Source organism: Aulostomus chinensis, chromosome 16 (assembly GCF_037954235.1).
Source record: "Aulostomus chinensis isolate RoL2024-O1b breed Wild chromosome 16, RoL_Achi_v1.0, whole genome shotgun sequence".
Taxonomy (NCBI): Eukaryota; Metazoa; Chordata; class Actinopteri; order Syngnathiformes; family Aulostomidae; genus Aulostomus; species Aulostomus chinensis.
Window position 1 is genome coordinate 21,447,134 of NC_141335.1, and position 128,078 is coordinate 21,575,211.

At 42.0% G+C, this 128,078-nt stretch overlaps 3 protein-coding genes and 1 long non-coding RNA gene across 14 annotated transcripts; 1 reads left to right on the forward strand and 3 right to left on the reverse strand.

Moving 5' to 3' along the window:
• Positions 1-10,139: 10,139 nt before the first annotated feature.
• Positions 10,140-18,201, reverse strand: LOC147247795 (uncharacterized). Its single transcript, XR_015109588.1, has 3 exons — positions 18,154-18,201; positions 17,762-17,901; positions 10,140-10,608 (listed from the first exon to the last, which is right to left on the reverse strand). It is a non-coding gene; the product is annotated as an uncharacterized LOC147247795 (long non-coding RNA).
• A 19,764-nt stretch (positions 18,202-37,965) lies between these two features.
• cdc42ep3 (CDC42 effector protein (Rho GTPase binding) 3) lies at positions 37,966-43,957 on the reverse strand. Of its 2 annotated transcripts, none has more exons than XM_086181155.1 (2): positions 43,814-43,957; positions 37,966-39,779 (listed from the first exon to the last, which is right to left on the reverse strand). In XM_086181155.1, exon 2 carries the CDS (start codon positions 39,586-39,588, stop codon positions 38,521-38,523), a length of 1,068 nt encoding a protein of 355 aa, XP_086037281.1. In that variant the 5' UTR covers positions 39,589-39,779; positions 43,814-43,957; the 3' UTR covers positions 37,966-38,520. The 2 variants fall into 2 exon arrangements, with proteins under 2 accessions (XP_086037281.1, XP_086037280.1); XM_086181154.1 differs by having other exon boundaries at positions 43,715-43,952.
• A 30,405-nt stretch (positions 43,958-74,362) lies between these two features.
• On the forward strand, positions 74,363-113,518 carry rmdn2 (regulator of microtubule dynamics 2). Of its 9 annotated transcripts, none has more exons than XM_086180232.1 (12): positions 74,679-74,726; positions 76,060-76,176; positions 77,518-77,951; positions 93,144-93,324; positions 93,432-93,534; positions 94,882-94,942; positions 104,542-104,617; positions 105,808-105,885; positions 108,092-108,190; positions 109,854-109,907; positions 110,432-110,512; positions 110,616-113,518. In XM_086180232.1, the coding sequence occupies exons 3-12, from the start codon at positions 77,527-77,529 to the stop codon at positions 110,667-110,669; spliced, it is 1,212 nt and encodes a 403-aa protein (XP_086036358.1). In that variant the 5' UTR covers positions 74,679-74,726; positions 76,060-76,176; positions 77,518-77,526; the 3' UTR covers positions 110,670-113,518. The 9 variants fall into 9 exon arrangements, with proteins under 9 accessions (XP_086036365.1, XP_086036358.1, XP_086036357.1 ...); XM_086180235.1 differs by lacking the exon at positions 74,679-74,726 and adding an exon at positions 76,751-76,813 and having other exon boundaries at positions 76,125-76,181; XM_086180236.1 differs by lacking the exon at positions 74,679-74,726 and adding an exon at positions 76,747-76,813 and having other exon boundaries at positions 76,129-76,176.
• A 2,317-nt stretch (positions 113,519-115,835) lies between these two features.
• Positions 115,836-121,473, reverse strand: cyp1b1 (cytochrome P450, family 1, subfamily B, polypeptide 1). Of its 2 annotated transcripts, XM_086179883.1 has the most exons (3): positions 121,188-121,473; positions 120,107-121,102; positions 115,836-119,592 (listed from the first exon to the last, which is right to left on the reverse strand). In XM_086179883.1, the coding sequence occupies exons 2-3, from the start codon at positions 121,090-121,092 to the stop codon at positions 118,971-118,973; spliced, it is 1,608 nt and encodes a 535-aa protein (XP_086036009.1). In that variant the 5' UTR covers positions 121,093-121,102; positions 121,188-121,473; the 3' UTR covers positions 115,836-118,970. The 2 variants fall into 2 exon arrangements, with proteins under 2 accessions (XP_086036009.1, XP_086036010.1); XM_086179884.1 differs by having other exon boundaries at positions 120,107-121,473.
• Between the last annotated feature and the right edge of the window lie 6,605 nt (positions 121,474-128,078).

Sequence of the window (128,078 nt, forward strand, 5' to 3'; positions counted from 1 at the left end):
GCAGACGAGTGGAAGTCACAGTGAAAGTTGAAGTGATGCACTGGAGCTTTAAAAGTCAGGTAAATGTCACACAGTGACAGGAGCAGGACAGTTATTGACACAGATAATGTGCATAGAATATCCCATGACCGGGATTGATTATTTGTGTCAATGCTTGTCCTGTATTCAGTATTCACTTCTAGCACCTTTGGCGTCAGTTCCTGCTGACACTGTTGTCTGATTCCTGTGATGAAAGGATTTTATGCAAGATGGCCTGCATTTTAATGTGTAAACACTGATGCAGGAAAAAAAGAGAAGCACATAAACTTAAAGGATGAGAGCTGAGGGCTTACAACAGCTAAGGTTCCCCCTATCGGTTCATTTGATATGAACATGTTGTCCCTGTAGTTAAGCCCAGGAGAGAGAATGAAAAGACTTCCTGTCCCCGATAGAATGAGAAGGATCCAATCTGGAGACCCCTGCAGGGTCTGAAAGAGAGTAGAAAGTTAAGAGAAAGTGGGGGGTGGAAACAGGAGAGCACTGTCAGAGGACGGTGACAGAGGCCATTCAATCCTCCCTGAGTCGCCATCACGGTCCAGCTCATCTCCTCACTGTGTGAACAGACCTCCTGGCAAGGTAGCGGTGGACTGGGGTCAGGTGGACGATCGTGTGCTGCTGCTGAATCTATTTATGATGGGAACAGTTACCTCTGATAGTTTTTAAGCTAATGAACCCAGCAGTTGCCCTTCACGGAGAAAAAAAATAACATCTTCATGAATGAGACAAGTTATGACCGGCTAGCTTGAGATTTATCACAGACAAGAATGTTTCTTAATGTTTATCTTAATAGAAATGATCTACATCTACTCTCCTTTCACATTTACAATATAGAGCCATTTTAGGGCAAAAGAAAGGAAGGAAATGAAAGACAGTCTGATGATCGTTTTGTGATCGTGGCAGTCAAAAATGTTTGATTTTACTGAGACTTTTCTCATAATTGTATCAAAATTTGCTGGATTTTTTTTTTTTTTTAGTGGTAAAATTGCATGAACTGGTAAAGTATCATGTCTGATTACATCCCATGATAATATACATTCCACATCCCCAAAACGGCTGAGAATATTTTAGTTCTTTTTTGTTGTTGTTGTTGTTGGTCAACTGTATCAATGCTTCTGTAAAAACAAATGCAATAAACAATACCAAACAGTAGCTGTATTGTAATAATGATTTGCAATCAAATGGACCACTAATCATCTGCTAGCCATGGCCTTGAGCTATTGTGGCACTTGCATTATGGTAGCATTCACACTACTAATTCATGTTTGTTGTACATGGGTTCCGCTTGCCAATGCCGGAACTCCACCACCACCACCACCTCCTTCAAACCATGCAGTCAATCACACATCCACTCTGTCTTATTTCCTCTTTTATTGCTTTGTGTGAGAAAAATAAGACTAGTTTGTGGCGTCTGTCTTTTGAAAGCTTTACTTCTCACTAGGGAGCATCAGCACCTGCTCCAGTAACCTCATGTGTGCTCTGTTTGCGTTTGATACGGGCTGATTACTGAAATTCACCCAATCTCTTTGATTATTCGTATTGTTGGTAGAAATCGTCTGTTTTCTCAAACTGCTGTCTAATTATATATCTCAGAGCTCTTTCTATGAGTATTGTTGTGAGAAAATAATAATCCCTTTCTGATGCCATGACTCCAGCTGCTACTGATTTGTACTCTGCTTTATTGTGTGTGAGGTCAGAAGGATTGATGGGAAACACCGTTTTCCCAGAGTTGAATTTGAACATGTTCAAGTAATCAAAGGCATCAGGGGGAAAAATAACTCAATATGTAAATGCAATATAAATTAAAGCAATAAACCTGAAGTGGGTTTTGTCTTTCAAACTAATGGAGACCCTCCTGACCAGCTGCAAACACCAGACTGGGCTTCTGCTGCCGCATTTTCAAATCTAGACCAATTAAAAAAATGGAATCCTGTTCTCAGATACAAGAACATTTGAGCCTTGCCTGAGATTTTTCTGGCACCCGGTACGTGCTGTCTGGTCCAGATGTGGCCAAACATCCTGTATAATATAATAATTTGGGTCAGACGTAGTCCATAAAAGGTGGGTCAGTGGCTGGGTTTAGTCACACATAAGGGAGACGTTTGCTTCAAAGGCTTTCTGCCAGAATGTCTTTGTGCCAAGAGAGCCAGGAGTCCTTTTTATAAAAGGTACTTAACATTTTGAAAGGTTCACTTTCAATCCAAACCATGATGATACTTAAGGGAAATCAGCTTTTTAGTCAGTTTTAGGCAACAGAACTCTTTGGTCAGTTTGAAGAACGACATTTTCTTCCAAAGATCATTCAGGGCAAACTTCTCCCATTTGCTGACTTTCAGGCTCAATCATAAAATATACCTCATCCACTGTCCTTTTACTCCATCCGGAGTCAGACTCGAAACCACCTGAGGATGTTCCTCAGTAGGCCGCCGGGAAGAAGCCATCAAGTTTGTTTGGCAGCATTTCTCTTGTAGCTAAGCATGCTTGTATGCTTGTTCCTGAGCCCAATGAGACCTTTCAACAGCCCCTGTAACTGCAGAACATCAACAGAACACTGAGCACATCCTCTGCTATAAAATGCAGGCTTTTTTCATCGTTGCTGCATGTGTCCAAGTTGGTGGAGTCAGCTTCGATTGACAACCGCTGATGAAGGGTTCTGTTGTCAGCTCCCCCTCCCCTCTCTGTAATTTTGGACGCCCCTCAGCTGACAAACCACCCAAATTTGGGCCAAAAGAGAACTGAACTCAGAACAAATACCAGATGATTGAGTCAAGATGCAGGACCACACACTTTTTCTTGAGCTATCTCAGGGTAGTGGTTCCAAAGACAATCTCAGAGAAACCCGTGTGATCAAACGTGACATCAGACATCAACAAACCTGGAAGCAGATTTCCGTCATCAGCTGCTTGCACTTGCTTTTTGCTAAAAATCAACGCAAAACTGTGGAAGAAGTTATGGCTGAAAGAATGAAAGGAGCATAATTTACAGGGTTTACAGTGCGGATGAGTTGACACACTACTGCAGGGATGATGTTGTCTTTGTAGTAGTTAGCATCATCACAGGTTACTTTGACCAACAGCCAATGGGATTTCTACACTGGATTTTCCATCTTTGCAGAAAAGCTCTACAGCAAATACAAGCTTACGGGACTTGTAAGGCTTGGATCATTCGGACAGATAATCGAATTGGGAATTTTTTCCTTTGATGACCAGAATCTGGATCACTAGGTCTGTTCAGTCTTCCATAATGACCTGGGAGCCTCAGAGCCTGCTTTTTAATGCTGCTGTCACACTAGATTACATTTAATTTCACCATGTACTGTCCCATATTTGGAAAGCTTTGATAATCTAAGCAGATTTCACCAAGTGAATCTCAGTTAGCTACCAGGGAAACACATCCTTAAGGTCCCTGAAGGCTGGGTAAAGGTCAGCAACACATAATGAGCAGTGAGAAAATAAGCTTAGCAGCAGTCCGAGTCTGTCCACTGTTTCTGTTGATCAGGTTTGTCTAACTGCTGCCTGCTTCCTTGTTATATAATGCTGCAGGAGCAGAGGCGGCTGATGGCACTGTGTGAGTTAATCTACCTGGCAGACACTTTCCAAACCATCTTCCTTATCAATAAAACCAAGAGCTGGGTCAAAGGTGTGAATGTGGATCTTTTAATTTGTCTGGAGGTGCCAAAGGAAAACGGAAGCCGGTCTAAGATGATCAGCACATCTCATCTTTAATGCATTAGCCTGGGTCTTTGTGGGAGCACGGCTGAGTCAGAGCCTTGTTTGAAGTCTTCTAACCTCATTAGGAATCAGTTTGTGGATGGGGGATAAGGTCTGCTGCTCATCTGAGAGGAACGAGACACTAATGCTTTTTCATGTTTGCTGCAACAGATTGCGTGTTTTCTTGCTGGTAGAGCGATCCATCACAAATCTATCTTTGCTTTCACAGAAACAAACACCTCCACATTCAAGCAGTACTTCTCCAATAAAAAGTCTGCTGATGAAAATCAATTTTTTTATCCTGACTCATTTTGTTTTCTGTCATGGCCCCCCAATTCCCCTCCAATGGCCCCTTCGTCCAATTTTTACTCCCTTTCACCCACCCACGGCTACTCTTTTGATTTCTCCAGGTCTGTCATCCATGTGATTAAAGCTATTGGAGGTCTTTTGCCGGCTGTCTGACGTTTCAACTAAGTGACAGCCAATTTATTCAAAGTGGCAATCAGACTTAAGAGTCCTGCTGAGGCCACACAGATTTAGATGCCAAAAGGGCTTTACTCACATTCACACTTGAAAAAAAAAAACCCAAAACAAAAACACACACACACACCACAGAAAAATCTCTGACATTTTTTGGGAATTTTAGTTTAAGGAAAAGAGAAGGCCAAATAATCAGAACTGGCTTTACAGTCAGCGTACGTGCACACATACAAGGAATGGAACCCAGGTCTTTCCATTGTTCTCTAAGCACTCACGCCAAAGATGTACAGCTGGGACGTACAGAGGGCTGGACAACGGGTTTTAATGGCTTATATGTTGTAGATACGAGACTGTCCCAGTGGGCACGCTCATCACACCTTACATGTTTGGGTACCTTCTCTTGTGCCTTGTGTGCAAGTGTATCCTGTCTCTGCAGTAATGAAAAATCCATTTATACTTTATCCAAAATTATGGTAAGACCCTATACCTGAGTAGTGCAACTGCACAGGGTGAAAAGGTACTGGAATAAATTATCAACAGTATGGAATGATTGTCTTTCTAGACTTGGTCGCTGCCGATAATACAAATATGTGGGTGATGACCAAAAATATGTCTTACGTTTTATACCTCGTGTTTACATCGATTATTGATGTCTAAAGAACAATTATTCTGTTAGAAAAAGCATTATTTTGCAAATAATAAAATTCTAAGCTAACCTGAGGTGGTTTTACCTGGTTTTGTTTTTGTCAGAGGAATCCCATATTCTCTTTATATCAGCCAGAGAATTTGTGCTTGTGCAGGAAATTTCCTTTGAGCGCAGGCATGAGTTGTATCTTAAAGATAAATGGTGGTGGTGATAACGGAGACTTAAGAGAAAAGAATGGTTTCTTTTGCCTTGGAAACCCACTTGTTCGTGTAGATACTGTAAATTACATTGTTGTTGCTTTTATTGAGTCCTTTTCCAGTCTGTAGCAAGTTAACACCATTCATGTTTTTAAAACCCACATTTAAAGAGAGCGCTGTGTTTCAAGGGCTAAAATGAATTCTTTTCCGCTTACACACTGTGGCTGTGCATCATGTCCAGCTGAGCTTTATTTTCCGGGACAAGGATGACTTTTTTTTGCATCCTAATTCACGAGGCAAATGTCACAAGCTTTAATTGCTATTCAGAATCAATTTCAGCAGAAGAAAAGATAATCAGTGCGCCGCAATCTGTCATGTTCCGTCAGGAGGCTTCAAAGCTACCTGAATGATATCAAGCACCACCCTAATGATCCTAGCTGCTACTGACATTATATCCATCCATGCATCCATTGTGTCCCTCCTCTGTGGAAGTGAGAGGATCAGATTTATCCTGTGATGACATGTGTGTTCTTTTCAGACTCTTCCACCTGTAATTTACCTTTAGACATCTAACCTCCTGGATGAAATAGGATCACTTTCTACTTTTTTTTTCCTTTTTGTTTAATTTATTTTAGATTTTGCACAAACAGAAAGCCATTATTTAATGTTAGCACAACCGAGTCATATTGATTCTTTGATCGCACAGTATTTCAACGTAAGTGACTGTTATAATCTTTGAGTTATTCCCTTGAGGCGCGATTACGAAAAACCGAATGGAACATTCGTAGTAGTACTGCAGTATAAATCTGCATTTGCCCGCCCCCCCGATTAGTACACTGTCATTACGTCTGAGTTGCATGAATTTATGTGTGTATATTTATGTGTAGGACCCAGGTTATGTGATATTGATGTATTTATCATGTCATGTCCCTCCCACATCTGAATCCTGTTGTACCTGTTATTAACTTGTCTCATGCAGTTTTTTTCACAAGTGGAAAAATTGATTTACGGCGATGAGGAATTGGGAACATAATTTCATTTTCATTTCTGGCTTGTGCACAAATGACTTTAGCTTCACTGAAAGCAACCAGCGGTTACGCTTAACTCCCACGTTGGTTTCAAACACGGCGGAGGCGGACAGCCCACCAGTCGCAGCTAATTATTCTAAGCAAATAGCAGCTGACACAGAAAATGTGATTAGATCAATGTTGTGTGCTGCTCAGAGTCACAATGATATATTGCCATGGAGGTCCTTTAACATGTGGTAGCTATTAATGTTGTTGTATCCATGGGGCAGGATAAATGGATCGTGGCATCCCCATATACTCGTAGGGAGAAAACTGAAAATGAAAACAATAAAATCTGGGTTGTTAAAGCTGCAGACACGGTTTCACAGTCTTGACAGATTATGAAAAGCCCGGAGGTATTGATAACAGATTACACAATTTGTTACTCCAACTGAAGCTGATGGAACTCACCAAAGTTCAATGAAAACCCAAGAATTAGCATGTAAGTAGTAGTGAAGTGGTGAAGTAGAATGTAGCCAAGGCTAGGATATGCAGTGATATGATTTGAAATTAATGTCATGACTTTTTCCAAATCTTTTTTTTTTCAAATCTTGATTCGAGTTAAACTCCATCCATCCATTCATCCATTTTCTTCCACTTATCCTGTTAGGGGTTGCAGGGGGGTGGAGCCGATCCCAGCAGCCTTTGGGCGAGAGGCGGGGTTCACCCTGGACAGGTCGCCAGTCCATCACAGGGCCAACACATAGAGACAGACAACCATTCACACTCACAGTCACACCTACGATCAGTTTAGAGTATCAATCAACCTAGTCCCCTCTTGATGTCTTTGGACTGTGGGAGGAAGCTGGAGTACCAGAGAGAACCCGCGCAGGCACAGGGAGAACATGCAGACTCACACAGGAAGATCCCGTGCTGGGACTTGACCTGGAACCTTCATGCTGTGAGGCGACAGTGCTGACCACAGCAGCACTGTGCTGCCTTAGAGTTAAACTATTTCATACAATATTTACTCTGTCCTAATAGCTCTCTAACAAGCTCTGTAATGTAAATATGTTGAATTTTTAAAAAAGAAATGAATGCTGCTGTGGCCTTAAACGAGGGTGAAGCAACTGAAGATACATCGCCACAACTGGCGGGAAAGGGTCATGATCATGGAGAAAAATAGTTTCTTTTCACTCGATGAATAAGACGCTCTTGTTGCTGCTTTCATGATTGATTTACTGACACATCACTTGGCTGAGGGCGTGCCTTCAGAGGCAGTCAACAGCTGTTAGTATCTGTGGTGAGGTGAATATATGCTGCAGTATTCTGTTTTCTCTTGGAGTTCTCAGGTAGCAAAACCACATTTCTCAAAATCGCACTCACTTACTCAGAACACTTTTCACTTTTTGTGATGGCCGTAACATTCACAAATAAGAGAGAATTATCTCCATGTCTAAGATAAATCCTCACATAGGGTCAAGGGTCAAGAGAACTTTTAACCTTTCTGCTGTGTTTGCTGCTCCACCTTATTTTAGTGTCAATGGTCCAATTCACTGGTCTGTTTCAATAACTGTTACTGTAACACCAAACAAAATTCCCACCATATTTTGTTGTTTTTGATGCGAAACATCTCAAGCTATCGGTTGATAATTGCAGTGAAGATGTACAGACGCCAAAGAAACCCAACATTTGATTTAAAAGGAGAAGCCTGGTTTGTTGCAGACTTTTTTTGACTTGAGGGTGTAACACAGTGAAATGTACCTTTCTGTCCATATTCGAAATTACCCAACACAAGACATCAATCAAATAAAAAAAACATTATTTTTATGATTTAGGAATGTTGCAAATGTATTGATTTAGATTAATTATATCTCCCATTTTTTGACTGATAAGAAATTAATGACTTCTTTTACTAAGTGTGAATAAAACTTGTTTTAATGAGCTCACTGAAATTTACACGAGATGTCTATTTTTTTCCTGTTATATGATCAATGAACTGATGTTTTATTGCTACAGAATTCTCAGACTACCTTAAACTGTAGCAGCAAGCTTACAGTGGCCTTCACTCGCCTGTATTAAATCGTCTAGTGACGGTGCACTGACCCCCAGCTCCTAACTTGCAACTCCCAACTGCTTCTCGCCATCATGGTCACTATATCAGCCAAATTGAGACAGCAAAGACTCTTCCACAGGACAGCTCACGGCTGAAATGCCATCAGTGGTGGAGAGGAGCCGCTGAGGCATCGAGTCGAGCCGTCATCCGGCACATTAGCTCGGACTTAAATCTGCTTGGAAGCTGCTCGGTAGTCAAGAAACTCCAGATGTGGAGAATTTGAAGGGATATTTGAAAAGGAAGTGGATGAAAATAAGACGATTGGTTTTGATGGGTGTCACTTCTGTCATATTTGTCTTATTTTATCTGCATGTATAGCTAATACACATGGGCAGGAATTAAAATCAAAGCTGCTCTGACTTGAGGCTACAAACCTAAATACCTGACGAAGGGATGAATGAGTAGTGATTTCCTGAGTGGATTATTACATGTAATCATATAACAGAAGAACTGGATGAGCCACATTTAAAAAGTAGGAGCATAATATAAATGCAATAGTAATTAGATCACTATCAGAGATTATCTGGCTTAGCTTTAATGAGGAAGTGATGTTGGGATTTATAGCCAGTTTGGACCTAAAGACAGACGCAGACGTCTGGCAGTGGGCCCATATTTACTGGATGAACATGAGAGTGAATTTCTTGTCTCTACAGTGTGTATGCAGTAAATACCGTGTGCCTCATCCTTCTGTCTGGTAAACGGAGTGATTTCAGACATATAACCTCTCTCAGAAACCAGGGTACATCCTCACCTAGATAGCAACACTGGGATTGCTACAAAATTTCATCACATGTATGAATACACTTAGGTCTTAGCAGCAGCTTAGAGAATCTGTCTGCCGTTCCAAAATATCAACAACAGCCCCATCATTTAGTTTAAGCTTGATTATCAATAATTTGACATTTGAGAGAACCATAGGGTGTGTTATACATATGTAATTAGGTTAAATAACTCTGTTTGTGTAATCAATGAAAGTCCTCTGTACTTTGTACTACTCCTCTCATAGGGTTTGTTCTCAGCAGACAGGCTATTGATTGCAAACCATTTATTGTCCTGACATTTGGCTGCAAACCTTTTAGCATCTATTGTAATCTGAGGAGAACTATAATGGCACTCGTATTCTTCATGCAATGGATGCAGTATCTATTTTCAGAAGCAATTATGCAAAGTATGATGATAAATAAATAAATCACAATGTGAAATCCGCATTTGTACACACCCTCTAGGACATACATGCCCCTGAAGTCACTGAACGTGTTTAATTTTGAAAAGGGGAGTGTTAAACTGAGATAAAGGCTGAGAGATTACGTGCTAAAGCTGTCCCAACAGTGGTGGTGTTAGACAGTGTGTGTGTGTGTGTGTGTGGGGGGGGGGGTGTACAGCATCTCAAGGACAAGGTCGGTGGGGAAGACACAGCAGTGGGAGGGGGAGGACAGAAAAAGAAACAAAATGAACTAAATTGATTACGTGGCATATTCTTAAAGTAGAAGTGCTCTCAGAGAGATCGTGCTACGTAAATATCCCATGAAAAATCAATGCAAATGCTAATTGACATGTTTATTCTTATGAAGATTAACATATCATGGCCCGCTGTTTGATTGACACATCTGTATTTGATTACAAGCTACTGTGTTATAAATGTCTTTAATCCACAGAGCAGACTGTGCCAGCTCACTGCTCACGTGTGTTTTAATAATACCATAAGTTCATAGAGAAGAGGGGTGCCTACATGTCTCTTTTGTGGATCTTTCATATTCAAAGAGCCGTTTTTGCCTTTCAAAAGAAAACAGCCTTACAATTACAAAGTGTCCTTTTTCTTTATTACTTTATTACATCTGCCAGGCCAATTTTAACATCATTGCTAGCGAGATTTGGCCCCTGGGACCGACTTTGGGCAGTGATGACACAGAAGTTAGAAAGAGTTAGTTAGAAATATTGGACCAGTGTTTTGTGAAATCAGCTGATATGAATCAACTTGCTGGTGGCTTCAGCTGCGGTTAGAAATGTGATATTCTTCCTTCTAATGTTGCCTTCAAACAGAAGCTCTATTTACTACACGTACACACATTAACATCGAGCTCATTTCTACTAACGAGATTGTAATATACTATGACAGGGTTCAATATTTAGGAGGCCATATGATGAGAACTGTAGTGCATCATCAAAACATTACTGCATCATCTATAAATATAAATAATAGCACCACTAAGCCAGCTCACTATCATGTTTCAGCACTGTTGCAGGTGGCGGTGTTCAGTGGTTCCAGGAGAGATGTATTGCCTCCATTTGTACACCCCCATTCCCATCCGTAGAGCAGAGTGCAGCTTTCCATCTTTTCTCCTCCGCTTTCATTTCCTTTCCTCCTTTCTCCTCCCATAATCTTCCTTCTCCATCACACTTGAGTGAAGGTGGTAATCTGTACAAGCAGATGAAGGAGCCAATGTGAGAAATGAGAAGGAGACTCCTGCGTCTGCCTGCTTCTGATGAGCCCACAAAGGCTGGCAGACCCTGCCTGAAATTCTGATTACAATATATCTATATATATCTGTACTCTCTCTCTCTCTATATATAGATAGATAGATAGATAGATAGATAGATAGATAGATAGATATATGATAGATAGATAGATGATAGATAGATAGATAGATAGATAGATAGATAGATAGATAGATAGATAGATAGATAGATAGATAGATAGATATATGCTCATTGCAGCCTGTATTTTCTCCACAGACAAGATGTCAAAGATGTGAGAAGACAGAAAAATATACCTGGATTAACCACATAAAAAAAAAACCTTGCTCCTTGTGATCGTTTTTGTTTGTCTACTCTTGATGTGGATTCGATAAAGAGAGTGATACAAATCATAATCAAAATAATCTGTAATCAAAATCCAAACATCACATTTTAAATGCTACACTATCATTATCTGAATAAAGTGTGGTGATAACAGGAGAAGAGGATGCTGGATGTGCTGGTCTGTGTCTGGACAGTAGGATGTAGCAGTTTATGCCAGCACTGCCTGTAGAAGATTATTAAAAAGTCTTCCGCTGAGGTGACGAGCCGCAGCTCTGCTCAGCTCAATGATGTGATGGCTCGCTGCTGCAATACCTCCTCCAATATCCATCACGACTTTAAATATACTCACAAATGCTTGCCTTGTGCTCACAAAAACATGTCATTTTCCTGCTCCTGCACCACTTCTTTTGGATACCGGAATGCTTGGACCTAGTGGACATCTAACAACAGCAAAACTGTTCAAAAATGTCTTTTTACAAACTCTCCACATCTTCTTTATCCAGTTGTACGCTCAGTATCACAAACACTTCAATTTGAAGTAAAAACAAATGCTAACACTTTGGGTGTGCTGATGGCTCAGGGTCCTGGATTAGACAAGATGACGTGTTAGAGAGTTTGCTATTAGCTTCGAGATAATCTTCCTCATCACAGTGGATCTTTGTACTGTACTATATGTAGAGACATTGTCACTTGGCATTCTTAAGATAATGTGTTCATTTGAGATGAAAGAGAACTTTGACCTTGGCCAATCAAAGTCATCCCCGAGTCCAAGTGGACTTTAGTTACAAATTTGGAGAAATTACTTTGACTCATTCCTGATGGACTGCGTTGATAAAAAATACAGCGTCATGCACCTTTGTGTTGACAATGACTTGACCTTTGCCTTTTGACCTCCCAAATCTTTTCAGATCATCCTTGAGTCCCAGAGGACATTTGAGCCAAATTTGAAGCAAATTCCTCAAAACATATCGAGCTATATTAAAAGAATAGGATATACAGATGTAGCAGAGCCCAGAAACATAATCCCTCCAGTCTATGGCTGCCGCTGTGGCATTCACATCACCGAGGTTTAGTACGACGTATTGTCAGGTTTGTTTCCTCCAATCTTGCCTGAAGGCTATCAAGCAGAAGAGAAGGACTACCTATAACATGCATAAACTGTGCATACACAGGATCTTATTTTAGTATGGCCATGGCTGCCTTCACACTGCATATAATGTTGTGCTGCTCCGCTTCAGTGAATATTCCTCCCACCCTGTGGCTCAGGAGGGAGCGACTACAGGATGGTGATTGAATTTTTACACCGTGACAAATTCAGTCACTCTCGATGCAGCAGGGAAGGTCTTTTTTTATGCTGACAAAGCAGCAGTGCTCGCATTGTTTGTCACATTGACTTTTTTAAAATAATATATTCACTATGAATATCTGCAACGTGCTGCTTGTTCTCCTTTTTACAATGACATTATTTTTGTGTTTTAAATTGTTATATTTAAAATAAGTATGCCATTGTTTTCAGCAGTTGACACCTTCTGGGAAAAAAAAGGTAATAAAACACAGTTGACGGTGCACAAACCTGGTGTTAGTACACATACTGCAACAGCATTGCAGTTTTTTTGTTGGTAATTGGGGAAATTATTGTGAAAACAACAACAACAATGGATGACATGGAGGCAGCGTTATCCCTTTTGCTCGGTCAGTGGTTTTTGCTTAAACTAAAAGTGAGGGACAACAGACAGGCAAGGCTTCAAGCAGCGAAATAGAACACCCAAGGAAGGTATAAAAGACTTTACCAAGCGATGACCAGTATTCCGCCGAGGCTAAAGCAGTTGATGTAAGGGGCAAGTTTGCTATTTAGCACCCTACTATGTGTTTACATCACATTGTAGTCCTTGCTCGGCTCGCTTGGAACCCCAGCGGAGCACGGACCAAAATGGTAACGGTTAGTACCGTGTTGGGGCCAGTGGAAACGGGGCCAAACCGACTTGAGCTGAAGTGAGCCAGTGGAAACGGCCCTTCGTCAACTCTGGCCTGTGACCCCCGTTAACCCTCAGCCTCCACTCTAATGAGAGCAGTGTAATAAATCCTGTCAAGCAGACAGAGGCAAGGTGTGCATATTAAAGGGACCAAATGAACAGCGTCTTTTGTAATTAGATGTAGAATCAAGGCCTGTAATGATTTTTCTCCCTCGACTAAATCAACAAATCATTCCTCTTTGGTCCACTGAAGTAGTTGTATTGACTTCCTGGTTCTCATCAAGACTTATACAGCTGCAGGCTGCACAGTTCTGAGCGACATTTAATCAAGATGAATCCATCTGTGCATTTGGTGCAACTCCTTTAGGGAAAAACGATAACTGTTGTTTTTGTTCCCCAAAGTGCAGGTCCTCTGATTAGCATAAATGTACCCCTCAGGCAGAGTTCGTGTGTACTCGCGTATGATCTGGAGGAAGTGGAAAAGCAACTATGCCAAAACAAGGAAGCGGGCTGCTATGTGACCGTCCCGGACATCACGGGAGGGGTTCCTCACTCTAAACCTGCTCCAGTTTCATCACTTTTGATTTCTTGTTTTTAAAGAAACTGTACACTGCTGTGGCAGCGTGCTCCATTGCCTGAAACTGTGACCCCTTGTTCCTCAACCCATCACTCCTCAATGACCTGCATCCGCAGTGGAGAGGAATCAGCCAAGATCTTAATAGGGAAGCTTATCCCCGCCAGCAGGCTGGTGACAAGTCACTGGAGCCTTGATAATCCACTGGAACTTTGCTCTCAACCGTTTTATCTTCTTTCAAGGCACACCTACAGTAAGGTATCATGCAGTGTACTTGTAGTTGCATGTCAAGCTTTCACAATACCATACCTGTCAATGAACAAAGCATTTGAATCAAAAATACTTTTAAACTGCAGCTTTTACATTGATGTAAGCTTTTGATGTATGAAAGGCTGTGATTTTCATTTCAACATGAACATCAATGAATGAGTGCCCAAAATGCTGAAAGGTTTTTAAAGACAGCTATTTAACTTAACCCTCATTTTCAGTCTTTGTCTTAAGTGTGTCATTTACTCTGCCAAACTGTGCTTTCATTAAATTGTATTAGAAATAATCCATCACAAGTGTTTTTCTTCCCTTTTAAACACTGCTGTTTTAAACAAAAAACGTTTCTCAACTGGAAATCCTGATGAGCCGTTTTGATTAGTGTTTAAGACCGAACAGTCACGGTCATTAGAAATGCACTCTCTTGACCAGTCAAATCCATCCACTTCAAAAAGTGTATTTCGACATGTCGAGGCAGCTTTTGTCAGGATTGGTGGAGGATGAAGGACCCAGATGCAGAGATGAGAGGCAGGACTGAGGCATGAAACAAAAAATTTAGACCAGACAGACAAAGACTGATAGGAAAAAAAACAGACCTAAAATACAAACTCAACTTATCACACGTCAAGAAATGGGTGGTAGGACATGAGTGCAGGAGCTGTGGTAGGTTAAGACGCTAATGAACTGACAAGAATAACTCAAAAGAGGCAGGGAGCAAAGGAAGGAAGGCAGACAAGACACAAGAAGGAAGAGATTTCAAAATAAAATGAACTGAGTCTGCACAAGAGTACAAGGAGCAATCGGAAACAATGCATAACCATAACACAGTCGCACATGTGGTACCATAAGCTATACTACAACTCTTCCAGACTCAACTTCATTAATAGAGCTCCACTGTGCCTGACGGTGTTTACTCATAAATACATTTCTCATTCAGTCGCTCCATTAATGTTTCAGACAACCCTGATAACAAGAGTAAAAACCAGGAAAGCAGCCAACCATCATGCAGATGATTCATGAACACGAAACACTTGATTCTATGCAGAAAGATCACAGTAAAACAGAGTGGATGGCAGAGGTACAAGACTGCGGGCAGAATTATCGTGAGAGCTAAGAAACCACTCACCCATTTTTCTAATTGCTTGCCAGCTTACTCATGTCAATCTATATTTAATATCAAAATTTTACAAGAGGGAAATAAATGTTTCTGCAGTCGTCAACTTAAGCCAAAATGTTACCAACAAGGGCTTTCTGAATGTAAATCAAACGCAGAGTGGTATGCAAATCCAAAACTACAAATTTGTAACACCTCATTAAACGAGCTGTGCTCCATCCATGCACCGTTGGTGCCATGGTGGACCTGAAAAGGATGGGTAGATAAATAAATAGGTGCTATTTAAATGAGCTGACCCTGGAGTAGGAACATACAATATTAAAATTGAATAAACTGAATTCTTAACAACAAAAATCAGCTTGGCCTTATTAAATCTTTTGCTCTCTTAAATTACCGTAACTCTCCGATGTACCACAAATACGTTGTGGATTTGTTTGATTGGCACATTTGTATGAACAAACCATTCTTTTTGTTAGTGCACGCGAAAACATGTTTTGTTTTGTTTGCAAAATTTTGGGAGCAAACTAGTGCCACTGGATGGTGCATCAGCTTTAAGTTTGCACACTGGCTTGTGCTTACGCAAGAAGTCAACTGTCATTTTTATCCATTTTTCAGTTCAACGAGCGGAACTACAAAGTCTTGAGACTGCATTTTGTATTTGTAATGAACTGATTTTTACTGATTGGCTGGAATCAGCTGCCATGACTGCTCCATCTTTACAGTACATGTGTCCATCTGTGGCAAAGCAGCCATCAGTATTGAAGCATGTAAATCAGATAGCGCTGTGGACGGGACATCGCTCCTGTTGACTCTGAAAGGAGAGAGAAAAGCCTGCTGCATCAGCCAAAGGAAGAACAATTGTGAATTATATAAAAGAATGATTCTGCTAATTATAAAATTCTGAACACTGGATTTGATCATCGCCCGGGGGTGCAAAGGCAAACAATAAGTGGACAATAAGTCATCAAAAAGGGGCCCGAAGTTTGAATTGTGCCCTACTTTTTCTGCAGTGCGAGTTTAAGATTAAAACGCAGTGATTGTCATTTCCAGCACAGCTTCAACAGCGGTCCGTGATTAAGGATGGAGGCAGAATGCAGACTTCTGTTTGTCATATTTGAGGCCAGTCTTCCACACTGACTTTACAATCAGACATGGACATCACAGTCGGCGGTGCTGCATTCAAATGAGTTGTGTGACAAAGACAGCAGAGTCCAAAAAGGGCAGAGCCGTGTAATGACTGTGAGTCAGCGCTGAAGCGTTGAGCTGTTCTCAGGATTTTACATTCTTATTGAAGACATTATGCGTTCAGCCCCGACTGGAGAGGTAATTGGACCTCAGGAGCCGGCGGCTTTTATTGAAGTCACATGATACGAGTAAAACCTATTTCCCACATTAATAGGACAGCAAAAGGTGATAAGAAACTATCCAATATTCAACCACAACTTGCTCAATTAAAATAGGCATTTATCTAAACACTTTTTTGCGCTTGAGTTGCAACTGAGTCCAAAGAGGTACTTTTCTACATCAAGCACATCATCGATCAAGAAATATGTCATTTACTAAAGTATTGATGTGTAATGTGTTCCCAAATTTCGAGGAAAAGTGTAGCAAATCAAAAACAATGAGCACCCCTAACTGTATCATCATTCCCTCCTCCAACGAGAAGGTCATGTATGCGGCGACTGAACTATGAGACCAGTTTTGACATGACAACATGGTGGAGGCGTAGAGGATTGGCTGAGATGGAACCCCCTAATTTGGGGGGGGGGGGCCAGAGTAGTCATAACACCACCTGGTGACCACAGAAAATGACATGGTTGTTTATTATTATTTTTTATGCAGTTTTGTGTACTCCTAAATTCATCTCACATTTGGTCAGAAATACCTTTAGACTGGCGATGAGTTACTGAGAAGACGCTGAGTTTTAAGTTACCGGTGTAACTGTTTGTGTGTTTCATTACAGAAGAACAAACCGTTGTAACTGGACCCCACGTGGTTAGATTTGATCCAAATTTCACATTGGTGGAGAGCCCAGGTCTGAAGGCATCACAAGCTGAATTTAAATCATAGTCATAGCGCCACCCAGTGGTTACAGGAAGAAAGCTGGATGTAACAAACATCATTTGAGCTGTTGTCTTCTCGTGATGTACAGCAACAACATATATAGCGCCACCTTGAGAATGCTGGAAGTTATATTTGCATCACTGCCTGTGCTTCTACATGCAAAATACAAATATCACCAGGTTTCATCACCTTGTTGGTCTTCACAACATTTACATACTCAGCTGTAGGGGGGTGGGGGGATGCTGCTTTGTCAGAGGAAGAATGCGCTCTCTGAGTGCCCTTTAGGTTTTCATAACTTTGTCTTGAAATACCTCCTGGTGAGCTCCTGTCCTGTGTGCTGGAATTAAGCCTCAGCTGATAGACAGATAATGGCAACAGTCAGGTTATTATAACTATTGATAACCATTATTACCGAGTATTATCGGAGCTGTGTAAATCACTTAAAGTGCCACCCTTAATTGTCTGAGCCATTTGTTAAATTCAGGCCCCAATAGCTCATCAGGTCACCACAGAGGAGTGATGGAGCTCCCATTTGGAGGGTGGTGAAGGCTGGGTTGGAGATACACCGGCCCCTGAGACTCTGTCATTTCTCTTTCTGTCTTGGAGCACACACACACACACACACACACACACACACACACACACACACACACACACACACACACACACACACACACACACACACACACACACATCTACATATAATTTCATTCATAACTGTATGTTACTGTGTGACTGTTTGGTCTATTGTGTCATCTCTGTCGCTCCTGTGTTCGCTCACCTTGTGTGTCGTAGTTCTTCACAATGAAAAAAATAGAAGCCAAACCTTGAAAGGACAGGATATGTTGTTCAAAAGGGTTTCGACATGCTTCTATCGTCACATCCCTCAGGTAGCGCTTCTTTTTGAATTCCGTGACAGTTCTGGCAGAGATAAAACACTTGGAAAATAGGTGTGTTTTTTACGTGCTAACGTGCCTTCAGCAGAGTATTAAACCAGAACAGATGACAAAACCCTCCAGACTCTTTCACCACGGTTGCGACAAAGCACCCGTGACTCATCGAATGAAAGCCAGCTAGAGTTCTTAAATTGTAGCTGTAGTAGTTGTAGTAACTGACCTGGAAAAACACACAGAACTTGCATAGCAGGGGCCCCCGCTCGAGGAGGTTACTTACCATGAAATTACAGTGTGCGACACCCGAACAAGCCCACAGCTATTTCACAGACAACTAAGCACCTACATCAACATTCATTGGTATTTTCTCAACAGGGGGCTGGGTTCAATTAGAATTCAAAAGAGCTGCTTCCACTCACTTCATGATGCTAACCTATAATTGCTGCGTGAAGATAAAAAGAAAGAATGTATCTTGTTTATAACCCCCTCCCTTCAGACCATCTAAGGACACTTCACAATATGTGGGTATGTTGTAATTACCAGCTCGAACAAATGGTCTTGAGAGCATTAACTGAAAACTCTCAGGTCAGTTTAATGCTTTTCAAAGATTCTTTTTTGTTGTTGTCATTAAAAAAACAAACAGTTCACGTATCCCTTTTTTCCAGCTTGCTGTTTCCTCTGAGATGCTCGGCTAATTTGTCGTGCTGGCACCGAGGGTTTCCCTTTGATGGTTTTTTTTTTCTTTCCTCAGGGAAGCAGCTGGCCACTATGACAGCAGAGCTTCACCGGTGCAGGCAAATGTCTGTAATTAGTCCCACATCCCAGCCATGAAAACTCACCCAGTAAGCCAACTGGATGACAGTGAGAATGTGCAGCAGAGACTAAATGTATTTGGCATGCAGGGTTTGGCTGGCTGCGTGCAGAGAACAACTTTTAAAACAGAAGAGATACAGTTGTATAAAATATTTAGAGGAAAACTACAGTTGGTTAATTCTGGAATGTTTTCCAGCCGTTCTTCTCATAATTGGGGCTATCTAAGGCCTCCATTTTAGATATTGGTGGGATATTTGCAAAACAACTCTTTTTTTTTTTTTCCCCAATGTGCAAGTCATCAAAGAACAAAAGAACTCCAAATTGCTAGGTTTCCTTTTTTTTTTTTTTTTTTTTTTTGCCAGAAAGGATGTTTTAAAATTAGATTTTCATCTTTTCCTGAAACAACATGCCCTCACAGGGATGCTGTCCCTCCACAGGTTTCCCCAGTTTATCAGAAGAATGCAGCATTAATGAAGATGTTCTTGACTGACGTTAAAATGCTCTTGTTTCATACCAAACTACTCAAGTGGAGTCTCACAGTGAAAAAAAAAATAGGGCTGGAAATGTGCATAATAGCTACCCTTTAATTTGGAAAGATTGAGGTGGCGATGACGGTCAAAATGTACACAATTTTCAGAATAAGACAGGTTAAAAATACCCGAATTTCCCTTCAAGGTAGCATAATCCTTACAGATTAATCCATCAATCAAGGATCCCAAGACAGGTGAGCATTCATTACCTTGTGTCACGTCGGACGAGCCCTTGCTGAACTGGAGGGCGTAATCTCTTACCACAGCGGTTGCTGTGGGTTACGCAGGCTGATAGCTGACCTTGGAGCGATTGGGTCCTCTTCCTCCTCCTGCTAGCCTTTTAAAAACATGTCTTTGAAACTGTCTGGATGGTTATTGCCCCGACCACCCATCTATAGAGCAAAGTAGCCATAGATTTAATGACCTGGTATGAGGCAGTGCAGAGGGAATAAACGATGATTACTGACAAGTCACGTAGTCGCTGTCAGGGGCAGCATATGCTGAGGCCACGCCGTGAACCACTTAATCAGTTAAATGCATTTATAATTAGCCATTCGGGGTCAGGATTATTTCCAGCTGGGTATTAACTGATAGTCAGGAGAAGGAAGCCTCCTCTAAAGCTCATATCTGTAATGAGATATTAAAGTTGTAGGAATTTTTAATCTGCCCTGTGGGATGATACAAAAGGTAACAGCCACTATCACCTCAAATCCATTTCCTTCAACTTTTGCAAAGCTTTTGCGAGTACTTGCAATTCTGCATGATTTACACTCCATCCAGGGTCACTCGTCTGAAGTCCTCTTCTTTATCTTTGTTTGGGGATTGTGATGCTTCTCTTTTTTCAGCATCACCCAATGAAACCATCCCCTGAAACATGTCTTCAACTCAGTATGGGTGCATAAATTTCTGTCACTGATTAAATGACAAACACCGCACAAGAACCGTTATCGTTCATGACATAAAGCAGCGTCTCTGGAATGGAGGTACCTTCGTACTTTGGCCCAATCTCAAGTCACCCCTTGGCCAGCATTTGTGTTGAGGTGAGGCTGTCCAACAAACCCGACAAAATCAATTATTTACTCATTACATGACAAGGTTTGATAACATATCATGTGAGTTTGGTGTTGTTTCAATGCATTATAGAAATGTCCTTTTAAAGTCAGGGATATCAGGTTCTTGAAGCATTTTCCCATTCCGCAGGGGAACATATCACCCACTACCCTTGTGCTGTGAGGGGTAGACAAGGACATCTCTCAAGAGAAGTAGCAGGCACTCCAAGAGCCCATACAAGAAGAGCCAAGATGAACCCAACCAAATCTACCGTGAAAAAAGAAGATATTTTTCACTTCATTAATGTCATGCTATCTGAGTATAGACATTTTCTGGATTCTATCCACTTCCTGTTTTATTGACTGACTGATTTTCTGACTCAGCCTTTGCTGAGCCCCCACCTGTACGTTTGCCCCGCGAACTGCTTTTCTGTGTTCAACCCCTGCTTGTCATGCATTAAAGCTTGTTTTGATCTCTGCATTTGTGTCTCCCTGCCTTTTCGTTACAATTAAACACATATTCACCTAAAATTAACAAGTTTTGTTTTTGCTTGTGCTACCCTCCTCCCTTTGATGAAGTTTGGTGAAATTCAGCCTCTTAGTTTCTGTGTAATCAAGCTAACAGGCAGGCAAACACCAGCAAAAACAATATTTAGACTGATTGAGATAATTTTGATAAATGATCATCACTTTCTCTATGCAATATGCAAACATATACAGATAATGAATTATAATATTACCCATATCAGAATGAATATTTGCTCAAGCCTTTGCCATAAATTATGGCAAAGGCTTGAGCAAAGGACCTTGTGGTGAGAGTGAATCAGTAGGTCAAGAGGGTAGAAATGCCAGTACACATGCCTGGAATGTCTGAGAACTGCTGATAAAACAAAAAATTAAACATGTTGTAATCATGTAACTGGTTGTCAGGGCGGCTCGGTGGTGCAGTGGTCAGCACTGTCGCCTCACAGCAAGAAGGTTCCGGGTTGGAGCCCCGGCTCAAGCACAGGGTCTTTCTGTGTGGAGTCTCCATGTTCTCCCTGTTCCTGTGTGGGTTCTCTCTGGTACTCCAGCTTCCTCCCACAGTCCAAAGACATCAAGAGGGGACGAGGCTGATTGATACTCTAAATTGACAGTAGGTGTGACTGTGAGTGTGAATGGTTGTCTGTCTCTATGTGTTGGCCCTGCGATGGACTGGCGACCTGTCAAGGGTGAACCCTGCCTCTCGCCCAAAGCCTGCTGGGATAGGCTCCAGCCTCCTTGTGAGCCTTAACAGGATAAGCAGTAGAAAATGGATGGATGAATGGATGGATGGATAACTGGTTGTTGGTATTGGCAGACACATGACCGCAATATGCATTAATGTGCGTTTGCTCATCCTACACATTGACTCGAGTGGACAAAATGTCTCATACAACTGAAGTTCCTTTATTTTATCCAGCACAGCAAAGTCAGTCCATGTCCCTGCTTGTTTAACCTTCTCATGCGACAATATTGATCCAGAGAGAGTTTGTATGCAAGACCCCAAACACCTGTGTTAATCCTGATGTGGAAAGCTATGAGGTAAGATGCTGCTCCTGTCATGAAGAGTTGCGAGTCACTCTGTTCAACAGCACAAGTCTCTTTCTCAAATTGAAGGCTGATTCCTGGATGCTTGTGCTCAAATGAAGCTTTAGAATAGACAAAAACTAGCCAGGAAACAGAAAAAGGGGCATGAAGTATGATAATATTCTCAATCTTAGGAGGGGATCTGCAGGGCGGCGTTCCATGAGTTCTGCATCTCTCATGGAAGTCAAATGACCTCTGGGAAAAAAAGGGATAAAAGAAATCACACCTTTAATTGCATGAATACCAGATTTACAGTATGAATGAAAAGTTTGTATCTCTCTCACACACACACACACACACACACACACACGTGTACGCAGGGATGCACACACAAATGCGGTTCCTACCTTTAACCTAAAAATGTTACCCCCCAACTTCCTTTTAAAGGTGTCAGAAAAGGAGAACCGAGATGTCCTCTCCCCACACACGCACGCACACACGCGCGCACACACACGCACACACACACACATACCACACACCACATACACACACAAAATTGCACCTTATTAATGTGAACACTAGATGGCACATGAAGGTAAATAATCAACACTATCAGGCAGTTAAAAGCAAGAAGTCTGACTGTCTCCCAGCAACGTTCGCTCACCGTGACTCATTCACTCCTTCATATTTTCTTCAACTACTTTTGAAGCCAGAAAAGTTTATATGCTGAAGGCTACCAGCACTTCAAACGCTGCAACTGCCTGCTCAACAATTCAGTCTGCTTTGAAGAACTTTCCTTGATCTCATCATTTTGAAACAAGCAGCTTTAACTTGTGGATGCACAAACTGTCTGTTCTTTGAAGACTAAATGACAGTAAACACATTGTGGCTTCATCATAGATATGGATGAGGGTGTCAGACATTTGGGATGTGGTTTGTCAGCTCAGCTTTTCTAATGCAACACCTAAAATTATTCAATTTGACATACAAATATGGAACAAACGTATTTTGCAACATTTACACGGATGCTTGCATGAATAGCTGAAATGGCCAGTAACCTGAACTGTGACCACTTAAGACCAAACAAAAACTTTCCACATGGCTTGCTAAGTCAGTGCAATTGTTAAAATGTGAAACAAAAGGTTTTCGTGTGAGATTACGGAAAAGATTTCAAAAACAACATCATATTACAGCGTTCACGTATGAGATTTCAGTCATAAGGCGGCTGTATTGTGACTGCTCCACTCTCTGAGTCGTTAAACTCCTCTAATAAGGTTTATGTAATTTAGAAAAGCTGACTTGGATCGGATCGTTTTAGGGGCTTTAGCGGATCAGTTAGCATGCAAGGATTAAACTCCTGGAATATTCCTCATAATTTGCTGCATTAGTGCCAGCAAGGGGCCCTTCCCAATACAAACACAGGGTTATAAGATGGTGTTGAACTCAGGACTGGTTTATTCAAAGGGAAATAGACATTCGAAAAAAGCCCCCCCCCCCCAAATAATTGTTTTCATTAACTAAATTTAATATAGAATAGAATTACTAATTGAAAAATGACCCTGGACAGTATATTGGGCTCCTCAGTGTTTTGAGGGCTTTAACGTGGTCATATACTGTGCCTGAATGTGTAAAACCATTTTTTCTCACCTTTTTCTATCCAGGATGATGAGAGCAAACTGTCTGGAGTTGAGATGGGGACACAAATAAAATTCATTAATGACAAATCCTCCCGTGCTTGGAGATTCGTGAACTCCCTCAAAGAGGGAGCGCAGCGATGGCACAGACGATGATCATACGTTATCACGGCCTTCGGTAAGGGCAGTGTGCCACCCAGTGGCTCCTGATGCTGCAAGACAACAGATCTGCAGTTGGACCGGACCCTTACAGCTAGTACTACAAAATAAAGTGGCTGCTGTCCACAGACATGTTTAGGTGTCATGAATAAGGACTGAATTCTGAAGTCTTTATTTTTACAACCACTTCTAATTAGATTTCACAGTCGCTCTCTTGACCTCAACAAGCTGAACACACCGGGGGGATCGTTTTCTCTTTGTTTCTTCTCCTCTTACAAACAGAAATAAGCTTTTTACATTTTGTTTTTCTTGGATCAACTCCCAGGAGGAGCAGAACCGACGTCCCGCACTGAGTCGACCTTATCAGACAGTTGAGGAACTCACTCCCTCTCTGGTTTGACCGCATCCTGTTCCATCAATATTATCTGATTTAGTTTTCCAGATTACATACCATTTACTGGTTTATAGTTATGAAAGTGTCTATGTGTTGTGCATGGTCTGTTTGTTAACTGGAAAGAGTTGGAAATGCACTTTATTTGCTTTACTGGAGTCCACAACATAATCAATGGTTTGTCATTTTGATATCTTGGGGATTAAGAGCATTCATATGTGAATATTTTGAGCACATTATGTATTTATCTCCATTAAACACTGAGATGGCTCAAGTTGTGTACAACTAAAAAGGGACTAGCGAGGTGTGTCTGCGCCTGAGTCACAACTTTGCCTTTTTGAGAGCCAAGTCATGTTTATCAAAGACCTCCTGGTCATCGTTTCGTCTAGACGAGGATATTTGCAACAGGAAAGCGAAATTAGGCCTGAAAACGCAGACTTGGTTAATGACAGAAGAGGAGTACCAGCTATTGATGGCCAAACCGCACTGTTGTAAAGAACTGTATTTGCTGGTTTTTGTCTCTCATAAAGGAAGAAAAGGTGAAAATTAGAAACTGTATTTTTGAGAAATATGATTTCTTGTTTCATTTAATTTATGCAAGTGGGTTCTGGATTTGTTAATGCACGATGCCGAGATGATGCTGTACATTTCTAGTTTCTGCTGGTTTGCTTGGTCTTGTTATTGTTATTTTTTGCTGTGCTTCTCAAAAAACAAAAAAGAAACACTGAAAAAAAAATATCCAAAAGATCTCAGAAAAGCAGCATCCACTTAAGTTCCTCATATTCATTTGTAGCTTGTTTTATTACAGTTGTATAACACAGCGATGACATGACATTTCCTCTCTCTCTGTCATCATATCATGGCCTCACTTGTGGACTGGGGCATAACGCAGTGTTCCTGCAGTAAAAAATACTGCTAATTATTCAATAAAAAGCTTGTGTAGGGGAACTACTGTATTTATTATTGGGAAATCATTCATTAGCCTTTGTGTGTGTGTGTGTGCGTGTGTGTGTAGTGGCCACTTCTGCTTCTTCACAGCTCCCAGCAGCAGTCAGCCCTTAATAGAGTGACTGTGGGGCATGTGACATGTTTGGTGACGGCCTCTGACGGGGCGCTAATGATCGACTGGCACGCAAGCAGGTCGTTAGCCAGCCGGGCGAATTAGCTGGTTGCATGCAAAAGGACTTGGGATCAGGCCAGATCACAAAATAGTTGAGTCATTTTCATTCTTCCTCTCCATCCCTGGGAGGGAAGTGCCAGCATAGATAATCTCATTAGTAAAACATAACTTTTGTAAAAGAGCTTTAGAGTAACCCTTGACTGAACATATTCAGTAGCCTGAAATTGGCAAACCTGCTTTTACTTTGATCAGGAGAAATTCTGTTTCTATAGGAATACTGCAGACCTGATCCTGCAACAAAGGACAGACATGGAGGTTCTCACTGGTGGGGTTGCGCCACAAAAATGTTGATATGTACTAACATATCTCCTTTAACTGAACAACACTTCAACAATCCACTAACTCTCTTAAATCAAACCTAGCCCTAAAAATATATGTGGATCAGTGATTAAAACTTAGATTAAATATATCTCTATAAAAGATTAATAAAACCTGGAGCAACTTGTGTTTGCCATCACACGTCTCAGTCCCCTCTAAACGAAGGAGTCCTGTGGACAAATGAGGACACGCTCAACTCTAATTGTGTTTGACATTCATAAGTTTGGAATGTACCAGTCAACCGCTGAGATAAATCTGGGTGGTCTGCAGAGACTTCATGCCAGCAAAGGTGCAATCCTCTTAATGGGCTTCAAGCTATTATAGTAAAATCTCTGGGGTTTTGTTCAATGAGGCTGCACTAGGATTGTTACACATCAAGGTAAAACGCCTTGCCTGAGACTAACCAGTAGAGGGTGCTGTTCACCATCCTCTCATTATGGTGTCCCTGTGACAGCAGGCAGGCTTTGTACAATTTTTGAAAGAATGAGCATAAACATTTTAAATACTTCTACATTTGAAATATTTTAAGATAGTATCGAGGAAGGAAAAAGAAAAATATAACAACATTATTCGTGCATCTTTCTAAAATTATAAAAATCTCTGAACTTTTTTCTCACCCTAACCAAAGTTTGTTGATATATACAAGCTAACTGGCAACAGTGAACCTATTGAAAACTATTTTGTTGGCGTGCACACACTCTGCTCATGGCTTTGCTAGCCAGCAGCCTGAGGTATAAAATCAAAATGTGCTAACTTCATTGTGGAATCACTTTCTCCACACAAAAAACTTGTACAGTGCTCCACTTCCATTTCGTAAGAGCACGATGTTGAAGCACAGGGATTCTCCGAATCCCTTTCCCACCCCCAAAAAAAGAGTGTGAGACTTCTGACTTTAGACCAATTCAAAAATTTTCAAAACCTTTTTTGATTTCTGGAAAATCATCTAGCGACCCCCTCATTTGTCTCTCACGGCCCCACAGCTTAGTGGACCTCCTGCTGCAGCACATCAGTGGTGCTGCCACAGTAACACCAAACCCATCGTGAGTGCTAACTCTATCGTGTGTCCACAGAACCGGAGTGCTTCAATTATGTTTCATCAGCTTTTAGTAACGGAAAAACCATAATCTTGGTTCAAATGTTTCTTGTCTTTGTTCAGCCGTTACGCAATCGATGTTACATAGAATTACTTCTGGGAAAAATGTATCCCTCCATCCATCCATTTTCTATACCACTTATCTGTTAACGGTCGCAGGGGGGAGGGGGGGCTGGAGCCTATTCCAGCTGACATTGGGCAAGAGGCGGGGTTCACCCTGGACGGGTCGCCAGTCTGTCGCAGGGCCATCAGGAGCAATTAGGGGCTCAGTATCTTGCTCAAGGATACTTAAACATGGTCACTGGGGAAGTGAATATCGAACCAGTGACCCTTTGGTTGCTGGACGGCCACTCTGCCTCCAAGCCATGCCGCCTGTATTATTTATCTAATGTGAAATTAAATATTTATGCCCTCTGTATTTGACCTATACAAATAATGCTCAAATTTGTATTCTGCTTGCGTTTGAAAAACTTTATCAGTTTAGCCAGAATCACATCACATCATATCAACAACAGATCTCAGTACCAGAGCCAATGCTGCTAATTTTGCGGAATTAAAAACAAAATCGGCTCTTTGGCTAAGAGTATCTAAAGCAGCGTTCGATCACTTTCAAAAGGAATGTGTTGGAGCAACGTCCATCTTGACGCCTGACTCAATTCACATGATTTTGGGAGATTTTATTACAGAAGCAAAACTCTGTATGCGGTGCACAAAATATGCTCTTAAAAATGTATGTAATACATGCAATAAAACCACACACAGCTTTAAAGACACAAGGCATAACAAGCAAAGCCTGAAAGAAAAACAGGTTGTTCCCTCCTGAAATAAATGAGTGAAGTAGGTGTTTATTTAACAGGAGCTCTACTGGCTGACCCTAGCGGTGTCAGTTATTGCACAACAGACATTTTTCATAGCCAACATTTTGAAGCGTCGTACTAGGAAGAGGTACAACTAATTGTTAATGACATGACCGAACAATTATGACCAAAAAAAGCAGGAAAAACACAAGCGGAGTTGATCACGGCTGCATTAAGTTAAACTGGGCTACACCCAGAGCTCCATAAGTGTACATGCTCACTTACTGATGGCTCACTTGGATAATTAACGAGATGGAACCATTGTTAATGTTAGCGGATACACTTGTGCTATCCCTGCTTTGAAAAGGGCCAGTTAGCATATTCTTTACGCTGGTTTTTCCCCTCGTTGAGTGCTCTTTGGTTCGCGTTGACTCGGCATACTTGAAGTAACAACCTGCAGCCCTTCTGTTGTCAGGCTGTCTGTCAATCTTCAATATCATTCTCACAATACCTCAAGTGCGCCTCAAGGGATTTCTTCAAATTTGTCAAAAATGTCCACCCAAGGATGAACTGAAAAGCTTTTGGTGGTCAACGGTCAAAGGTCACTGTCACTGTCACTGTGACAGGCACACATCATTGATGAATACAACAGCAATGCAGTATTTCTAGATTGTTGTTTGTGTCCTTATACCCCTGTGTACTTTTTAAAATCACTTAAGAGGGCCTCTGGTCTGGAATGTGTTATACAAACACATTTATAATACATGGTAGACCCGTGGGTCCGGTGAACACCCAATGATTTTAGATTTTTTTTTTTTTTTTTAATGAGCAATAACTCTGTGTCTATAATCAGTCAAATGCTTGAAAATCTGCATCATTTTTCACTGTGGAACAACAAACTTTAAATATGATCTACTATCCCAGAGTCTGCGGCGATGTCTTATGGGAGAAACTCAATGAAATGTTCACAAGGTAGCTAAATATTAGCGTCACGGTTGCACCTTCTTCTTTCCAACTTCGTTCACTGACACATTACCAGCACAAAATGGTAACCCTCTTCCTGTATGTGGCCTCTTTTATCTGATTAACCATCAATAATTCATCACTTTGACAGGTGGATATTTTTCAAAAACTGGACACACGGGCACATCCCAAAGGCCATGAGCACTCAAAGGTCATTAACTCTGACATCAGCGATCCATCTTGGGTTTACATGGGATATTCATCACAAAATGTTCCTCAAACCACCAGCAGTCAGAAAGATATCAATCTGGTAGACATCATGGTTGGTATTTTCCCCTCTCTCAAGGCAAAGACCCTGCGACCTGTGATCCCTGGGAAAGGTCAGTTATGTAAGAGGTGATGGGGGGGGGGGGGGTGTGGGGGTTCGTGTGGCTTTTGTGCAATCCGATGGTGCGTTAACGAAAAAAGTTAACAAAAACACAACCTGCAAATCCAGCGGTCTCTCCATTTATGGACTGAGCCCTGCAAGCTTCATTCATATTTCTGCTGTGGGGAAATATAAAATGTAACATTCTATTTTATGTTTGCTTCAGTCATCCTTTCACACGTCGGTGTCCAGACATCGACTCCATATCGTATTGTACAATGTTAAATCTCTTGGTAGATCTAATGTTGATCCTGATGCATACCGGGATTCTGTCCAAGACTTTCTTAATGTTGATGGGGATTTGACGAGAGCCAGGGCTCCTCCGCCCTCACTGTGATTGACAATCCAGTTAAAGAGCTGAAGTATGAACTGTTATGTTGCTTTACTCCCCACAGTGTCAAATGGAAATGAGATGAATTTCACAGACGTAGCTTAGTGTGTTTCAGGTTAAAACACAATGCAATCTTTGAGAGCTTCACAAAGGTCAAAACGTTATGAGAATAGCATCCACTCTCATTCATAACTCTGCCTCTTTCTAAAACTTTGAGATCTGTGTTGTTCTACTTTACTTCAATTGCAAACCTGCAGCATAAAAGCACCTCCAAAAAAAGCATCAACTGAATTTCCGCCAGCTGCTGTTTCTTTTTAGTCTTACAGGGAATGATCCCGCTCGGAAATTTCCTTCAGTTGTGATCGCGTGACTGGTTGGTGACAGTATATAAAAGTAGACTCCAGGGCACCAAGCGAGCCCCCGGGAGACAGAGGGATCAAGCTTGTGTGGGGATAAGGGGATCTGAGTGGGGTCTTACCTTAAAAGGCAGAATCCTGGAGGCTGTAGGTCATAACAGCAGGAATGTAGTCGTCTGACCTGAACGCTCACATTCATGCACTCCCGTCTGTGTAATACCATGCAGGTATAACACACCATTTATGACACTCTTGATTGTATAACTTTCAGTTGATTAAATAAAATACAAGTTAATCCTTGACTAAAGAAAAATGTTAGAGTGACTAACTACTGTGTAGTCTTGGAAAGGTCAGCACTGAGTCATTCCTGTCGTAGCAATAAGACAGTTAGGAATTCATCATCAACAGACAAAGCCAGAGAGAGTTTCATTGACTACAAGCAAAGGCGCTGACTTCTGGCAGTGAGAGTAGTGTTGCTTCTTCAGGACTGTGAGCTTTAGAGGCCTTCTGAGAGTTTATCAGGGTGTAACAGTACAAAACAGGCTACAGTTCCTATTACATCAGTAAGAAAAAGGAGCACTTTGGAGCCTGTGTTTGTGCATGAAGCTGGTCAGTTTAGCTTAGTTTATGTTAGCTTAGCTTAGCTTAGCTTAGCTTAGTTTAGCAAAAACACCAACTACTGAAACTTAAAGATGAACTCATTAGTCTTTACCATTTTTGAAGAATTATAGAAATAATTAGGATCAAGTAACTATTAAACAGTAATTGTGGTGTTAGAAGCTGTTTTGCTAAATTATCTAGTAAGGATACCTAGTAAGGATTACACAATGACAGGAAATTGGTAGTCGGTACCAATTTCACTGGAATTTCAGGATTCTTGATGACAGATTCAACGCAAAAAGCAATCCACCCATCTATATGTTGATTTTCTACCACTTACCTGTTAAGGGTCTCAGGGGGTTGGGGGGGTTGGAGCCAATCCCAGCAGCTTTCGGGTGAGTGGTGGGGTTCACCCTGGACGGGTCACCAGTCCAACACACATATAGTCAGACAACCATTCACACTTACAGCCACACCAACAGTCAATTTAGAGTATCAATCAGCCTCGTCCCCTCTTGATGTCTTTGGACTGTGGGAGGAAGCCGGAGTACCAGAGAGAACCCTCGCAGGCACAGGGAGAACATGGAGACTCCACACAGAAAGACAACGAGCCCGAGCCGGGACTCAAGCCAGAAACCTTGTTGCTGTGAGGCGACAGTGCTGACCACTGCACCACCGTGCCGCCCGCAAAAGCAATCTCTCTTTTTACTTCTCTCTCTCTTCCTCTGTCTCGCTTCACCCCATATTTGCTAGAGCTGCAGTGCAACCCTTCTGTCTCAGTGTGTGCGACCTGTTGTTGCACCCAAGTTTGCTATAAAATACAACAGCTTGGACATAGAAAGGCTGTTTAATCCAGGAAATCAATGTCACTGCCACACTGCTGAGAAATGGGAATTAACTGGTAATGCGGGTGCTCATAGTGCTCACCACAGACCCAGCACTCATTGTGTTTTCGTCACTTGTTTTTGGCTTAATCTGTAGTCTTGTGCTTCAACGACCAAGTCACATTTGATGCCCCTTGATGCATCACAAGGGTCTTCAATGATTTTGGAACCCCCCTCTTTCTCGATGCACGCTCCTCCCACAATTAAAGTTTGATTTTTTAAAATATCTCGCAAATTTAAATTGTTGTTTGATAGTGAATGTTATACATTCTACATACTGATTCTATTAATGCAGGAAAAGTCTGCCTTATAAAGAACACTTGATGAATTATGTCGAGGTTATGCTAGACTCATTAATTGCTTTAAACTAGCTGGCAGTGAATCCTTGTCTGGGGGTCTAAACTCACTCACGCAGTCACAGGGGAGCTAAGTTATCCATCTTTTTGATCGGCTCTGGGTAGGAAGGCAAAAAGTTGGTATGTTCTTTATACAGATGACTCTAAATGTAACACAAGAAAAGTAGCGATTACAAGAATTGCAATAATGATGAGCCTTCACATCAGAATAATGAGAATTTCTTATTCATTCCATTCTGCCGACAGTGCATGAATGCCACAAAAACACTAGAGAGTGGTATTGGTCTTGTCATCCAACTGTTGGGAATCAAAGGCAGTTGAAAAATTCTTTTAATATTGCTCTGAGGACAATATTATAAAATTATGCAGTGGTTCTTGTAAAAAATTTAACATCAAAATACTGTTCATACAAAATCCCACAAAGCTAAAGAAAGACTGTTTTACACGTCTAATGAATATCTGGGACACTATTCATAGCACAGCCATGCACCCGCCAATAAAGGCCACTCCCAGGGCCAACTCAACGACCTGACCTCATTATTGGATCCCACAAGGTGACTGAAGCAGAGTCGTCTCATTAGGGTGCCAGAGATGTTGATCTGTGTGAGGAAAAGTTGGTAAATGATGTCACCCACATCTAGAAGGAGAGATACCCCTTATAGCCGAGAGCCCTTCCTACTGTATGGCATTGAAGGAATTCACACAAGGTTCTTTGGAGGAAATGTATAAATACCTCCTATTGGTGAATATAGACTACTTAGGGCAGACTAATGGGCAGTTGCTGCCCTGGATCCGGTACATGCCATTTGAAATGAGACAAAAAATAGACAAGGGTGATTTTAGAATGACTCACGTGATCCCAGCTTTTGGTTTCATTCCCTTGCACTGCCTTAGAAGGAGCACAGATACCGAGCATACATTACTGTCTCATCCTGCTGGACTTAGTCACAGGTCTGTTCTCGCTTAAGTGGAATCAAAATGAATAAACATGAATAATTCATTGATTTTTTTTTTTTTTTTCCAGTGTGGGGGGTTGTTGTAAATTAAGCCGATTAAAATGGGGAGCACACACCCTGGTGTCTCGGAGCAACCATGCAGTATTCTTCATAGGGCTGACAGGAGGACAGTGAATGTCACCACTGGACCGAACAGTTATGAGCAGCATCTAAAGTCTAATTAGAACATTTACTGCTCTGACAATGAGCTTAGAATTGCAGACATAGTTTCTTTCATGTATCTGATATTGGAGAAGTCATGTCATAATGGTTCATAAATAACTAAATTACCTTAATTCTCCCTCTGGATTCATAAAATCCTTGTCAGAGGGTTTTTTTTCTTCTTTGCTGAGAATAATAGGAAGGTTTGAGTGGAAATTAGGTTGAGATTGGTGAATTTGAATGAAGAGTGGGAGGCTGAAAACAATGTGCTGAAGAACATAGAATAAAACCAAAGAATCCAGCTTTACTATACATGACATTAAACAAGGTGAACTATTGTGTTTGTCATATTAAGACTGGAGTTGTAAAGTCAGCGGGACTGAATTCATATTTTTCAAAGACAGATTAACATACTGTACATAGGTAATGAGATCAGAAATGGAATTACTCCAACATGTATGGACATCATTTGCTCCCAAACTGGCTAAACGTGCTGGATGTTCCATCTTGTACAGTGTTCAACCCAACAGTGAACAGTGAAGGGAGGCCTCATCATGGCTGATGAAACTTTGGTGAAAACAGCGCATTCCAGGACAGATAAGGAGACAAACTTCATGCTGTCTCAGTTTAAGGAGCTATCAGAAGATTGCACTCCAGGATTGCTTTAAGGGTGCATATGGCCAGCTACCGCTGTGACAGCTCTCATGGTTTGGTGAATAACACCTCACATGTACCAGGACAATGGCTGTAGTCCAATTAAATACTAGCCTGATTGAGTTTCAGCTATAGCCTGCAACTGTGCATGTAAAACCATGCACAACAAAAGTGTTCACGTTATATCTCAGTGTTTACCTTGGCATTATATTTTATGTGTGTGTGACACAGCATTAGCTGGGCTGCTAACTAGCTTAAAATGCATTCATTCGAGAACGAGTGGCTACGTTTGTCCATGGAAAGATTATTTATCTGCATATTACAACATGATTGAGCTAGATTGTCAGTTTGGCTTCATATGTGTGGTATTTATTCAGTTCAGGGAACATCTTAAAAAATGTTAGGTTGACCTACTTGCTGGATTTGTCAACCGGATGAGCTAAGTTAACACTAGCGGCAGTTGTTTTTCTTTTATTTTGAAAATATATTGCTGCACAATATGAATCCATTGTGTTGATATCATTCATTTCTCCTCTGAAAAAAGATACACTACAGTTAAATGAATTACATATTGAAGCATACAATAGCTCTTGTTTCGCTCTGCTTGCTTGGCACCGTGATTAAACGTGCCTGGCTTCTGTCATGGAGATATTCTGGTGCCTCTTAGGTGACACTGCTCTGTTTAACTCTCGCCCTCCTTTCAGTGGGGCCCTCACGTGCTGAAGATACAAACTCCACTTGCTATGGTTACTGTCAGCCAAACAACAGTCAACAGCACAGTGAACCAGAGGTATCCACTGACTGCCAAACTGCATGCAAGCTCCCTTGTATCTGCACTGCATCAACCCCTGCTGGGGCTCATTTTATTCAGGCCTGAAAGTAGCTCTCTCTGCACTCTCCTGCTGTTGTCTTTTGAAACAGAGCAGCGGCCCTTCTCTGCAAAATCAGCAGTTCTAAGGAACACTTGAGTCCAAGCTTCATGCTCAGCATCCCAAAGTAAATGCTCCCAAGAAAAGTTGACTGCTCAGGCTGCGATTATTGTGACCTGGAGTATACACAGGATAGGCCCACAGTGACCTACGGCAAATAAATATTTAGAAGCAGTACTTCTGAGAAAAGCTATGCTCATATTTCAGATATTTCCACCTGTGTTTTTGCTTGCTGTGTGGACAGTAATCTTTCTGTTAGGACTAATTTTATGTAGTATAACATTGACAGCAGGTAAATTCAAGAGAGGCTTTATCCTCATGTCTCTGCTGTCTCCATTTGGGGCAAGCGATCAGGGAAATGTCTTATTAAATTTTCCTCTCTCATCTGCCTTACGCGGCTCGTGTCCAGCTTCAAGGGGCTCCTGCACCAACACCTCGAGGTGATAGACAGTGCGCACATTATGCCCCTCTGTTGTGGAACTTGGGTGGAAAATTTTGCAGGGTCTGAGCTGTGCTTTCTTTGGCGCCGCTGGCTTCTGGGCCAACGCTTATTCATCTGTGAACTGACAACTTCACCTTAACCCAAGGAGCTGAGGAGCCAGATCCCCAGAGCACTGATCTGCTCCAGTACTGTTCAAGGAAGGTTTAAGAATAACCTGTGACGTAAACGAAAGAAAAAAAAAATCCTGTCTTGAAGATTGACACTTTATATGTGTTTTTTTTGTTGTTGTTGTTGCCTGAAAAGGAAAGGTGAATATAGGCGAGACATTCATTGGTTAGCAAAACATGCTACCATGTTTGAAAATGTTGTCTATGTGCTGTTATCCTGTATTAAACTACAACATAAAAGTCAAAGACAAAGAATTTAGAGATTAGCAGAGAATTCAAAAGCCTTTTTCTGTTTTGGCACAGAAAGAGAGCTGGCTGTCGTCTCTCCAGAACAATCTGACAGGAACACATTGTGCAGTGGTAGCATGTAATGTGTTCAAATTATGTGGAGGCACCAGTGAAGCAATGCCAATGTAAATCAGTCAGGATTCCTGTTCATGGTTTGTACACAAATGCTCCAGACCAACAACATCACCCGACTGGCTGTGGCAGTGGGCAGGTTGGGGTGGTGGTTGGTACCAACAAACAGCACACTTTGCAGTGGGAAACAGTCTTTGACACATGTTCATGTTCCAATTATGACACAGCATTTCACAACATTAACATAACTGTACATGTTTTCCTAACCTTCACCAAATGTTTTCTCTTCCCAAACATAACTTTGCAGTGAAAGAAGTGTATTGGAGTCTTGTATGAGTCCCATTTATGATACAGCACTTTAACCCCAACTCATGAATTTTTCCTAACCGTAACCAAGGGTTTTTTTTTGTGTGCCTAAACCTAACCAGGCTTGTACTGGCACTTCATAAAACATTACAACAGTGAATTTCAATTCAAGAGACTGTTGCTGGTGAATAATTTAAAAAAAATCCATTTTACTCAAATAAATAATATAACTAAATTAAGTGCGATGGTACGTTGATGAACCAGGGACAAAAGAATCTCAATTAACTTCCTTTTGGTGTTGTTTCTGTGGCACGTGTGTGTAATTTTAACAGATGCTGTGTCACTACTTTGTGAGCTTGTGGTCGTGTTCTGAATTTCAATGAGATTGGTGTCTTGAGCTGAAAAAGACATTTTGTCACCTCTGAAATCCCTTCTTTGTGACTCCAGAATGCAGAAAGAAACAGCTAACAACAGCAAAACTGTCCAAAATATCAGCTTGCACTTTCAAGCACATTATCTGATATAACCCTGCTCAGAAATCCACAAACACTTTGATTTTGGCTAAAAACAAACTAACTAGAAGCATTCTGGTTAGGCGTGCATTCATGATCGCAGGGAACACAACCAGCTGGCACATTCAGTTGAACCGAATAGATGACACATTTCTATGCTTGTTAATGGCAACGCTGAACCAGAAGAGTTATAGTTAGTTTGTTTTTAGCTCAAAGTGTTGGTGGCATACTGAGCGAAGGGCTGGGAGAAAAAGGATGTAGATTATACCAGATGATGCACTTGAGAATGTGTTAACAAACATGGACAGTTTTGCTTTTGATGTATTTGGTGGTTGCCGGGCGCCATTAGCTTCAAGCTAAATATATTTTGCGTGCCTTTTGTGCAACAAACACATCTTTGTGAGTTCAAGACACCCATTTTTGGGTACTTGAAAGACAAAATAGGCTTTTTTGGGGGGAGTCAGTCACTTTAACTGTACAACTTAGTGTGTCACAGAAAGATTTGGTTGCTGTACAGCGTCTCTCTGGAGTCAGTTCAGATGTCAGTAGTTCTCCTTGATTCTGTGGTAATGTCAAATTGTCCATCAGGACTATTTCTATCTTCTGTCTTCTGCTGCCCTTTTCTTAGAGACGACTAAATCAATGCCAGTCGTGGAAACACTCTTAGCCATCTGAGCTTTGAAATACGAGCAGCATGAAGCTTATATAAAAGACAAACCTCTAGGAATTATGAAATGGCACAAGCCATCAAACAAAAACATACCCCCCTTCACTCTATATTCCATGAAGAGTCCTGAACTCACACTCAGAGATCGGAGGCAGTGTTCTAGCATATGTTGAGTATTTGTATTGGATTTCATAAAACACTGGTATTTCCTGGTATTTTGTGTCCAAAGATCTTTGGCATCCTTACAGAAATACTTCTATGTTACACAACACGCTACAGTGCTGTGGTCACAGTTTCCTTTGTAATCTGAAGGGGAGTTTGCTTGGGGTCCCTGCCTGTCAGAGCAAGGCTGTCATCAAGTCAATGATGTACTCTTACAGGTATAAGAGTAGTTATTACCTTGACAGCAAAGGTTTTCATTAGTCAAGCTTGGGGTTGGCACATGAAATCTCTTTAGCACTAATGCCGGGATTTTCCAAAGGCTGGGGCTCTGCCATGACATGGGTTTTCTCGCATTCATGTCTCTTCGAACATCTGGTTTAACAACGGCTTCGGATGCCTCGGCTAGGCTGGTTGTGGTTGTTTACGGACATTCTGTGGCCTTTCAACAATTCAGAGAGGTTTGCCACATTGGCCCGCTCAATTACAGAAGTGAAATTGAACCCAGATAATTCTTCGCATGTGACATAAGACACAAGCACAATCAAGAGGATCTTTTTTTCCTACTCATGCACGACGCTGTGGCACGTGGATTGTATGGTAAGGGTTGCCTTTAGCCTTCATTGGGTCTGGTTTTAACTTACTGTACCCTGCATGTGTCTACACTAACAGGCCCATAGGGACAGAGGATCAGGCCACTGCTGAGGGTGGATGGGTTCAACAGCCTGCATGTATGGATAATCACTGCTGCCCTGCGCTTTCTTGGCTGTTGCTTTTACACTGCTGGGTCAACATGACATTATTGTAACTAGACAGAAGGAAAGGACTCATCAGTCACTCAGCACTGAACAAAGTTTGCCTTCAGCTTGTAAGTTTAAGGTTTATAACCCCATCCGTCTGTACTTTCTGGCTGGTAGTTTCTGTGGCTCTGAGACCAAGGCCCTCCCTCCTCACTTGAAACAGCTGATTTATGTCTGGTCCTGGACACTTGTGCTCTGTTGCTGGAATTCAGGGAATTTCAAAGACCCCTCCTCTGCCTGTCCCATGCACACACGCAAACAAATGGAGCAGGCGCCTGGTTGGGCAGATGAAGGCCCACCGGTGCGCCCACTGCAGGGCAAGGAGGCAGAATGTGAGGAATGTCAGAGGCGAGAAAATAAATCCATTCTATCCTTCTGTCATCTGTAGCGCTTTCTTCCCCTTGTATCTTTTCAGTCTGGCTTTTCCCTCTTGTGCCACTGTTATTTTTCCATTGCTCGTCAGATTTTCAGCAATTCTACTACATTCCCTACAAGAAATCGGTCAGATAGGTCAAAATGAATTTATTTGTGTTACAATTTTAAAAACACAAATATGCATAGTGTTCTGTCATTTGAAATAGCAAATGAATGATGTGACAAACAAAATAGTGCTTTGTTAAAACCCACTAAAATTCACACAAGGTACTGTAATGTGTCCAAGAGTCCAAGACTAACGTCTGTGTAGAAAAAAAGGAGCAAAGGACTTCAACAGGAAGTTTCTTTGAGTATTGTGAGGAAGTCAACATACAGTAAGAACACAAATCTATCATGTAGCATATTTACAGAAATGTAAAATCAAAGGCACAATGGCTGTGTTTTAGCTGTAAATCAGTACATGCATTTGAACATGCTGCCATGGCAAACAAAAAGGAAGAACCAACACTCCATAGAAGCTATGATAGTTATATGTTTTGACAAAAAAAACATAAGCAGCTCTCTTTACTGTCATTCATTTTCATCACAATGATATATCCTGACACCATTTTGATTGCTTTCTGAGTCTTTTCCCCTCTTTGTGGTGATAGTCTAATAATTCCCTTTCTCCTTGCTGGCCCTCACTGCAGCTCAAGGCCTGCTCTTTGCTGCGGGTTTATCCATTATGTTGAGCACATCATCCAGGATGGATGGGCCCAGATCAAGTTCAAGGGAGAGGAGTGACCCCGTGACCTGGGTGAGGGAATCTTCTGATGTGCTCTTCTCTTTGGAAAACTCAAAGTCAAAATCACAGATGCGACCTTCCTCCACCCCGCTATCCCTGTCCACCCACTCACCGTTGCACTTTGAGAGCTCCTGCTTGAATTCCAGGTTAATGTCATTGTTAAAGTGTATGTATCTATTGCAGTTACCATTGAGACTTCCGCCGCCATTGTAGGACTTGAAGTCGTCTTTACCGATGAAACTGTCGAAGCTGTCACTGCTGGTGTTGCTGTTCAGGCTTCCGTTAGTTTTGCAGATAGCGCTGTTGTGGCTGTTGATAAAATAAGATGATGGCTTGTCAATCCTGCTTTCACTTTTGTTTATTTTGTTAGCCTTGGCAACTGATTTAGAAGTGGGCTTTTCTGTGTTGTCCAGGAGATCAAGAAGGACATCAGGCTTGGACTGGATCTCTACTGAGGGCGATGACGATTTGCTGCTAAAGACGTCCATTGAGCGTAACAAAGCATCCATCTGCAGGATCTCCACTTCCTCTATGCTGTCGGCTTTCATGGGAGATTTTGGCCCCACTATGTCTCCAAGGGGCTCAGGGGGCATAGAGAACACAGCAGAGGAGATTAGGGGAAGGGTGAGCGCCTGGCAGCCACCAATGGTCGGGAGGGAGATGGCATTTTTGAGAACAGGAGATGGGGTTTCTGCAAAGGAAGCATCGCCTGTGCTGTTTGCCCGCAAAAACTCACTTTGGATGCCATACTGAGGTTGGATGTCCCCCTTGCCAGGTAGGAGCTCATACTTCCCCTGGAGGAAGGACATGTCCCCAAAGGCATCTCTCTCCCCACCTCGACCAATATGAATGGTGTGCCGAAAATCCCCAAGTGGTGGACTTATCATGTCTGGGGACAAGATGTCTCTCAGGCGGCATTTCTTGCCCTTCTTAGTATTGGTGGGTTTCAGGTATATGGGTGCTTTTGCCGGCATGGCTGTAACTGTAGAGCTCAGATATGCAGGATAGAACAGTCGGAAGTGCTCTGGATGGTGCAGTTCCCCAGGGGAGGAGCTCAAGTTACATTCTCAGCCCAAACGTTATTTCAGCAACTGCAGCATTGATCAGGAAAAAAAGGATTCCAAGCAAGACTGGTGATGTCTAAAGAGGACACTTGGGCACGTTCCTGAAATCAAAGACAAGACAGAATATGTCATTCTTTGTAAAACATTTCCTTTGATGTGTGTGCTGATGTAAAAGTCCTGACAGAGAAATGTGGTAACCAACACAAGTCCCAGAAATACTCAAGAAAAGAAAAAAAAAACATCCTCTTTTTGCATCTGGTGAGCTTCGAAGCCAGAGCAGAGGAGGATGAGGCCTGGATCTGAGGCGGCAGCTCTATTCACATGAGCCTCCTTTGGCCTCCGCAGCTCTGGATGTGCTAATGTGGAACAGCTGGATTGCAGATTGGGAGAGGAGAAGCAAAAGGGGGACTTTAGTAGGATCAGTGCAGGGCAGCCTGTTTTAGGGACCAGCTACTGCTCAGACACGCACAACATAGACAGAGGGGAGGAAAAAGGGTTGGGGGGTTGTGCAGGAGAGATAGAAAGAGGGATTAAAGAGCAAGTGGATAAGAAAGAAGGCGATAAAGATTGTGAGTTGATTTAGCTTTGATGAGCACAAGATTGGCCCCAAGTTTAATAAGGTCTGAGATACCAACTAGCTTGCCCAGTGCGTAGAGGGAATTTATTTGATAAAAGGTGCCTGATTGCATGCTGCCTTCTTTCAGCTTTTCAATTACAAACCGAACCGAAACCCTCACTGCCAGCTTAGTAAAGGATGAGAGGAGGAGAGAATTGGTTTGACCGATATAGCAACCAAAGAGAAAGAGAAGATACTCAGTAGAGGAAGGGAGTTGACTCTATGTGTGTTGGGGGGGTGGGGGGCACAAGTGAAGAGAGCTTGCCCATTTATAGACATATTTACTTATGAGAGGTCTGTCAGCAGTGACTATCTGAGTTCATAACGGTGGCAAAAAAAAAAAAAAAAAAAAAGGAAAAGGGCCTGGGCGGTCAAGTCCACCAAAAAGAGAAAGCAAAGTTTAACCGAGAAACAACATCCACATTCCTGCTGCAACCGACCCGTAGAGACGCTCCACATCAGCCTTATCAGAGACACTTAAAGCAGGTTGTGTTTATTCAGCAGGCACATTAGTGTGGAACCAGAGAGACAAACACTTGCTGCGACTGGAAACTACTGCGCTGACAGACATTTCAACATGAATTCTTGTGTTTTCTTGTCACAGGACGTGTTCATGAGAGCTAAATAAGTGGATATAAAACACAAGGAGAAGCTTCTCACTTTGGGGCATGGCATTACGACACAAATAACCTCATCACCCAGCAAGCACTATGGGGCTATATATAGCCATGACAAACACTGAGGGATGCAGAGCATGTGTGAGTGTGGTGAGTTGCAATGCTGTACTGCAAGAGTCCCTGCGTAGTCAAGTGCTGGTGCGAGGTGACTGCGCTCGTGAGAGATAGCTGTTCTGAATGCATGCCATGTGGGCGAAGAAGAGCATGTTTGTTTGCTAATAGTGTGGAGGAGAAGGGAAGGCAGAGGGAGACGAGGGGAGCCGCAGTGTTTAATTATGGGGAGTAAAATCCGGCACTTGTTTAGCTCAAGCTTTCCTCTTAAGCTTTCCTTCCTTCTTGTTTGTGTGTGTGTTTGTTTGTGTGTGTGTGTGTGTTAGTGCGCGCGCACATGCACATGCCTGTGTCTCTCCCTTTTGCCGCTCCTAAATCTTTTCTGACCTTGACAGCTGATGCTCAGTGTGCTGCAGTGGGAAAATGGACTTGGATAGGAGGCGAAACAATTGCACCACCAAGCCAAAAGCCTCTTCCTGTGGGCTCACCCGGACTGCACTGATCTATATCTATTTTACTTCTGCTAAGTTATTCCAGGAGAAGAGGGTCACTGCTGGTTGAAACTTGCTATCAAACATTGATTATTGCATTGTTCTGTCTCCTTCTGCTCTCCAGTGGCATTACAACCATATAGCCCATGCATAACAACAGACGAGCTGGAAATCCTCCAACAGATGAGCGGCCCAACTCTTGCAGCTCTCACATGGGGACATCTGCCTAAGTGTAGTGCCCCCAAGGTCAACATTTGTGGCCCATGAGAAGTCATCTGATGTGGTGAAAGCTTGAAGTTCTGACCTTTAAGTCAGCCATCCTCACGGTGGCTCATTTTGGCTTTCATGGCAAACATGAGAAGAATTCCAGAGGCCACCAGCACAAAATGAGGAAAACAATATCCTCATGCTGGCCTTGGCTGCTGGACGTCAGCCACACTACACACCTGCGAGAGCATTAGTTTAACAAGTAGATTGGTATGGATTCAAGTATGCAATCTCAAGGGTCACAGCAACGTTAGTTTCACTTTTGCTAGCCTAGGAGGAAATGAATCAATTATAAGTTTTCCTACAATGGACCTTTATGGCCTGATGATCCATGAATCCATATGTGGCTCTGCAGGCTGTTCATAGTTGAGCAGGTGTTTTCTAGTATAGCTCACAGCCAAGCCCAGATTTGCACCCTCTTTTTGGAACTTGTCCAAAAAGAGGTGGCGCGGCACGTGGTGACCAGTCTGGGTCCACCGGTGCTGCCGCCATAACAGAATGTGGTCCCAGGTATCATTTACACCTCAGGGGAAGTGAGTGTCTGATGTCACCTTTGCTTAACATTGCTTGCTCGAGTATCCATCCAGCAGTAATGAGTGCTGTGAGATAAAGCCACTGTGTCATTGGGTCAGCAGCAGCTATCAGTCTGGAGTCCCTCCAACCTCTTTAAAAATGGAGCTTGGCCTCATCAGTCCAAGCTTAGGGGGTTAGTATGGAGCGTGTGCTTGTGTGTGTGTGTGTTGGGGGGGGGCATGAGGAGCGGGGTGATGAAAGTTTGAGGGTAGATAAATGAGGCATTGGTATCTGGTAAATTAAACAAATGGCTCGTGATTCGTCTGGGTATTTCTGGGCAACTTGAAGTCACGTGTGTTAAAATTGGGTCAGTATATTCTTAGTGGCAGTGTAACCCTACTACAAGCACTGCAGATTCATGATGCACCAAAACTGGCAGTGTGGGATATATGGAACGAGGCTCTGGAGAGCAGCTGTTAAATTATGACCTGTATATGACTTCCCCTGTTTTTCAAAATAGAAACCATGCAACCCATAAATATTCCCCCTGTGATGAGACGACTGTGCTGACATTTCACTTCAGTGCTGCTGAAAAATAGCATGCTGTTTTGTACTTCTTCAGTTAAACATAACTAGACTTCAGTACTTCGCACTTCTGTCGTTAACAAGAGAACTCAGTGGAAGTTTCCAAATACTGCTCCAACAAGCATGGCCTTGACTTGTGTCATGTCTCTGAATAGCAAAAAGACCCTCTGTTTGGGGCCGTGCCTGCACATACCACAAAGGGTAAATGGTAGCTTTACAGAATAGGTTGAGCTGCTTTTCTACATAAAAAATACCCCTCAATTAAAGGGAAAGGCTTTACTTTCGAGTGGCCTGGTGGCAGTGCTGGGACTACAGCAAATAGCAGGGTGGAGTATTTGTTCTGTCTTTCTTTCTTGCCCCCCTTTTTGCCACCCGCAAGCATGGCCAGCACTTGCCAGCATTATCCTTGGCAGAGGTGAGCAGGAAACCAAATAAAAGCACATGAAACATGAAGAGAATGTTGACATATATTGGTTGAAGAAAATTAATTTCCTCCCACTTTTCCTGTAAAAAATACAAATGTCTAAATTTGAGATATGAGGGCCAAGCCACCTTGGAATTTTAGAGGAACATGCCTTAGATGTGTAGCCGGGACTAAAAATGCCTCTCTTGGAAAGAGTGTATCATGTTGCTCTCAGCAGTTCAGCTCTTGTTTTACATGTGAGAGAGCCTCTGATGGACAGACGATATTATGCTGCAGATGCTGCCATGCATGCATTCACACATTTCAATCTTACAAAGAAATCTCTCCTTTTCTCCCAAGATTAGCTACAACGATGAAAACTAGAGACCTGCACATCACAGCACCAGCAGAGAGATAGAAAATGTTCCCTCACCTCAGATAAATCTTAGTCCTTTCCCAGGTATCGCTAGTCCTCTCCTGAATGCAGCAGCCCCTGGTTGATGTGTGTGTGTGTGTGTGTGTGTGTATTCACCGGCTGCTGTGCTGCTCCTATGGCTTGTTGACACTGCCTTGCCTCCTGTCTCTGCCTCAGGGCTACACTTCTGTCAACTGGGACGTCTGCCGGACAGCTGTTTTTGAATTGCTCTTCGGCTCCTATTCGCCTCTGAAGCAAGTCTCCTCCTCCTTCACCCCCCTTTCCTTCCTCTTTCTCTGTCTCTTCTCAGTCTCTCTCTCTCTCTCTCTCTCTCTCTCTCTTTCTCTCTAGTGGCACCTGTGCATGTCTGTCCTCTTTCCTACCAAGGAAGGACTCTGATTTTTTTTAAAAAGCAGAACTGTGGTGTCTGAGGATTCTTATTGCTTCCTGTGACTTGGTGGAGCTGCGGTGATGAGTGATCACAAGCCCCGGTCTTGCATCAAACCCACGCTGTGCAGTGAACGGCACATGCCTCATGGGATGTCTGGTATATATGTCTGGACAAGACTTGTATGTATGTGTTTGAGTGTGTGTGTGAGCGGTTGCTCCCTTCACTTCACCACGTCTGACTTTGCGACAGCCTGCATCTGATAAGAGCTGTTCTGCAAATTCAGTCAGCAGACACTTGACTGGATTCTCTCTGACTCAGTCTCTTTATCTTATCCGTCTATCACACACCCACACACCCATTATTTTCCCAAAGAGCCCGTTATATTCCATCCAGTTTATTTGTCTTGTGCACAGTCCTTTATTCTCAAGAGCTGCAGCAGGCTGATGTGACAATGTGACTAATAACTACAGAACACTGCAGCATTGCAGCATTTTACAAATAGGCCAGTGGACACATATTTAGGTAGCTGCAACCAAATTTAACTTCGTCCCCCCTTTAATCCTAAATTCATAGAATGAGACATTGATGGAAAGGTTCTTATCTGATGTCCTCAAGTCAAGGTCATGTCGAATCCTGCCCTGTGCATCCCATTTTATTTCAATTAAGAAGAAAAATCACCCTGGCAACTGGTGCAGCTCAGTTGTGATGTCAGACCTCGCTGGGCAGATGCCCCCTAAAGAGGTTTGGCAGAGCAAAGAAGAGGTGTGTTTCTCAGTTTGTGCAGTTTATTGCGGGGAAAGAGGATAAACGATGGGGGAAGGGGACTTGTATTTCAATCAATGTGCATGTGTATGTCTGTGTTCAGGCTTAGGGAGACGGGTGAACGCATGTCCTCACAAGTCACACTGTAACAATAAGATGAAACGACACATCCTTCTGCAAACAGTTTGGCCTGTACAGCTCCATCTCCTTAATCCACTTTCTCCTAACTCTTATATTTCCCGTGATTGATGCAGCACCATAATAACAAGCTAAATATAAAGCTTTGCAGAGCGTAACACTGCAGTGACTACGGGGTTGTGTCTGTTTGTGGAAGGCTTACAGTTGCGGAGACACCCTCTATTTAACTTACACAAGCGTTATTTAGCACCAGCTAATCAGCAGTTGTGAAAGAAACCCTTTTAGCGTGGTGGTGTTGTTGTGTCGCCCCAGGGTGATGTCATCACAATGTTCATGTGGCACATGATCTGTAAGTGGAACACATAACACTGTCTTTTCATTTAGGAAGACCATCAAACCTTGGAAACTCCGGAGCTGAAGCTCTAAAAGGAAACTTGAAGTATTTCTCCCACAAAATTGCCGTGTAGTGGAGAAATGTCAAAGATAACTGCTGTTATCATAAGTCATTCTGCTTCCTAATAATGTACACGGTAGAAAGGTGTTCATTTACTCCTCTAGGGCTGATCTATTCAATGGAATAGCGTGAGAATGAGTCCTAAAACCTGTGAAGTCAGAATTGTTAAATGTCCGATTGCATCGTCTCAAAGTAAATGGGTGAATGCCTGCAAGAAGCTTAAGACATATTTGCATTTGATACTCAAGACTTTTGAATCTTCTCATCTGTCTGAAAGACATGGGTTGCTAACATGTGGCTAAACAAGAAGTAAACGTTGAAGTCCCCCAGCATCATTGGACAACAAAAATCCATCATTCTTTTGGCACTTTATTTCTGTATTTCTTACTGTATATCCGCATACTATGTCAAGCTCAGTGAGCCCGAAGACTTGCAGGCTACATGATGGAGGGTAGGGATGCTAAAGGGACTGAACAATTCTGAGAAGTGAAGATCAGCTAGCTTGACAGCTAGTAACAATTTAGAATCACAATGTGTGTGTGTGTGTGTGTGTGTGTGTGTGTGTGTGTGTGTGTGTGTGTGTGTGCTGGTTATGGAAAAGGCACTTATTTTTGGATTCATTTGAGGTGAAGGTCATCAGGCTGGGCCAGGAGGGAGTTTCATTTGCTTATTAGTCTGTTGGCATGTTGGAGTGAATTCACATTTTTACATCATAAAAAAAAAAGAAAAATACATTGATTTATACCCTCATTACAATAAAAGGTATTATTCTGAATTTAAAGTTTAAGCAATTTACAAAAAAAATGTTTTTGACTAAGAGTTGGGTATTTTAGGAAAACCCACAAAAGCAGCAGCTATCTACTCAATAAGAGTATAATAATAAGAGTATAATAAGAGCTACACACCAGCCAAAGAGATCTGACTTATTCTGGCAACTGGATTTAGTTCTCATAATGGCTTAATTGTAGTTCTGATTGACCAATCATTCATGAGGCCATTGAGACAACTTAGATATTTATTGTCCTGGATTTTATTTTCAGCTTTTTAGTGAACACGTGTGTACTGTGTTTTCTTCTAGAATGCTCAAAAGAGGCATAATAAACTACTGTATGGAGCATTCTGCTGCACGCAGGCCTGCCAGGAACATATGTGTCATACTATTTTTGTTTTTCCATCACAGGTTGTGTTTTGGGAGGAATTAGACTTAATACTTACTAATTTACTTTGGTCTGCTCTGTCCCTTCAACAAGAAGGCACTGTTGTATTCCTGTCTAAACTGTTCCACTGAGGTCACTTTCCTCCAACGCCATGCACTGACCTCAGGTCAGGTAAACAAGCGTCTTCGAATCTCCTGAAGTAAATCAACCAAGAAAAACAGGATTTAAGAAGCATACACAGCATACTTTACATACAGCACATATCTCTTTCTGGCTTGTCAAAACCCACGAAGCTCCTGAGTTTCTTCCGTTTCGCAGATTTGGTGTTAATGTAACGCCTCACTCTGTTGACAAATCAACTCACTCCACCCTTCCTGCTCCCGCCGCTATGACACATATGTTCACACCCATTATGGAGCAAGCGACATCATTATCACTTGCTGTCTCAGGCATTATAAGTCGCTAGCAGTAGTTGGAGTAGTGGGAGAGAAAAGTCAGCTACTGCTGCTGGATTTTTGGTGCTTTTACTTGAAATCGTCAATAGGATCGTGGATGTTTGCCCAATAGTATCATGGATGTTTGCCCGGTCTTTATGTACTGTAGTCCATCTATCATGAGTCTGACAGACAGATGGAAAGAGGATGTGGAAAGATATATTGCACATGTTTGCAACCATTACTGTAGCAGGCTTTTTCTAGGCCAAGTGTGGACACAGGGTAATGTCTTCTTATTAATCATCATGTTTATGAATAAATGAGAGTTTGGAATTAAAAAAGGTTTGTTTCCAAAGGGAAAAATGTTAAAATAATAAAGATATGCACAGCAATAACAACAGAATCTCCCCTAGGGCTCTCTGGCCGGGGGATTCGTGGCATTAGTCAACATATACACAGTATTTCAGACTTGACGCTGCATGTTGACAGGTTTGTCTATAACTGCTCCATTTGCATTCTTTCTTTTTTTTTCATTTACATTCTTATCAAAGCTTTTTCTCTGCGTTGCACCAGCTCCTCTTCAGCTCATTTATTTTCATCCTGACAGTAAACATTTCACAATGTTCTCACCCCTCCAGGCAGCGCTCACGGCTTGGATACTGAGGGCACCGGCCAAAGTTCTGATGGGGATCCTTAACCGAGCAGAGAGGAGGAGGGGATTGTGGGTAGTCTAAACACTGTCTTGCTTTGTGGCTGTGTCCCAAAATGTTTTAATGTGTGTGTGCGTGGGTAAGATTACAGCAGACCACACACACCAGACTTAGCACCTCAGCTTTTGTGTCTATTTTAGTGACTGAAGAGAATAAACTTGACAAAAGGTGAAAGGTGGAGTTCAAAAAGAAGAACGGCAAGAGGTTAACACTCTCAGTCAAATGCAGCGTTTACAATCGTGGCAAATGTTTGCCGAGACACTTAGTTTCCAGTTAATCCAGTTTATCTGCAATTTTATGTCATCAATCTTTATTGTGTAATTTTAACAAAAAATGTATTTCTTCCTACTATCTATTGATTTCTTTGAAATATTTTGTGGTTAACTGACCAGTTGAAAAATGTTGGTCATTTACACTCAGACGATGCAGGACACAAACACTATTGTCCTACTGTCCGTTTAAAACTGCACTCATTACTTAAGAAACTAGAAAACACCGAAAGTGTCACGGCTACTTGGATACAAAATCCATTCAAAAATGTTCTTCTCAAGCACTGAGAATGAATCTTTGAATATAATTGTTCTATGACATGTCCAGAAATACGTGCTAATAGCTAGAAAAATTAAGTCCACATCACTTCCTAATATTAGCAAATGTCATCAAAATCTGTCAACAAACACACCAACAAACAAACAAAAACACACACACACACACTCACCATTGATCACTACCTTGTTATAATTAGTCTCTGATTGATAGTTGTCCCAGTCACTGATCACAGCTCATACCAGATAGAGTGGCTGGCTTGTTTTAATGCCTCCTGGGTTCCTATGTGAGCTTGAACAGATGTCAAATCAACACAGAACAGACAAAAGCCATGAATACACCCTCAGTTGTCTTCATATGAGGGCTATAGATATACTCACAGAATCTGAAGTTACAGTCTGTAACCAGCATTCACTCAACATTACTACGCCAGAGAGGCTTCAACCAGTAGTAGTAGCATTCTGCCAGGGGTTCCTCTTACCTGACCCCTGCACCTGTAATGCTACTCGATATTCAAAGATCATATAACTTGCGTCTTCCTATTCCATCCACTATTGGCTTCTTGGGCAGTGTTGTTGGCAGGACTGCCAGATGCAGAACAAAATGAGGTATAAAACAAAAGCAGTATATTGTCTACATATACAGAATTTTGGGTTGATATTGTACGATTACATTTGGTTAAACAATACAGACATAAATGTATAAGTTATGGCTCCAGGTCATTAAAAGGAAAGTGTCTCAAAATAGTAATACAAACCTGAGCTATGTGATTATCTTTGCTGATGTAAACACTGGCCACAGTTGCATCAGACCCTTTCAAACCGGCTCCCCCAGATTTCCTTTTTACACCTTCATTTCCTTTTGTACATCTTCTTGGATAAATACTTGGTAGTTATTACCAGCTGTGAGCATGGGAGGCTGGTATTGTTTTCACCTTGTGAGTGTGTACAGCTACAGTTGACAGAACCACTTGTACTACTACAGCTACTGGAAGGGGTTTTTAGTCCTTTGGCAGTGTGTGTGAACAGATTTTGTCATCACTTCACAAAATATTAGTGTGGTTAAGACCAAACCGAATGCCAAGTTCTAAAATGGATCATCAGTTGTGTTGCTTGGATCAAAATAAAGGGCGAGTTGGAAGTTTTTGACCCCCTTTTTAACCCAATATTTAATCAGTTGTGGATTTCAATCCATTGCTTTTCACTTTGAAATAGTCACATATTTGCAATAATCCACAATATCTTCATGTGACATGGTTCTCTTCGGTATCAGTTTTCAAGCAATATTCACAAGTGTATCGAGTACTTGTATTTTGTTCTCCATTTTGTCAGTCAGGGAACAGTCCGAGAGATGCAGAGAGAAAGACAGCTGTGCAAGCTAGCGTGTATCAATTATGACATTTCGTTATCATAATAATAACAATATTAATAAAAGCATTATTTTAAAACATTTTTCAACAAAAAAATAGAAAAGATATGAAGGTGACCAAGAACAAATAGAAGTTTTATATCAAACACCCAAAAAAAAGCACAAAAAAAAGCTTTAAGACGAGTTTTAAAATGCACTGGAGACATTTTGTTCCCGAGTTCTGTATGCAAGGAATTCCAGAGTGTGGGGGCTTAAATAACAAACCTCCACAAACTGACTTTGACCTGGAAATGACATTAGTGGATCTTAGAGGTTGAGGGGGCACATACCAGGTCAATAAAGTGTATAAATACTGAGAAGCAAGGACATGTAGTGCTTTAAAAGTTTCCAATAAAGTTTTAAGATCAATGCAAAACTAACTTGGAGCTGGCATAGCGAGGCAAGCACTGAAGTAATACTTTTTTTTTTTATCCCGGTGAAGAGACAAGCAGCAGCATTTTGAAAGGGGCTCTGGGTAATACCTGAATATAGTGTGTTGCAGTAATGAAGGCTGGAATAGATAAACGCACATGCATCTTTTAGAAGAACCCACTCTCATGGTGTTTTGTTTTTGTCATGAAGTTTCTTTTCATCCCCTCATTGAAGTTGACATTGACACCCACTTTGACACGAGGGGAAGTGGGGCCCTTGTGTAATTTGTGGGGCCTGACACAACATGAGTAGTGAGTGTTTAAGGCCGCTTGGCTCTGATAATACATTCCTCAATTCATCTCTGGTCCTGTCACAGTTTTTTGAGAATTGCTTGGGCAGCATAAGAGAGCGAGACCAAAAGCGCGTGCCACTCATCGCGTGACATCGTCAAACCAGGAAAATTGTGTCCGCCACAACAAAAGATTTTCCAGACTTTCCATTGGCACTGGCGGTGACGGCGTGTAATTTGAAAATGATACGTGCCACCAACATGTAATGTGGTGAAATGTGATCATTTCAAGTATTTCTTTGAGATCCTGTTGGCTTTTCCACTGACAGCCTCACCTAACCAGAATGCAATGCACTCAGTGATGGGAAACACTCTCCAACATCTACTCATTAATGCTATTGCTCACACCAGTGTGATCTCCATGTATAAACCACAATTACAGCAAATGGAGGCATGTTCTCTGGAGGATGGAAACCGTCGTTGGAAAATACACAACCAGGGAAAGCTATCATGATATAACTCTTGGAATATATAATACGTACATCCCCGTGTAAGAGTATACAAGGGCAGGAAAAACTGGGGTAGTTTTGGGGAGGGGCCAACAGGGGCCAGTACTGCTGAAACAGTGAGCTTGAACCCCTCCTGTGGCCCCCTTCCACACAAAGACCCTGTACAGCTGGTATTAAAATGCATTTTCTATGATCGGATTGCAATTGGATCACGCTTGAAGACATGAAAGTACAAGTGTAAATGCACCAGAGACGCACTGAGGATGGATTGTGATCCGATCAGCCAAACCGCATTCGGAGGTGGTCGGGGAAGAATTGTGACCACATTCAACTGTGGTGTAGATGCAAATATGTCTGCAGTCTACATACAACGACTCTGTGGGCTGAAATACGTCATCAATGTGGCGGAAACTGCTGGAGGAGGAGCTGGCGGGAGAGGGGTTTCTTACCGTGGGGAGCGACGATGAATGACAGAACGTGCTCCATTCCAGTGTTACAATATTCCTGGAGCCTGTTTCCTCCTGGAAAACTAGTGTCGTGGCTCTGCAGTTACCTTAACATCCAACAAACCTCCCGAATACAGTTATAGATGAATGTTATACCCATGACAGACAGGAGGGATGAATCGCTGAAATTTGAGCACTGATTATAAAAGCAGTTGATACCCTGTGATTGAAGATGGAGTATTCCTCTACTTTGTGAACTTGGACGTGACCACAAAGTCCATACAAAAGTTTTACTTCATGGATAAGGTGAAGTTTTTGTTTTACAGATGGGAAAACGATGCAAGAGGTGGCATGGCTCAGAGGTAGAGTGGCGCCGTGTAGCCCGAAGTGTCGCTGGTTCTTCCCTCGGTGACCATTTGGGAGTATCCTTGAGCAAGATACTGAACCCTTAATTGCTCCTGATGACCCTGTGACCGACTGGGGACCTGTCCAGGGTGAACCCCGCCTCTTGCCTAATGATAGCTGGGACAGGCTCCTTTCAGAAGGAGATACAGGAGCATAAACAAACAGAGAGAAAACCAACTTGTTTCCTTGGGCTATCAGGACACTCAACACCTACATGAAACATTAAACTCTGAAATTTCCTATGTGCATATCGATTCAACATGTTCAATATACCTGCTGCCTTTTACCCCTCTTATTTTATTTACTACGACATCACCTCATAACTTGTCTTATTGACGTGTGGCTCAACATTCTGATTGGATCCCAGCCAAGTACGATTTTAAAAAGTCAGTCCAAGCTCTCCCCAGACTGTGTAATGTGCAAAATAAGGCTTTTGGTGATGTGATGTCCCCCCAGTTATGTCCTAATTTGTCTCAGTTAATCAGTCGTGTATACAGTACTGTTCATCTTCTTCGTAGACGTGTTGCTCCAAGATTTTTATGCACAAAATACAGCTTAGACTGTTATCACCTTTATCAACTTTGGTAACAGCTAAGACCTAAACAATTTGGGTTTTTTTTTTAGTTTTTTTTTTTTTACTTTTTCCCAATTCTTCTACTGGAATACAGTCAACTCAGGTATGACTCTCATTTCTAAGTTCTGGGAATTGATATGGTCGTTTCCCTCCTCAGGAATTGTGAATAGTTAGCCCAATAGCATGCTATATATTTGTCTCCATCAGTTTTGTGAAGTTTCACATTGTTATGTTTGTGATGTATAACACACATCCTTGCAAGGAGAACAAGCAACACATTACTGGGTGAGGAGTGAGTCCTCCCACTGGAATTCCAGTGGCAGCACCACAGGCCACCCTACTGCAATCAAACTGGTTGTCCGGTTCCACCAGCCTGCTCCACCATAAACTAAGTGGTATTATGTACATGAGAATTGGCAGGTTGCCCTCACCCATACCATAGAGGGCTGAGCAGAGTAGAGAGTCAAGCTGAGAGCAGCTGGAGGCCTCAACCTGAGCCGTGATCCCATCATCGGCTGGGACATTGGCCATTACACTGACAGCACTGATGGATGTCTCATGTTGTGCTGGTGGAGATCTTTAGATAACTTTCACAGTACAGTACGTATGACGTCCTTAGCAGATTGATTATTCCTCGGCCCCTGGCAGCGTCTGTTCTTTATTAGAAATGTGTTCCAGGCTCCAGGAACATATTCTACCATGTTGGAATGTGGAGAATGTACACAGCGGAGATTATATAATGTTTTTTTCACATCGGGAGATAATGTCAATAAACTGAAGTTGGGATGCGGTTATTAAGCAACTAATCAGATGCTTCAGCAGTTTATTTCACTGGTCACAGAGGGAAAAATGTTCCACATGAAACTGAGGAGCTGCTGGGTTGTATTTTCTCAGCTCAGGAGAATATTACATGGTCATTGCATGACAACTGTGGCAGAGGAGGGACCTCAACTCAAGACTCATTGTTGTTGTGTTACTTCCAATCTGATCTAATGATTACTTCCTGTTTTTCTTCATGCTAGCCTGGAAGGCCTTTGGGGATTCATGTGTCACTTTAGTTTATGAAGGTCTTATCTGTTTGGTCAGAAAAAAAAAAAAAGAAACATTCCAACTACAAAGACACACTTTGAATTGTGTTGTGCGCTTGAAAAGAAAACAAGCATCAGCACAAAGTCGTAAATTGCTAGCAGAAATATCCTCCATTTCATTCAGCTGAACCGATGGTGACAATAACAACAATAATGAAAATAGGATTTATGATGTCTGGGAGTGTTTTTCAGCTCTGTCCAATATCAGGAATTCCATGGATGTTGGCTACTCTTCTCCATCTTTAGATTGAAAAGCGGGTGGTTTTATTTGCAACATCTGGTGGGCGTATGTTCAAGGTTCAGGTCATTAGAAGCATTGGAGGGTTCCAGCTGCTGATGTTGATTGGGTTCATAGTTCTTTGAAAACTGCATAATTGTATTATTTCAAATAAGAATTCCAAGTATGAAGATCTTTTGGCCTTTTGTTCATTTTTGTGACAGCTCTATGTACAGAGAGCATCCCACTGCCAAGAATACGAGTGGTTTCAAAACTGAGCGCTGAGCACAGAAAGAAGTCACGAAAGATTGCACCACTTCAAAATATACTCTGATACTGTTTGTCATTCAGTTTTTTTTTTTATAAAGTGTGCATGTAACGTCTTCTCAAGTCCTATCTTTTCTAAATGGAGCCAGTTAAATGTCTTATCCTTGGATCCAGAAGACACTGGACAAAGCCTTTGCGACGACTGAACCTTACGGCCACATTCTGTGAGGCAGATATATATTTTTATTTGACAACACACTCACAAATGACTTCCTGCCTGTGTGGAGTTTGTGTTTTTGGTTGTCACCATCTTGGGTTTCTTTTCTTTTTTTTTCCAACCAGAGGTAATCATATCTGGATGAGACAGTGGAGCAAGGAGTGGATCTGAGCCTGATCCAGACAGAGATGACAACATGTCACGGCGCCCCCAGCTGCGTCTCCATGAGGACGTACACTTACATTTTTTGGAGCTCAACTGGCCTGTCTGAGCCGGATTTGATACAATATTTGTCTGTCAATTGATTTATTTTCTAAATTGTGAATTCAATAGATAATGGCCAATTTTGTCTTTCAACTGGTCCAAAAAAAAAAAACCACAATAAAAGCACAATAATACATTCAAAAAGATGCTGAAATGCTCACTTAAGCTGTGGGCTATTGCAGAATCTGGTTCTAATTCTATGATGCTTTGCTGTTTTTTCCCACATTTTACAAGGTCATCGGATTCATTGACCAATGTCCAAGTATTAGAAATGTGATACAGCGTAGGGTGATGTGAATTTTGTGATTTTTAAAATTTTTTTTTTTTGTGAGGTCTAATATGTTTTGAGGGAATGGAGAACTACTGATCCTTCAGCACTTCCCCATATCTACATGAATGAAAAGCCAGTGAGAGAGGAAAATAAATTAAATTCGAAACAGTCGGTAAATTCTGTTAGTACAGTGATTGGACTGAGACTGACTGTGCTACAGTAAGTAGAGCTGAAGCTTAGAAGCCGACTCTGGTACAGTGGCGGGAACTTGTCCAGACGTGTCGACAGAACTGGAAAACATGGCAGGTTTTTCATCTTGACACCTCGTCAGAGCCTGACATTCCTCTTAGTCTCTGTTCAACTTCACAAACTGACCCTTATGTAACATCAATGGAGAATCCTCTCAAATATAGAAATTACCATACGGAGAATTGTGTAATAATGGCTTGTCCCCTAGAAAATAGTGGCTTGATGCATGCCTGGGATATCTCAGCATTTAGCTCTCCGCTCAAAGTTCCTCAGCGTGTACGGATGCACTGAGACACGAAGCGTGCGCTAAAGACATCGGCCACAAAGGAGCTGATGGTGTGAAAAGAAATATGTCTGATAGCTTGGACACAAACTGCATGTGGCACCAACATAGTGACCAGATTGAAAATTTAGCTCTCAGAATTTCAGATTTTCTCATGTTGTCCTGCTTAGTTTTTTCAATACTTTGTACGTGAAAAAAATCCTTGACTTTTAACAATTAATTTAAATGGCAGGTTACGTTTTTGGTTATAGCTTTAAAACAAATGAACTTTTGTTCATAAAAGTTGTGAGTAAAATTTAAAAATGTAATAGCAAACATATTTTATATATAGTGAACATTTTGCTGTGCGTCCTCGGTGAAAGCACTAAACTTGCTCCACTTGCCACTTTAACTTTTTAGAAACACACTGAGTTGCGGTGGCTTTCCTCCTCTGAGCCGGTCAAGAACCCTTCTCTCCTCTGTGTGTGCCATAGGGAGCTGAGACCCACACAGACCAGCTGACTGCCAGTTAGCCCAGCACAATGAATGACGTTGTGTGTGGGAAGTGTTGGCATGTCTGTATCTGTTCTCTTGTCCGACTCTAGTAAAGATGGAAAACTGGTGCATTCACCAAAAAGTTAAGCGTCAATTCTGAGTGTGAACATCTATACATTATGGTGCCTTCAAAAATGAGCAGTGATGAATCAAATTAATGATAAATGATGACATTTCCATTCACTGCACGCTAAATTACGGACGGTCTATTATATAAGGAGTGGAGCGAGTCAGTGAGGGAGTGCTTGGGCACTAGCAAATGTCAAGTCCATCACACTTCGACTTTTAGTGTCCTTGTTGCTTTCAGCATTCTTTTTACATCAGTTCTGCTAAAATGTGTCGTAAATCACTTCACCGCGAACTTGAACTTCTTAAACTGAAAGCTGCAAGAATAAATGTTTTGTAATAGTTACAGAGATTGACATGTATATCTGTCATCTGCAAGACTTTCACAATAACTTATCTCAACTATATGCAACAGTATTTCAATATTTTATACTTAAAAGCAGACATTTGGCTGTATAACAGCCTGGTGTAATGTGTTTCATAGTTCATACTCCAGCCTCATTCATCAATGAGCCCTGACACGAACTTGTCTGTTACAGTTTAAACAAAATAATGGATGGTAATCTCTCAGCCTCTCATTTGTCTGGCTCTGACAGAAACTCTTATTCCTACATGATAACATCGGCTACTAGGATTTGGCCATCATTCACCTTCTGTGTCACGATTAGCAGACATTTTTTTCACCCTCCTCAATTTTACTGCAGTAGAATGTAATAGAGCCCCATCACCTCACATCAGCAGGGTCACAGAGAGACTGAAGAGAACGATCGGCCCATCAGTTTCCTGAAGCATAATCATCTGTATAATTCATCCACATTGCACTCTTTCAACCTCTCTGGCCATAGCAGGGGCACAAAGGTTGAGGACAGAGAGACACCGCTGCGTCTGGATCCCCTGATTCCCCCTGAGGGCAGATCAAACACTGATCTACACCTCTCCCATGTGGTGTATATTTGACATGGTGTGGGGGAGGGCGAGCAACCCAGCACTGGTCTCCTCCTCTGTCCCAGACTCAGGGCTAAATCATGTGGGGGAGACACATCCGACATGGCCCATCTGGGCATGCTTATCGCTTTCATTTTTGGAGCCAAGGCTAGCTGTCAGTCAGTCTTTAGCTACTGATACAGACTAAAGTGTCAGAAAAAACACAGAGCCCCAGAGGGGAGATGAAAAGGAAATAAATCAATAGTTTAAAAAAACTGCACTTTTTTGATATCTTACAAAAGTTTTTCATCTGGCCAAATCCTCCTCCCTGACTCTTCCATTGCTTCTCAAAGCTGTCCAGAGAACTTCGGATCATTTGTTGTACGTCAGGTGTTTCACACAACCATCAGAGACGTCAACAATAAAAACTGTTTGAAAATGGCAGAAATTTCGCAAATATTTGGCAGGTTTCCGGATGAACCATCTGTCTATCGCTGACTCGTGCTAATTTCAACTGATCAGATGAATGAACTGACATGCTGGCTGATAATAGAGCAAAAAAAAAAAAAAAAAAAAAAATCTGTTCCATCGAGAAGCCTTCATTGAGGTACTTTTCTCTTCTTTCAAAAAAAAAGAAGTAGAACCACTTTCTGATATAACTGATAGCAGCATCTACGCTAACCATTGAGCTGCATGTGTTGTTCTGAGCAGACTCTGAAACCTGTCAAGCTGTTTGCTGAGTGATCTTGAAACTCTGTGACATCACAAATGCAACTGCATCGCAAAGAAGAAATCTCACATACATGCTATACACCTTGTCTTTTTTTGTTTGTTTTTCAATTAAAAAGTTAGGGGGAGGGATGTTTCTCTTAACCATCAGAAATGGACCTCTCAGGTCTGTCATGCACAGTAGAGAAATACAGTAGCTGGCATGTTTCCAGCCCACTAAAGCCCAGTGAGTGTGATAGTAGGGGAGACAGAGGGAGATAAAGGGGGTGAAAGTGTATGAGTGGGAGATACAGCCGAGCAGTGGGTTAAATTTTATACCGGGCTCAGTTGATGCATTCTTCTACAGTAAGTGCCTGTGTGTTTGTGCTTCACCAGGTGCCTGGAATGTATCTGGACAAACAGGCCATATTTCACTCATATGGCCCTTTGTGTTGGTGAACACTGCACATTTAAGTCAAGAAAGAAAGATGGAGGATAGTTAACGTAGGGCCTCCCTAAAACAATACGTCTGCAGCAGAAGAATTCCCTGATAGCCTGTTATTACACTTTATATTGCCCAGTGGTGCAGTTAACTGACACATTCAGATACCAAACAAAAGGAATGTTACGTATTTATCTGATTATACTGCCCAGCCTGGAGGTGGTTAATCAGCCATTAGTCACAGAATAGACTTAATCAGGTCCACTTAATAGTGTGATCAGCAGTAGTAACACCCTAGGAATGTCAGTGTTATCATTAAAAGTGCATTTCGCTGTGATGACTGATCCTTTGCTTACGTTTGTTATTTTTCCCAAGAATAGCATCATCCATCTAAATCAGGGATTCCATGACTTTGTCCATTTACATTTCAGCATTTCCCTCCCCAAGAGTACAAGGGAAAAAGTAGATAAATATCCATGTATTGTATAACAGCAAAACAGCCAAAAATAATCCTGCATATTTCAAAACAGACTGTATAAATAAATCATATGCATTTGCCCAAACATATTTTTACTGATAATATATTGTTCAGTGTAAATAAGTGAATCTAACTCTTTTTTCTTCTAAAACTCCCTATTCATTTTATCTTCTTGTGTGCCTCTGCATATTTTTATCATGCTAAAAGGCAGCTGTGTGTGTAAAACGGAGGGAGAGAGCACGAGAGAGAAAATGAAAAAGTGCAAGAGAAGAAGACAGAAATAGTTGAGGGTGTGTAGGCCCGGTTCTGACCACTGGCATGCATGAGGAAGCAGCCTCCATTCCACAGGCCGGTGGATGGTTTAGAGACACTACAGAGCACACAGCTCAGCAGCCCACATGCAAGTCCGCTGGCCTTCCCCACCCACGGCTATTCTGGGCCTCTCCGCCACTGTGGTGGCTTTCACTCAGCAACCACACAAATAAAGCCGGAGAGAGAAAAACATGAGAAGCTGTAGCCTCAAGTGAAGAGGCAAGGAGGAGATGCATTGTTTACTTGTTTTTTTTTTTATTACCTCTTGTCATCATATGGTTTTTGAGCTGCTTTATGAGACTGCGGCATCACTAATACAAAGACATCTGGTTCCAGTTTACAATATGTCAGTTATAGCATCTCCGGCTCCGGTTTAAATGGATAATTGTGGTTTACTGTCTACAACTTTCTTATTTTCATAGCTTCTGCCATCATCTCAGTTTGCTATGATAACTTTGAGGTCTGTTAGCAAAGACGGACGATGACATGGGTTGTGGAGATGCAAACTGGCTAGATTAACTATTATCATGGTTCATGTTGTATCATAAAGCAATTGTTTTTAACATTCCCTCAGTTTCTAGAGTTGATGTCTTGTTTTTATTGCTGCTTCTATAGTCATACGTCCATTTAATTGTCCAGCAAATTGTAAATTAACTTTGGAATGGTCAAAAAAAAGAGAGAGGGGAATTTAGATGAGCACCTATCAATTGGTTTGGAAAGAAATTAACTACAGGTGGCTATGAAATGCATATTTTCATCATTTGCGGTGGCAGTATAAGAAATGTTACACATGGCTGTAAAAAAAAACAGAGTCGAAGAGGAAGAGGTGGCCTTCGCCGTCTCCAGCCATTAATTAGTGAAACATGCAGCTACGTCTTGAGAAGTCACTCTCAGCTGAGCAAGTTGTAATTGTCCTTTCATGGTTAATCATCGTTCACGACATTCCATCAGGCTTCCACTTCACATTTTGTTCATATGTTGTTGTTTTTTTGTGTGTAGGCAAAAACCACTTAACCATTTGCAAAATCTTTTTTAATGCCTCTGTGCTTGCAACATTAGGTTTTTGAGGTGTTTGCCCGTACATCCCATTCAAATTAACGAGACGTCCTTGGAACACCTGAAGACAACAATGGGATTTGAGGTCAAACTAAAAAAAGATTTTGGTGGTCAAATTTAAAGGCAACCACAGTGGAGTCGTATTTCTTGTTGTGCATTGAGGGAGGTTTTTTTTTTGTTGCCATTTCGTTGTCGTCGTCGTTGTTCGCTTTATCCGGTGGGTCCGGGGCGCAGGGGCAGCAGCCTCAGCAAGGAAGCCCAGACCGTCCTCTCCCCAGCCACTTCAACCAACTCTTTCGGGGGAATTCCAAGGCGTTCCCACCCTTGGGGCCTCCTCCCGGTTGGGCATGCCTGAAACGCCCCCCGAGGGAGGCGTCCAGGGGGCATCCTCACCAGATGCCCGAACCACCTCAACTGACTCCTCTCAACATGAGTCCCTCCCGAATGACTGAGCTTCTCAACCTATCTTTAAGGGAGAGCCCAGCCACCCTACGGAGGAAACTCATTTCGGCCGCTTGTATTCGCGGTCTCGTTCTTTCGGTCATTACCCAAAGCTCATGACCATAGGTGAGGGTTGAAATGTAGATTGACCGGTAAATCGAGAGCCTCGCCTTTTGGCTAAGCTCCCTCTTCACCACAATGGACTGGTTTAGCACCCGCATCACTGCGGACGCCGCTCCAATCCACCTGTCAACCCTCATTCGTGAACAAGACCCCGAGATACTTAAACTCCTCCACCTGAGGTAGAACCTTCCCCATGATCTGGAGTGGGCAAACCACCCTTTTCCGGCTGAGGACCATGGCCTCAGACTTAAAGGTGCTGATTCTCCTCCCAGCCGCTTCGTATTCGGCTGCAAACTGTCCCAGCAAGAGCTGGAGGTCGTGGCCCGATGACGCTAAGAGGACTACGTCATCTGCAAACAGCAGAGACGACACCCTCCCGCCACTGAACTCGACCCCCTCCACCACCCAGCTGCGCCTAGAAATTCTGTCCATAAAGGTTTTGAACAGAACCGGTGACAAAGGGCAGCCTTGGCGGAGTCCAACCCTCACTGGGAACAAGTCCGACTTACTGCCGTCAACGCGGACCAGACTCTAGCTCCTCCGGTAGAACGACCGAATAGCCCTTTGTAAAGGGCCATCCACCCCATACTCCCGGAGTACCCCACAGGGTGCTCCAGGGAACACGGTCGTAAGCCTTCTCCAGATCCACAAAACACACATGGACTGGTTGGGCAAACTCCCATGCCCCCTCCAGCACCCTAGCGAGGGTGAAGAGCTGATCCACGGTTCCACGGCCAGGACGAAAACCACACTGCTCCTCCTCAATCTGAGGTTCGACTATCGCCCTGACCCTCTTCTCCAGTACCCTGGCGTAGATCTTACCAGGCAGGCTGAGGAGTGTGATTCCCCGATAGTTGGAACACATCCTCTGGTCCCCTTTCTTAAAGACGGGGACCACCACCACCCCAGTCTGCCACTCCAAAGGCACCGCCCCCGATGTCCACGCAATGTTGCAGAGACGTGTCAACCAGGACAGCCCCACAGCATCCAGAGCCTTGAGATACCCTGGGCAGATCTCATCAACCCTGGAGCTCTGCCACCGCGGAGTTGCTTAACTGCCTCGGCGACTTCTGCCCCAGAAATTGGACGACCCCCCCCACCAAGCACTCCCCAAACTCTGTCTCCTCCATGGAGTACGTGTTGGTGGGATTGAGGAGTTCCTCAAAGTATACCTTCCACCGCCCAATTATCTCCCCAGTGGACATCAGCAGCCTCCCGCCTTGTTGCCATTTCCACTCACATAAATAGGTTGATGGAGACAAGTCTTGTGAAGCCTTCTTCGCTACCTTTGCCTTGAGCCCTTTTATGCAGTAACACTGCCTGAATGACCTGTTGGTTATAGTTCTTTTACCAGCCTCCCCATCCTTGATCAAATTACTCCATAAAAGTACAAAGAAAAATCCATTATACTCCTCTACAGTTAAATGAGCACTTTCTGGCCTTGAAGAGACAATGTAGACAGACTGTACTCGTATGGAAGGCAAATAGTCTTCCTTGACATCCTGAGAAGTCACATGATCAACTATCAGACTATCATCAAAGCGGCAGTCACAACATATAAGTCCAACAACTCTCTTGGATTATTGTTCTGCAGTGAACAAGTTTGTTTATCTTTTTCTTCTTTTCTGAAAATTGTCAAGAATGTTTTGTGTTACAATGACATGAACGTGTCCTAAACTGATCAGTCCCTACAGTCCTCGAGATTCCCATCCCTCATATCCTTCTCTTTGCGAAGGTGAGATTTCAGAATAACACACATTCAGTTGTACATGATCCCATTAAAAAAAAAAAGAAGGCACAACAAAATATGAGTAAGATCAATTTTAAACTGAAATCTGCCAAAATATTGTATCATATTTGCAGTACTTGCTCTAAATTCCAAACATGGACTGCAGACCACCTTCCTCCAGGACAATATCGGACTTCTCAAGTCACAATCAGACATTACAACTTTTAACACATACAGTAATGACGATTCAACACTGAAGTCATCCTGTGTTTCTGCTGACTTAGTTAAGTCAGTGATAAAAGATTGAGTGAGGGAGTAACAGAACTGACAAAATGATTATCAATTATATAGTGTATACATTTGTTCACAATGTTCAGTGTCTTTTCTGTCACAACCATTCTGTATTTCTGTACATCTATTTCTCTCAGAAGCTTTCATCAGTCACTTCTGTTAAAAATATATTGAAATTGAGGACCTATTATTGTGCATTGTACTGTAACATGAGATGAGTGTGTCCTCACACTCTTTACAGTTACACACTGCACTCGGGACAGTCTCAGCTCCTCTTTTCACCATCAATGGTGTTTGGGAAGGTTTTGTTTGCTTAGCAAACTTTATACTTTCCAAAAACATAATACAAATCTGCAACTTTTCATGTTACAATCCCACAAAAATAATAAGTAAAACATTTGGAGGGATTTGTTGCGTATGGAAGAGGTTAAGATCTTCAGTGGACTGTGAAATCGGAAATATTTTTCACAAATGTTAATAAATCAATCAATTTAATCTATAACTGCAGTTAATGTATGTTACTAACTCTAAATGTGTTCCACAGTCAATCATATTTTATTCTCACAGTCTTGTTCGACAGATAAGTGGTCTGAATGGGGTGTGGGGACCGTCCTTGATGGGGTTTCTGAGGGTCCACAACAGGGCTGTGCAGAGACTTTTGAAGGGGCAAGTGCCTGAAATATAAAAGGGGCAATTAAACTAAAATATTGATAAGTTACTATGACTTACATACTTGCATACACATACATTGAGATGGATTTGGGTTGTTGTTTTTTTCCAGATAGATTTTACTGAGTTTATATCGGAGTTTTGCTTTTGAAAACGTTACTGTTGCTGTTGTTGAAAAAATAATTTTGTCATGTTTTAGACTTCTTAAAAGGACTGGATGTTATACAGCCCAACATATCAGCACAACAATTGAGTGGAGATGTCCTCTCGAGTGGGGAGGACTCAGGAATCAGGTGCTGGTCCTGCGGTGCCATAAGCATGACACATCATCAGTTGTATGCCCTGCCTTCATGTGGTGTTTCAGCCACTTACAACAAGACACCCTCTGCCGGGGCTGCCCCAACACAGGCTGATCAGACCTGGGTGTGTTTGTTGCACGATGGCACCGCATGGTAACCTGGCATTTGGTATTTTTTCAGCCACAGCCAGTGACTGCTTCGTTCTGCTGCAATGGCAAGTTCTTCGATTGCCTTCCGTTGGGCCCTCTGATCCCTACTGCCTTCAGGAGCCTTGTAGTGGACCTGGCTACAAAGCCTCTGCAGCCCACCTCCACTAGCCACACCTTCACACTCCAGCCCCGCCCTTCTGCTTCAGCTGCTAAATTGGTATACTGCAGCCTTTTCCATTCAAATGCCTCATCGATGGCATCCTCCCATGGGGCAGTCAGCTCAATGATGAAGACTCTCTGGTAGGACTTGGACCAGAGGACCATGTCCTTGGTCGCTACGATTTCGGGTGGCAATGTGAGCCTCTGACTGAGGTCCATCCACATTTCCAAATCCCGGGCTGTGTTCAGTGGGTATGACTCCAGATGAGATGGCTTGGTCCGCCGTTTCTCCCCTTCGCTAACGAACATTTAAAATATAAATCCATTCCAACCCTATTCTGAATTTATTCATTTTTTTGTGATGATTTATTTTCAAAGGATTGGTGTATATGATTCAAAGGATGAAGAAATCACAATATGCCTGTTTTTTAAATAAATACTTAATGGTAAGGTAAGGTAAGGTCATTTTAATGGTACCCGAGGGTAGATTTGGTTGCAGGTTAAAAAGAAAAGAAAAAAAAAAAGTGTAGGCTGCTTACAAATACGTAGACAACATTAATACAAAACATTGATTTAACAGTGACAACAGTGCTCCATACATAAAGACATGGAAAAAAAGTATACAAAAATCGTATTCGTATCAAAAATCTAAATTCAAGGGATGGAATTCAGAATAAAAAAAAAAAAAACAGATTAAGAAGGCTGTGCAGTCCATAGGTTAAATAAGTTAGCGTGTCGTCTAACAATAGCCTAAGTGCTATTTAATGTTTTGATAGCAGAGGGAACAAAAGTGCCTCTGTATCGCTCAGTTTTGCAGACAGGCAGTTTGTACCTGTGGCCTGATGGGAGAGGCTGAAATTCACCGTATAGTGGGGGGGATCCATCTTCTCAGATAGACCCAATTAGCCTCTGTAGCTGCCTAGTGTGCAGGGATTCTAGGTTCAGCTGTGGCTCTCCAATCAGCCATGATAGAACCACCTCACAATAATAGTTGAAAATGATAATAGCTCAAAGTGTGAATGTTTTTTGTCCAGTAACATAAAAAGAGACCCCTAGGCACCCATCATACTTTTCTCCCTTAAACAGCAAGAACAAAGTGAAGAGAGCAGCATGCACCCTTATTTACATTGCTGTGTTTAGCCTGTATAAATAACATTAGCTTAGCCAGCAGCCAACGTTACTCATACAGACTACAAACAGCAATATAATCAACAACTTTGCATTTTCTCTTCTATTTATTCTTATATATCCAACAAGCACAGCACTCACTGCAAACCCATCTAACTCCTCCATCCACGATACTTATCTCTACCAATTCAATTTGTTTGAAACCTTCCTCCTTCTCTGAGCCAAAGGCTAAGTGGGGCTTTTTAAGGAGACCAAGGCCTGAAAGAAAAGAATAGCCCCATCCACAAGGAAGTGGAAATGGAAAGAAAGAGGGAGTATCTCAGCAGCAGCCCTTCACAAAGGTAAAAACTGAATCCTTCTCCCTGGAAGTCTTTGACGATGAGGAATTTTTCTACTGCAATTTTGTTTTTGGTGCACAGGAAGAAATGACCAGTCTTGCTCAGTTTTTGGACTTAGTTGTCATTATTTTGACCCGATTATACCTTATTTAAAAGTGTAATGTAAAATCCAGTGTCTTTGTTGTAGTCTGGTGCTCCAGAAAGCAATAGACTGCTGCAGGGGGCAAGTGGGAAGGCTGGAACAAAATACAGGACAATGAAGGTCAAGGGAACAGACACATTAAGACCCAAATCACTAGCGGAGCCTCTAACGTGCAAGGCCCACGTGAAAGCTTGGACCACTTCCTGCGTCCCAGTAGTTAAAAACCATCTCCCATCAAGCAGAGGTACATGGAAAAGCTGGCATAAATGCAGCACCAACAAGGGGCAAGGCAACAAAAACAATATGCAGGAGGGCAACTGGTGGGTCAGACACCAGAACCTCCCATGAGCCACTTCATAATTTGGTTGGCATTGAGACTTTCCCAGTTCCCGTTGCCAAACACCTCCCAGGAGGCAAAGGTATAAGGGGTAGTTGGTGCAATGGTAGAGACCCCATGTGAAGACATGAGGGAAACAATGTTCAAGAACACAGCTTGAGGGTCTGAGGTGCCAGGGTCCCTGATGAACCTTCACCGCATGATGCCACTATGAGGACTTTCCTCATCCCTGTGGACAAAGACATTCAGTATTTACACCAAGCCAGGGTCCTCCCACCTCAAAATCTGACTGGACTAAAGAGCAGGTGGAGAGTGTCAAGGAGCTCTGCCAGAGGCTTGACAGGCTCCTTTGAGGCAATGCCGGCAACCAGAGCATCGTAGACTGGGTGGAGGAATGTGACCTTTTTATGTGATGACAGGATGCCTTTAGTCTGCAGCCGTGATTACGATTGTTGAATTGAGCTTCTCCCTCACTGTTTTTTTAGGGTAACTTGGGCAAAGGGCTGGCCGCTTTCACTCAGTGTGCATATGAGTCAGGACTGCAGGGAGAAAAAAAAGAGCATCTGATTGTTGAGTGCATCTGAGTCATGACTGTGCAGTAAGTCTGAGAGCAGCAGGATGCTGTCAACTCTATCAACAAGGTCTGTTTGTCCATCCATCCATCCATCCATTTTCTTCCGCTTATCCTGTTCAGGGTCGCGGAGGGGATCTTATCCCAGTGGCTTTTGGGCGAGAGGCGGGGTTCACCCTGGACGGGTCGCCAGTCCATCACAGGGCCAACACACATAGACAGACAACCATTGGCTCTCATAGTCACACCTACGGTCAATTTAGAGTCTGGATTAACCTTGTCCTCTCTTGATGTTTTTGGACTGTGGGAGGAAGCTGGAGTACCGGAGAGAACCCACACAGGAACAGGGAGAACATGGAGACTCAACACAGAGAGATCCCGTGCTCGAGCCTGGGCTCGAACCTGGAACCTTCTTGCTGTGGGGTGACAGTGTTAACCGCTGCACCACCGTGCAGCCCCTGGTCTGTTAGTCATAACACAAATGCAACACAAATATTCAGATTTTAATGCAATAATGGAGGTTAATTGATTCACAGATTTTTCAAAAGTTAAATGTGAATTAAAATAATTAATTAAGCATTAATTCTGATCATATTCACCCTTTGATGAAAAAGCTCAATGTACAGCACAACTCTTATACTGATGACCTCCACTAATAAGAGCATCTTAACCCAAATTACTGCCTGCCTCTCTCATATTGTCAGGAGGACAATTTTGCCTTACCTGCCTGTCTTATTTTATCCTGGTCTTTGATTTGGTGGTCCGATGAAGAGGGTCGTACATTAGAATGGGTCTTATTTCTCCAGGTCTGACCTCACTACAGTGTCTTCCTCTTTATTTATATATTTATACAACTGGATTATATTTGCAGTTCTTCTGGTAGTAACATTTGTGCACTATGACCCGGGTCATTAGTGTCTCCTTTAAGATATAAAGTACTACCGTGATGTCATTCTGTAGTCAAAAAGGTGTAAAGGAAGCAGTGCATTCTGGGTTGGTATAAACAGGTGACACTGTATTAATATCTATGGATATTAATAATGTGTGAAATGCATCATTAGGTATCGCCACTACTCCATCTTCATCATTCAAAGAAATATAGCAAGAGGAAGTGGATTTTATGGATGGTGGTGGTGGTGGGGGGGTGAGGGTCAAACAACCCTTTCTGATGATTTACTTTCTGTATTTATTTTTTTTAAAAGTTTAAATACAAATACATATTCTGTAGGTATCGGATATCGTTTGACATTTGTTGGTCTTGAGTGTTTTATTTCCAGCCGACATTTACAGGAAGTGCTGACTGTAAAGGCTTTACACGACCAGACCTCTAATTATATTAAAGATCTATGAGCCTCCCTTATGTGCCTGGACACTCCCTTGGATGGCTGATAATGGCCTTCTGGAAGTTCCCAGCAAAGCTGAGGTTAGTTCTGCTAAATCTACCACTGCTGTGACGTCTATTCTTAAAAAAAAAAAAAAAATTCTGAAAAAGCTCTCTATTGCTGTGTGCATTTATTTCATCAATGAATCCATTTGGATTTCATTCTTGTTGTCATTTTGTGAATTCTATTTTATCTTTATGGATTTTGGTGAGTGTGAATGGTTGTTCGTCTCTATGTGTTGGCCCTGCGATGGACTGGCGACTTGTCCAGGGTGAACCCCGCCTCTCGCCCGTAGACGCTGGGTAGGCTCCAGCCCCCCCGCGACCCTTAATAGAAAGGAATAAGTGGAAGACAATGAATGAATGAATGGATTATGATTATTAATGATATTTTCTTTCTGAAACCATTTGTAACTTTGCTATAAATAGTTTAGTTGAAAACTGAAGTTAAGTGCAATCACGTTGTCAGAGATGGTCCCTCATTGTTTAGGAATGGTGTGTTTCTGGTAAGTTGTTGCAGGATGGGAAGAAGTGGATCTGTAACCATTTTATATGGACGCTTTTGGTCTTTATGTTTTCTTGGAGATGTGATTGGATCATGGACATGCTGTAAAGGTTCATTTTCAACAGTGCAAAGCTGCCTCAACAAAATAAATAAACTTAAAACATGAAAAGCAGGGTTCTCTTACACATTCTTGCCTTGTACATATACATTGTTCTTATCTATTTATATATTTAATTCATATATATATATTTATATATATCCTTCTGTAAATATCCTACTGTTCTGTAAATACCTATTTCTGTCCTCTACTCTCTTATTATGCTATCTCTTGCTATCCCAGGACCAGAGTTCAATTTCGAACCACCAGCATGAAAATGTGAATGGTATGACAATAAAGATCCTTGAATCCTCTTTTATTTTATTTATATTTTGGCCCGATGGCTCAAATATCGGTGATGCAAAAAGCTAAATGAATGTTTGTGATGATTCGAAAAATGAACTGAATGTTTTACAACTCAATCGCTTGAGGCAATGATTGTGTAAAGTAAAAATCAGTTGGGATAAATCCACATTCATTTGGCTGATGTGTCAAAACAACATTACGTGATATCTGTTTCTGATCCTCGAGCGAGAGACTTGTGCAACGCGAGAATGACTTAAAACTCAACATCATGGAACACACTTCCTGATGTCTCTGAATTCTGACAAAATCTAGGTACCAGGAGCACCAGAGCCAGCGTGGTTGTCGGCCACTGCTTTCGTATCTCTTGGTGAGGTGATTTTACAGTGAAATTATGCTTCGTTACAAAACACATCACAAATAGCATCAGCAACACAGAACAGCTTTTGTTCTCAGAGAGAGGAAACCTTTACCCTCAACACTTGTCAAACTTTTCCCATGAATCATCAAGGCGAGGAGACATCCAGCTGAAGTTCAACATTTTTGCTATATTCGCTGCTGTTATAAATAGATCCAGCTTTCTACTTGTATTCAACTCATGAGGAGCGAATTTGTGAGATATGCTTTACATCATGAAGGAAATCTACATCGCCTCTGTATGTTTAGCTGGCAACTTCTACTGTCTGCGTTTAAGGACCAAACCATTATCCTTAAGAGGCCTCGCCCGCTGCAGGCACTTCTGGAGCAGTCCATTGTGTCAGGGATGATAAAGAATTCTCTTATGCTCCCTTTGAACTTTCTGCACCTTGCTGATACGATTCCTTCGCAGTTTGCCTTGCGACAGTGAGTTCACTTTCTCAAGAGGCTTAACAGTAAAAAAAAAAGAAAGAAATGACCTTTTTCTGCATTTCTTGTTAGGTGAAAAACATATTTCTTGGCCACGGGCAGCGGTGAAGGGAGTCCGACCTTCTGGAGCGTTTCCACTGTTACTCCTTTCATAACTGGTGAGACATTGATCAAAAGAAAATGTCGACAGAACAAACACATTCAGATGCTCTTTGAAGCTGATGGATGTTCTGCAACAGAATCTCCCGGGGTTACTTCTGACGCTCGCTGGCTCTATTTATTTCATGATTGTGAGGTACGGTTGCAACAGTTATAGACACCTTGGTTGAGGTGTATAGGCTGATTAATTACTATATACTTCACCGCTTTTTAAATTTAGTAAAATCTAAGTTTGGAATTACCGCAATGATGCAGTTGTTATTTTGTTTTAAGCTGCTGAGATTTGTGAGATGTGTTTTTATTCAAATATGTAGCATCTATATGTACCTGTAAAGACAGTAATAATGATAAATATTCAAAAAGCAAACAAGACATAAACAGATAGGTCAGTAAAAGACAGAGGTGGTAGTGCAGTGTGTTACACTACCACCTCAACATCAAGTACTTGCAGTCTTTGTCACGTTTGATGTTTGTTTTTATCAAATGATCGACCTGAAGCGAGCGAGACATGACGGAGTGACCCAGAGAGACGTGACTCAGGCTCCCCTCGCCTTTGCATGCAAAGGTGCGGACTGGATAACGTGTCTGGAGCTGTCGGCATGAAGTGCAGACTGCATTTAAGCGCAGATTAGCATGAGCTTCGGTTTACACTCCCCCAACCCCACCCAAACAACAAAGCACTGTTGTGTCTCAGTCAGAAAATGCTGAATCTAGTTTGGCCTCTGAAGAGGATGTTGGTGGTGTCAGTGAGCGGCATCTCCTCTTTTGCTCCTCACTCATTGTTCACACACAATTCTTTAGGTGCCCCCTGCTGGGCAAGTTCTGCCTGCAACTTCTAAGCATATCACTTGGTGACATGAACCCATAGGTGGGTAAAACTGCTTAAGATCTCCAAGACTTCAAAACATGTTTCACAATTAGCATCTGAAATGCAAGTTTTTTTCTTGAGTAAAAAGCAAAAAGGACAGGAGTCGTGACCAAAAATCTTTATGATTATGATTATTTTCTGATTAATATTTTTGCTTTATTTATTTCAAATTGTTTTTGAACCAACTATTCTTAATTTTTTTTTAATGACGAAACATTGCTGTTTTGTTATGAAGAAGACAGGAACAAAATTCCTTGAGAACGTCTGTCACATTTGTTGTGTACTCGGTGATGTGTATCTGCCTCGATGGAATGCCTGGTCTGAGATGGAACGACTGATTGTGCCCCTTAGTCTCTGCTGAGGAAGATGGAGGGGAGAAAGGAAGAAATCATTATTCTGTAAAGTTGAAAGTCACTGAGAGGTCACTGATGCAATCTGCCTGCCTTGAATTTTCCCAGCATTCATCTGTTGTCAGGGAGGTGCGCTGCATCACGCCCTGACATCACACGTCATTTGAGATTTAACGTGATTAACATGCAGTTACCCAAATCTCCATCATATAACCAGTCTGTCCAACTTAATATCAAAGTTAAGCAGTAAAGACTAAATAACACATTTTTTCTAGATCTGTTGAAAAAAAATTTTAATGCCCACAATAAAACTGTTTTCCGTGTGAAAACTGAGTTCATTGATGTCTTAATTTCATGTAAAAGCTGCAAAATGATGATTGAGGCTGTGTTGGTTAAAATCTAAAAAAAAAAATACGGCAAAAGGAAAACTCACAGCGTAAGAAGAGAAGAAAAGCACACACTGTATAATTACACACTTTTACCTATACAGTACTGTACATACAGTACTGTATACTAGATACTACATATCAGTACACTGATGATTTTGAGATCCCCCTTAAACTCAGAGTTGATACAGGTCCTGAAACAACAATTCGCAGCAAACAATGTGGGTTGACACAGGGTGTGTGCATACATGAGTGCGTGTGTGTTTATGAGTGTTTTTGAGAGATAGAGAGCGAGAGAGGGAGATAGAGAGAGCGAGAGATAGAGTGAGAGAGTGAGACAGAGAGAGAGAGGATCTGTATAGGCTCAAACGGTCATCATACGTGAAATATCTGGGAAGTCATCATGACATTTCCATTTTAATTTCCAGGTAAAATTTATTGAAGGTACATTTTCAGAAAAAGCACACAAATATTTTGGGAAAGTTTTGGAAATTAGTTTCAATGTTTTCTTAACTTTATTTGAGGATTCAGAATCAGCAATGTTAAAAGTCAGTAGCTATGTTTTTTTTTCCCCCTCACACAAGACCAGTTACTTTAGGACCCCGTGAGCCATTGGATTCAATGAGAAAGACCCAACTCTTGATAATCTAAACAGGGATAGGGTTCCCAATATCGGTGGTGGCCAGGGAACACATAGCTTTTGAAGGTGAAGTGAGCATGAACAAGAGGACAAGTATATGTGCACTGAAACAAACTGCTGCTACCCTGGACCATTATAACTCCAGGTTTGCTACAAAAAAACACACAAGCCTAGGCCCAGAGTTAAAGTTCAACTTAATCTGGCCAACAGCAAGATGGTTTAAGGCTGTCGGTCCAGAAACTGATTCAGACTTTTAGTAAAACTGCTTCCTACGAGAGAATTTCTTGTCAAGAAAAAGGATAATGTCCTGTTTTTTCCTAAGATGGAGGAAACATATGTCATCCACATTTTTTCTCAAATTCAATGAATATCAGCTGTCACCAGCTGTTTGTTTGGGAAGGTTGCAGGGGTAAACTGGTCCAGCTCAGCTCGCCTCAAGCCGCTCAGGTTCCAGTGATAAATAATACAGCATCCGATCAGTGGTGTCAACTGAAAGGTTTGAAATTGTTGCAGACGGGCGATTTGGCAGTTTTAACTCTTGTCTTGAATATTGGGTCTAAACTGGCCGTGAGGGGACGGGGAGCTGTTTACTGTCAGTGACACATCCAACTGAAGTCAGGAAGCTCTATTATTTTCACATTTTTGCAAATTAACTTAAGACAAGTTGAACCATAGCCGTCTCTGTGACTGTGGCAAATGAAGGGTGATTTTTCATGTTGTGTCTTGAAGCCCCTGTAAACAGGAAAACAAACTAAGTGGTTTCGGGCTGAGCCTCATGACCATATTCTCCAAAGGCTTTTCTCCCTCTTCTACTACCTCATCAGAACTACACGATGCGTTCCTCCTTGTTTTATGCAACGCTACAAATAATTGTTGTTACTGATGATAACTGATGCGCTGAGCATCCTGCTATATTGCTCATTTGGCGGGACCCTGTTGTTGAGCCTGGTTCTTCTGTGTTACCTTAAAGTTTATTCACATTATTTTGTGTTCCAGTTTCTGTTCATTCCTGTTCCATATTCTGTTTGGCCATCTATTTGCAAATAAAAATCTCAACAGTTGTTGCCAATCTTCAGAATCTTCATTAGTTTTTTTTGCCAAGGTTGTTCTCTCCTGGTGTTTGTGTCATCTAAGTACATGTAAACCAACATCTCTGTTGTTAATCACCGTCACTCAATATAATTCCAGAAAATAAACAGCAATATTGTTCAAATTGCTTGTAGACATGGAATAATCTGACAAAGAAGAACATTTTAGTAGGAACTGCTGCTGTCAAGAGGTTGTTAAAAGAGTTTTGTGTTGATTTTTTGTTGCAGTTTTCCTATCCTTGGTGATGCAGCTTTCTACAGTAGGCCTAAGGACAGGAACATGGAGCGCTGGCAGCTGCGGTTGACATCAGTGGAACAAGCTGGGTTGAGTTGGACTTCCCCAAATGATATTGTACCTACTGCTATACAACACTTACCACATCTTTATGGCTGAATAAATCTCAAAACTATGTGTAAACATGCCACGCAACTGATACAGAAGTTAGTGTTCCACCCTCTGGGGTAGCGGCCTAGTGCACAGGACAGGAAAACACTCATACTGACAGGGAACAATGAGGCTTCACACTGTGGTCTGTCAGATAGTGATACCTTAGTTCACTCTGATTCTTCTCCTGTGTATTGTTTGACAACTGTAATGTTTTGTTGTTTTTTTGTGTGCACAGAAGCAAATCTAAGGCCGCTTTTATTTCTTAGCTTGTGGTATGAGAGCTTGGGCAGAAATGCGGTGGGTTGACAGAATGACAGTGTTGACAATATCTGCTTAATCTGCTGGCATTGACCGATGGGAGCGAGGCCATGGCTGGATGCGTCTCCCTTATCGCCTCATCTATGACTGTGGGGAGATCCAAGAGTTGCTGGCCATGCTTTTTTGCACAGCCAAGCCTCCGGGTTTCAGGTGGGCTTTTTGTTCCCCGTGCCGGCCGAATGCAGGTTGTGGGCTGAGGAACAATATCGTGTTCAGAGTTTGAGAAGAGAAACTGCACGTAGCGATCCTCACGTCGTATTATGCAAGGGAACTCACTGTCACATCTGCATCAAAACACGTATGCTCATGCAGCTCTCTGTCAGCAAACATGAGTACATATTTATTCATTTCCCCGTGCCAAGTCAAGAAACATCAGCCAGAAAGAGGTGGTTTGTATTAAGAATCAACTGTTGAAGTGATACTACACCCCAAAAATGTAATTTGTTTTTCAAATAATCTTACAAAGGTTTCTTGAACTCATAAAGATGATTTTCTCTCCTGCATCACCTCTTTGTGACTCCATAATGCAGAATGAGACAGTTTAGCTGACAGCAAGCAACAGCAACACACACACACACACACACACACACACACACACACACACACACACACACACACACACACACACACACACACACACACACACACGGTGTAGGCTGCCATGCAAGGTGCCACCCTACTCATCAGGAGCAATCAGGGGTTCAGTTTCTTGCTCAAGGACACTCCGTCATGGTCACCGGGGGAAGCGAGGATCAAACCAGCAACCCTTCGGTTGCTAGACGGCCACTCTACCTCTGAGCCATGCTGGTCAACCCCTTTAACTCTTCTCCCAACTCTTCTCCCCAGAAAAAGCCATTTGTTTCACTCACGCCAAGTGAGGACAGCACCATGTGCACTCAAGTCCAAGGTTGATTTGATAATGCATGTGTTTAGTAACTATTTAAATCCTCCTGCACATTCAGTCAAAGTCCTCTGCAGGGACACTGTTGAGACAGGAACAAATACCACAGGTGAGTGAATTCTGTACTTTTAATTTAAAAAAAAAAATAGTATTTGAGGTTGAACAAAAGTACCAAACATGTATTTATTAAATTTATTCAAGTTTACAAAAGATTTTTGAGATTAACATACATGTACACGTACACAAACAGATGATTCCTGTCATACAAGATGATATTTCATAGCTTCCTTAAAGTGTAATCTGTGGGCTGGTCTATGCATTTGTTTACATGCAACACATTTCAAACAGGATGGTGGTTCTGGTGAATTTTGGTCAGTGATTCCTGGTTCACATGTTGAGAGGTTATTGAATGAACTCTACCGAAATAATCAACTGCAAACCTACCTGAAAAAAGGTAAAATACTCCCTCGTGTAACTTCGTAATAATAATAATACTAAAAATAAAAAACAAGAATATATAACAATAATAATAGTCCTCATTTATATTTCACTTTTCCTAACAATGTTAAAAATTGCTTAACTGAAAATAAAACCAGGCAGATTAAATAAATTTGAGCTTTCAATCATAAATAAGATCAAAATAAATGCATGTCTCACCCATTTGCACAAGCCTTTACATACAAAAAGAAAAGTTGTAAGAAGAGACTGAGAGAGAGAGAGAGAGAGAGAGAGAGAGAGAGAGGGAGAGAGAGAGAGAGAGCATTCCACTTGGCATCAAAAGGTAAATGCCTCATCAGCTTTAGTCATAAACTGTGACCTGGTAATAAGCTGACAAATCTCCGTACCTGGATCTAGTGATCCAGATTGAACATACGACGACATCAAAAGGGCCAGCGTGTATGCCAGTGTGAGCCATTTACAGCCATAGAGGTGGCAAGTAAATTCTTAAAAAATCAGTTCAGAATTTAACAGGGAGCTAACGTAGGGGGCTAATCCAGGGAGGTAAGCTCAGGGTTAGTGTGATTTTCCAACTGTGTTCCTGTGATGAGTCTGGCAAATAACCTGTTTCTAGAGACTGACCAAGGTGGGAAGAAACAAGACTTGACCACATTTTTGACCTGACTGTTGAAGCAGAGATGAGTGTCAAATATCAGACTGCCTAATATTGTTTGACAGATTGCTAAGATCAGAACCATGAGAGCTGAAGGTATTTGGCGGACCACACAGAAAAACAAACCTCACTGTTAGCAATAATCAAATGCTTTGATGCACTTTGGTCTACATTGAGAAGAATAAATGGAATTAAACTCTTCTGAGTGTGCCTTGTTAATTGCATATCATCATAATCAACCAAAAGAAAATGAAGGATATGTCTATAAAGTGTCAGTTTACAGCTTCAGTTCAATACATCAGTTACAGCATCAACTGCAGTGTGTGGGATGATCAAGGTTAACTTTTACCACAAAATTTCCATCACTTTTTCTACCTCCTAGAGAATTTTTTTAAAGTCCATTAATTTTTTGAAATGTCTGTTTACACATGAAAATTAAATCTATGCCAATATTCACTAGAATATATTTAATTTAAAAGGATAAAGTGAAGTTAATTGGTGTTGGAGACTGTTACCACTGTCAATCTTAATTGAATCACACAATTACGTAATTTTGAAAAAAAAAATTCCGTGATGTTTCCAGCATGTACTTATCTTAATAAGTTTTGTATTAAATATTTAGGTTAGACTGTTGCTGGTGTTTTGCCTTAATCTTTCTTTAACCGCCGCAGAGTAGCGGAACCCTTCATTGCCCTGCCCTGAACTCCTACGGAATATTTTGACCGTTGCACCAGAGAGCAGTCAAGTCCTGTGGAACCACCTCTAACCAAACACCCCTCCCTTTACAGCTGCAGTAAGGTCTAAAATACTGTCGATTTTGCGTTTATCTTGGTATAAGTTTTTGTGTAATGAGATGCCACAGTGCTGTTTTAGAAAGAATTAAGAATTTAAAGTGTTTTAACCGCATAGTCTCGGCGATTCACTTTGTTTTGGTCGTTCCTGTGGACTGTGAACACAGTTAGCAGCAGGACTAAGTTTCTCTTCCGTGTATCTACATGTCATGAAGCCGGTTAATTATTATGGTTAGGGATTATCTATGCTTGAGCCAGACAGACAGTGAATTTCCGATTGTGTTGTTGTGTAGTAGAGCTGCTGTCTGCCGGCTAACAGGCTCGCAAGGCGATTATCGTGTTGATCCAATTATTCAAGCTAGCTGGTGAGATGTGATTAGCGTAGCTGCTCGTAAACGTGCTGCAGATAAGTGACAATCGGCTACTAAATACCCTTTAATTCTGTTGTTTAATTTTATCTAATTATTCTATCCTGAATTTAGCAACAGCGGCTCGAATGCAAAGTATAACATGAGTTAAAGGGTACTGTGTGCCAAAGGTGAAGTGACGAGCTTTTTTGACCTTCCATTAAGCCAGACATTTGGATATCAGGCTATTCTATCATCCACTGAGTCCTCTGACAGATGTCTCCATTCTCAGGTTGGATATCTTGTTTCCTAACACAGATGAGAAAATAGCTGTGCTTAAATTTTAGATAAGCCCCACATTGTTCCCTCTAAGAGAAGTACAGAGTCCGGTGCTCTTGTTAAAAATTAAAGTATTGAATGCAGATCATACAGCACTGACCAATGAGAAGAGGGGGAAAGGTCAGCGATTAACAAATGTATTTGCCAGCTGCTCTTTGTCACAGTGTGTCGAAATCAAGGAAAAACTAAAGATTCCCAATGGTCTGTCATCCGCTCTGACATGGTCATTGTTCATATTTCATATCAGTTCAGCATGAAATTATTTGATCTATCACTTTTTGCCAGTTTATGGCCATTTTCGGACTGTAAACATAGTTGGACTTTGACCTTGAATGCAGTGAACGGCAGGTGAAGACAACAGATCAAATGGAAGCTATTTTAGATTTTGTATGTTTGAGATTGCAATGCAAATTTTGAAGTAAATGCAAAGGGGTCGCTGTATCCAGAGTTACTGTAGAACTATTTGCTACCATTTTTTATTTGAATAAGAACTGAAGACATCTATCTATCTATCTATCTATTATGATAATCTGTTAACACAGAGAAACATAATTGATGACAGGGTATATATACTGGCACACTTATCAGTATCTGATCTTTAGTGGGGAACAAAACATTGAAAAATGAATTACCTAAAATATGCTCTTTTCTCTGCAGGCCTCTTGGATGGCAGACAGAAATCTGGTTCTGGGAGCGCTGGCTGGAATGGCTGGCATTAGCTTGGCTGTAGCATGGTACCAGCGCTCAAGGTCTTGTAGACAAAGAGGCTCATACTCACAGTACAACAACCGTAGGAATGAACAAGCCAGGAGCATCACATTGGTGGATGGTGCTGATCTCCCCAGCACGCAGGCCGAACTCCTGGTGAGACTTGAAGCCTTAACCCAGATTATGTCCGAGCTGAGGGATGAGGTAAAAACGTTGAGGAACACCATACCGACACTGATGGGCCAAGTGAGCGAAGAGCTGAGGGGACGCCAGGCTAGCCCCCACCACAGGACCACGCCAACCCGAAGGAAAAGGGCCTCAGGCTACGCCACTGGGCCAAGAAGTGCGAGTCTGACGACAGATGAAGCAGAGAGTGAGGGAGGGTGAGTACCTTAAAAATATGTATATACACATACATAATTTTATAATTTGTTGGTAAGTTATCGCTTAAATTTGAGCGTAAAGTGTCTGGATGGTGTTAACAAGAGCTAGAGCGACATGAGGATCTGACACATACTGACGCCAACAACCAAGTGAAAATACAAACTCAGCTACTGCCACACCAAGAAGCAGGTGGGAGAACATGAGTGCAGTGACCGAACTGATAGGATGAGAAACACCGGGAACAAGGTCGTGGCTGACGAAGAGCAATGGACTGACAAGACAAAGGCGAATGACTGTAAAAACCCCAGATTCTTCTCATTATAGTGACATCACAAAACTCTGCCCTGGGGAAATGGTTACCTACCGTTTCTAATGCGTCCTCTAAATGAATTGTTCAATTTTTCCACTCCTAGCGTGTAGTAAACCGGAATTCCCCCGAGTTGGCTCATGACTTGTGGCTTTGAGCACTATCCTGAATTTGCAGCAGTTCTCATGACATCATGTGTTGTGGGGGACCATTTTCCAACTTGAAGTTTATTTGTTAATATCAACATTTGTTGACCATCTAAACATTTAGTATCCTCCATTTTTACGTATAAGCTTTGGTTGCTGACAGGTCAATAGGTCAAGCTGACAGCACATTTTAACACCGCCCTCTGCTGGATCACAAAGCAAACTACTTCGGAAGCTCTGTAAGAAGTCATTTTAGTTCATATAAATTGAAGGCCTGGAGTTGTTTTTTTCCCACATTCATATCATGAATAATAATTTCACAATTTGACATCAAGACAAATAAGAGCAAGAACCCTGATGTTAAAATTATGTCAATGTTGCTGTCTCATCTTGAGCTTAGAGCCTGAGTTTACTAGGCAGGAATTTGAATATCTGGGGGGGGATCATATAATAATTTACTTTACCCCTTTTTATCACTTTAACACAGGTTAAAGGTTCTCTAAGTCAGCTTCTAGAAAACTGTCTGTGGACATACATATTGAAGGAAATGAGTAACTGGGTAGATAGCTAAGGTATAAAATGGTGTTTCAGCCAAGGGAGCATGTGTAATTTTGATATATTAAATGAATGTCAAACCATAGGGCAGAGGTGCTCACTGTCAGTCTGTGTCCTGTCAACACAAGCTGCCTTGCAGACCCGCTTTTGGTTAACCTTGCTGCAGATCTTGAGCTGTCAGGGCTGTTGAGCTGCACAGACTTTTGGGTCGAGGCTGCTGAGATCCGTTACATGCATTACATCTGCCGTCATGTGCATTTTTGTCTCCCGATAACAGTCTAAAGTCCCCTTGTATGCCTGCTGATTTATGTACATGTTAGTGTGCATTAGGCGGTTAATATTGGAAGCAAACATCATGAGCACTTGTAGACTTTGTGTTCTAAATCCTAGTTATGTACATTCGCCTGCAGTGCTACTGTGAACAGCAGACTAATCAAGCACCACATGCCCAGTCATCCTCCTCTATCCACAGCCAAACGCCTTGAACTCACGCCAACCCTTGATAACGTAGAGAACAGATGTGTTTCTTTTGAATGGACTACCATTTTGAATCTCAGCTTATAAAAACAAATATCCCAGTTAAAGGATGATGATTAAGCCAAGGCTTTAGGGTTTTTCAGCAGCCAGGAACACAGAACTTTTTTCTTGGACGTGACTGAATGCATCCTCATCTGACGGCTCAGAAACTGTAGCAAATCTGTTAAACAATTCGGAGAATGAAGACGTGAGATACTTTCAGGTATTTGACAGGCGTTCCTGCACACAAAGATCCCTGATAGCGCTTGGAAGGACATCGTATCTGTCATTCAAACACTTAACTTGGATTGACCTTTCCTTTTTTTTGTTTAGGAAGTAGAATGCGTGTGGTGCCAAGAAGCGATCGTAACGTTTGAGTGCAGCGGCTTTTACATCTTAACACTCGCTTTCAGGTGTGCAGTGAGCCTTAGATTAGAGCCGATCCGCTCCTCCCTACTTCAGCTACTGTCCTCGCTTTGATTAATCAGTTGCCTCGAAGCACATTTTTGCAACAACAACACAAAGATTGTACATCCAGTTCACACTGAACAAAATACCTGTTGTGTGTTTTGCTGTCTGTTTTCTCCAGAATCATTAATCACGCACACACAGGGTGTTTTCTTCAGTTAAGCTGAAGACTGTTATATAGTAGTAGTTGGATAAAAGTACTTAGTTTAACATTTAAAGACGAATAAAACATCTCTTAGGTTAACTTGATAAAAAATGAAAAACAGACAAAAGTCCTTGTAATAAATTCCCCAAAGTATGTTACATTGTTCAGTCAGAGAAGTGGTGTTAAAATGTAGTGTATCACACTGGAAACAGTTGAAGTCACGTCAATATTATGATCAGCTTGTGGACACGTACCAATAAAAAGCTGTAATACAGCTCGAGGAAACCAAACATGTCAACACAAATGAAGATAACTCATAATAACAGGGCTTTGCATACTCACGGTATGCATCACTCACTCTATGAATCCCTCTTTTTTCAATGTGGTGCACCAGTAAAGGTGCTCTTACCACATTTTATAAATTACTCACAATTTACAGTTTCTTTTTGCCGATACTCTGCCAGGATGCACCACCTGAAGATAGGATTCAAGTAGCAAAAAGTTTGGCAAACTTTATTTAACCTTGTTAATCTAAAAAAAAAAAAAAAAAAAAATCTTAGATTTCAACAAACATTCAATATTAACATGCAGCCGTGACTCTTACGTAGCATCGTAGCTCTGTGAGTTGTGTACTTTATTGTGTGACGGACCTATTTCACTTCCATGCCAGGTGAACAGACATGAAGAGTCCTTTGAATGGATGTGAGGATTAGGAGTGTAAACTGGCTCCATCGGGGGAACGCTCCATGTTCCCTAAAGGGCTGGAATTTCTTCACTGATCCATTCCCACTAACCTCTCCACCACACACACACACACACACACACACACACACACACACACACACACACACACACACACGCCCATGTAAATAGCAGAGCGGCAGAAAAGGCTCTTTAATTATGGGAGGTGTGTTTGTGATGCGATTTCTTCTGAAGCATAATAACCTGGGCTGTAATTAAGAGCATTTGATGCGGCCGACGGCTGCCAATCACAGCCTGGGCACCACTTATGCTAGAGGGCAGCTTTATGCTTTCCTCTGTCTGATCAGTTAGAGGCAGGCTGAACTATTTAGCCATTATGATAGAAGAGTGGTATGATGTTGTGGTGCACTAAACAGCAACATCACTTCATGTAATATCCAGCAGACGCTGGTACTTAAATGAGGGAGAAAAAAATGATCTGTCAATGTAGTTTTCAAAAACAAAGATTAGTAGTGAAGGAAGGCAGGATATTTTACAGTTTAGAAACAAAAACCTTTGAGAAATATTGGCTACTAGTCAAAACTAGTTTTACGTTTGGGTGTAATGTCAGTAAAAATCCAATATTGCGCATCCTTTTATTATATTCTGACAATGTACACGGCAATACAATATGTCTATGATACGCCAATGTCAGCCAATATAGCAGTTGGGGTTTAGGAGCTTATTAAAGATCAGCAGCTTGGTCTTGTATGCTTCCAGAGACGTCTCCATCTACAATGCACCCGGGCTTGCCTCGTCTCCAGAAATGGAGACCTGAGCGTGACATAATATTACAATTATTGTATGGTGTAGGATCTAGTGTCGATCACAACAGTGAACATGTGGACCTAAGCACTGAATGGTTGAGTCTTCCAGCTGTTCTACTCACTCCTTGTATGTCATATCAGCTTCTTTGGAGCTACTCCTCTCCAGGTAAGACCCATCAGTCAACTCGTCTGTGTGCCAAGCTGTCAGAGGCCTCGTTTAGACGTGTCTTGTAGGAACTTGTAATTCTTTGAACAGCACCCAGTGGGTTTATTCACATCACTTCGATGTAGCTCAAGGACATTGCCACTTCTTTTTTCCTTTTCCAAAAAAATAGCATTTATGACACTGGATAGTTGTTGATTTAAGCATCAGTTTAGTTTAGTCACGGGCAAGCTTGATCAATACATGCATGCATTTTTAAAAAGAGCAAAATGAGTTCATTGTCTGCTCTGCAATTAAAAGCTTTAGTCTAACGTTCCTCTGATGTCATGGGAGGTTTTTCCCCACAGCTCTCCATAAGTCATTCTTCAAGCACAGTGTGCAGTTTGTTTGTTTGGGTTTTTTTGGAGTACATTGTATACAGAGATGTACAGATGCATGTATGTGTGTGTGTGTGTGTGTGTGTGTATATATATACAATGGGGGAAATAAGTATTGAACGCATTAACTTTTTTGTCATTACATTTATTTCCAAAGATGCAATTCATGTGACATTTCTTCCAGACACTGGTATTAACTCAAATAATCAACACATGAAAAGAAATCACAACATTCAAATCCATAAATGATGATTATGTGGAATTATGTGCAATAACACAGGAAAAAAGTATTGAACACACTATCTGAGACTGGTTTAATACTTTGTTGAGAAGCCTTTGTTTGCAATGACAGCTTCCAGACGCTTCTTGTATGTATTAACTAATCGCCCACACTGCTCAGGTGTGATTTTTGCCCATTCCTCCGCACAGATTGTCTTTAAATCTTGAATATTCTTTGGTGCCCTCTGGTGAACCTTTTTCTTTAGTTCTTTCCACAAATGTTCAATCGGATTTAAGTCAGGTGATTGACTGGGCCATTCTAACACATTGATTTTCTTATTTTTAAACCATTGGAGAGTCAACTTTGCCATGTGCTTCGGATCGTTGTCCTGTTGAAAGGTCCAGCCACGTCTCATCTTTATCATCCTGGTGGATGGCAGCAGGTTCATCTCAAGAATTTGCCGATAGATGTTTCCATTCATTGCTCCTTCAATTATATGAAGTCTGCCAGTACCATGAGATGAGAAACAACCCCATGCCATGATGTTTCCACCACCAAACTTCACTGTTGGTATAGTGTTATTTGGGTGATGTGCAGTGCCATTTCTCCTCCAAACATGGTGTGTAGTATGACAGCCAAAAAGTTCAATTGTGGTCTCGTCTGACCAGACAACATTCTCCCAGTATTCCACAGGCTTATCCAGATGCTGTTTAGCAAACTTTCAACGAGCTTCAACATGCCTTTTTTGAGGAATGGAGTCTTGCGGGCTGAGCGTCCATAGAGGCCATGGCGGTGGAGTGCATTGCCTATCGTTTTCTCTGTAACACTTGTACCTGCTGCCTCCATGTCTTTCTGGAGCGCTTTCCGGGTGGTCCTTGGCTCTTTGACAACTCTTCTGACCATCTTTCTGACCCCCTGGTCAGAAATCTTGCGAGGAGCTCCTGTGCGTGGCCTGTTGATGATAAGGTGATGCTTCTTCCACTTGCGGATAATAGCCCCAACGGTGCTTACTGGAATACTCAGATGCTTTGAGATAAGTCTGGAACCAGTTCCATTCTGATGCTGAGCAACAATCAGGTTGCGAAGGTCTTGAGAGAGCTCTAACAGACAGCAGGGGTCACTGGTTGCAGAATTTGAAATGATAACGCTAAAGCCTGAGTAATTTCCTCAAACTTCCCTCTTTACTCGTAATGATCATAACAACCATTTCAAGTCTTCAATAGATTTAGTGAATTATTCCAGTAAAATACACAACAAAGCAGTTTAGATGCTGATATCCAAAAGGCCAACCAACCTGGATTCTTGAAATTGGCTGCCCATAAACCAGTGGGTGACATCACGGTAAATGATGTGACTGTTCTGATGTATTTCTTGCCTGTTTGCATACCAAAGTGTCACATGTATGTAGTTTTGTACTAATGCCGCTTTCAAAATGATCTTCTTCCTCATGCTATTTTTGGAACAAGGTGTTACAACACCCAAACGTAAGCTCTAGTGGAAGTGAAACGAGTGTGAAGGCGTGAACATGCGATGAATTACAGCATTCATCCTTGTCACCATTTGTGCGTGACAAATGAGTGACGGGTTATTTTTTCAACAGAAGGGGGTGTTGGATTGCTAGAAATGATGGTAATGTTATCAGCTATGTGGTTCAGCAGCTGTTCGGTGGGAAAGTAAGTGTTAACATCTAAGGAGTCAACCCCTGCCAAGCCTTTTGGGGAATAAACTGAACACCCTGTTGTCTGTACACTATTGTTGTGGGGAGAAGGCTCTCATTGGTCCCGTCACTAGAGCGACCTGCTGAATAAGCTGGGCTGCATGCTCCAAGGCCCGCTGATGTTGGGATGGTAACTTGGGTTTGTTTTGAAAAGTGTAACCGAGGAGACTGCCTTTGCGAAGCTCTATTGAGAGCTCCTGTCATTGCCCCTTGGGCTCTTTATACTGAATAGCAGTCTCTTCTGGTTAGCACACATGCTGTAATAGAAGGTGAGGAAATGCAACACCGTTTGTAGAGTGGTTCAGCTTGACACGGTGACTGTCTTTATGAAGCATGCTGCAAAAAAACTTCTCATCTTGCCATATTTATTTTTCTAATGTTAAGTCCAAATGTCAAAAAGCACTTACTGAATAATGTTTCCCGAAATAAGATGTATACAATTATCCTTTATTGCGCCGCTCAATGATTTGAAAATCGCAGGAAGCCATCGTGCGATTGAAACTGCATCTCTATTAATGCTGCAGTTCTAATCGTATATAATCATATATAAGCGACTGATGCCATCAAGTTGTAGTAACTATGAAGCAAGAAGTCACATGGTACGAATGAAAGGAGTGAGAAATCCGTATACAGAGTTGGAGCGAGTGATGCATGGATTGATGGATAGGTGGCTGCAGGGCAGGAGAGTGGCGTTTGCGGCTACTGAGTGACGAAAGCTGTTTTGACCGTCGCTGTTGCTTGATATTGTTTTGACAAGATTTTTTAAAACTGAACAGTCGCTGACCTGGATGCCATGCAGCTGTAGCAGGAGTCAGCTGTTGTTTTTTTTTTGTCACCAGTGGTGAGTGTTGGCTTCCTGTTTCTGTAAAAAACAGGTCCCATTTGAAACCAAAACATGATCTTTTCTTACACCTAACCAAATGTTTTTGTGCCTAATCCTCACCAAACCATGTTAAATATGAGTTGTAAGAAAGTGTCAGGGCAAACAACTTCTATACCTGGATGGGTTTGAGGTTGTTCTATATCTCCAAAAGACTTAAAAGACACATCATCAGATACTTAACTGTCATTTACCATCTCCTGCTAATACAAGAAAATAATTTCTGCTGAGTCATGTTAGTGGTGACGGTCTCAGAAAACCATCATTGGCTGCACTCTACATCCGTCCACTGCTAATGGTCTTTTCCATGTGCATTACAAACCAACATTTGTACTTGTAAATGTGTCTTTGTTCATGTATTTCTTCAGGTATAATTGAATATGTTGTTTTTCCCGCTCTTAAAAGCCTTGAATTGGCTTTAGATATAAAGACTATTTCTTGTCCTGGGCGAGACATTCAAAGGCCTGGTGCTATCTTATGTAGCTAATCCATGATGAAATGGCACTGCCATTATATAATGTTCTTTCAGAGAAAAGCTAGTGATTTTTCAGTCATAATAATAGTTCCTACACAAACATATTTACATTGCATAAACACAGACTAATACGAATAGATCCTTAGCACCTCAGTCTTTTAACTGATTGATGGGCCATGGAATGGCGTGACAGGAATGCGCTGATCACTCAGTCCTTCACTGTCTGTCTCTCAAGCTCCAGAGTAAATAACTGCAGGGAGCGAGGGAGCACAGATTGTTGAATGAATAAGATGACAAAAGAATGAATGAATTAGGGAATGAATGAATGCCACAAGTCCACTATTAAATGACTGTGACGTTAAAAGCCCAGCCCTGTTTCTCGCCAGCATTGTTCTGTAGTATGTAGGAGACAGACAAAGAGCAAGACCATAGAGTCAGAGTAAACACAAAAGAGCACCCATTCAGATTTTTTTAAGCCGAGGCACATTGGCCAATAAGTCGTTTAAGCCTTGAATGCAGCTTTTAAGGTTTACTCAGGGGTTAGCGCGGAGAGGAGGATTGTAGATAGGCTTTGGCATACCTTCCAAAAATGACAGTATTAAAACAGGTGAACATTAAAGACAAAGTCTGGATTTCTTAAATTTACAGTGATTCTTCTTTTCCTACCAAACCCCTTGATGTGAATGAAATTTGTTCCTATGTATCATGGAGTTCTCAGTGTATATGAATAGATGTCATTTTTGGCAGAAAAATAATCTTCAAGAAGAGCTGGACAAGTGTCTGAGGCCTGCTAATAAAGACTAGCCCTGTAACAGCACTGTACGTCTCATATCACTGTCTCCTATATGTGGTTTGGGCTTTTACAGGTAAAGATGCACTGAACAACAACAAAAAAACAACCTTTCATCTCAAAAAGAAAACAAAGGTTAAAAAATAGCGTGTGTAAATGTGGAAAGTGAAGTTATGAGGTTAGAACAGAACACCAAACTATTCATTCTCTTAATTTAAGTTCTTGAAATTGAATTTCCGTGTACAGCAATGCACATCTACTGTAGTTGTGGAAGAAAGCCAAAGTATTATACTTATGCAATACCAGAAATAGTTCTTCCTGAATATTATCACTATTATCGTCGAATGAACAAATAATGTACACAAACGCATTTCATCCAACTGTATATGCAAAGCAGTGATGCATCTCATGTTACGTAACTGTGGATTCTTGGTCATGTGCAAGCTGTGGACTGGATTCAATCTGGATGGCACATGGATCAGCACCATTATTCCAATCTCCGATCTGTGAATAACGCCAGTATTGGCACCTGATCTGAGAAACCATCATTGCTTTGACTGAATTTAGAGTGAAAACATAACATAACATGAGCCAGACATGAAAATATTAAACTCTGGTAAAGATGACACAATTCCTCCCCTTTTCTCAGCGCACCTTTGCAGCTCCATTGTTCTTGTTGACTTTGTCAGCTGTGGTGCATTATTTTTGACAGCTCCATTCTTGACTGAAGAAATCTCTGCAGCTCAAATGGCCTCATATTACTCCCATAATCACAGCACTCCGGGTTGAAGGTGTGTGTTGCGGGGTGGAGTCAGGAAGCAGCCTACGGCACAAGGCACCTGTTGGGTCTGTGGTGTTTGTGTCTGTGGCCCGCTCTGACACATCCCTCCAGAACCATGGCTTGCAGCCCAAAATATTCCCTTAACCACCAATGACGCACATGAAGCCACTGCCAACACTTAATAGAGGCTGTTCATATTTTCACCCCTTCTCTGTTTCTCATTTCTACCTGTACTGTTAATAAAGCGTTTTTTTTTTCTTTTTTTTTACTACTGCTCCTTAAATGTTAGCTCAAGGTGTTAGCACATATTTACAGTAGTTGAAAGGGCACCATAAAAGTTCTAATGCAAGTGTTGCGTGCCTCACCCTGACAAACAAGTCTCTCTGTGTTTGCAGAAAAGCCTTCAGGTATCCATGTTAAGACTTCAGGAGTTTCTTAACAGCTAGTATTTATAAACAATCCAGCGACCCACTTATGTAAACAAACCAGGTGCTGTTGATCTTTTATAATCAGCACCTGGCAGAGAACCAGCTGTAAAAACACTCGTTAAGGCCAGAATTTGATTGATCTGAAAAATGTTGTTGTTTTCATTCCATCACGTAAGTCAAAGACGTTTTTTTGGGGGGGGGGGATTATTTATTTTTTAATGCGTCTGTCTCTCTCTCTCTCTCTCTCTCTCTCTCTCTCTCTCTCTCTCTCTCTCGATATATATATATCTATAGATATAGATATATAGATATAGATATAGATATCTCTACATATATATAGTTACAGTTATAGATACAATATCATAAGAGCGCAGTTTTTTTCCACAGCTACTGTGTATATTTTATATGACGAGAGGGTGTACCTTGTCACACTGACTATAATCCTGTTGTCTGCAATATCGTATAGAAATATATTCCTTGTTTGGATGGTTTTCCAGGGAGAGCTGTAGAAGTGCTGAATGTGTACTTTAAGGGTTTATGGGTTTATTCTAATTACCACTGCAGAGGAAGTTCTATTTTCAACATGGCTTTTCTGTTTTTTTAAGCAGGATTATACGAAATATACTGGCCTGGTTTTACTGAAACTTGGTGGGTAGAAAATCATAAAGTTTTGGAGCAGGGCAGACTCACTGGGTGCCTCAATGGATTTAGCCTCACTTTTGCTACCTTTTTGAGATCTGGATTTTGGGCCTACCAAATAGTTGATTTGAGACATTTGTTTACAAGATGGCACATTACTGCCCCTGATGTGACGGTACATCAATTATTCACTGACCAACCCTTAATTTACCTCGACCAGGGCAGTTATGTTGTGAACCCAGTTGGTTGGTTTGTCTTTCAGTCTAGAATATTTCACAAAAACAATAACACTGAATTTTATTGAACTTGACCAAGAGGCATAGCATGGACCATGATGAAACCACTCTTTTTTTTGGGTGGGGGGGGTCTATCTTTTTCCTCTGCACCAGCAAAATGAATGCCTTCCTTGAAGGTGACTTGTGTCCTCCGACTTGAGGGGATGAACTGAAAAAGATCTTGGTGGCCAAAAGTCAAGGTCACTCCAACCTCATATGAGCTCCATATGTCAGGAACATTTTGAAGAATTTTCTTCAAATGTAGTACAAACATTTCCTGACTCAAGCATAAATATAATTTGGGGGCCAAGGTCACTGTGGCAGGCTTGCTTTGCAGATCACATGTGAAACGTTTTCCTTGTTTTCATAAGAGATTTCATTTCTCATACAAGTGCTTTCATTTTAGTCACAGTGATTTTGCATTCATTTTGAAGCTTTTTGATTTTATTTGCCCAAACCTTGGCTGTGAGTTTGCTTTGTCTTTTCCCACACTCCTTTTCAACATTGGCACTTATTTCACTCATTTTCTTTGATTCCTTTAGTTTTTTATCTCTGCTTGTGCAAATTGCACATTTTAAAAACTTCCAACAACAGCATCCATTTAACACAATTCTTCCTTTAATTTCCTTTTGATTTTTCCTCAAGATATTATTTAAGCATTTGAGACACATCCAAAGGCGAGAGCGAAATCCATTCAAAAAAAATCATCCACATTGCACAGAGCAGCGGAGCAGCATAACATTGGAGAAAGAGCGAAGATAGGCTACATCATTTACCATTAACTAGGCAATCGTCCCCAATGAACAACAGCAGTCAATATGAATGCCGCAATCTTTCCATTGATATTTGTCTTCACTGCCCACATCCACAGGTGGGCTCACCTGACTGTAGTTCGCTTTCACAGCAGCTCCTTAAATTGTTCCACAGCCTGCACCTTTTCATCTCAATTGATCCATCTGATGATGTTTATGAATGATGCCTTTTTTTTTTGTGTCAAAAATGTAGTGACTTCAACCTAAAGAGCCGCTGAGAGGCTAAGAATGGGCCCGGATGTCAGATGTGCAAAAAAAAAAAAAAAAAAACAAAAAAACTGAGATGCAGGTGAACATAAGTGCGAGACCCCAGGCACAGTATATCAAGTATGGAAAATAAACTACACAATCTAACCACCCACCAACACCCGCACTCACAAGCACAATGAAACCCAATTTGGGACCTTGAGGCTTACAGTTAGCTGCATTTAGTATATTTATATTATTCTGACACTAATACAGCCATTTAACTTACTTTTATTTTGATGCAGAGATAATGGATTCAGCCCGTGTGTTTGTGGAGGTAGGCATAGACATGTTATTTTGAACACAAGGGTTGCAAAACAGGCCAGAGGCATACGATGTTTTAAATACAAAAGAAAAAAATAAACACCACGCATCACATGCAAATAAGAGTAAACAATAATATAATTTACTGGAAAAATAAGTTTTATTTCAAGATTTTATGCTGATAGACAAATAAGAGATAAAAACCACTCTACTAAACTTCCATGCTTAACTTTCTTCTGCCAATGTCCCTCTTTCATGCATTCCATTGTCTTGGCTTGTTGCACCGCCTCTTGGGCCTGTGCTGTCTTCTGAAGCTCCTGTCTCACGACCCCCATTACCTCTTTGGGCTCTTCCTCAGCCTGAAGCTCTTTGTCCAAGACCATCACTTCTTCCTCATGCCCTTCCTCTTTTGCTGGAAGGTGGGCCTCTAAGAGACCTGTTGCCTCTGTATTGTCCTCCATCTTTGTCTGTTGCTCTGTATCCACGATAATCCCTTCCTCATCATGCCCTTCCTCTTTTGCTGGAAGGTGGGCCTCTAAGACACCTGTTGCCTCTGTATTGTCCTCCATCTTTGTCTGTTGCTCTGTATCCACGATAATCACTTCCTCATCATGCCCTTCCTCTTCTGCTGGCAGGTGGGCCTCTTGGACCTCCTCTGCCTCTGTATTATCTTCCTCCTTTGTATGTTGCCCTGCATCCAAGACCATCACTTTCACTACATTCCCTTCCTCCTCTGATGGCAGGTGGGTCTCTGGGACCTCTTCTGCCTCTGTATTATCTTCCTCCTTTGTATGTTGCCCTGCATCCAAGACCATCACTTTCGCTTCATTCCCTTCCTCCTCTGATGGCAGGTGGGTCTCTGGGACCTCCTCTGCCTCTGTATTATCTTCCACTTTTGTTTGTTGCTCTGTATCCAAGACTTCTTGGGCCTCCTGGACCCTTTCTTCTTGGTCAGGCTCTTTGTCCTCATACCATTGTTTTGCATCAGAGATGCTCACTTCCTGCCGAGCGTCCTTCGGGACCTGCTCTGTCTCATTACACTCTGCTTTCTTGTCCTGCTGCTCATTCTTCCACTGGGCCTCAAGGACCTCTAGGAATGTTTTTGTTTCTTCTAGCTCAGCCTTCCACACAGTGTTCTTGGCCTGCCACTCAGCATCCACTTCCCTATTCTCCATCTTCAGCTTGGCCCTCAAGTTGTCACATTCTTTTCTCCACACTTCAGTGTACTGGACCCTCACTGGCTCTTTTGGCTTATCCTCCATCTTTGCTCTCCACTTGGCCTCCCTGAGCTTTCCTGCCTTCTTCCTTCTTGGAGCCATTTTTCTCTGGTATCACGAACGTTGTTCAAACACACGGCTGAAAGTGGTCTTCTTGGTTGTATTTTCGATCAGACATGAACAGGTTTGAGATGTATTAAATGGTGAGTTGTACTGTTGACATATATGCCTTCTCTAAATGGTGTCATGATGATGATTCAGAATATAAATCTGACATCAATAAAGGAGACTATTAAGGCTACAAAGAGAATAAAATATGATCAAAGTGAGATAGTCAGAGATTAAAGACAGAATTCTGTGATCAAAATGAGACCTCTAAGATCAAAGTCAGAGGTATTTTGTAACATCACAGAACCCATGGCCTCATGCCTTCAACTGCTCAAACTCTGGAAATTCTTAAAAGCAATTCAATAGAGAAACAAGCAACTAGACCAATGACAACTGAGAAATGTAGTTGATTGACATTTGTAATACCACTCCTGCCCAACACTGCTGCGTGCACACACACACACACACACACACACACGGAAATTAGTGAGGGCCACGGGCCATTTGGCCCCCAATTTAGCCAAGAATGCCTCCAAAAACCATGTTCTGGGGGCCAAAATTGCCCCCAAGTTTTGCCAACAACTCTTTATTCTACAGGTGTTATTAATAAGGTTGCGCTGATTACATGAATGCGAGCGTGCCCACCCCTGCCTCTCACACACAGACAATGCTCCTCACCACTGTACATATCCTTCCTGAAGTTGCCGTGCTGCGGTAGATGATGGACGCTACTTGGTGAAGCCAGTTAAACCAACCACCCACCAAAGTGAACCAGTCACAGTTCCTCCACCAGATCCTCCCAAAACTCCCACAAACATGTCGACGAAGAGATGTACCCTGTCAACAACGATTTTGAGCTGGAAGCCCGACTGGTCTTATCTAGTCTGGTATGCAGCTGCCTAAGTGAGCGTAACATTACTTTGAGGCACTGTAACATTACCATTACATCATTCATGGTGCTGTGACTGACTCGGTTAACTAATTTAGCAAATTAGCTAATATTTAAGCTAGGTAATCCTAAGTTTCTTTTGCTTGCTGACATATCATGGTATACTCGACTGATAATATCAGTGAAGCGTGACAGACACAATGAGGCACCACATGGTGAATGGGAAACTTATTAAGTTGTGTTTTATTTCACAAACTAGTTCTTATAAACTTACTATTGAGGCAAACTACTCTGTTGTAGTACACATGCGCTGTTGGCTTTTCAGTATCGTACACTGTGGGGTTGCAGTGGAGTGTGACATGAGAGGAGTCACAGTGCCCTCTATTGGATACACAAGGATATAATTTCTAAGGAGAACGTCATATTAACGGCATTTTATTACTGAAAATTACTTGTAAAAATCAGCACCAATCATGCTCTATCCATCCATCCATCAATATTCTTCTGCTTATCCTGTTAAGGGTTGCGGGGGGGCTGGAGTCCATCCCAGCGGCTTTCAGGTGTGAGGTTGGGGTTCACCTTGTACAGGTCACCAGTCCATCACAGGGCCAACACATAGAGACAGACAACCATTCACACTCACAGCCACACCTACGATCAGTTTAGAGTATCCAATTATCCTCGTCCCATCTTACATGTCTTTGGACTGTGGGAGGAAGCTGGAGTACCAGAGAGAACCCACGCAGGCACAGGGAGAACATGGAGACTCCACACAGAAAGATCCTGTGATGGAGCCGGGACTCAAACCTGCAGATCATCATGCAAAGTTTGGAGTTTGACTTCCATGTAAGGACAAAGAATGTGTTTGGGTCTAACAGTGTAGGCAACTACATCCTTAAACACTTTGACAGAATCAAACACGTACACACACCATCATCATCATCATCATGATCATCATCAAATATCCACTTATACAAAATTGTACTATGAAGGATGTTGAGGTAGTTTGTTCTTCATAGATTTTTTTTTTTTAACTGTCACCAAGTGTAAAGTCATCACCCTGAATTCACAACTTGTTCCCAGATTGATATCAGTTTCACTGAAGCTTAGGTGAAGATGCACGTCTGGCTGAAGTCACAATGGAGACAGTCCAGAACCACTTGGGTGTTTGGTAGAGTGCTAATCCAACAGCAAACTGAAGGTACACCTTTTAGTTTTTGTGTGCTAAGAGTTTGCCCCGTGTGTGTGTTTTTTCCTGCTTTCAGGTATATTACTGCACTGACAGATACTGAGGAAGATGAGAAAAGTGATGCAGAACAGAGGGAAGAGGATCACCTGACAAGAAACAAGTTAACTGTCCTCCTTGAGTCGATCGATCGTCTTCACCAGGGAACCGAATCAGAAAAAAGGGAAAGCCTAAAGATCCTATTAGAGCAGCGAGAGGAGGTGTGTTCAATTGGCTGTAAATCACCTTTCTACTGTACACTGTTGCATGTTTGCAATCACCTGTAACTCAGTGCAGAACTTCCTGACTGAACACTTGTACTTTCCAGTTCGGGCAGAACTCTGCATTTCTTTGGCGACTAACCCGAGCTTACTGCGATTCTCATGACGTCAGCACTACCGTGGAAGAAAAGAGGAGCCATGCAGAAAATGGTAATCTTGTATTTCTGGTTTCACATGTGATTCTCATTCACCAAATTGGATGTAAATGGCTAAAATACCAATATTACTGAGAGACAGGCTTAAATATGGCTGTGCCATATCATATTGTCCATAATATTACATGACAAATCCTCTCCGTGGTCATATATATGTTATCTATAGCATGTATGGAATAGTAGGAAGCAGCATGGAAATCAGCAGTGATTCCATCCATCGTCATCTTCCGCTTATTCCTTACTAGTAAGGGTCGTGGGGGGCTGGAGCCTATCCCAGCATCTACGGGCGAGAGGCGGGGTTCACCCTGGACAGGTCGCCAGTCCATCGCAGGGCCAACAGACACAGACGAACAACCATTCACACTCACATTCATACCTACAGTCAATTTAGAGAATCAATCAGCCTAGTCTCCAAATTGCATGTCTTTGGACGGTGGGAGGAAGCCGGAGTACCAGAGAGAACCCACACAGGCACGGGGAGAACATGGAGACTCCACACAGACAGATTCCGCGCCTGAGCCGGGACTCAAACCTGGAACCTTCTTGCTGTGAGGCCACAGTGCTAACAACTGCACCACCGTGCAGCCCTAGCAGTGATTCATTGGTTACTATTTTATGTTATTTTTTAAAAATCTGTTTTCAACTCTTGATTTCAGAGTGCTACTTTAAGGCAAATGGGTAGAATTTGTAGCAAAGATGAAGTTGTCAAAGATTCAGAATTGAGCTGTAATTTCCAAATTCTTAGGGATTATGTCTTCACGTCAAGGCCAGTCTGAACTTGAAGTGATAAATTTCTGTGTCATTTATTGTACATTGAACCTGTTCCCTTGCAGTTAGGGGCCAGATTTTTTATTGTTTTTTGGGGGGCCGGTGTCAAATTATGCCAAATTCTTTCAGTAGGAAAGTTTACATAAGGAATGAAATAGTAGAAACTGTCACATGAACAAACACTAATGTGACCTTTTGAGTGACCTTTTTCTTTGTAATCCTTCCTCATTAGAGTGACTGCAATCAAAACTGGGCAGGTGCTTCCTGCAAAGACATTTGAGTCACAGCATTTGCCATTTTAAGAGAGGGATGTATCGAACACAGGGGCAACATATGTAACATTTGTGTAGATATTAATAGAGCAGATGAAGAAGAAACTTTGATCCCGTCCTGGATTAAACATCAGGCGTATTACTTAAATCCACCCAGTGATGCTTCTTGATTTATGTGTATCCTGTTATGTTGTCTCCATCATCACACCCCTTGATTCTACTAATTTGCTCCTCATCTCTTTTGTCACGTGTACAAGAATGACGAGGCATCATTATCTGTTTTATCGTTTCATTCCTCCCAGGAAAGAAGGTTGGTGAGGAGGCCGTGACGCTGGACCCAACATGTGCTCACAGTCACCAGTGGTAGGCTGAAGTTGTTTACTCGTATCACTAACGGCTGAATCCAGTTAAAACGATACTTCACCCAAAAATGGATTATGTCTTTCAAGTCCTCACAAGTAGCTTCCCTTCAGCTCGCTAAGAAATTTGTCTTTATTTTTAGCTCAAATCAATATGTTCATGTATTACTTAGCATACAGCTGGATAAAGAAGACCCAAATTACATCAAACAATGTACTTGAGACTTGCAAATGTTGTTTGTTGTTGTTAGCCATTAGTTGCCATTAGCTTCAAGCTAAATGCATTTGGCTGGGTCTTTCTCCATTCTGGAGTCACGCAGAAATGGTGCAGCGGTGGAAATAAATGTCTTTGTAAGTTCAAGACACCTTTTTCTGAGTACTTGAAAGGCAAAATTTTCTTTTAGGGGGATGTATTGCTTTAAACTTGTTAATGTTGTGAGACAGGATGAAAAACATCACACGGGTACTTTCCCTGAATGAGCTGTTCTCAGGCTCTTTGAGTGGCATGTCTGCCTGGAGCTGCTGGTCCTCCATGTTTGACTGGGTGTCTGACTCAGATAATTATGCATTTTTAGTTAAACTGACAAATACATTTTCTTAAAGAAAGAAAGAAAGAAAGAAAAGAAATAGTGGTTTTCAGCAGAGCATAGGACAGTTTATTTTGCACAAAAAAAGAAATAAATTTGCAGAATCACAAGTAGAATTCTACAGGTGAGATTAAGAAAAACACTTCTAAAGGGGATCAACAAGCTCATCAAGCATTTTGTCATATACAGAAGAAAAACAAACAAGCAAACATAATCAAAATGCAAGCACAGCAAGCTAATTAAGTCAATTGCTGTATATTTTCGGACATCCCACTTGCAGATCCCTCCCTCATCCACCTGATACTGTCACATCCAGATTCAGGAATGTAAACACAGCCTGGGTCAACTTCTGATAGACTGACAGCTTTAGCATTGCTGTCGCAGTTCCTGTGTGTTCATGGTTACTCTGCAGTGGCTGAACGTAGTCACGTTTAGTTTGTGGAGCTGAAGCACTTTTAAGTTTCACTTCTTAACACGTGTTTGCTTTGTACCGTATGTGCTCTTGCTGGATTTGATCCCTGAAATGTAACTTGAGATTTTGGCAGCCCCCATGTAGCAAAGATTTGGAGGAGTATTTCGCAGCTGTAGGTGATTCTCAGGAAAATTAAAGGAAGCGCCTCTCCTCTCTTTGTATGCCCTCCCTAGTCGCTTGTGAAATCCCCTTGCTTTTAATTAGTCGTGCAGAGTGGGCCTGATGGTACGAATCCTGTTAGTATTTGTGCAGGCCCCAGTGGTGCATTCCTCATCTGAAACACTGCTCGTGTCAAAACTTGACTGCTGATCATACATGGAATCCATGGCTTGAATAGAGAGGTGAAGATTGCACCAGATTCAACTCGGATAAGCTTGCAACTTTTTTGAATTAAAAAAAGGGGGGGGGGGCTAAGTCTGCTGAAGATTTAAATGATACGAAGCTCCTTTCTGATATACATTTTTTTCCAGCTTCACCATTGAACATATTGCATGTTGCTGAATTATTGTACACAACAAAGTTCATTCAGCTAGAAAATTAAATAAGAAAAAGAAACATTTAGCATATATTAGCTTTCCTGTAGAGTATTATAATAATAATAAGACTTTCCCCAGTATGACTGTGGCACCATTACTCCCTCAGTTGGAGTCCCGAGTATTTTAAATCCTATGATTACTTTCACAATAAATACGTGTGAAGTTTTCTCATGGAAAACAAGCTTCCACTGCAGCTCAGGCCAGTGGTCCTGTTTGCTCTGTGCGTTAGGAAATAATTAGCATTAGCTCATGCACATACTGCAGCACTTGAGACGTCAAAGGGAATAGAAGAAGTGTGTTTGTTTAGTTAATTAAGGGCAACAGCTTTAAAAAAAAAAAAAAAAAGGGAAGCTTAATGCTTAATCCTATATCCACTAATGGAATTTGTAAGGTTCTTAGACTGAGCAGAAACGCTGTCTAAGTTGAATGGACAGGGCAGAGAAAGCAAGGCTGCGCTGGGAGGAGGGAGGAGGGAGGAGGCAGAGACTGGGGAGGGTGCCAGGCGGTGTTGCAAGGAGGTAACTGTTTACTTAGCGTACCGATGCCGTGAGAAAACTTGTCACCTGTTTTCCTGAATGCCGCCCAGCTTGTCACAATTTGGCAGATGTTGTTTAGACGAGCAGTTTCTGCTTTACAACGGAAACTATTTCAAAAGTACTTTATATAACCCCATTGAATAAACAGCTTTTTAAAACTTTACTTTGCCATTAATCCAAATTTATCTCTGCTTATATACTTATGTACTTGTTTCAAATGGTCGATTTTTTTTTTAAACTTTGATGAGTGACACATTTTTTTGCAAGTCCATGTGTAAATAAAAACGTTGCAGGTGCATCTGTATTCTGGGAGCGAGGCATAAATGGAAGTTGGAGTGAAAATAGGATTTTGACTAACATACCCAGTGATGTTTTATTGTTGTTATACATCCCTGCATGCATGCTACATATAATTTAACCATTCGTCATAATTTTGTGACATCTTAAAACAGTAGTCAGTACTAACTGATACGTTTGAAAGCTGGTGCACAATCCTAATAAACTTGCTCCAACTACATCCTCGCCGAAGGTTTTTTTGAAACGTCATGAGTATTTCAAAAACTATTGTGTTAAAACCAGTTTTACACATCTTAATTACCAAGTGTCAGAATCGTGTTCATGAGCTACCTGTATTTCCAAGGGCAGGTTTGAACCTCCCAAGACAATTATAAAATCCATATAAATCATTTTTTATAATTGATTTATATTGTATTGTGCAAATACATACTGTCAGTATGAAATATGGCCTAGTGTCTATCCCTGCATGTTCCTATTCCTACACATTAAGGGTCGCGGGGGGGCTGGAGCCTATCCCAGGCGTCAACGAGCGAGAGGCGGAGTACACCCTGGACAGGTCGCCAGTCCATCGCAGGGCCAACATAGAGAGACGAACAACCATTCACACTCACATTCATACCTACGGTCAATTTAGAGAATCAATCAGCCTAGTCCCCAAATTGCATGTCTTTGGATGGTGGGAGGAAGCCGGAGTACCCGGAGTGAACCCACGCAGACACGGGGAGAACATGCTAACTCCACATCACTCCCCATCTCTCCTGCTCCTTCGTGCTGTAGCTGGATGCCTCGAACCCTGTGCCCGAGCCGGGACTCGAACCCCGAACCTTCTTGCTGTGAGGCCACAGTGCTAACCACTGCACCACCGTGCAGCTGATCATGTAAGATAAAAAAGTTAAATTTAAGTAAAAGCCAATTTACAAAATTTATTTTGTGAGGTAGATTTTTTTTATTTGATATTCATATTAGCCTGAAAAATCAAGGCTCTTTTTCTCTTCATTCCGTAAAGCTGACATTAATTGCAATATCATGTTTGAGAGCCGCGCCTTTAAAAAACACATGCAGCATCCTTCCTGGTTGGCCGTTTGAAGACCTGGAGTGACGATTGAAGGTGATGTCCGCTTAACATTCATCACTTCAGAATAGATGACACATACATTCCCTCTCTGTCAAGCAAAAGCACAAGCCTGAGGGGTGGATGAGGCCTGTTGAAGTGGAAAGTGTATGAGGGCACTTGTTGGGTCCGAAGGCACCATGGAGATTGATGCTGTTGCTGTTGCTGTCGGCACAGTTCTACACCACCTCTGCAACTAAAAACTAGTCTTATTTCTTGCACTAAATAGGTGATGTGATCACCCGTGCTGGTTTGTCTGTTAGCAGAATGTTTAATGATGAAATACGGCCGAATGATAGATTCGATTTAGGAAATGATCTAGATTCAAGCACCATCTATTTATTGCTAAATCTGTCAAAAATGCTAATTTATTGTTTTGTCTGTAAAACTGATGTCTTCTTCTTCTTCTTCTTCTTTTGTGTTTGTGAAACAGAGATGTTCTATTTACTATCATAGATTGAAAACAAAAGCTCCAAATCATCAGATTTGAGAAGAAGAATCGAGCGCAGATTTGGCATTTTTAATGAGAACACAAAAAGGAATCATCAAAATAGTTCCTCTATTCTACACCTCAAAAATGTTCAATCTGTGTGCATGGCAGCAATCTTAGGGCTCCTTAGGTCTCTCACAATGACAAATTTTGTTGGACATTAGATTGCCTCAGAAATGATTGTAGTAAACAATATTATAGTCCGTTTAATAGTATATAATGCTGTATGATCTTTCTTTCCTCCCATGATTATTCAGCTCATGCGAACACAGCCCATGAAATGCTAGAGTGCTGCTTGGCACTCTTGCGAATGATATTTCTAGTCACAAAAATGGTAAATAGTACATAGCTTAGCTAGCGGGAGTGCCTGTGCGGTCTACTACAGGTGTTAAACTGGGATGGGGGGCAGGATGCATTTTTGTGTGTGTGTGTGTGTGTGTGTGTGTGTGTGTGTGTGTGTGTGTGTGTGTGTGTGTGTGTGTGTGCGTGCGTGCGTGCGTGCGTGCGTGCGTGCGTGCGTGAGTTTTGCTGTGACTGTCTGTCACTATGCATTGGGTTACACGGGGTGGTCTCGTCACAGTGACTGAGACGCCTATTTACTATAATCTTAGCGGGCTGACAGCTGGGAGATGTGCGCATTCTTGAATCGCCGCCTTTGTTTGTACGTGCATTCTCAATGATCCCAGTGAAAATCAGTGAAATCAACTCTCGTAAATCCTTGACTGAAGGGCCTCTGATGCTACAAAAGGCCTGTGGATAACGCAGGGACCCTTCAGCACAGGAGGGGGGACACGGGGGTCACTTTGACCTCTGCAAAGGCAAGTTTAATATCAAGTGTGCACCTCTGTTTCCGCGTAGTGTCACCGTGACAGCATTGTTCTCTGTTCCTGGTAGCCTTGGAAACCCTGTGTGTGCATAAACTTCAGACCTCAGTGTACTATCACTGCAGGAACACTTCACACACAGCTTCAAATCCCAAAGAAAACACTCTCAGCTCATTCTGTCATGGGCACAGACTCCCACACATTGTCGCACGCAGGTCGTCCTTGAATTCCTTCAGTTCCTCCTCCTGTTTCTCTACAAGTTGTAGCCTGGAGTCATGTCTGGCCCTCTGGGTCATTGAATGAGGTCTCTATGCTTGGATTTGAAGGCTGAAATCAGTCTGCTGTTTCCTCCGCGCAGCTGACACTTAGGACCTTTTGTTTTTGCCTAGTAGAGTGGGGGATTTCACTGAGCTACGATAAAAACACAGGCTAACCTTGCGCAATTAAGTGTTATGTCTTCCTCTCGTATCCCCCACCCTGTCATGTTGTGCCGCCGCCCACCTTTCCTCTTCTTGATATTTCCCTTTTCTTGCCTCAGACAGTCAAGGAGAGATAGTATTTCAACTCTGAGAAGAAAGGATAAACAAGAGTAGGAAGGCCCCTGAGGCTAGACACACCTCTACACTTTCACAGCCCATCTCCTTATACACTCCCTCCCCTTATTTCTTTCTGTCCTCACCTCTGCTTCTCAGCTAAACCCTGCTGCTGTTTCACACCATAACAAAAGAAATGGGAACAAAAACATCCTCCACTTTGTCTCCTGCATGATGCAGACGCAGATTAAACAACAGAAACACAGGCCTAGAATGATGTAAACTACCCACTCTCTTCACAGGGGAAAATCCAGGTAGAGAGATGAGCAAGTGCTATTTTACCCAGAATCCAAACTTGGCTCTGTACACACTTGAAGAATTACTACATGCTGAATAATGGCAGAGCCAACCAATCAGGTCATTCTGTGGCAGCCTGGATGGATGTTGAGCAATCTCTCTCCCGCAGCCCTCACCTGGGCGATGCTCGACCTCACTAACGATTACTATTCCCCTCTGGTATGCTGCATCGGTCGCTTTCCTCATCTCGCCACCGCCTAGATTTATTGCATGAAATCACATCAACGCATTACAACAATGTAACTGGTTATCGTATCTCCCGAAAGAAAACTGCAGTCGTCTGAGCTCATTTGTTTACTTCTGACTGAACATTATCAGTGTGAGTCAGGAGGAGTCCACTGCTGCTTTTTTTTTTTTTTTTTAAACAATTAGAATCCAAATCTTCACATTTAAGAGGCTGCTACAAGTTTGGCTTTTTTGCTAAATGTTCATTTTACTCTAATATCTGACTAAGATCTCAATCAACTCATTTTTTTGGTTTTAGTATTAGTAAGGTCAATAAAAGTCCTCCATCGAGGAATTTTAAATATCCCATTGCTACTTGAATTGTTCTCACATTGTTGTAAGAACATCAGTTGACCTCTGGATTGTGGCCCGGCTCTGTTTCCTCGCGGCAGACATTTAGTTGCCGCTGATGGATTTGCTTAAAGCCTTTACATCCAGCAATCTGTTTTCGTTGGATGCCAAGCTGCACAACTGCAGACAGATAGCATCTGTGCACGCTGTGATGTTGTGGCGCTCTCCACTCATCGAGTGCCAACCACCGCCAGCGGAGCCGCACCCCAGGCTGCATTAAGAAAATAAACAGCAATGTGTTTTGTTTTGTTTTTTCTGTTTTTGGTTACACATAATTCAGTTTTCTTGTTTGCATGGGTGAGACTATATAGGGCACCAACCACTTGATGTGGTTACCTTATCATTTATTTTCCACATCGCCCACAGTAAGTGGGAGTAACAGTTGAACTGCATGAGGCTCGTCTGTGCCTCGCAACGCCAGCGGGGGCGGAGCCAGGTACTTGACCTGCTACACCGGCTCTGTCTGTGCTGCTGTGAGCAGCTGCCTCCCAGCTGTGTGTTCAGGGGAGACTTAAAGCAGGATACTGTTTTCTGTCTCCTGCAGCTGTTTACATCTGGTGTTTCACAGACATGATCAGCTGCTCTAGATCAAAGCTGATACCGAATCATTGATAGACATTGATTGATCGATCTATCTTAATGTGCTGAAAAACACCGCACGTTCGGGTCAGTCACGTTTTAAAGCACTGAGGGGTTCATTTTAATCATTTTTAAACACTGTTTATTTTTTACACGGTTCTGTAAAGTTGCTGTCACTGAATATCCCTGGAAAACCAGAGCAATGAATAAAATGGACCACCAACTCCCAGTATGTAGGGAGTGCTGCTGCTCCGCCTGATAGGCATGGAGGCTACCTGCACATGTTACTGGCATCCCTGGTATATTTAAGCCATAATAATGGTGAACGTCTCTGTGGACATCCTAGAAATAAGTGATATTAATGACACCGGTGGCCTTTAGGTGAACTGCAGCCAGGAACGAGTAGGTTGTACAAGCATGAGCGAGCATCCAGAGTTCAGAGGCGACACTTGAGAAGCTAAACATGATATACAGGATTCATGTTTACAGATGACGTGAGTGAAATCGTGCTTTTCTAAGTTCATAGAATATATGTTTGAGACGAAACTAATGGAGTGCAAATGCAGGACTGAGAATTAATATTTAGACTATGCTAACATCATCATACTCCTGATAACAAAAAGGTTTTTTTTTTTCTCTCTGTGAATTTTGACTGATTAGTGGGAGGACTCAAATCATCTCATTGTAGTGAGAAAAAAATCAGTGAACCCAACATGAATTTTTTTGTAATAGTAATTTAACCTCAAATGTCACCAGATGACTTCCATTTTTTTTTCCATTTTTACTTTCATTTTTTTTCCCCCTGGTGTTATAATCCTTCTTTGCACCCTTTGCTTGATGACAGTTAGCTGCTAAGAGAACAGTAGCCCACCACCAAAACGCTCTGGTGAAAGATCCTCTCACACATTCCAGACACCTACACACACACACACACACACACACACACACGCTGCAGATTCCATCTACCATCAGCACCACCATGTCAGATGACCTTTCTACCCACTACTCTTTCATATAAAAAGGTGTTTATGTCACTCTGAGGTGTTTGACAAAGTACCAGCAGGATTAAAACTGGCATGTGGTGAAAAGACTTTGATCAGGCTTCTCTGCCCTTCTCCAAACCCTCAGCGTCATGCTGACTTACAGATCCCAAAGCTGCTCTTTGTTTCTCCCCACCTGCCTCTTGGTCCTAGCCGGTGTGTTAATTAGTGAGTGAGGGAAGACTGCTCAACTCCGCTGATGTTGTCCTATGAAGATCCTTAGTTTAAGAGTTTGGATGTCTGGAGTTTTTTTTTTTTTTTTTGGTGGCCCTTTGCTGAGCTCATTGCTAGTGACCCAGAGAAAAGGTGGTATGACTGACTCCCTCTTCTCCCATCTTCTCATCACACTAAAGCTGAAATCATGACTTTTTGATTATAGTCAGTCTGGAATGAGCCCTGAAAGGGGGGGGGGGGGTGGCGGGGGGTGCAGTGATACTGTGGAGATCCCCTCATACCAGACTGCTGCTTACAGGGTCTGATGGCTGGCTTGAAATACATCTCATCTGCCTGCATTTGAGGAAAAACCAGTGGCTAAGCACCTGGCTAAAGGTCTGATCCTAGAACAGTCACAGTCGAAGGGAGACACAATGATCACCGCAATATGGAAACTCAGTTTGAAAAGACAGTCACAGCGCTGCTCTTTTACACGGAACCAGAGAATCAAACAAGACTGCGTACATTTTTTTATTCTGCACACTTCATACCCTCGTCCTCACACCTGCATGAAATCACCATGTAGTTGCACAGTCAGAAAGTCTGAGCCTGATACAGAGGTGATGTCAGCACCAGCAGTTTGACCACCCAACAAGCAATTCAGTTCAAGCATAACATCTTCAAAATGTGTCTCCCTCCTGTGAATGCATTAATCTGTGTAAATAGCACACGCATGTTCTTTTCTCTTTGCCAGAGTAAATAAAGAGAAATGTCTTTGTGTCAAAGCCAAGGATTACGAATCCCATCAGGGAAGAGTCGCAAATCAATCTTTTCTGTTTCTATGAAGAAAAAAAAACAGTGGCATACCTTTAATATTCAAAAACATGTACAAATTTAGATTTATAATAAGAAAATTTAAAATTTTAATGTATTATCTAAGTTCTCCACTTTTTCTTTTGCATCCAAAAAATGTTAAGACACGCTTTAATGTACAGAGGACAGGATTGGCTGCAAGCTGCTGTGGTTTGATATTTCTCTGACATTCTGAAGAGGTTCAAGTGGCCACCCGTAGCACCACCTGCTCACGTCCCCGTCTGTCCAACAGTCTTTCCTCCTTTCTCTCTGTCTTTATCTCTGTCCCTCTCTTCCCTTCTGTCCATCTATCTTCCTCCATTATTTGTCTTTGTCTCTGCCCCGCTCTCCTGCTCTCTTTCCCTCCAACCAGTCAAAGCAGAAGGCCGTCCCCATTGAGCCTGGATCTGCTTGACGTTCCTGCCTGTTAAAAGGAAGGTTTTCGTCGCCGCTGTTGCAGGATGTGCTTGCTGATGGAGAGTTGTTGGGTGTAGATTCATTGAAGGAGTGTGGTACTGGACCTGCTCTACTTGGAAAGTGTCATGAGAGAACTTTTGTAGGGATTTGGCGCTATACAAAAAAAATTGACTTGACTGGACATTCTTCAAGTAAAAGAACGTCAACCAATGAGCCTATGGTGTTTGCGGTTTTATCTCTCAGGTATGCCATCATGTGTGGAATTCTGGCAGAATATGACACCGTGCAGAACAAGATCAAGAACGGATACATCTTTAAGGTAAATTATGTATTAGGGGTGTAACACATGACTAAATCCTCATTTTTTCAAGCTTTGATTTAGGCTCAAAATAAACAAAGTATAACCGTTCCAGTTCAGTGCTAACTTGAATAAGCGCGACTCGCTCTTTTCTGTTGGACGCTCACACTCGTCCACGTCCACAGTTGTGCAGACCTGCAAAGGTTTGATATCAAAGTTTTTGTGGGTGACTGAGCGATACTGCATACCGCACGATGCACTTTGTAGTTTGAGTTTGTAAACGGACAGTTTTGTACAGTTGTACTTTTGTTAGCTGTCAGTCACCATTAGCTTCAAGATGAATATATGTTGCTGGCTCCTTCTGCTTTCTACGGTCACAGCAGTGAAGTACCAATATTTATTAGCTCAAGACATCTACTTATGAGTACTTCAAAGGCAAAACACCCTTTGTTAGCTGCTATTGACTTTTTTATTATAGTAAATACGCAGAGGACTATATGAAAGCATGATGAAAAATTAATTAAATAGACGAGTGGCGAAGAACTAAAAAGGGGGAGAGCGTTCACAGTGTTGCTGCACCAGTCGATGTTTTCCATCACAGATCGATCTTTGTCTTGACCTTCAATTCACGTTTCACACGCTCACTGTTTGTTTGTTTTGTTGTTGGTTTTTTTTGGGGGGGGGGGGGTTCCACAGTGTAATCCATTCCATCTCATTTTTTTATGGAACACATTTTAATACCCAGTAAATTGGTCATTGCATCCCTCAAGTACGGAGTGGAGGGGGACGGCTACTCATATCCCTTGGCCCAGTAAATAATAAACCCCTCCCACCCCCCTCTCAGTTGCATAAGTGTGTGTGGAAAAACAGCACGTAGCATTTTATCTTCTGTCAGCGGCTTCCACCAGTCACAGTGTACCTGCAATACTCTTGACAGATGAGAGAGGGAGAGAGAGAGAGAGAGAGAGAGAGAGAGAGACGCAGAGGGAAAAAAAACAACAAATCCTAAAGAGGGAGAGTGGAAAGGAAGGAAGGAGTGTGCGTGACAGACAGGTGTGTGTGGTCGAGATCGCGTGTGTGAGAGGTGCTTGTGAAATACCTTGTGGGTAGGTGAAGCAGGACAGATCAGGTCGGAACAGAAGGCAGTGGAAACAGCAATCGTGTCATGAATCAACAATGAAAACTGTCTGTGCGGTTGTCTCCATTCCCAGGATCATCTGAATAAAGCCATCGAGCTCAACCCACAAGACCCCCTGTCCTACTACCTGATGGCCCGCTGGTGCTATGCTGTAAGTGACACAACACATCTCTCGCTCCCTCCTCCCCTCACATCCATAAACATTCATGGAAGCTGTCATGACCTCTTGCCTCCCTTAGCAAACACGCCCACGCTTCCTCTCAATCACTCCCACCATTCCTCGATGTTTGTTTCCCGTCTAGGATGTTCGCGGAGCGCAACAGGAGGTTAACCAGCCATTGTTAGCTTTAAATCAGATTGTACAAAGGAAATTTTTTCATCTTGTTTCTCTGGAGCTCATGCAGAGCAGGGAATTGTTTTTAATGCAGCTTGTGATGGTTTCTGTTTCATTGAGTTCCTACTGGTTTATTTCATGATGTTTAGCTAATTGTCATTTGGTGCCACTTGACAATGTAACTGCCCAAAAGGAAAGAAGATCTTTGAGATTTGCTCCAGTTTTACTCTGTAATGCTCAAATACACAGGTGGCATTAAGGCAGAAGTGAGGACCTGTGTAAATTTGCAGCAGTAACACCTGATAGTTCAGGGATTTATTTGTATAACCTGCTTGCGGTGTGTGTTCATGTTCAACAATGATCTACTGTTTGCATTCAGCAGGAGGTTGTGTTTGAAAGCTCCCGCGATGACGCCAAAGCAATGCTACACCTGCAATTAGACGCTGCACTGATGAATGGTGCCAGGCAGGAACATTACATGTTGGACCCGGGCCTCTCTTGGCCATTATCTTCTGTGAAACCTGTCAGTGTTCAGGGCTTCTGTCGCCAAGGAGGACATGAGCCAAGCCTGGATTTTTTTTTCTTTTTTCACAGCAAAGAATAATAGAACGTAGAGTAACCTAACACATTATCACAAATTTCATGAATGTGGTTGTTAGGAAAGACATTCCAAGATGGAAAAATTAGCAAATTCAAAAAAAAAATCTGGTCACTGGGCAGAGGGATGTTTGTACTGGCTTCCGTCATTAGGAGGCTGTTCTCATATGTGTCTGCTTAACTTGGATCCTTCCTCAGAGCTCATGACGTCACCACTCATTTGACACCCAACCAATCAGCATATGTCTACATTTCGATCTTTCATTCATGTCAGAGGAGGAGAAGTGACGTTAATGAGGCAACTGATAAAAAAATCCTGAGTTTTTAATAATTATTTGATAGTAAATCATGTCTGGAGAGGAAGTTTAACAGGAGACGGTAATGATTATTGATTGTGGAGCTGGCATGGAGTCCCTGGTGTTGACTGAAAGAGTGATTCACTCCAGCACCCTGCAGTGTTATTATTGGTCACCTTGTTGCAATGATGCGCGTGTGTGTGTGTGTGTGTGTGTGTGTGCGTGTGCGTGTGCGTGTACGTGCGGGTAGGTGGGTGTTTGTAAGTGTGTCATGTCTCACATCAGTACATCAGCTTGTGAAACACACATAAAACAATGCAACATAAACCAAAAATCAATCACAGAAAAAACTGAACAACAGCCTTCATGTAGAAAAAGGTAATTTAATATGAGCACAACAATAACAACTAAAAGCTGGATGACGTATATTTCACTGTGCTTAACGACGATGGCGACACTATGATCGTGACCCCCATGCACGTGGATCAGCACTGAACCCCAGTGAAATCAGAACCATAGTGTGACCCATTTGGTCTGTTAACATGTGGAAAGTCTTAAAGGATGCAAGATTAAATAATGGTTTATCAACATTTGCTTTCAGAGAGCTAACTAATGGTAGCCAGGCAAGCTAGTCTAAGTCTCCGATGCACGTTAATCACTGCTGGCATATGTACAAACCAATAACAGTACAAACTCTTCAAATATCTATACATTTATAAAAGATACCCATAGGAACATGGAGATGAGTCAGAACTCCAGCTTGAAATACGGTGTCATTTTGCTAGTTTACTGACAACAATGTCTTGATATCAGTCAAAAAAACAACAACAACAGCTGCCGATGGCCATTTGTCCCGTCTGTTTTGATCCATAAATTTCTCACCGTCTGCACTCACTTCCACACTCTTTTATTGTGTCAGGTTGATGGTGCAAACATGCATCACTTGCAGCGAGCTCCATTAGCAACGCTGCAATTAATGCATTTGAGTGAAAGTGTTGAACATCCTCTAACAATACTCCTGCTGCTATTGACCAAGTGTCTGTTTCCTGTGAATATTATTATTGTTTCATTGCAATTTCAACAAATGAAATAAATATATTTTTCTGAGCTCAAGTTGTTTGTTTTTGCAGGTGGCCCAGTTATCATGGATTGAAAGGAAAGTTGCAACTGCATTATTTGGAGAACCTCCAAGTTCCACAATCGAAGACGCCCTGGAGAATTTTCTGAAGGTGCTGTTGTTCTCCACTTAATGCTCCATGAGACTACTTCCTTTGCTATTTTTCTATGAATGGTCCTCAGTAAGACCCCCCCTCCAAAAAATGTCTGTGTTCTGGAAGGTACAGGTTGGTGTTAGTAACCTAAGTGAGATATTTGCTTATATGTCCATCCTAAAATAATGAGTTCAAAGGGGCTCATCCAGTATCATGTCACAAAAGTGGTTGTTGGAATCTTGCTGAGGCCAATTCATAAATAGCAAAACAGGTGATTAAAGGTTCACTGAGCCTTGTTGCATGGTTTCGGCGTGATTTCATCTTTGTCTCAAATCGTAGGCATCTCCCCTTGAACTGCCTGCCCCCTGAATACACAATGAAAAATTCCGGTCTCAGGAGACAACACAGGGCTCACAAACAGGCCGTTCCAGCCACTCACCGAGTTTACTCACTCTTCTTAGCTACGTTAGCGCAGCACAGATCCACTTTTAAATGTCGATCCACATTCATGACATTTACAGAAACGTGGGGGGAGGTGCGAGTTTGCTCTGTGTTAGTTTGGTACAGTGGTCCCTCACTATAACGCGGTTCACCTCTCGTGGCCTAGCACGTTCGCGGATTTTTTTTAGCACAATTTTTCATGCTTTTTTTTTTTTTTAACAGCATATTGTGTTCTGTGTCCTGAATGGCTGTAGACCACTGTCAATCAATCTCCTCCGTGCCGTTTCTCCTCTATAGTACAGAATGCGTTCAGCTTGCCAAATTTACATAAATCTTCGATCGCTAGCAGCGTGACTCTGAAGTGCTGTTCTGTATGTTTGCAAGTTTTCTCCTCAACAAACCCCACAATGTCGACGAAACGTTCTGCACCGTCAAAGGCACCTGCGGTAGCACCAAAAGGCAGAGGAGGATGCTAACCATCGCACAAAAAGTTGGACTTCTAGACATGCTAAAGGAAGGCAGAAGTTACGTGGCTATAATAATTGTAAAAAATAAAGCTGACTGCTTCGCGGATTTCACCTATTGCGGGTTATTTTTAGAACATAATTCCCACGATTAACGAGGGACCACTGTATTTACAACGGACGTCAAGCAGAAGTGACAAGTGCAACGCTTAGTGCACCTTTAACTAAATATATTATAAAAAAGTCACGTCGTCTGGCTTTAATCTCGTCTTAAAGATCTTTAGGGAGGGGCTTTAACCTTATTTACATTTTTAATTTCCTCCTATCAGGCTAACATCTTCATAAATGGGGCTTGATTGTATTTTATTTAATTGATTTTTTTTCTGAAGCATGTTCTTCTGTGTGTCCCCGTTGTCTTGTGCTCAGTTCCACATTGCCTCCAGATGGCTTCTATACTAAGTTTTTACAGACCAAACCCTCCATATTTACAGAGGCTTAATGTGTGTTCCCACATTTTGAATGTTTATATAGTGGAGAATTTTTGCTTCTGGCTAATATTCCTGTGCAAGTCTCTTCCTCATGTCTTGTGTATCTTACCCATCAATTTGATTCAAGTGGTCCCTGTTGTAACATGTTACTCATGACATTGAGCGAAGCTGTTGCACTTTAACAAAAACATCCCGCAAGAGGAGCTCATACCTGCCACATTAGACCAATAGAGAATTCCCACCCTGTTGTCCAGTTCGTGCTCATCTTGTTTGTCTGTTTCCATTCAGGTAGAGGAGCTCCAGCCAGGATATTCCAAACTCAACTATGTGTTCCTGGCGAAGGTCAGCTCCAGAAACTCGTTAGGAGTGTTGAGAATTCAGTCCGCGATTATGAAAGTTATAGCAACGCTTCACAGAAATGTCATCACTTGTGTATCAATTAATCATCTTTTGATGAATTCGTGAGGAGATCTTTTTTTTTCTTCTCCCGTGTGGTTTGTGAGTGAATTCAGTTAGCCACTAAAGTGCTGGAAGCTAATGGAGGCCCCGGATTAACAACAGCAAAAAACCTGTACAAAACATCTGTTTGCAAACTCTCTTATACATTGAATATAATCCAAGTCATCAATGTTGGGTCAGGTGCTCAGTCGTGCTAAAACAATTGGATTTGATTTAAAAACAACTGAACTTAAACAGTTCCCACTGCATGAATGTTAACATGCTAGCCACAAGTTTGTGGCTAGCATTTTCTCAATTTTGAATTCACCAAGAGGTCATTCTGGGAACCGAAGTCTGAATTTGACATGTAATGGCGAGTCTTTGATAGACAGGAAGGAGAATCACCTCAATGTTCATGCATTTTGCAGTGCTACAGAGACCTGGATCAGATGGAAAATGCCAGGAAGATGTGTGAAGCTGCTAACTCGATGGCTGTGGTCTCCAAAGAGGTAGGGACCATCACTCATGGCACAATCAGGGATCTTTAATCACTTGGAAGCATGTTGTTCATATTTGTCATTTATTCATTCAACGCAATGGATCTGTTCTCAGGATGAACAAGCGCAGAAGGAGCTGGAGTTGCTCTGCCCAGAGCTGGGAGTGTGACATCTGGCGCTTGTGTCTGTCTCATGTGGCAGCTATGTTTGTGAGTGTGTGTGTGTGTGAGTGTGTGTAGAGAGTGTGTATTGAGAAATGTTAATTCCCTCTATGAGGGGAGAGAGGTAAGCTGTTGTATCATGTCTGGGAGCTACTGGCTGCTAGAGTTAGAACCGTCCTGCTTTTAGGCTAATGTCCTGATATTTAAACAAATTTAGTCTGAACCAAATTAATTGAGTACTAGTTAACCTTGACTCAAATAATCAAGTCTGTATAGAAGGACTTTTGTTGAATTTTCTACAGAATTTGGATGAATCATGACTGTAACTGTAGGTGGAGCCTGTTGTGCTCTGACAGAATGTTTAACTCCGGCCTTGTTGGAGGATCCTCACCATCAGACACTTTTTGAGAAAGGGTGAGGGACAGGACTTGTTGTTCCATCCTGTTTTTGTCGCGTCTCTCACCTCGACACATCCAAATGGCCACAACAAAAGCACACGAGACGACAATGACATGCCCAAACAAAGAAGTTGAGATGCTGTGACCACAAGATGACCTCTGCCCCCATCACTCAGACGCCATTCAGTGCTCATGGCAGTATTTACATGCACACAGCAAGCTGATCTCCTCACTGGCTCAAAAAATGAAGTAATTGAAAATATATATATATATATGTATATATATATTTTGTTTTAAATGAAAGTCATGAAAATTTGGAAAATGCTTAATTTTAAGGAATTTTCTTAAATCCTAATGTTCTCAGAAAATACTAGATTCCCATTAGAATCCTGTAAACAAAAAAAAAAAACAAAAAAACTTTTTTAAGTTTTTAAATGACCAATCCTGTTTTTATTAAAATTCCTGGTTTCTGTATTTGCAAAGTAATCACAAGAAGCCACAAAGATACAGTTTAAATTGATTGCTGTCGCTGTAAAGGAATTCTATAAACTTTATTTTTTTGCACTGGCACTATTTAAATGTGATTAAAGTCTCAGAACCTCAGTAAATACTTGGTTCAGGTACTTTGACACTGCTTGAAAAGTGCTGGAATTGTACTCGTAAAACACTATAGGAAGCCTGTCTTTTCCAGTGCGTTTTACGATCTCTCTCATGAGATCTGTGAACGGTGCTTGTTGGCTTTGGCGTGTTCCCAGGTGGGAAGTGTATGACATTCATCATAAATTAACCTCCTGCTACTCAGCTTTTGTGACAGGCCAGTATAACTGCAGTTTATTAAATTAAGATACAGCACAAAGAAAAACAAGATAAATGCCATGTCTTCCTACCAGCAACTCTCACTTCATCATTCTATTCTGAATCCTCAGCTCCAAGTTTTGCCATTGAAAGTATCTTTTTTTTTTAACCCCAGATATTAGATTACATCAGACTTGCCTGGATTACTAATAATAGTAATAATAATTCATCTCACGTTCAATTATGAGGTCATTAAAGATGAACCTTTACTGTAGGGTTCAGCCAGTTTTGACAAGAACCGACCCTCAGGGCTCATAACACGTAATGCATCATACACTCACCAGTTTATTAGGTACCTTCTGCAATATAGCACAATTCTAATCATGAAGCCTAGAATTTTTGTATTCAATTACATGGAATCTGCTCACCAGCTTGTGGTTTCTCTGAATGGTCACTTTGGAGACTGGGACTTGTTGCTGTAGTGATTGAGAGAGAGCTATGGAAGGGCATTGGGGACAAAAACAATCCGAGGATGAAGATATTCTTACTTTTATGTTGTTATGTTGTTGTAAGTTGATCACTTTCTCCGAAGTGTCTGCTATTTTTTTTCCTTCTAAATAGTCACTGTAAAAATCTCTCAAGTCCCCATAATTATCTATCACACGAAAAGAGAGAGAATTTTGTCGCTATTAAACCTGATTATGAAGTCAGAAAAACTCACTTTCATAAAAATATTGATTTATTTTCATCTACTCCCCTCGTGCTGACGGAAGGTCGGGGGGAGTTTTTCAGCCTGCAGAAGGTAAAGACATTACACTAATCTTCACATTAAAACCATCAAGTGCCTCCACACTGCGCGTCTGAAGTAATCCAAGTGTCCTGAGGCCTCGACGTGCCAAAGAACACGTCACTGACTCCCTTTTTTTTTGGCCTCACTGAAGACCCTTCAGATGAGCAGTATAGACGCATTTGATGGTTTTATTATCTGTCTCTTAAAGAACAGTAAACGTGGTTGGACTGAGGTGTTGCTTCCTGCTGTGCATGTAAATAGCCTCCAGTGGCAAGTCGTCTGTTTCTCTCTCTGCTGGACTTGTGGTTCTCTCATGACAACGATATTATTTTATAACTGTTTGATGCATTCCTGGTTTGTCCTGTTTTTACTCGTGTTAATGGCTCTACTCAATCATATAAACACGATGTATTTTACAAACGTATTTGTTGAAAGGGACACGCCAACGTTACGCCAACGTTACGCCACCCCTCACAGCCGGACAGGAAGCCGCGTGCAGAAGAGGGAACCTACCTTCTTGTCTGGCTTCGGGGAGGATGGCAGATATTCCCAAAATGTTGGTGTGCTTTGCTGTGGAAGAGCTTTTGCTCCTGGTTCGATTTTATTTAATGTTTGTAAAGCTGATAATTACAAGACATGTTTATTCGTCACTGTTTCTACCAGGTCAATGAAGTTTCTGTTGGGATTTCTTTTTTTTTTTTCCAAAAGCCAGAGCACGTGTAATAACCTTCAAGGTTACACTGATACACTACATACAGAGTATTTATACTTCAAGGACTGAGTGCTTTGAATGATGAGTGGTACTGGAATCTATGATTAAACCTGTGCAATCCTGATACATCTGTGAGTGCTTTATTTGATGTTATTTACATTTGTAATGCATTATAAAGACAACAAGACTTTTACTTGAACTAAACTGAGTTTTTATCCTGAACTGAACAGTAGGCCTCTGCGTGAGGATAAATGGTTGTGGAGTTTTAATATTTTGTGCCAGCACGATTTAGAATTTGTTGCTGGATCAGATTCAACCCACCTCACCGCCAGTCTAGTCATGTTTCAGCATTTCTTTCCACGTTTGAATCACTCTAAACAGGAACCTCCCAGATGAGCACAGGTGTTTGTTTATACTGTCCTGAATACTTCACCTTCACACAAAATCATTTTATTATCCTTCTCTTGTGTGCTTCAGTCAGGAGTGTTGACAGCTGCAGATACAGCTGTTCTTCCCTGTAAAATTACCAGTAACTGTTTATTCCCACATGTCCCCGTATAGCAGCTCTGCCTTGTAATTCCGTCTAATCAGCGTCAGACTGTCAAATGTACGGCAAAACTGTTATGAGTGAAAATGCGCCAGTGTTTTATTTGCGAATCCAAAACTTTTGGCCTGCTAAACGATGTCGTGGTAGGATAATCGGAGTTAAAAACAAAAAACAAAAAAAATCCTGCGCGTATGATTCAGCTCAACAGCAAATAAAATGGTTGGAATCACGAACAAAAGTTGCAGATTCTTCAACAGAACTTGTGGGTTTGCAAGGAAAAGCTTCTAATTCTTAATATTTTTTTTTTTTAAGTTTAAAATTTTTCAAGAAAAGTTTTAAAAACCAACAATATCCGTCTTTCCTTTCAGTGTTGATAGTTTTCCTCTCAAATTAATTTTAAATTTCAACACTTTTTGAATGACAGCACAGTAAAGTTACAAAAATAAGTTAACACCAACAGAAAATAAGTAGAATATCACTGGTGTAGGTAGGTAGTGTAGCTATTATGTTTGCTCTCAGCAATTCTCCTACACACCAGTAGTTGCCCTGCTGGTATAGGATTGGTACTGCTAACAGTTTAGCTCAGTTAACCCACATGAGCTAGCTAGCTAGCCTAGCATTAGCAATATCACCTGGGAAATAGTTGTGTTGCTCATCTTCTTCTCTGTTTCATTTGTCCTACTGCCAGAGGGGAGATGAGTCCAAGCTGAGGATCATCTCCACTCTACCTTCTTTGGAGAATTCTCAGCCGCATGTCTGTTTTAATTAGTCTCGCATACTCCTCGATTGAAGTTTAGCTCCTTTTGTTAGCTTTGCAAAAAAGCATTTTTGGAATTTCCTTTTCCGTTTTCTTGTTGGAGTCGAGCCTGATTTCTCCTGGCAGGAACAAGAATCCACAAAGAAACTCAAGCTAAGCGACGGGGTTGGACTGGGGATAATTAACATTCAATTTATGATCCATGTCATTCAGCCCTCATCTTGACTGTGTTGATGTCTTTTGGTTCATTAACCTCCGGTTGTTTACACGGTCATGTCAACTTTAGGGGAGAGGTGATGAGGCTTGTTTGCGCCGTGCCTATTGATAATTACGGAACCTGGTTACCACCGTTCAGATGGAGCGCTCCATTATTGAATACACTGAGGCGAGGAGGTCAAGTTTATGTCCCCAAATCTCCAGTTAGCTGGTATTGCGAAAAAGGCCCAAAACCCTTGAGTCAAGTTTGCCGTTTGATACTTTGGTTTGTCGGCAGGTGAAACACACAAACATACGTGTTGATTCACGAGCTTTCCATATGTTGGTCAATAAATTTTGTCACCTCTGTCTAGATCACAACGGCTGATTTTTTTTTTTTTATCAGGGTCCTATAGCGTGATGTAATTATGCATGCGTGGCTCTAAACTCACGTAGACACTGATTAGTCATAGAGGTAAAACTCCTGAGCTCTTATCAGTCCGTCTTAATACCCAGTAGCCTTGTTTTTGACTGCCGCATATATGAGCCATCTTGATAACATTCATCCTGGTCTCTATATATCCCTGCATTCACTATACACTCAACGATGTTACACAACAGCCCATGATGTGTGTGTGTGTGTGTGTGTGTGTGTGTGTGTTGCATGTTAAGCCAATGCAGAACAGCAGATTAAAAGAAGAGATCCGTGCTAATCTAGTTAAAGCAGTCTTGACAGCTCAAAGCTTTAATGACGTATGACATGTTTTACCATGACTTCACGGTTCTCAGCAGGGCTCTGCCACCACAGCTCCTCTTACAACATGTGTCTGATCATTAATGCACCGTGTGTGACGGGACATCTCTCCCAGCTCTTCGTTTGACTCGTTTTCGATTCAAATATTCGTGTTTGCGCTACGTTTCATTTCGAAAGAATCATCCTGTCTGAATCTGGTACATTAACCATGATGTCATCTGCTCTGTTTGTTTTTTTGGTGTCTTTTTTTTTTTTTTTTTTTTTCCAAGCGCAGCTGTGTCTGACAACCTGTCAGCTTTCAGTTTGACTCATATTTCATCCGAGCTGCAGTGGAGGACTTTTCCTCACTCTTTGGAGCGTTGCAACATTTGACCGCACTGGCACTATTTAGTCTTCAGGTTTAATTTTGTACCGGTAAAAGGATCACCCTATCAGTTATCATCTACTGTCGTTTTATCTGAATTTGTCACGCACTCCGAGAGTTGTCCGGCTGGCTGGCTGCAAGCCTCTCGCTGATCAAGAACAGGATGTTCTGGCACGGCGAGATAAAGGCTGCGCAGGGGAAAAGATCTCCCAAACACTTCCCCTTTGTTCCCACCTGACCTGGCAGCAGGCCAAAACTTCACAACTTTTCTTTTTTTTGAAGCTCACAGTGTCACTTTGAAAATGTGACATTAATAACTACACATGCAGAATCACAATTGTGCTAAATCTTGCTTCTTTTGTTATTTATTCATTTATTTATTCATTTATTTGTTTACCTCTAAAAAGAATCCTGGTATTTGAGTCTGGTTTTTGATTTCAAACGCATTACTTAAACATCACTTTTTTGTTTTTTTTAACGTTCAACTAGTTTACAATACTGATCAGTAAATGACCAAAAAAAAAAATAGTTCAATTGTCTGTTTTATAAACTTCAATTCAAAAGCAACTTCTGTATTTCTTCCTTTATTAATACCAAGCCATTTTGAGCGATGGGGCAAATGTACCATGAGGGTGTGGGAGGGTTGTTTTAACATTTTATTTTTTGTTCATTTGTATTATTTGTTGATTATTAAAAATGGGAATGTTCCTCTGATACATCTAGTGTATGTGTATAATTCATATTTCGTATATTCTTAATAAATATATCACAGCAAAACAATGTCCGGGCGAGAAGTGACAGGAGCAGCAACACCGCACATCCACTAATGTTCCAGCGAGCTGTGACACTTTGTCTCTCCTTGTTTCACTCGTCTCAGTCGTTCACTCCTACCAATGAACCTCTGACTCTCGTCGTGTTTCCATTCACTCGCCGAGCAACTTTTGAGAAAACTTTGAAACTGTTGCACAAAGTCGGACTCAAATTTGCACACACTAAAATTGGAATAAAACATCACCAAAAAAAAACAAAAAAAAGGAAAATTACAGTTCTGGAGTGAGTTAACTAAGCTATGCAATACAGGTTATCATTGGTTCAGGATGTAAGCCTCTGTAACAGAGTAGAAGAAGAGGAGGTCATGTCAGCAGTGTACAACCAGTCAAACGAAACATGGAGCTCAGTTCCATGACTTGAACATTCGCTTCATCAGAGCTTATTCAAAAAAGGAATATTTTCTCTGTTAAAACAAAAAAAACTCAAGTGCGCAAACTGTCAAAACTTGTTTGCAAATTTGTTGTTTACATCAGTCATTCCTAACATTCTACATTTCTAACTGGATGTGAAGTACTTATCCACGTGAATTGAATCATTTGTAAGTCTCCTAAATTATGAAGAAAACTGAGGTAAACTTTTAAAATACTACTTTTGAAATACTACGTCACATGAAACAGTTTTAAAGTCACCTGTTAAAGTATTTCAGGCATGTTAAAGTTAGCGTTGCCGTGGCTTCCTACTCCCAAAAGACAATGGGAATTTCCGTCATCGTAGGAAATAAACTTATCACATTTACACGTTAAAGAGTTTTGAAGTAGAAAAGTGAACATTCTGTTTCGAAGGAGCCACGCTAGGTTTGTAGTCTCGCTTAGCCACTGCTACGTCATATGAGCTGCTCTCATAAATCCTTCGAAATTCACAAGCATCATATTTACTGGCGTGTTTTTATTTGTTAGAACAGAACGTTAAAACATGTTCAGCTTGTGTGAATCACAGACCTCATTTCAGGCACTTCACCAACAAATCCCACTGACTTGAAGACAAGGGAGCGTTCAACGTGGCCGACTTCTGCGTTTCAGAGCTCGTTCCCGCGTGGATCGGCTCTGACAACGTTTAAGCAAAAAGCCAACAAATACCCAAAGTCGGAGATTGAAGTCAGAACAACATAAATCAAAATGATTTTCCCCTGCAGTGAATGACAACATTATTAAAGATGACATGAAAATCGTTTGGTTACTGGCATGTGAAACTTTTCTAACAGAGCAGCTAGAACATGGACATTTTTGTGAGAGACAATATTAAGATAGATAAATAAAGGACTGAATAACACTGATCTCATTTTAGCTTTCTACGCACAAACTGTACAGCAAGTGACAAAGATGCTGGGAGCACCTTCTGGAGAGCGCCGAACCTTTTCAAACACCATCGCTTTCAGGATGCATTCTCATAGTATTTGGCGACTTGTCGGCCTCGTTCCTGAGTTTTAATAGATTGTAGATTAGAGCTGGACATTTTAAGTTACCCTGTCCAGGGTGTACCCCGCCTCTCGCCCGTAGATGCTGGGATAGGCTCCAGGCCCCCCCCCCCCGCGACCCTTACTAGTAGGAATAAGCGGAAGATGACGATGGATTTTAAGTTACAAGGCTCCATGAGCTTATTGACTTGGTTGTGCAGAATCACTATCAGAGAACAATCTGACCTGAGATGCTGCACCACTTTTATCACCTTTAAATCTTGTAACTCCAGTTTCCGATAGTTACCTTCGCGGATTAAACGCTCTTGTACGTGCTGACAGATCACACTTGAATATGAAGATGCTCAGATGGCGTGATTGTGACGTGTCTCTGCGTCTCACGACTGATGGTCAGCTCTTGCAGATGTGGCACTACATTTATAAGCTGGTTAACGTGCAACAATCCTCCACCTTGATGAAGCAAAAGAAGATGCCGATGTTTGGGGGGGTTACATGTAAGCAGGTTCGTGCCAGGTGAACTGAGACGTGGCGTGTCCGGTATTCATCGTGAAACAGATGCCACATCTGTTTCTGTCTGGCACTAGAATACTTCAGCAATCAGCGATCACAACGTTGCAATCGGTTAAAGCATTACAAACATGTGAAGGATACAACTTTTGCCTGAGATTTCAGCTTATAAATACCAGGCAGCCCACCGAGGGGAGCTCATAATTTGTTACTTCATTTTTTACTCACCATAATATTTTATTCACTTATTTTTTGTGTGTCTGTGAGTCTGATGAGGCCTCGGCCTCCGTGTCCTTAGCGAGCACCTGTGAGGCTGCTGCCTCCAGTAGCTTCATGTCATCCCGTACAGACACCGCTATGTAGTAGGCATGTGGTTTCAGAGTCAGACCGTAGTTGAAGTCGAATGTGGGCGGCCTTGCCGGGTCTGTTGTGATGTGGCACTGGTGGGCGATGACAGCGGTGAAGAGGAAGAGCTGTAGCTTGGACAGCTCTTCTCCAATGCAGCGCCGCTTCCCCAGAGAGAAGATGAGCACATTGCTGCACCGGTCCTTGTTCAACAATCCCTCCTGGTCCAGGAAACGCTGCGGGTCAAAAGTCTCCGGATGGGACCAGAGGGCCTTGTCATGGTTAGTGGACCACTGGTTGACAAAGACAACTGTGTTCTTAGGTATGGTGTAGCCCATGATGGAGGTGTCGGTGGTGGTGGAGTGGGGGATGGTGACCGGTACGAAGGTGGTGAAGCGCATCACCTCATAAAGGAAGGCCATGACGTAGGGCAGCTGCAGCTGGTCCTCGATGGAGGGGAGCCGGGTCCGGTCCACCACCTTGTCCACCTCCTGCTGGAGACGCTCCTGAATCTCAGGATATCTTCGAACACACATGACATTTACATTTAAGATAATAAAACGGATTGGCATAGATGTAAGCTGACTGAGCCTTACTGGATGACTCGAAGAGCAAATTAAAATCCATGACAGTAAAGTAGCTTTCCAGCTGCAGCACTCCTGACAGTCTTATTGAAAAAAAGTGCATCCTCCTTTTTTTCCCCTATTCAACCTGCATCACGTCATCTGGTTGAACAAATCATCAGATATATCTGGGATTCAACAACCAGGGAAATTAACTCCTGAGAACTGTGGCAGAGACCTTGCTAAACGGTAAAATGCTGACTGGGCACTTTACTGACTCTCACTGGTGTGCAGTTTCAGTCCCTACTGCCAGTACCTGCCCCAGCCCCCCACTAGGCTGCGTTACATAACACTAATACTACCCGACCTCGCCGGGTCTGTGCAGCTTTAAAGCAGCAGGAGGACCAGCACCCACTCTTGTCCGTCTCATCTTTGTGTGCCATTTAATTCTAATAAAAGGACAAGTTGCTTACTTGACTAATATTAAGATGATCCACTGCAGTGCAGTTGACAGCGTGTCTTGACTTGCTCCAAATATATCCCCGACGGTGGAGGTTACATAGTCCTTCTCAGATGAACCCCCAGTTTTATACCCCAGCCGGTCCAAGGACACTATCAAAGCATCCGTTATGTCCCTGAGGGTGCTGGACTGGACAGTTTTTCTGTGTTCAGTCACTTTGTCTTGAATAAACGTACTAAACTCCAGGTTGAGCTTCTTGAAGTTGTCAAACATGGTCTTGATGGGGTTTGGGAAATACTGGAGCCAGGGCATCACATCCACGATGCTCCCCGCGCCCACAGTCTCGGTGAACTGGTCGTTCCTTCCCACCACTTGCCGAAACTCCTCGTCCTCATAGGAGTAGCGCTTGCCGAAGCACACGGCGCTCATCGTGTTGGCCGTGGACACCACAAGATAGGTCTTAGGCTGGAAGTATGTGTGCTCCTTCGTTTTCCCCACGAACAGCTGCAGGAGCTGCCTGATCTCGCAGATGATGTGGTGCTCAAAAGTCTTTTTAGTCTGTGGGTTCCCGCTGGAAAACATCCGCACGGTGGAGTGCGCGACTCTGCGGTGCATCTTCCACCAGTCCGTGTTGGTGCCAAACGCGATGCTGTCCCCATTGGAGACGTACTGGAAGGAGGCGAAGTCCGGTCTCCCAGCGAACTCTGGTCCCTGTTTGATCAGTGCCTGTTTGATGGAGTCTCCGTTCAGCACCACCACGGTCCGACTGCCCAGTTTGATCTGAAAGATGTTGCCGTATTTCTTGGCCATGCGCGCAAAATACAGGTGCGGGGTATTGCCAAGTTGCGCAGCGTTCCCTATGACCGGCCAGGCCATGGGACCCGGGGGAAGGTGAGGCGACCGCTTCTGGAGCCAGCGCAACAGGTGAAAGGAGAGCAGGAGAGTCACACAGGCCAGCAGCAGAGCCGTGTGGGTCTTCGGGTCGATCCTGAAATCCATGCTGATGATCCTGCAGGGGATGTTAGAGGTAGGTGGTGAGCTCCGGGTTATTACATGTTCAGTTAAACTTCACAAGAGCAGAGGGGGTTAAATACCTGGTCGGCTACATGATAATGTCCATATCTCATCCAAAACGAAAACCAAGAACCAAAAACAAAAAGGTGTGAATTCAGAGTCAAAGTGGATCATCAGACTGCACTTTCACCTCAGTTACCACGGTAAAAGCTCTGCCAGGTACAAACACAGCCTTGTTGACCGGTCATGGACAGTGCGCAGCCCAAGGTGTGTGTGTGTGTGTGCGCGCGCGTATGTGCGCGTGTGGTGGGGGGGAGGGGGGAGGGCTGTGTGCGCTCCCTGCTCGCTTCTCCTTGTGCGTAAAGCCTGCACATGTTCAGGCTCCGAGTGGAAGCAAACAGCGCAGCATCCTCGCGTCTCTGCGCCCTGCTTTGTTACAGAGGGCAGGTTTGTAGCAAAGGGTGTCACCCCCCCCCCCCTCCCACCCCCTCCCTCCCTCCCTCCCTGCTGCGCTACCGGCAAAACGCGTTCTTACTGAAACTGAGTTTAAACTTGAGCACACGCGTAAACTTGAGTAAGTTTTAATTAATTATTCTTGACGCAATTTATAATCTCTAATCGTTATCAAGATTATTATTGTTATTAAAATTATTACAAACCATCCAAATCATTTGATCTTATTTGTTGTAAAACTGTGATTGAAAGGAAAAATGTTTAAATCAGCCGGAACACTGTACAGTTAACAATTAGATTAAAATATGAATTTACATCATTACTTTAAGACTGTACGGCCCCCTCAGCGGTGACACTATGACTTCACGCACAGGAGAGATGATGATAGTATTTGTTCTCAGATGTAAGTCTGTTACACAGTTGCTTCGCATCATTGCCACATTTTAAAATAACAACTTGACTGTATTTTTTTTTATTCTTTAATTGTTTTGAAGGGTCTTCTGCTTACATTTTGTTTCGATAATTCATCTAGTTTTTGGTGAAAGAGCTGACATACGTTGTTTTTTTCCTCCCTCTCTGTCTGAAAAGGTTTCACCGGTTGTGATTGTGCATTGGTGGTGTTAGAGTTAATCCCCACTCCTCCTCAGTTTTGCTTTTATGCAGAAGTCTGTGGTCTCGTCGCATGAGACCAACCGTCTGTCTCGAAACCGGAGCAGGGGCGGAGCCGATACATTCAGGGCTCAGAAACCTGGGGGGTTTGTGTGTGTGTGTGTGAGGGGGGGCTCTCGGATTGACAGTAGCTACTTATTCAAGAGAACCTATAGTGTAAGAAGCTTTAGGAAACAGAATGGTTCTAAAGGGAATATATATATACATATATATATATATATATATATATATTCATAATATGAATTGTTCTTTCACTCACTTGCTGATTCATTATTTTCTACACAAAACTCAATATGGCCTGATTACATAGACAGACTGAGGTCTAGTGAAAACATCAAGTTCACAAGGTATTTAGGGAACAGCATCATAAACGTACATATATTATTTTTCTGTACTTTATATTATCTGCTATTTCCATCTCTTAGATATTATTATCGATATTATTAGATAAACTACAAATGAAATGAATATAAAATTCTGATCATTAATTTGATCAAATGCAAAAAAATAAAACAAATGCACAGTTGTTTTTTTTTGTTTCTTCCGTCTGCCTACCTGCTCTCCTTTTCCTCATTCTTTACCTCAACCTCTCAGCAATTCACTGCTCTCTCTCCTGCTCTGAAATCACTCCCCTCATCATCATCGTCGTCATCATCATCATCATCATCATCATCTCTCCTCCTCCAGCCCAGCTTCCTCTCCTGCTCCACAGGTTCTCCCTCCGCGGGTTGAAACCCGTAAAGAAGTCACCCCCCCTCCAACCCCCTCCGCTTTTGTGCATGGAAACTGTGGGTGCGCTTTCCCATCAGGCCGCCAGGAGGAGGCGAACCCCTCTCTGAGAGTCATTAATTAACCTTAATTATCAAACCGAGCCTCCAGCTGCTACAGCACACTACAAACTTTCTGTATCTCTCTTGGAGGACGTGTGGACGTGTGCAAACGCGCCCTAAGTCGCATTACCGGGCGCGCGCGCGCGTGTGTGTGTGCGCGTGTGTGTGTGTTGACATGCTGGTGGTGGTGTGTGATGGTGTCTCTCCTTGGCCTGGGCCTCCGACTCAGGCCGGGTGTAGGGTTGCTGTGTTCGGGGGTTCTCCTTCAGCACCGCGGACAGCGGCTCACATAAACCCGCTGATAGCCGACGACCCTCCGCTGCTGCTCCGAGCTGCTGCTCACAATCACCGGCTCTGCTTTTTTTATGTATGTCGTTTAATAAAGAATTAGTAGCAGCCACTTAACTGTTGTTGAGTGTTTTGTTGGAGAAATAAAATGATTTAAGACCGGGTGTTTTCTCTTCTAAAAATATTTATTACTATTAATATTAATGTTATTAATATTATTGTTATTATTATTATTATTATCATTATTATTGTTATTATTAACGATAACAATAATAATATGACATTGTATTTTATATTACATGAATAATTCATATTATATGTAATCATTTTATAATATATTATTTTATTCTATTTTGTATTGGTAATAATAAATATGACATTACATTATTATTGTTAGTAGTATTATTATGGAATATAAAATAATTCTATGTTTTCATTATTGGTATTATCATTATTGCACACTACAGAATTGAATATTTTAATATCATCATGAATGATCCATGATATATTGAGTGTGCTTTTTTGATGATGGACATCCTCCACTTGATGGAAGATAAATCCCGATCTCAGCATCTATTAAACTTTTATTCTTAAATGCAAAATAATATTTCATAGGACTCACAGGAAATATATACTCTGTTTATAAATTAAGGGCTGCTTGTTTTTTTTAAGCATGGTTATATTAACATTAAGATGTGTGATGAGTGTAAAGATCAGACTTACTGAGCCAGGCCTGCCCCTCTGTGGTCTCCTCCTTGATGAGTCTTTGACAAGGTGACGTGGTGGTAGAAGTAGTTGTGAATGAATCCATGAGGGTGGAGACAAACTAGTGGATGAACAAGTGCTCCCAGTGTCCTTCACTAGCAGAACAAAAACTGTCAGCCCCCCCCTCCCCCACCGCCCCCCAACGACTGCCCTCTGAACAGGCTATTGAAAAATGTCTCATATAAAATTATTAATTCATGTTAATTGTTAATACTGGTGTACTGATACTGAATTATTATGATGCTGAACTCACCGAAGCGAGACAAATAAAAAAAATCCATCTGCTCTCAGGAAATATTCTGATACAGAGAGAGACAGAGAGAGAGATGTGTGTGTGTGTGTGTGTGTGTGTGTGTGTGTGTGTGTGTGTGTGTGTGTGTGTGTGTGTGTGTGTGTGTGTGTGCGTTGCGTGTGTGTGTTGTCAGTGCTGGAACTAGTGATCCTGAACATCCCCTGGTCATATGACTGTTACTCTCCAGTATTTTACTTTAACCCCAATGCCCAATTAATCCACAACAGTTGGTAATTTCTTGTTCTTTCTTTTTTAAAGGAAAGACAAGACAAGACAAACAAGGAGGAAATACAGTGATATGACCTTTAAATCTACGGTCCTGTTTCTGCACAAGACTCCTAAATGTATTCGTGGAGACTTTTCAGGCGCTATGAGGCGATGAGCTACAGAGCAACCTGGAGTAGACGGCCCACACAGCGGCCTCAGCCTTGGGCCCCTAAGCTCCTCACTGCAGTTTTTATCACCAGTTTCCCTTCCTGCTTTGTTGATTGACAGTTCAATTGCTCATCGCGTGTGAGCGAGAATGGAGGTCAGGGAGGAGCTGAGGAAGGCGTGTACAGGTGATCGTTTGCACAGACGGTAAAGGAACAGTTAAGTTGGCCTGGTGGGGGAAACGATCATGTGTGAGTCCAGCGACATTTCTCACATTCAGAGCATAGTTTCAAACAGGAGGAAGCAGAGGTAGCTTCCTGAGTTACATCATTTGCAAACAAAATGAAACCGGCCATTACTTTGATTTATGTGTGTAATTACTGCAACATGCACATGACCTCGTAAGAGCTGCACGCCTCTCACAGCACTTACAGGGCTTATCTTCCTTTCTGGATCAATTCTGAGAACTTCTCGGGAAAACAGAAGGGGACTGCCCAGGGCCATTCATGAGGTGCAGAGCAGTCACGCACATGTGCTTCATCACTGGGGTGACAACTGAAGGGAAAGCCTCTGAAAACCAGACGCAGTTCCCACCTCTGGGTGCCTGACGCCGCTGTGCATGGCCAACCTCAGATTTCGTTTTGCTTTTCAGGACTAGTTAATCAGTTTGTTAGTTTTCATCGTATTAGCATCTAATCAACACGTTCAGTTGAATGGGCTTCAATCAGAAGATGGTAGAAGGTTTGAATTTGAAAATATAACCCCTTAATATATTTAAAAAAATATTCACCTAAGATTAAAGTGTCCAAAAAAATGTCAGTTTTCACAATAATCTAAAAGGGAGAAATGTAACTCTTGAAATTATCAAAAATGATAGCAACTGCTGTTCAGATGTAGAACTTTGAATCTATCACCTCAAGTACCAATAAGAAAAAATGATTTGTGTTGCTTTGGGAGAGGGCGCTACTTTAGTTTTAGCCTTCAACTGTAAAACGAATTGAGTAATTGATGTTGTTTCAGAATACAGACTGAAAAGTTTTTTTAGTTAGAAACACTACAGTGTGAATACAACTAGATAAAAATCCACGATGGAAAATCTCAAATAGATACTAACTCTATATGCCAGAAATTGGATGCTATGGGGGAAAAGACACCAAGAAATATATAAAATATATTTAAAAAATTTTTATATATATATACTATAATTCATAATGAAATACATGAAACATAACCTTGTCACCGATGTGTTTCACGTCATAAATGGGCACACAGCATGCTAAAGAAAGGTACAAAGTGCACATTTATTATTGAACTATTTTACGAATTTGGTTGCATGCTAATGCTAAACTAACAGCGTGGCAGAAAAGTGAAGAGCTAAAGATGTAAAATGACTTAGTACTGTTTCACAACATTGAGTCGTGCAAGCATGTACAATGTATATATTAATGGCTGTTGGAATACTTTGACTTTTTAGGAATTGCCCATCCACTAGCCATTGCGCTAAGCTAACAAGTGGTTAGCTAGACTCTGAGAGTCTAAGATCATTAATGCAGCACAGATTAGAGAAGGGCATCTATTTTATTGTCTGGCTCTGGGGAGTTGTCATGTTCCCTCACGTCTGTTCATCAGTTTAGATTCAGAAATGATAAAATGCAAATTTAATGGGAAATAAGATGCTTTTAAGACCATTGAAGTTGAAAGTTCAACAAAGGCAGCATTCATTCAAGCCACATGACAACATGCATTGCGTCTTTGTCACAGTTTTTCCCAGAATCATTTAAGAACGAGATTCTAATTATCTTCCTGCAGTCTACTTTGTCAGTTTGTTTTCATCATTACATTTTATAAACAGCCAAAAACTTGGATGAAAGTTAAAGGCATACGTCATGCAGACACACAGAGACCCACACATCAGGATAGTCCATGTGGTCCCATCTTGTTAATTACTCTCCATTAGGGATGAATCAACCTGCCGCCATGTGATTGCTCTGACTACCACCAAACCAAACTGTCATCTGGCTTGGCCATGATTCAGAGAGGGTTGAGCGCCAGGGCAGACCCTTTCACTTTGGTCTGACCGCGAGTGCCTCATTACAACTAAATGACCTCGGTCACTCCAAATGTCAAACTGCCCCACAACAAGCCCCCCCTGCCTACTCTCCACGAATTCTGAGTTTGAAAAACCAGCCTGCTATCTTAGTTCATGAGAATGATGCTAATGAGTGTTTCAAGAATCCTAATGACCTTGCAGATTAACTGAGCCTTCATTGAGATATCTCTATGGTCTGTTTTTTGTCCGGCCAAGTGCTTATGGAGGCCCTTGCCAAAGCGTAGTCAGCAGCCCGTGAAGGCGTCTCCCCTCCATTCTCACACTAAAAGGGCATTTTCCCCCTTGAATTCTGAATCTTACTGGAGGAAGCCCTTTTCAGGGGTCTGTAAAGTCCAGTTGAACTGTTGATACTTCTCTGGAAAGAATGGGAGGCTTATTACGTGTTCAGCCGCATGACTGCGTTTTTCTAATCCATGCCAACTAAAAAGGCGGCCTTGCCCGCTTCTTCGCTTGTAACTGTTGTTGTCAGTCATTGTTTTTACCGGTCTAATTGCGGAGACTGACCAGAACACCATGGAAAATAACCAGTGAATAGATTGTGAATAGCCTTTTAATGAAGGCAGAGGTGGGGTTTTTTTTTTAGCGAGGATAATGTGAAAATGAATGTTTAGACTCAGGTTTTAAACATGACTTCATGAGTTTTTACCTAAATCGAAAGTGTTTCATTGCTCCATGGAGCTTGAGCTTGGTTGCATCCTGCAGAAAACTATGAACCCAATGACCTCTGAGACAGAAAGTCTTGACTTATGTAAGTCTGTATGTAAATGCAAATTCCACTGCTCACACTAAACACACATCTGTGGCCATAGATGCAGAGAGAAGGCAGCACCAGAGGCTGCCACTTCTCCTTCTCGTGCCTGATGAAGCCTTATCTTATCTCTTCTCTGCATGATGACAGTGTTGCTATTGTAACCCAAACCAGGTCTGTCATTAAAAGTCACTGAAGCTTAGTGATCTCCCCCCTTGTGTTTATCTGTCTCCCCCTGTGACAGGTCAGAGGTGAAACAGCGCTCAAAGGAAAGCTAAGCCTCTCCTCGGCAGCCCCCTCCCCTGGCCAGTCTTTGGTGTTTTTACAAGAAAGTAATGATGACGGACAGTCATTCACAATGGGCTGCAGCCTGCAGAGGTGGAAGTCACGCGAGGTGCAGCGTCTTATCCAAGCCAGAGCTCCTGTCTGTCCAAGCAACAGAGG

Bases quoted from the DNA above. Each gene is read 5' to 3' on its own strand.
- cdc42ep3 (XM_086181155.1), bottom strand. From the start codon at position 39,588: ATGCCGGCAAAAGCACCCATATACCTGAAACCCACCAATACTAAGAAG.
- rmdn2 (XM_086180231.1), top strand. The intron at 93,535-94,881 runs GTAATCTTGTAT...CATTCCTCCCAG, and splicing joins GAGGAGCCATGCAGAAAATG to GAAAGAAGGTTGGTGAGGAG. The intron at 94,943-104,541 runs GTAGGCTGAAGT...TTTATCTCTCAG, and splicing joins TGTGCTCACAGTCACCAGTG to GTATGCCATCATGTGTGGAA.
- cyp1b1 (XM_086179883.1), bottom strand. From the start codon at position 121,092: ATGGATTTCAGGATCGACCCGAAGACCCACACGGCTCTGCTGCTGGCC. The intron at 119,593-120,106 runs GTAAGCAACTTG...GTGTGTTCGAAG, and splicing joins ATCATCTTAATATTAGTCAA to ATATCCTGAGATTCAGGAGC.